Here is a 118,960-nt window from a genome sequence, read left to right as displayed (position 1 = left end):
AACTCCTCAGCAGCTCATTCAGATCATTCAAAAAGGCAATGAGTCACATTTTAGGGAGTGGGAAAAATATTTCAATAGAAAACACAGTTAGGTTCATTTTCTCTGAATTAAACCTGTCATTAAAGTTTATAGCTCTAGGTGTGCCATTTTTTTAGCAGAACTGAACAAAGATATTTGAAAAGAGTTCCCACTTCCTTTTCTTTCCCTTCAAAAACAAGCCAGAGCGTATAAAAACGATTTTGTGAATGTGACATGGATAAATATTGTTTTATGAATAAAGCGCTGCACCCTCAAATGAGGTGTTTGATTGTTTTTGCTACTGTAGATAGTGTTTCCCAACTCTTTAACAAAAGAGGTCTGAGTTAAATTAGATGCCTCACACTGACTCATGAATCCGCATTAATGACTTGTGACATTCAATGTAAATATTACTCACTTCCAGAAACTAATTACCGTACACAAGAGCGAAGCAACAGCTGTAAGGGAGCATGTTGTAACAACTGCAGCTGCAGGCTACAGTGACACTTCTTCCCAGTGTGACATTGAATATAGTTTTTATTTATATTTAAAGGGACAATTTTAAAAAAAATCCCATGTTTTTTCACGTACCTGTCGTTGTAGCCATGCTGTTATTTGCGGAGATTATGAGATGTCTCGGAAATTCTGCCACCACCACAATACCATGTTCATAGGGATGAGAGCCAGATTAAATATGTAGTGCTCAAAGCTTTGTAAAATTCAATTAAAAATTTTAAACAGAAACATGTCCAGAAACAGTGTCGCTGTTACTCTGGTAAATCTATCGTGACCTCATAGAAAATATGTAAAATGACCACAACTTCTTAACATGGCATTATGTGGTGGCAGCATGGTTGGGTTTAGGGAGCAAAACTACTTGGTTAGGTTTAGAAAAACATTGTGCTTTTGGTTAAAACAACTACGTTTGTTATGTACAGGAAGTAAGTACATTGTAAAGTGATGCAATTATGTAAAAAAACATAAGCACAGAATAACTGCCCATAACTACACATGAACGAAAACAACCAATCAGAGCTGAGGAGTCTCTAACGCAGCTGTCTCTCATCTCAGTCATGGCTTGTTATGTGCAGTCAAACTAGGCAGCATTGATCAAATATGAATCAATATTCTGTTACTGCATTGCCTATTTCTCACCTCCAGTGGTTTTGGAAACATATTTTAGTGTAATATTTAGATTTAAAATGAGAATTGACTGACTGATACAGAATTACATAATTTGGTAATAATTATTTGTCACAATGATTTCAAGGTAGACAGTAGAAATACAGTGTTATAGTTACAAAGTGATCACATGTATTTGATCAGCCCACACATTTCCTTATTGGATGATGTCATGTTGCCAGACGACCTTGCATTTTCTTAAGCCCCATTTCCATTGCACAAAAAACCACTAACACTCGCTAACATCTGGCTTTTTCATGTAATGGGAAAGGTTACAATTGGCATTCACACCCACGTCAAATACCTCTGCCGTAGTCAGGGATATTTATCTGCTCTGGCTCAGATCAGAAATAAAACACCCAGGTGAACACTTTAATTTGGCCCCTTTACTGACCAGATGCAATGACGGGCTGCAACAAATTGCTGTGCGTCTCTGCCAAAGCAGCACTCAAACATCAAAATTCAGTTTGCACAGAGTTTGAGAAACAGACGAAATACATAAAAGATATCTAAAAAAAAGGAACCACCATACCATTTTCACTGGCCTCCATGCTGCTTTCTAATATTTACTAAACTGTTTTGCTGCCTGTCGAACATGACAACAGGGGCGTGTCTAGGGAATGGCCTGGGGTGGCACGGGCAACCCCTGAAAACTGATTGGCCACCCCATTATGACTGGCTATCTGCCCAGTTTGAACTGTTTGACTCATAAGCTGAATTAAACCTAAGAGTCAGTAATATGCCAGAGCAGTGTCTAGCCTGGCTATTTTTACATACAAATAAATGTATACAGCCGTTAAAAAGTTTATTCACACTGCTTATCTATTTACTTTTTTGAAACTTTATACTTTAAATTGTACTTTTTACTTTTGGAGAAACAGATTCTTTAATAACGTATGGAAGCTTTATTTTAAATTTTCATGTTTTCACTTTGATATTTTGTCTATTTATCTTGTGCACTACACAACAAACAGTAATGTAAGATACTGCAATGTTAGTAATTAGAGTAGGTATGGGTAGTGGAAACAAAGATGGTAAATTAAAGCTGTGCCGCTGTATGCCCACAGCAGCGCTCGTACTTCATGCAAACCCTGCATAAATCAGTGCTGTATACATGGCTCTGGCCTACTGGTAATGGGAAGGCAGTCTATTACCTATTTTTATTACAGGTTTCCCTGTGATTAAGAAACCTTTGTATACTCACTAATTTTGGTGGAAAAGGTGTGTTACTGTAGCTATCTACATTAGCACCCCCACTTCAGCACCAGACTGGCCCCATTCAAATGAACAAGAGGATTTTAAGTTTTTTCATGTAGAGCCAAAGTTGGTCTGAATGTGTCACGAGAGCAGGAGCCAAACTGGTTCTTCACTTGGTGTCAAAGGTCTAAGCTGCTTTTATAGGGCAACTCTCGCCCTCTCATCCCCTTTCCTTCAAAGTGTGTTAATTCTATTCAGGTCTCTGTAGAAACACTTATATGGCCATTTAAGGGTGGGAGCCCCCTATTAACCTGCAACTGGACTCCCTTTAGCTGAGCAGCAGGTCAGCTGGCTAAACTGTGTTAACCTCTCTTGGGTGACTGAATGTGATCAGCTGTAAACACACTTGGGCTGCGTATGCAATGTCTTCTGGGATATGCATTTAGGCATTAGATATATACAAAACATGTGGTAAAGCAGTCAGAGTGATACATCCTAAGTGTTTGTCTTTTAAAATGATAAGAAACAAAGGCTACAAATGATGGAGAGGATCCAGAAGGGGATAAATGGCCTGAAACTAGGATCGGATAAAGCCTTACCAAGCATAAGGTTTTATTTTTGCAAACACAGATAACATGCAGTCTATATTAACAATATGCTTTCACTGACAGTTAAGGTCAGAGGCTCGGGATAGAGGTAAGCTGATCCTAGGCCTGTGCTTAAAGTCACCCCAGCGGGTTTTCATTACAACCCTGTGTGAAAGTGAGACGCAGCTTCTATGACCGAGTGGTCCATCTGTAGCCCAGCAGTAACCCTTCGTTCTTTCTCTTTCCCCTTCTACTACCATTTACCTTTTACCCTTTTCTAATCTTTTTCTTTCATGAAGAAAAAAATCAAGGGCTCAACTACTGTTGAAAACAATCACAAACCGTATGGTGCAGGTTCATACAAAAGCCAAACCCCAGTGGAAATGTTTGAAGAATCAATTTATTGAACGTTTATGAAGACTCATCGCTCAGTGTGAGGAGCATCAAAGCCATCAGGACAGCTATAATATAAACCAAACCATGCCTGCTTTTCAAAAGTCCTGTCTCTTAGCAGATTCTCCACAGTCCCATTTTGATGCAAACAGTCTACCCAGCTCCATATAGGATCTTGGGATTTGTGCAAAATTACATCTGATGAGAACAGATTGAAAGATAGGTCTGGTGATATTCTATATTTTCCTATTGTCAACAAATCCCATGAAAAGATCAAAACTAAAAATGAAATGATTCCTCTAACAAGTTTTGCCTGTCTAGTTCCAGCTGCCTAGTACCACATTGCTGCACAGGGTGAAGTGCTCCTGTTAATATGGGCATTGCAGGTTATTTTGATTTTATTCTGCACACTGTTCTACAGTTGCAACATATTGTCACTCTTTGTCAAATACCGATGCTCGGTCAGTGGCCGTGCACGTCAAACTATGATGCTGTAGGTATCCCTCCAGTGTAAGTTCAGGACTCTCAGGGACTGCATGTCAGTTTCCGTCCATTACATGCACTGTGTCTTTTCAAAATAAGCTTCAGTTGTCAAAGGAAATTAACAGTTCCTGGTCGGTAAATGCCAGTCTCTTTTCAAAGTAAACTTAAAATGTGGGTAGCAACAGGTTTAGAGAAAAATATCATGGTTTGGCTCAAAACAAGTAGTTATATTGTTAAAGTAATGCAACATCATGTGGCATATACATACTAGCATGCTGTGTTGTTAAAATAACTCCAATGACCTTTATACAGACTTCCTTGATTTTTATACTAGAGCAGTTCCTCAGAGCGCTCATACCCCTGCTAAAGGGTGCCTTTGTACGTCTGTATTTGATGCTGGGGGCCGCTAACCAAGCATTAGTTTTTGACGAGTTAGGAGTGAGACAGGGTTAATCCTGCTGCTGTACTGTAAGTACTTGCAAGTGCACCAAATGTGTATAAATCTGCAGATGAAAATAGTCCCTATGCACTATTTACTCTTTTTACTATTTACTAGAAGTAGCTCCAGAAAATGACAGTTTGTTTGTTTTTTTTAATGAAACTACATTTCTAAAGATATATGTCGTCAGTAGGAACAAATTGGTTTTGGGACTGAGTGCAAAAGACAAGCTGGGGAAGTTGAAGAATATTGAGAGACTAATATATAATGTTGGTTTTCTAAAAGGATTTGTTGACATATGAAAAATGAAGAATATTGCCTATAGATATATATATCCTATAGAGGAAAAACCTCTTTTACAGTATAACTTTATTGGTCTGAAGTCTCTTATGCGTGATTGTGCTGAATCAGTTCTGAGAGTATATGGACTCTTCATACTTCATAAAAATGGTCTAAACCTTTACAAAAATGGTGTTGTCTGCCTGATGAAATAAGGATTATTTAATGATCCAGAATAAAAAATATCCACAAGCCTTCACTGTTAGTCCACTAGTTTTTATCTTCAATGTGGCTGCATACTGAGAATCAACCATACAGCTCTGAACATTGTCCTGAAGTTTACTAATGAGCTTGTTAACTTCAATCACTCCTTCTGCATTGACATTTGGGAAAGAATTTATCCCATCCAAGAGGAATTAATCTCATTAGAGCTCCAGAGTCATATAGATTGTGCCTGCTTGGCGTAATTGATGTTCCTATTGTACAGGTCTAATTGACTCAGTATGGGGTTTCAGAGCAGCTGTGGGACACATAGACGACTCAACCAGACTCCAGGATAACTACATGCATATTAGAGATATGGGTACTGTACACAGCAGTAGACAAATATGTGCGGAGGGCACAAGATTATTTGTATTTTCGGTTATTGAAGTATAGAGTCAGAGAACATTTATGCCCCGCCCACATTAGAGGGGAAAACAAATCATCGCTCTTAACTGACTTTGTAGTGTGTGAGGGTTCCTGTCATTTACATCCACTAGCAAACACCACACATACGCCAAAAAGCTGCTTTGTGGTGGGATGCACGTCCAGCATTGTAAAGAATTCCTGACTAAGTTTTCACAAGTTGCTTAACTGAAATACTGAACTTTTAAGCAATAAGGCGCGAATTAGCAGGAAGATTCGGGATCCTGACACTCAGTAGCAAATGCTTTCAGAAAATATTTTAAATTTTTTTTCCATACAAACTGTTCAAGCTAACTAAGCTATGTAATGCCCCATTTGATCTTTGTTAGCTTCAATAATAATCTTATCTTGTGCTTTGATCAAATAATTGTAAATATTCAAGTATATCACTTTTGGCCATTCAGTGGGATCATTACTCCACAATGAGCAAGGTGAAGAGAAGGGCCACTGAGACAGACTGACAATATTGAGTTTTCAATGCAACACATGTTCTCTGGTAGAAATAGGGTGCTAAAATAATCTTGATTTGCTGAAATCTAATGTTTTTAGCCAGCTATGGGCATTTTGTTTAAGACCTTGGTGGCAGATTGTGGTGCAATTTTATATCCTCTCTGTGGGCATGGTTTTCAGAGTATGATGTGTTGCGCTCTGTCTCAATAGAAATATTATTAATAAATGTTAGTACTTCATATAAATGGACCAGCTATTTATGAGTGATTTGAAGCAACAATAAATTGGATATTTTGAGGAATATGCTTTCTTGCATTTTCAAAGCAACTTAGCTTTCATGTCTAAACAATAAATATAACAGCCAACAGCAGTTAGCTTAGCATCAGATAAAGACTGGAAACAAGAAACAGCAAGCCTAGCTCTGCCCAAAGGCAACAAAATCCACCCAAAAGAAGCTCTAAAGCTCACTAACGAATGAACTAAAACATGTTCTGCTAGTTTTCATAAAAAACAAAGCTTAAAGGTTATGGTTTTAATGGGTGGTTATGTGCCAGACTATGGCACGGTTGCTGCTTTAGGAAGTGACAGGAAGTAAGCCTACTAGTTGATTTTACACTTCAGTTTTCATATGGAATAAAAACAGACAGTATAATATGTTAACTGCAATAACATGTCTCTACTTTGACAGAGCCCTGCTAACAGACACGACAGTGGTATCGATCTTCTCATCTAGCTCTCTGCATAAACCAAAAAAATGAATTTCCCAAACTGTCACGCTAACCTACTTCTCTAATGGCTTGTGATGACCAACACACAGCCATGTTAACGTGTTGGACCACTAAAGATTTGTGTCATAAGATCGAAAAACGGTGTCATTGTGCCATAAAACACAGCAGTGAGCCAGGCAGGTTTATGCTCGCAGGATGTCCATGGATCAGTGTGACAAGCAGATCCCTCTGTAGTGCCCCGCTCTTTGACCCCTGACCAATACTGAAGCTGGAAGACCCATGCTGTGAATGGCTCTCGGGGGAAATTTTACAACTTAGACCAAAGTACTAGCAGCTCTGCCGTCCGAGAAGTGTTTTCTGAATGACCCATACCTGATCTCCACCCCATGTGGAGAAGGGCACCCCATAGTCCTGCCCCTCGCCACCTTCACACATTCCTCAGAAAAGGGATGTTGCCACTTAATGAGTAGATGAGCTTTTACTTAATCTTTCACGAATGAACGAAAATCAGAAGAAGGCTTAAACGATTTAAAGGATACATTTATCTTCACTGAAGGAAGATTGACACTATTTTAAGGAGTTTCTAAGTCAGGCTCTCCTGCAAGTCCTGCATTTCCTGATAGAAATGAAAAATTGGATTTATGTGAAAGACAAAAGTAAAAAAAAAAATCTGCACATTTACCCCTTCTTGTAAAATTAGGAATAAAACCAATTCAGTTAAGAGTAGATCCTAAATGACTGCAGCACACTAGAGAGGTGATCACAATATTAAATGTGCTTTAGATTGGACTTTTTGTTCCAGTTTCAGGCAGTTATAGTAGATATTGTTGTTGATTTAAAGATGCAGTGTGACACTTTTGTCTCCTCCTTCTGGCAATGAGAATAATTACAAAAACACTTTTGATTCTTGCTAACTAGGTGTGCCTGCAGGTGAGCTAAATGAATCTCCCCCCAACCCAAGGAGCACTCTCTTCACTTCCTTTGCATATAAAGGCAGAGGGAAAGAAAAGGCCAAGTGATGAAGTCGTCAAATGATGTAGTTATCTATTCCAGATATGTAGCCTATTTTCCACCGCAGAAAAACATCTTCCTGCAAAACTTTGTTTTTAGAAGGTTATAAAGTGATTACCTTATTAAGTGACATTCCTACTTTACTTTAATCCTTTCTCTTAATGCAGAGATTTTTTTTTATGGCAGATTTGCTCCAGAAACTTTCATTGGACACTTTATGGGGTTTTCGAAAATACTCTTAGCTGCTGCTTTGTTGCTATGTTCCCTCCCCTGTTCCTGCCCCCTTAAGCTCTGGCTGGTTGACGTAAAAAGCATCACATACACATCAACACAACATTATTGAAACATAAATAAACTTAAGGTTTCAACATATGCACTACATTATAACTTACAAATGTTGCATAGCTGTAATTTTCAGACATCTGCAGTGGTGATTAGGTCAGCCACAGTCAGCAGATACTATAATTCTGGGATACTGTGAAATACAGAATTTCCCTGGTGGACTCATTTGACAAAGGCTTGAATGTAATGGCGTTCATTTATATGTAAAATCTTGCATTTTTAACATGCTTGCAAATTGTGCTGGCATGTTATTTTGTGCAAACAAAAAAAATACATTTTTTTGCAGAATTTTCTTTAAAATCTAAAATATTGCTGATTTAGGGTAAATCCCCATCTCTGATGGACTATTCCAGCTCTAAACGTAGATGCATTTATACTTCAAAATCACTTAAATTACTCTATATGTCACTGCAAGTAGGTGTTTCTTAGTAAATGTTTGTTATTCTTTGTACTCTGCAAAGAACTTTTATATTCCTAAATTTAATTTTTAAAGTATTCTTAGTGTGATTTTTAGGATAATTTTATTAATGCAGGTCTTGGATATTAATCTGCAATGTTGCATTACATAGTAGCCTATTGTACTGTTGTACTACTCCTTAAAAATGTGATGATTTATTTTTTATTTTATTTTATTTTACTCGTCCCTTTGGTTGTTTTCTAATTCATTTATGATACATTTAAATAGTCAGTAGATTCTACAACAAATTGCATATTTATTTGATGTAAAGTCAGATGAAAAAGACTTATGATTTGATGTTGAAATGTGTGTTTTTTTCATTGTACCAAGTCTTAAATTAGTTGACTTCCTGCAAACACAAATTCTCCATGACATGAACAAATTACCACTTTGGCAGAAGTCATGGATCATTTGCCTTTTGATAGTTTATGTTGTGAAATATAATCTCACAAACCTTCATCACAGGAATTTGGGGGTTAGAAAAAACAAAAAAGAAAAACCACTCCTCTTAATTTTAGCGATGGTGGCAGCGGGTTAGCAAGTGACCCACAGTGACCCCTGGAATACCAGACACGGGCTCAAGTGTAAATAAAGGTTTGTAATTCATTCACAGTTGTGACACCACAACAAGGACACAGTATATAACTGAGATGATAGTGCCACCCTGAACAGAAACAGACTTTACAACAAGTTCAGCACAAACTCTGAACAACCTCTGCTCACTGATCCAACCTCTAAACTTCAAAAAAGCCACTCTGAACCATGAAACAAGATTTGACTCGTAGTTGCTTTCTACAGTTTCAAGAATGAGACAAAGCCATTAAAATATATCTGTCTCCTTCAAAAACCGACATAATACAGCAAAACAGATCTCCAGGATAATTTTTTTATCATTTTCCAGATGTATGTGATATGATTATTCCCCTCTTATACTGTCAAATGTTTTCGTTTCTCCTAGCATACAACAAGTAAGACTGATAACGCCATTCAACTGAAATACATGTAATTGTGAATAATTCTACCCAGATATCCCAACTTGCCAAAATATACATACATGCATGAATAAACAGAATACAGCCTTTATAGTTTTCTGGGAAATTTACTCTGGAATACAAGTCATCTAGATAAGAGCTGAGGGAAAACAGCACATGAAATTATGTTTGTTGTATCTGTTATGTTAATATTTGAACTGTGCTTTACTGGTTGATATTACAAAAGCAAATGTGAAGAAAAGAATGTTCTGCACACAAAGGTCTGTTTCATTGTAAAACCAAATTTTCTGTTTCAAGACCATAAATCAACAGGAAACGGCATCAACAACACATGTCAAAAGAGCAGAATATGGAAGGGAATGAGATACTACATGAAGACTTGGAAAATATAACTAAGTTCAGTACGTATGATATGAAAGTGTAATGAGATAATGATCTCATTAATTCAAAAAAGGGGCTTCTTTTTCTCCAGTGAATGCATTACGCTTCGATATTATGATACTATACTAATACATTTACAAAATGATTCTAAAAAAACCCTCAGCAGATACTCTAATGTATCCAACAGAGAACTCTTTCAGTATCCCCTTTTATAAATATGCATGTTTTTGTTCAATACCCTAATATAGAGCTACAGATAATACCGTGACAACAAGCGTTAGATGAAATATACGATATTGCTACTGACACTCATACTTTTCTCGTCACTGATCCTTAATCCTTGTGACAAGGTGTTTTATCAGATAACATTTATAGCATGACATGTAATGATGAGCCTCACAAGATAACACATATCTGATCTTAGATGCAAATTGAGGTGTTGTCAAGAGAGTCTGGATAGTATAAATAATCTTAAATCTGTAGTTGGTAACTTTTTAAAAATATTTGCTGAAACTGCCACTATATTCACATACTACTAAATGAGAGATAATCTGTGACGAAACTCATACTCCTCTGCTTACTCTATTGCCTTGTAGTGCTTCTAATTGCCTTGCTAAACTTAAACCAAAAAACAAATCAGAGGAAAGGAGTCTCTAACGCAGCTGTCAATCATGTCAATAACTGCTTGTAATCTGCAGTCAGACTGTCAAACTAGGCAGTGCTGATCAATTGGGAAACAACATTCGGTTACTGCGTTGCCTATTTCTGGCCTCAAATGATTTCAGAAACAAGCTTTAGTGTAATGCTCATAGATGTAAAATGAGGAGGTTGGTTGGGCTGGTGGACGATGCTTGGTGCTTCAGTCAGGTATTTCCAACATGGTGAATGGATCATATATTCATGGATTCCTATTTGATCAGTGAATATGACACAAAGTTATTTCATAAAAGTTACCAACTGTAGCTTTAACCCTTTGTGACCTGAGCAAATTGGTTTTGTTTTTTTCAAAAATGAGGGAAAGAGGCAATGATCAACTTAAAAAAATGGCCCTAAAATCATTATCTAGAAAATTGTCTGAAAATAAATACAATAAAGAAAAGCAAAGCAAACAAAGAAAAAACAACACAAAAAAACCAACACAAAAACAAGAAAATGGCATTAAATTACCTAAAATTTAAAAATAAAAAGTATGTGAATATACATAGATATTTTTTGTAACTTATTTTGAATTATACAATTATAAATATTGTTTCCTAACATTTGCTAACATTTTCCAGTTTTTCTGATAATATCTAATAATTCCCCCCTCGCAAATTTCTCCTTTTCCACATTTTTTTGCACTTTGCAGCTTCTTGTCGAGATACTCATTGCCTTTTCCCCATGGTTTCAAATGAAATCCAACCAATCAAATCGATTTTCTCAAGTTTAGGAGGTTTAAATGCTTGAGAACGCAACACAAGAAAACTGACGATGATCCAGGTGTTAAAGTGTTAAAGATTCAGTGTGCAGGATTTAATTGTATTTGGTGGTGAGATTGCAGAACTAAAGCCATTCCCACGTGCTAAGCATATTGGAGAACTACCAGATACTGCCAGTGTCTGATTTGTCCATTCTGGGCTACTGTAGAACAACATGGCAGACTCCATCAAAGAGGACCTTCTGTACGTAAATATGGCTCATCGGTAAGGTAACGAAAACACAATCATACTTATTTTCAAGTGATTATTAATGAAAAAACACTAATGAAAATATGAAAATGATATACAATTTCTGCCAATAGATGCCTCTTAATCCTAAAAACTTCAAGGAATACTCCATTTATATGTTTTGTGTATCAAATACTCTGAAAGGTTTGTAGCTTGCTCGTGAAAGAGGACAGCTACTGCTTGGATCCAATGGCAGTTCAGTTTCATGCTGAAAAGTCCCAATATACTGCAATTTCTCATAACGTTTCTGCAGCATAATTCACTTTCTGCTGTTTTTCTGTTTGCTTAATTTGTTCCAAACACTTTAACCACTCAAGCCTAAATATGGCTAAATATGTTGCTTTCATTTTTCACCAGCACAGTTGGCTGTTTATGTGTGTTATTCATGATGTCTACAAATCTAGATGTGTGCAACAGATGTAAACAGCTTTCCTTATAAGTGACAAATGGAAGACATGTATTTAGCTGCATTTTGCTAAAGATGCTGATTTTCTGTGCCAAACTTCCTTTAAAAGCCAAAAAACTGGGCAAGATGCCCTATTATTTTTACTCACAGCCCAGTAATTTGTTAATCAGACTGATAGTTTTAATCAAAAAGACAACAATTAACCTTAACCTCATACAAGCTTCATTTCTTATTTTTCTTATTACTTTTTTTCAAACTGCTCTCTGTAGTTACCTTTTTTTTCCAACATACAGTATAATGTCTGCCATTCTCTTTTCACTACTCTTCAAATTTGTTATAACGTATTTCCAAAAATAGACATCTTCTCTTCCACATAAGTAAGTCCTTTTGTACAAGTGCCAACTATGAACATTAAGTGGTCTAATGGACCCACAAACATGTCATCACTGCCTCCCTGTTGTTTTCAGAAGAAGGAGGCAACATTAAAACCCCACGTGCCGTCTGTGGTAACAGAGGAAAACACCCTAAATGCAGTCAGAGGGAATCACCAAGCCCTTTATTATTCCTCCGAATACTCCCAGAAGACAGCATTAGCATTGACTTACTGTAGCGCCACTGCCTTGCGTGTGTGTGTGTGTGTTTCTGTCTAATGGCAAATGGAAGAAGCCCGAGGCAGAGTGCATTAAACCTGCAGAGTCCTGCTGAGACGCAAAGCACAAGACCCTGAGTTATCCTAAACTCTTTGGGGAGACACATCACCACACACTTAAAAACCAGCCTCACATTAACTTTAGCTCCCCTTCAACACCGAGGGCTTTTCCAACCTCAAACATCCAACAAAACGACCTCCTCCAAAGTGCCACTGCTGTAATCTTTCAGTGTTCTGCTTGTATTTGTCACTGGGGGATGAAACAGAAGCTCTGTTAAAGTGTTTTAGAGCATCATCACTGCTCCACCACAAAGGCACACGACCAGAAAGTCAACACAGCCATGCTTATCTTTCACCGCAGTGCTTAATTAAATAGTCTGCAAATCTTTGCTTAACAGTCTTGGTTAAATTATGGTGGTGGCACAATATGGAGCTACAGCATTCCAACCAAAACATCCAACCAAGCCTCGCACTGCCAGAAGTTACGTATGGCCTATCAGATGACACATCGAGTGTATACAAGCTTAAATATAACATTTATTTTAATCCACTCCATGCATGATGTCTGGGTTTTAAGGCTTCTATACAACTATTATGGTAAGCAAGAAGTGACAAACTTGTTTAGTGTCAAGATGATGAGACAACTTCTTTTGCCTTTTTCTTTATGAGAAAAATACCCCACTCTGCTTCTGTCGCTCTGCCAAAGGAGCATAAAATATCCTGTTGTTTATAAGAAATATTAAAACCAAAGCTTTACTGTATGTGAATAATGCAGAAGGAATAATTAAGTCTTTGCTTTTTGACAAGGCAACCAAGTTCGTTTGCTTCAAAATTCAGACTTTGCAACACAATGGACATAACAGAATACTGCAGAGATGATGTTTTTTTGCTTGTTTGTTTGTTTGTTGTTGTTTTTTGTTGGACAACATGCAAACATCGCCCTGGTTCCCTTGTCAAAAAGCCAATTGGGTTTTTCCATTGGATTTTGGATGAATATTATAAGCTCTGAGGCAAACAAACAGTTGTGATACTTTCACACTTTGCTTGTCAAGATAATTGTATTGATAATTTGCCTGTCTTTTTAAAAAATGTTTTTGCACTGTATATATGTGCATTAAGAAACACAGAGTCACAATCCTTGTATACGCCAGTAAAATAGTTTAAATGCACACATGCTTTGTGCTACTGCAGATTATCCTCAAAGTAAAGGGATAAAATGAGCTCCACATGAGACACTGGGCAAAGTCCTGCACGACCACTTTCATTGGCCTGGGAACCCACAATACACACACACACACACACACACACACCAAACTTTTCCTTCTGTCTCCCACATCTGTGTCTATGGCCCTAATTGTTTAATACCTCTCCCCTTCCAAACTCTCTGTGCAGCCGAGGCACTAATAGGCCCATCAAAAAACTGCCGGGGCCTCTGAGTCTTGTTAGCCTGAGCACACCGACGGAGATTTCAATGGTCAGCGAATGAACTCATGCTACTCCCCACCTGTGTTTATTCCACACGGTCGCTGCGGCTGGATTGTGTATACGAGAGTGTGTGGAGGATGGTAGAGTGGTTTGAAAAAAATCTGTGGTTGTTGCTTCTTCAGGGGGCTGCGGAAAACTAGGAGAAAAAAAGCTTCTAGCCTGTTTGTTTCAGTCTGTCTGTCCTTAATTTAAGCATGCTGTTGAAGTTGGACATAAAAAAAAATCTGTTTATTTTTACACATGTTTTGTACTGTACATAACATCAGCTCTCCTTTGTTGAGCAAGGCAAACTGAAAGACTAAAATCTGGCACCACCACAGACACTGACACTCTTGTCTGCGTCATTTGCTACCTGTACTGTTTAAAGTTGATCTACATGACGCAGTAGAAAAAGGAGGATGGTTAAGTTGGAAAAACCTGACCCTAACGCTGCTTGATCCTCTCCATCCTCCTGATGTCCCCACAGATAAAAATGGATGAACCCCTTTTGGACTAGAAGGGAGGAAAGCTGTCATTGCCACCTCGTCTACGCTGTGTCAGACACAGCCGTTTGAACCTGAGGTTGGGGCATAAATCTCCACCCTCGGGCCAGCCTTGACATTCTGTTCCCAGATGGTGCCTCTCCTGCTGTGGACTCTGCCCCAAAGGGGCCTGGCATCTCAGCCAGACCCATCCATCACAGGAGAACCAGGCCCCTTACACTGGGAGCGGAGGCCCCAGTAGGGAGCACCTGCCCTGTGTTCACCCTTGTGGCTAAAACAACCCCCACCCTCCTGTGCACACTCCATCCCCCGCTGCTTTCCTGAGGGGTTAGAGGTCACTTGAGGGTGTGAGACAACTTTGCATGTCCAAAAACACTCTTTTAAGGTGACATTCACACTCTAAAATCTATTAGGCCTCATATTACAAGCAGGTCAAAGGTTGAGATATGTTAACTGAGGGCCACACAAGCTAGAGACAAAACCTGAAAATACTCACTACAGGAGACGAACTAATTGTATACTATGAGTGAAAACTCCAAAACAGCACAACGACATAAACGCTACAGTATGAAACATGGACAAACATCAAAAGGCAAAGCTGCAATGCAAAGATCAATCGCCTTAAAGAGAAAAAGAATGTTACTTCCTCACTCCGAACTGCTTTTATACAAAAGACTTGTACTCCTCCCATTTTTGGTCCATCTGTTTTATATATTGTGGCCAAAAAACATCACTGATTTGATTGGACCCAAATGTGATGCTTGAGGCTCCTTCATACATCCAAAGCCTGTTTGACCCTCCCTTCTCCTGCCCTCCACTAACAAAGCTCCTTTTCCCTCTCCCCAACGGTCTCGTTCAAGGGGCTCCACGACTGACTCTGTGTGTGTGTGTGTGTGTGTGTGTGTGAATGTTGAGGAGTCTACTATCAAACAACCTGTAGGCTGAAAAGGTGGCTCATATGCTTTTTCTTTGTGGCATGCAACTCTGTTTGCAAACGCTGTAGTGATAAACACAAACAACTAAACACTGGCGTCAAATGAAGCTTGTGTATAGCCATATTTTGGCATATTTGTTTATGCAGGTATTTTTTCATAAACCAAAGTATTAGATGAAATTAAACTTCCAATTGTTGTTGTGACATTTCACTCAAAACCACAAATGCTGCTTTAGAAGAAACCAAAGTTATCAGCAGTCATCCTCTGGGCACCAGACATGTCTGTACCAAATGTCATGGTAATTCATCCAATATTTGTTAAGATATTTCAGTCTGGACCAAAGTGGAGGACCGACTGACAGACTGACTTTGCCACCCATAAAGCCATGCCACTAGAATGGCAAAAAAACAAAAAAATCATTGTTTGGAGTGGTTTCATATGTTTCTGGACATTTAAAAGAAAAAAAACAAACTTTTATGGCAAGCAGCAACCTCCAGGGATAAAAAAAAAACCCAAGAAGAAGCCAGCACTAAATGCTGAAGTGCCAAAACCTTCAGGTCATCCAATGGCCACTTGAAGCTAGCCCCAGAAGCAAGTCAGCCTCATAGACACCCGTTGAAATGCCTATCTTTCCAGCCGAAATAAACATGTTTACAGCCTTGTACAAAAAATGATTTTGGTCTCTACAGCTGATTTCAACATCAATGACAACTGTACGGAAAGCGAATTTTTAACCTATGAGTCAGATCCACCTCCCACTCCTCCACAGCGCCAGTCTCATGTCCAAATATGGTCACCTCTGGCTCCAGAGAACCAAGATGGAAACCACCAAAATACAGAATTTGAAGGCTCAAAATGGCAGTCCTCAAACCAGCAGGTCACAGTAACAACGTCCATTATTTTTATCAATGATAAGAGACTGTATGCTCTGATTGATAGTTTCATGGGGAACCTCACTTGCCAAGCCCCTTGAGGGTTTTCTGGGTTTCCCCTGCATGTCTCCTTTTATTGAAAGGTATAACATTGCTTTTTTTATATGTGCTAAATAAAACAAATCAAATCAAACAGTCTATTTCATCATTTAAATTTAAACTTTAATCTCATCATTTAAAACCTGCAAAGTAGCTTAACTAGCCAACAGTTGTGAAATCAGTATGATGGAGGAAAAAGTACAATACTCACATCTGAAATGTAGTATTGTATCACTGCAAACAGCATGAAATGGAAATACTCAATTACAATTAAGTACAAGTAGATTAAACTTATATCTAAGTATAGCGTTTGAGTAAATGAATGCTTGCTTAAATACCTTCCTCTACTTGTCGTGAAATGACGTTGAAATGAACTGAGTTTCACATATTAGAAGATATCTATCTCAGTAGATATACTGCATGTTGTTTTGTAAGGAAACTCAGTTGCTGAAGACGTAAGAAGAAAAAAAAATGAGCCTTGATGAGGTTCTGGAAGAAATGTACCAGAAACAAGACAGTTTCTACATGTTACCATCCCCATTTCAAATCTCTGTTCCCAGCTCTGCTCCTCTGTCCCACATCATGTCTGTGTTAATCTCCATCAGGAACAGGCACAGCAACACACTCTGGCATACATCATCCCACACACTTGTCAAACATCTGAAAAGAAGATAGAAAAGACGTTCCACATGGTTCTGATAAAAACAGAGGTAAGCTGTGGTCAGCGCAGTTTACTCGTTCTCTTTCTATGATTAATTCTTTATGTAAAGCGCGTTGTGATTCCTTTGTGAAGATTGTGGGAAAAATGGCTGTATTATAAATAAATGCTAAAATTGGTCCCCATTATTAATAAATCATGATGGTTAGCATTTCTTCTGCTGTCAAAAGTGCCCCCTTTTGTTTTGAGAAAAAAAAGGTGGAAGAGAGAGAAAATAGGAAACGTTTGGATTGTTTCCAGCCTGCAAATGAAGCATAAAGCGTGCTCTCAGTGTGACAATGTTTACACAATCTTTCAGCAACACAGCTTAGATGAACTTACAGATTTATGGAAAAAATATCAAAACTCTGCACACATGTTGATTGTCTGGAGTCAAAGGGCCCCGTGGTAATTTATGATACTGAAGATGACGATTTATGTTTTTAGCCACAAACCTGCCGACAGACTGTAAACAGATTCTGGCTCTCCTCTAAACTGGAAACGTATCTGAAATCAGTGCAGATATAATTCTCCTGCAACCACTCTGCACTGATAAGAAACAGCACTGAAACTGTGTTGATCGGGTTATATCAAAATGGATAATGGATAATCTCATTAAAGTTTGAATTGGCTGTAATAGGTTAAATTTGTAAAGTGGTCTGTTTTCATTCCCTTGTGTCAAAGCCAACTAAATTCCTCAATAAATTTCTTTTATAATCACATCACATATTAAAATACCAAAATACTTTTTTTTTTAAACTTGATAATGTGTAACATATAAGAAAATATGCACTATTAAAATGTTTTTTTAAGACAGAAAGCTTTTTGCTCACACTGGAATAAATTTTACTGCTGTTTAATATACGCTGTTTTCATATTCCAGTCTATAATCTATACCATCTCTTATGCAAGAGAACTTCAGAAGAGTTCCCAGACGCTCTTGTTATAGCTTTACTTACAACAAGTGGAATTTGTAATGACAATCTCATGCTACAAATCTGCATCACATACAAAATATTCTTTTTAAACTGTTGGGTAAAATCCCACTTTACCTCTGGCACCAAATGTAACAAACCAGGATCAGACTGCTGCCATTTCTTTTAGTAAGATTTTACATTTATCAGCGTTAAAACTTCCAGTTTAGCTAAACACATATGTAGATGTGAGGTTGACACACAGTAAACACAAAAATATTTGTTCTGGAGCATAATATCCATCTCCATCAAATCTGATTTTTTCCAGGAGGAAAGTTTAGCAATCCATAAAGACCTTTAACACTGTCTATGAAAACAGTTTTAAAAACAATTTATTATAGATCAGCTGTCACCCTGACTGCACTTCCATCCAAATTCCTTCAGTGTATCATACAACCTCAAGTCTCCTGAGAAACTCAGCCAGAACAAGCCAGAAACCACAATGCAGAACTTGTTTAGAGGCCAAGTATATATCGCAACAGAATGCAAATAGAGATAAATATGAAATCCAAGCCAGGATGAGAACACAGCTGTGTTTTATTTGTCACAATGCCTCCTCGTCATAGTGATTATCAGATTGGACTATCAGATGATAATCTCTTTGTTTTGTACAGGAAAAAGAGGGTTCAGGGGGAAATGTTGTGAACTCACCCATGACCAAATTTGACAAGTAATGATCTAATACAGATGACTGTGCATTATTGCGAGACGCAGAGATCTATTTTTGCCCCTGACAGTGCCTTTTTGACGCTGCTCTGTCCATCAGTTTCGTATGCCAAATTGACAGTGATTTACCTGGATTCAAGGCTTGATTACCAACCATAGGTAATATTGAGCAATTGCCCTGAGGCTCGAAAACCCCGTGGGCTCCAAGCACCCCAAGTTCAATGTGTTTCAACTGGTTTGTGGTAATCTGACCTACTGAAATTCAGCTGCAGAATATGTATCACTAAAGCACAATACCAACTCACATGATAGAGGCCCTATGATGGTTTCTGCTGTGTTAGCTGATCATAAGGCCATCTTAAAGAGGGTCATTTCTGCCACTTCTCCAATTTGTTAAGTCAAATACAATATGTAGGTTGACACAGCAATGCAGTAAGTCCACTTACAGAAATAAATTCTCCTAAACCATTTCATTTTTGTCTTGGATCAACAAAACAAATGTTGTCTGCTCCGGGTAACCACTAATGTAGCTTCTGTGTAGACTGAAAATGACATTGACGGGAGAGATACGTCAGTTGCTACTGACGGCTAAAATGTCATAAACTCAGTGTTTGAAACATATACAGACATGTACAGAGCCTTCTGTCCATACTCTGCATTTGTGCATGTTTTTTATATGCTTACGAACATTGACAAAACAGAGCAGTACCACCTGAAATCATGTGGCAGTGTAATGTTTTCAAGTGACACATGACCGTAGGAGACGACAGATCAGTAATACAGTGAAAAGAATTCTCTGTCCAAAGGTGGTAATGTATTTAATGGCCTTACAGATCACCAGCTTCTACAACACTGCATAAATTAAAAGGTACATTTTTATGACCTCCACCACCGTCTTCAAGAGACGCTTGGAAGTATGTTGGTAGTAGTAGTTTTTTTGCACGTAAATGGAGTATAAATGAGACCTAGCATTAACAATAAGTGTGTTTGCATGCAATTAAGCGAGAGGATCAGCTGGCCACAAACACCATTAGATGTCGTTATTTGGTTAAATTTAGGTTGTGATGTCCGATGACCAAAAATAAATGTCAGGACAAAGTCTAATGCCAATATCAACTTGACATAGGACACTGACGACAGATGACATGGATATTTTGTTGGTTTCAAGTTGTGGTACGTAACCAAAACTCAATATCTTGCAAACGTTTCATATCAACGTTTTCTTGACATAAAAAAATGACATTTAGTCACAAGGTTTGGAGAACAAGACCCAACGTCTTCAAAACATCATAATGTTAGTGTCAACACAACACGAAATTCTGAAATTAGACATTTCAACCAAAATTTAACATCTGTCCGATGTCTTTCTGACGTCATGTTGCAAGGTATTCTCATAGAACGGGTCATATAATATCCTACGACAATGTACACACAACGGTTCATATGATATAATACGAATTAGCTCCCCACGAATGACATTACATCATTAACACACAGTTATGTAATGAACGTACATATGCGGAGGTTAGGTTTTGGCAATAAAAGTTACTTTGGCTAGGGTTAGGAAAAGAAACATGGCAAGGATGTACGTCAAAATGACTAAAAGTTCACATTATTCTGAACACGTCTCCAGGGGAAAGGCAAACCTGCCTCCTTACAAGAATGCTTGGGACTGCTGTCTTGTTTTTCTTGTATCGGCGCACTGGTTATGTTATTGCAGCCTTTCAAATTATTGTACAATTTTGTTGGAATATTTTTTGCAGCAAAAAGGTGCAAACAGTTTATGAGAACAGCCTGAATATTGATGCCCAGGGTCAGCTGGCAGGGGGTTCATGGGACCCAGCAGCTCATTTTTGCCCAAATGTTGCCTAACAGGTTTAATATTGCCGTACAGGGAATTGCAGTCTCCAGTTTCCACTTGTCTGTCTTATAAAAATGTGATAATCTCAAATGTGTATGTATATTAAAAGTGCCCAAACGTCTCTGTCCTTATACAACCGCCAAAGTATCATATTGTATTTGAGACTTCCTGACCTCTCAGCAAATTTTCCTCCCTGACTGACAGGCAGTATTTGATAAAGATCCACTGAGCAGTTGTGAGGACTGCGGAGCTGTGTGCCGAGACACAGAAGCTTGTTTGACCAGATCATCTGATATGGCGAGAGATCTCTTCCATCACCGTGATCCTGAGGCCAAGGACCCGCTGAAATCACAAATACAGAGGAGCACAGGGCTTGTCAAAACCCACCGAGGTGCAGAGGAGAGAGTGAACTGAGTCAATAAATAATTACGCACCTATCAGAGACTACATGCAGGACACACTCAGGGCCTGACTGTTTATTATGTTTCATGAAACTATCTGATAAAGACTTTAGCTCCTCAGCTTCCTCAGCTCATATGTTCCCAGAGGGCGGTGCATTTGGATTAACAGCAGACCAAGTGGAGCCATGTTGAATCACTTTGTATTTCTTTACTTTTCTTAGAGAAGCAGCACTTTGAGATGTTCAGGTCACTGTTACAGGCAGCAAAGACCTTAATTAAACCTTAATTAATAGCATCAAGTGTTAGATTGATTAAAAAATAAGTAAAACGAATATGACTACAAATTCAGATTTCAATCAAGCATGATGTAGTCTTTATGTGACAGCATTGTTCTATACTTCGAAGCAACTTAGTAAGATATTTAAGGAAAACAAAGTACAAAAAGATTTGGCTTTTAACTATGGCGTTTCCAACATGTGGAATGCAGTATTTGCTTCACTTTGGATACTCGTTGAGGAAAAAAACAGGAAAAAACTGAGGGGTGGACATGCAGAAAATAAATTCATGAAAAACTGGCCATAAAAAAGCAATAAAAAAAAATCTATGATATATTTTAAAGAGAAGAACTTAATACTAACATTTTATGCAGCAGTGAATTCTCAGCTCTGTGTGGTAAAAATACATCTAATGATCATGGATTCATTACTAAAATGGCCTACTGGGCACAGGCCCAGAAGCCCAAAATATCAGCCCCCCTTCCCCCTTGGCTTTCACCTACAAAATGTCACTCAAACTAACATGTACCAACCACAAAGAGCCTCATAATGACCACAAAGAGATGCAAAGACACTGCAAAGGGACACAAAATAACTACAAAAATGGTCAATACAACCACAGAATGACTAATAAGCAAAAATGATTACAAAGGCACACAAAACAACCTAAAATGATTGTGAGACACAAAACTACTGAGACAAAATGATCTTAAAGAGACACAAAATGATGTCAGAGAGACACAATACCACCAAAATATGCATAAGAGCCACCAAGTCTGTGCCCTGCTCTTATGTAGGAGAGGTGGTGGGGCGTTTGTGTAACTGTGCCCAGGAGCCCATTGTCTCATTAACCACCCATGCTAATGAGCTAATTTTCGTTATTTTATATTTTCCACTTTTTCCTTTTATTATTCCTTTTATTTGAGTATTTCCTGAATGTTCAGAATTATGTTTTCATTATTGTTGCATTTTACTTATTCTCACTAGCAGTGAGAAATCTTTTTTTTTTTTTTTTTAATTCAACGCTATACACATATAACAAGCTGATAAATCATCCTGAAATGACCATGGGTACCACAACATCACAACTTTTAGATGATCAAGCCAAGAAAATACAGAGGAAAGTTTCTTTATTGCAAATTTGTTTGCAAATGTATTAATACTTAAACTACAATTTTCTGGAAATGGTACATAAAGTGCTGTTTATTAACAGGGTGTCTATTGTTTACAGTCAGCACACACAAACAATCATGACGGAAACAGACCATTTCTGTTCATAAGAAAAACTAAAACAGCCACAACCTAGAAGTGGTTTGTGGAAATCTGCCATCATGCTGACCAGTGACAGCAAGACAATATAATCCCATTTCTTTAATCCGGATGAAATTAGTGTCAGTGAAGAATCCCTCATTTTTGGGGTTTTGAGGGCATAAGCCTCAATGACCCTTTTAGCTTTGAACAATTGAACAATATCACATGGAAATTAAGAACGGTCCGAGACTGAAGGAATAAAATAAGTTCTGTTTGTCATTTTTTGGCATTTTACTGGCAGAATATATTAAAGAGGAGGGAGGGAGGATAATATGGGTCTGTATTCAAAACCCTGGGCTTTATGATTCCAGCTAGATAGACTCAACCACAAAACAATGTTGCCTTTCTCTGCTTATTAAAGTTAAACCAACCTTGAAAGGTTTTCATTTAGAGGCTGCAACCAACTGCCATAACAAAGTGTTTCATTTTATGCACATATAAACATGTTTACAATAAAACATTCAATAATTAATTGCCAACTCGAACATCTGCTTCTATTCAAAGTGCAAGGCTGAGTGTAGGCATTTCCAGATATTTGTTTTATAACAGAAGTGAGTTATGAAATCAACCTCATTCTAAGTAATTAAATGACAACATGACGTTCAAATGACAACTTTGCCTGGTATCGCCCCTTTGAGACTAAACTTATGACACTCATGAGCCTAAAACCGTAAAAAAGGGAACCGTGGAAATCAGTCCAGGACTTTATTGCTTTATCTCTGAAAACGTTTGATATGTTGTATTTCATGAATAAGTCAGAATGTTCTCAATAAACCAAACTCACAACAACACTGTGTCCCTTAAAAACACTAAGGGAAATACCTTAAGATGGTGAAACGAAGATGAAATTTAATGTTACAGATAAACCTGATCAAAGTTTGTGCCTACACCTGGATTTCCGCCTCCAACAGGCTTGCAGTGAGGGGTCCTGAGTCAAGTCTGATACCTCCCACCCCGGTGTCAGAGACAACTGGTGAGGCACTCGGGGTCCTAATGGTGAGAGAAGACAGTGATGGAGAGAAAGTGGGTGTCATGGCTGAAGGGGTAAGTCCTGTGTTCCTGGCTAAGGGGGAATATGCATATTTGGGGAAAGAGGGCTTCCGTCTCAAGCTTGGCACACGCCCCGGCTTTCGTGGAGGTACAGTCCTAATGCCAGGCTGAGCCACTCCTGTTATAAGAGGCGGTGGGTACATGAGACAGCTTGCCTCTGCTGCTAGGTCCTCACGGCCGCCTTGAAGCTCCTCATCAGGGAGCATCCCGATATCGGTGAAGACGGAGGCCAGAGTCTGGTAGCGTGGCTCCCAGTCCAAAATGTAGTCCCAGCTGTAGCTGCCCTGCAGCTGCTCCTCCAGACACACAAGTGAAGACAGAGAATCTGCAGACGCCTGGGCATCCGAAAGCGGAGCGTACCCATTCGTCCTCATGCTCTCCTCCAAATCCCTTACCCTAAGTATTGCAGGAAGTAGTCCCTCACCTCCTCCCTCCTCTTTGAAGTGATGGAGGCTTTCTGTGCTGGCCATCCCTGAGACTAAACGTTTATTGATGGATAAAATATGCTCCGGCCCTACATCGATAGAGTGGCAGGAGATATTGTCTCCAGGTAGAGCAGAGTCCGGGATCTCTGTGGCCTGGTTGCCTGGTACAGATTCATCTCTTTTGCGGCAGGGGTGCTGATTTATCCACTTGATCTCCTGGTCCTCAGCTGTCTCACCTTCTGCTGATCCACGACCACTGGAGTCTGACTGATTGTATAGGTTTGCTACGTCCCTCTTGGCCACCAAGATGCCTGGCCGTTTAATCTCCTGGAGAGATATGCCACTGTGGCTACTGGATCTACCAAATGAGCCTGTGCCATGGTTCAAGTTCGCAGCAATGGCAGCGGCCTTTTTGATTGCCGCTTCCTTGATTTTGTACCTGAGAACCAAGCCCACAAAAATGAGAAGGACAAGGAGAAACATGATTAGCGAGACACTCAAACTGAGCATGTGCGCATCAAGAGGCACCCCAGTGAGTGCCTCTGCTGAGCTGGAGATATTGACAAAAACTAGACAGGCAGTGGTCCTGGAGCCCATTCTGGGACTACCTGCAGACACCACCAGCTCCACCATGTCCTCACTAGCATGCCCGCCTCTCCTGCGATACACAGGCCCTGACACAAAAATGGCACCAATTGTTTTGTTTATTGAGAAAAATGGTGATGACTTCATAAGGGAGTACTCCACCAATCCGTCCACCCCTCCATCATGGTCCATCGCCATCACGTAACCAACTGTCTCTCCAGGCTTGGCGTTTTCTGGCAACAGGAAATGGTACCGGTTTTGGGTGAAGATGGGACTGAACTCATCCACTCCCTTTATGGACACCTGCACTCTCACCGTAGCTGCTTTGTCGCCTTTGTCCCTGGCCTCCACTACAAAGCAGTACTCACTCTCACGTTCGTAATCAAAGGTCTGTCTGGTGTGAATGTCGCCGGTTAAGGGGTCGATAGCAAAGGCCTCCCTCTTCTCAGGGCTGCCACTGCCATAGTCCATAAAGCAGGAAGACACAATAGAGTATGTGAGCTGGCCGTAAGGGCCTAAGTCATTGTCAACAGCGTGAATGGAACAAGTGTGGGTAAACGCTGGGAGGTTCTCCAGTACAGAGCAGTTAACAACAGGAAACATAAAGTATGGAGTGTTGTCATTTACATCCAACACTGTGATGAAGACCACTGTAAAAGCCACTTTACGTTCATCAGATGATTCACTGCCATCAGATGCTCGAATGGTGAGGGTATATTTTGAGTTTTCCTCATAATCAAGCGAGTGGTTGACCACCAGAATGCCAGACTGAGGGTCTAGCTTGAGGTGACCTTTGCTGTTCCCCGAGACAATGTCATACTGCAACAGACCGTTGGTTCCCAGGTCAGGATCCTGAGCACTGACCTGGACCAGGCTGGTACCTACATGGCTGTTTTCACTCACCTGTGCATGGTATCCTGTACTGGAAAAGATGGGGGCATTGTCATTGCAGTCTGTCACAGTCACCATAACGACAGCAGAGCTGTTTAGTGGAGGTGTTCCGCGATCAGACACGCCCACTGTTAGTGCATAACTCTCCGTGGTCTCGCGGTCTAAAGGGTTACACAGAACAAGTTTACCTACATTTCTCATCTGATTCTCAACCTGAACCATTTTTACTTCCAGACAGAATCGCCTCTCCTCATTTCCTCTGATGATGCTGTAGTCCAAATGGGTGTTTTCCTGACTCCAGTCTTGGTCCTCTGCAGACATAGTCAGTAGGGTGGTGTCTGTAGGCGTGTCCTCTGGGACAGTGAGGGTGTACATGTCCTGGTGGAATGAAGGTGCATGGTCGTTGGTGTCCAGAATCAGCACGTCTATGGAGGTCACAGTAGATTGCACAGGGTCGCCTTCGTCTTTGGCCTCAACCAGAAGATGGATCATGTTGCTGTTTGTGATGGCCTTCAAGGGCTTATTGGTGAAAACAGACCCTTCAAGACAAAACGTGTTCATGAATGAATGCATTTTTTTTAACCCACAATATTTTTTCCAATAGTAATGCATCCAAAGACGGCGCAATGTGAAAGAGTTATTGACAGACATGCGGAACTCGCGTCTCGTCACTTGTTTAAGGTTAGACTTGAGTCGCAAATTTGAGGACTGGAGATATGCTTGACTAACACTGACAAAAGACTTAACTTAAGCTTGAGACAAATGACTAGAGAGGACTTGACTTTTTAATTAAAAATTTGCAATTGAGATATTGAGAAGTTATATTTCTTTTTTAAACATGACTGGTGATTTCTAGTGCAGTGCACGCAAACATGGCAACCCACGAATACACGGTAGACCAGCATCGGTCATTGCAAAAAAGCAGCTTTTATGGAGAGAACTAGACCAAAAACAATAAAATTTGTATTCAAGCATTATGTTTGTTGATGACAGTTTAGAGAAGAGAACATTTCTAAGAGAACATCTATATCAGAGAGCAACAGTTTGCAAGACCTGCAGCTCAACAGTGATACGACCACCACAACATCCAACCTTACACGTCGTTACAAAACTCACAAAGAAAGGTACTTGAATGTGTGATTTTAGCCAATACATTTGACCAAATATCACATTACCTAACTTGTGTGACTTGCACAAATCGACTAAATCGACAAACAATTACCACCAAACTTTCCTTAGCTCTATGGAACTTTTTTGCTACTTTTAACTAATTGTTGTACACTATGTGTCCAGGACAGAACAGACAGACAAAGTTAGACATGATCATAGCACCCAGCATGCCAAAGAGCCAGCAGTCTCTGTCAGGAATTGATAGAGAGTAAAACCGAGCTAAAAGGAGAGGGACGACTGGATTGAGGTTTTTTCAAATTGTGAGAAACGTGACTCCAAATGAATGCTGATGTTGCTTTGCCAACAGATTTGCCAGAACAACTTTACAAGACGATTTCTGGCACTGAAAAAACAAACAAACTAAAATTTGTTTCACTTTTATCGAAACATTATACGATATTATATATACATTACATATGTTGATGTGGTCTTACAACAAAACTGCTGACATGGTATAGAAACTTCAAGGGAGACCTGACATTTGGTCTCTCTAATATAAAACTATATTCAATTGCTCAAACAGATGGTTCAGCAAATCCAAAGAATGTTCCTGGATTAGTTTCTCTTCAGATTACGAACTATAAAACATGTCTGCTTATATGACAATTTACTGAGAGTTAAATCAAAATTGTCCTTGTCATTAGACACCACAAAACAACATCATTTCCTGTGTGACTATTCTTTAATGAAATCCATGTGCAGACTATGAGAGCAAATGTTCCTCTTGGATGACAATTAAGTGTTTGTCCATCCAATTTATTGTTCCACTTCCCATCCACTTAAACTTTTCTACTTGATGACTTTATTAATTCTGAGCTGTACTCTAAAGCAGCACCAGTTATTGTTTGTGAAACAAATAGGCACGGAAAAACCAAGAGGCACCGCACCACAAAAAGCACCATATTAAATTTTTGGATTTAGAGAGCTTCAGTCAACACTGATGCAATTTTCACTTTCCATTGGTGCTCCTCACCACAAAACATGGGCAAATACACGTCTTTGATATTAAACTTTGGAGTTCAGACATGACAGAAGCCCATAAATCATACTTGAGTGGAAAATACTGCCCAGAACTGAGGTTGGGGGGGTTGGGGGGTTCCTGTCAGCTCTGTAGGATTTATCTTCTTTCTTGGGTTTAGAAATTTTAAAAATGAAGATAATAGGATAGGCATGGCTCCTCCAAAGCACTTTATCTCAATGGCTTCTAATTGCCTTCTCTGCTGCTTCTCTTTCCCCCTGTCCAATGAACTCACTTGCACATCCAAGACTACAAAAATATAAACACTGGAGAAATATACTGCTGCTGGCAGAATGACAGCTCTCAGTAACTCCTGATACTGTGTGCTGCTCATAACCAGGCAAAGGCTTTCTCTGTGCCCTTTTCTTTGGCGGATGCTGCTTTAACTGTGCCAGAAAATCTGATTTTAATGGAGGGAATGAGAGGGATGAATATGAAAATCAGACCACCAGACAGTCATAAGTCATAAAACTTGTAAAGCTTGAGGTAATGTCTTTTGCAGAGGAACTGTAATACATTTTGGATCATTGTTTTATCCTTCTGGTGACCTCTTAACCTCTCTCTTTTCAATATTTTCTAGTATATATAAGCACTGCATGGGTTTAATGTCAGAGACATTCATTTCAGAGCTATTGCAGGATGTCTTTCCCATGAGTTAAGCTGTTCTTACCCTTCTCTGGCTCCATGTAAAAGCCTTGTAAAGGAGATGAAAGCAGTCTGTAGGTGATCTTTCCATTGAGTCCAGAGTCTCTGTCGGTAGCGGACACTGACAAAACTAACGTGTCTGTTGAGACCAACTCTGACAGCTCCACCTTGAAGAGAGAACAAATGATGTGTCACATCTGCAGCAAGATTGTAATGTTTCCTGTAAATTCAGTCGCATACCACTTAAAAAAAATAGGTTTGTGAACACACACAGCATTTTTAGGAAACACTTTTGGGTTGTCTAAAAACAATCACTTTGACCAGTATATAACGTTTTACACCTGATTTGTCTTTTTAGTTAACTTTTTTAATACATGATTCAACAAATGGACAGCCCCAGTCTTATGCCAGGTTCACCCTGAATGCGGAAGCACTGCAAATGACGCCAATTTTCTGTGGAGTACTGTCCGCTTCCTTCCACACCCATGTCAAACAATTGAGCTGTTCACACAGGACGTGCTGTGATCCTGGGTTTCATGGCTTGCTTGCAATCTGATGTGATTGTTTCAGTGTCTGGTCCATTTTACCATGAGTGATTCTAGCAAGAAAACATGCCGATAGTTCACAACAAAGAATATAAAGGATATATAGACCTGTGATGTGATATAAATGATCTGATTCATACAAACCATGGAATATGCATCCCATGCTTACTTGTCAATGTGGTTCTACGTCCCATGTGAAGATGATGTCGAACGGAGGAACAAAACCGCAGAGCATCTGGAGATCTTTAACATTAATCACCACTTAACGATCTTGAATTAAGGAAGCTTTGTTATAAGCTTGTTCCTTTTGTCATATTACAGTGGCAACATGTATATACTGTTTTATTTTTGGCTTGGTGACACCAACCAAGTGTCCTTTTACCTTTTTAAATATAAATACTTAGAAATATATCATCTGTACCTGGTAGGAGACCTTGGTGAAGACTGGAGCGTTGTCATTGACGTCAAGCACTTGAACTTTGACCTCTCCGCTGGTCTGGTGGAGCGAGTCAGACGCCCAGACTGTCAGGGTGTACTCTGTCTGCTCCTCATAGTCCAGGGCTCGAGTCAGGGTGATCACACCAGTATATCGGTCAATAGCAAAGGGAGCATTGGTGCTGCTGTTGTCTGAGAAGCTGTAGGTGATAGCTGAGCTCAGGTCCACATCGTTTGCTGTCACTTGGGTGACCATGTAACCTGCCGGCAGATCTACAGTAAAACAGAGGGCGTCGCAATAAGTCCACAAATAGACAAAGAACATAGATGGTAAAAGCGTGTTTGTCATTGAGAGCAGTCCGGGTTGGTCTTACTCTCTGCTATAACCACAGGCTCCATGGGGGGGATGGCAGGGCTGTTGTCATTGACGTCCACCACTTGGACCCTGATGGTGGTGGTGGTGCTGAGCGGAGGGTCCCCCCTGTCTGCTGCCTGCAGAACCAGCCTGTACCAAAAAAGTAGTGAACAAATGATGCCATTTTGCATATCCTGGACGGTGTGTTGATGTATTATGTTATTTTACATATCATGTCAGTCACTATCAATAACAGAATTGAGGAGATTGTTTTGGGTACACTGTAAAATCTGACAAGTCTTAGACTTGTCATGATCAAGACTTAACTTAACTTGATCATGACAAGGTGGATTTTGCCAATGATGATATTAGGAGATCTGTGAGTTTAGTTTTCTCAAGAAAATACAAATACGACTGACTAGTATGCAACCGACAGAATACAGATATATGGAACAGTAAACTTGATTTACTGAAGTTGCTAAAACTTAACACAAAATGAAATAACTGAATTTTGAGTAAACTTAAAGTAAGCCCACTTAAAGTAAACATAAATTAAGATTAATAGTTATATTTACTTACATTTTTTGAAGGCAATCGGTTTCCTAGATTTTTAAAAGTAAAATCAACATGACAGATCTTAGAGAGCTTTTTTACATCGAATCAATTCTGAAATCAGCAATTCTACTTTCACTTGCTGAAAAAGTAAAAATTACAGAGTAGTACTTCTGCTGTGTCAGGATATCAACTTCCTGCTGAAGAAAATACAGGAAGTGCACGGTCATAATTTAATTTCTTGATCAGGATCAGTGACCTACTTCATCAACTTATCAAAATTCAATATGAGCTTATTTCCTCTCAATCATTTACAGTAGTAAATAGAAGTTTCACTAATTACATTAGTAACCCATGTATGAGCTTGCAGGAACCCTGTAGGCCTTACATATTTGTCTGCAATTTGCTGTCAACAATTTTATAATAAAATGGCCAACTAAAGCAAAGATTAATCAATTGGTTGTCAATTCATCAATTAATCAACTAGTTTGATAATTGATGAATTAGTTTAGGTAATTAAAAAAAGTCAATATTTTCTGGTCTTAGCTTTTTAAATGCAAATATATTACATTTTGGTTTTCATTAATCCTTTATAATAGTAAACTTAACATCTTTGGCTTGTGGGCAAAACAAGTCGAGGGTGTCATCTTGGGCTTTGGGAAATACTTCTCAACATTTTTCACCATTTTCTGACATTTTATAGACCAAACCACAAATCCATTACTTGAGAAAATAATCAACAGATTAATAAATAATCAAAATAAGTGTTGACTGCAGCCCTACTGCCACCATTTGCAATCTGCATGCACTGTAAGTACTGGTCTCAAATCATGTCGCCCTCTCACTGTGACCACACACACACACACCAGGAATTTAGCCCCCATTAAAACTAATTTAAACTAACAGAGGCCTGGCCTCTGACTCCTGACAAAGGTGAAACAATCATTATTTTGTTGACGTTCAAGAACTACACTTTGCACCGGGGTCTGACTGTATGCCAGTGGCACAGACAGATGGGATGTGCGTTTGTTGAATGCAAAAAAAATAACTGTTGCTAAATAGTTTGATGCTTAAAAAAAAATTAACATCTAACATCTAATGTTTACCTTTGTATATGGACAAAAAAAACAGTCATTAGAAAACTCAAAGGCTACCTTTGACAGTGCCCTCTATTTCGTATGTAGAAACATACTGATGTAGTTTGTCTCGACTATAAGACAAAGATGGTTACATAATACTTTTTTAATATGTATGGTGGACGCACTTGTATGAGGGGGTGATCTCGCGGTCCAGTAAGACATTAGTAGCAAGAATCCCACGAACAGAGTCCAAGACGAATGCTTCGTTAGGGTTACCGGACACAATGGAGTACTCAATCTGCCCGTTCATCCCACTGTCAGGATCAGACGCAAATACCTGCAGAAAATATTTCATATCTTATTACCAAATATTAAAAACTGAAATGTATTAAATACCTGTTTGACAATGTCAAAGAGTGCATAAATATTGATAGTAACTACCTGCATGATGTAGGTGTTGTGCACTTGCCCCTCCCAGACAGCTGTCCTGTAGCTGCCATGTTCAAATACTGGTGCATTGTCATTGACATCCAGCAGGCTGATGGAGACCCTGCAGTGAGCGGTCTGCAGCCCGCTGTCAGCCAGCACCACCAGTTGGATTTGAGGGCTCACCTCAAAATCCAGAGAGTTGTCTTTCTGCACACGGATCTCACCTGGAAGAGAGGAAAAAGATATGATACATTATACATCTTTTACCCCAAATACTGTGCAAACCCAACATAAGAGACTTGTATAACCCATTGTACTACGGTTGGTGTTTTTATCAGGTCGGGGGAAAATGAGGGCAAAGTAATGGAAATAAAAACATAACTTCTCATCTCTTAAAAAGGTGTTGACAGAAACACTTTTAGGTTCAAGTTTTTGTGGTAACCCTAAAAAAAATATTGAGCTCTACGTCAGTATAATATTGTGTATTTAAGCCTAACTGTGTCTGCTTTATTTAGACAGGAATCCAAAAGAGAGTTTGGGGTAGATTATGATAAAATGAGGCAGGCAACAATCATAATTCTTTAGGAAATGCACGCATACAAACAACCAGATAATCCACATAGGTTGAAAGTGCATTTTAAAGACGAGCCCATTTTAAATAAAAGGAGCCCATTGTTGGACTGAACGCTTATTGATCAAAAAATAAACAATGTTGAGGACTAAAAATCAAAAGCTATTCTTTGGATACTTTTGTGGAAAATAAAATGGATGACTGAATGAAATTTTGTGCTATTAGCATAACTTCAATGATGAAAGCATGCATGACTTGCTCTTGTAAATACATAACAAGAACACCATCTGCTAATCATAACCAGTGGACTCTAGTAACAACCTTGGATCGACTGTAGGTACTGAAGAAAAAAGCACAAAAGCAACGTTTTTGATTTGTTTTGGTTTTTTTTTACCCGTGTGACGGTTGATGGAGAAAATATGATTCTCGTTGCCACTAAAGATGGTGTATGTAATCCTTTGTCTGCTGTTGGTCTGGTCACTGGCTTCCACTTTTGCAATCCAAGTACCTTGAGGAAGAGAAAGTGGAAGGGTTGATGAGGATTTTAATGGTACACTCTCTCGAAATAGGGGTTCCAAACGTGTTTTTCCTGACGGGCTGAGGCTCTGCCCAGAACCATTTGCTTCTTAAAAACCCTTTGAAAGGGTTCCTCAAGGGTTCTTTGTGAGACCAAGGGTTCCGTTAAGAAGCATTTTCATCCAAGAACCCCTTTTGGAAGAAAGTTCCAAAAGGGGTTCTTGTTAAAAAAGCACAGGTGTTAAAGGATCCTCACCCTAAAATACTCAAATGTAATTTTTTTTGTGGATACCTGGTACTTCAAATTTTGTAGTTGATTCTATTTTGTAGCCGAGTTTTGGTTCTTTTATTGTTTTTTCTTCTTTATTTTTGGTTCTGTATACTTCTTTAGAGCCTCACTGCGTGGGTTCTGGGATGAAACTCTTGGACTATAAAAAGCTTTTCCTTTGAAACCCCTGGGTTAGTTTTTGTTAGCACCCTTAGAAGCGGGAACAGTTCTGGATGAAACCCCCAGACAGGGTTCTGGTTGGAATCATCTCACATAGAAGGGTTATCTGGAGAACCTTTCATAGGGAGTTGTGGCTGAAACCTTTCACACATGGATCTAGGTATAACCCTTTGGTGTTGAGTTCTTGGCAGCAAGTGTTCCACCAGGAACAAAAAGGGTTTTTCTATGGGGACAAGCTGAATCCTTTTGGTTCTAGCTAGAACCCATAAGGTCTACCAAGAACCAAAAAGGGTTATTTTATGGGGAGAATCCAAAATCCTATTTGATTCTAGTCAGTACCTTTATTTCTAAGAGTGAATTTGTGTAAACAGAAGGAACGGAGGGAGTAAAACATACCAGCTCTACTGTTCTCCTTGACAGTAGCGTTGTACACTTTGTTACTGAACTGCAGTCCTTCGTGTTCTCCCTTCAGATGGATGAACACCAGGCAGGTGGAGGTCAAAGCAGGTCGTCCTCGGTCTGAAACCACCACCTGCAGCTTCCTGCCAGAGAAACCGGCTCTCACTCGTCTTCTCAGTGAAATCTCTCCTGTCTCGCTGTTGATGTCAAACAGGTTTTCCTCATCAGACAACATAAAGTGTATCGTCCCGTTGTCACCCTGGTCACCATCTGTTGCTGTCACCATGGTAACTATCTGGTTTGGTAGCATCCTCATGGAAACCCATGCGTTAATGGGATTCTGCTCACAGATTGGCACATTGTCGTTCACGTCCTCCACCTGTATTGTCACAGATGCGGCGGCGCTCAGTGGTCCTTGAGTGCAGCCATCAGTGGCCACAGCTCTGAGGGTGTACTGAGCCCTGCTCTCTCTGTCCAGAGACCTTGTGGTGCGGATCACACCTGTGAAAGCGTCCACTGAGAAGGCCCCCTGACTGCTGTCCTCTGTTAGAGAGTAGGACACGTCCCCATTGGACCCCTCGTCAGGATCAAAGGCGCTAACATGCAGGACCTCCGCTCCTGCAGGTAGGCCCTCACTGATGGAGGCGTGGTAGCTCTTTCGGGTGAAGGAGGGAATGTTATCGTTCTGGTCCAGCAGCAGCAGCTGGAGTTGGGTGGAGGAGCTGAGCGGGGTGGGGCCATAGTCACGGGCCTGTATTGTGAGTGTGTAATTCTGCCTCTCCTCACGGTCGAGGACCTGTGTAGTGCTGACAGCACCTGTGTGGCTGTTGATGGTGAAGCGACCTCTGTAGTCCTCACCTAAAGATAGAAATAAAGGACATTTTCAGTAAATAACATTCATTTCCATCGATTATGTACTCACCAAAATTGCTAAAACTGTTATGACTACGTTAGACGAGAGCAGTGAGACATTTACATAGATTGTAATCCAAATAACAATTTAGTCAAATCATCTAAACCACTTTATTTAATGTAAAACCTGAAATGAAATAATCCCTCATTGCACAGAAAACATAGCATGCACAACAATAACAAAGCTGAACTGGTAACATGGTCTGTTAACATGGGATGGATGTTTACGGTGGACAGTTAGGGAAGGGCAGGGTAGTACAGGGTAGTAATTTTATAATTTGCCTCCATTTTCTCTTCAAAATTAGTTTGTCTTACCTTCAGGTTTGTGTAAAACCTGTATGTTTGCTTAGTTTCTTTCCCCCATGAACTTCTTTTTCACAATGTCTACAAGCTTTGAAACTTGAAACTAACTCTGCAATATAAGGTTATTACCAAAAGAAATGCTAGCCAAAACTATAAAACAGTAACCCAAAAAGCTAAATATGCAGAGCATTATCTGGGTTTCTCACCTAAAATTGAGTAGTGTATGGTTCCATTTTCTCCGTGGTCTGGATCAGAGGCCTGAGCAGTGTGGACCACCCCAGGAGGCAGGTTTTCTGGCAGGCTGATCTGGAAGGATGTCTGCATGAACTCTGGAGGGTTGTCATTGTCATCCAGCACAGAGCACAGCACTGTGGCCGTGCCCGACAGAGGCCGCGTGCTGCTGTCACGAGCCTGGACTGCAGAAGGCATTGAAAGGAATTCACGCCTTGTGATCACTGTAGGAAACTCAAAATTATTTTATATTGATAATAAATGAGTAATTGAACCAGACATGACAGTCACAGTATGTGTCTTGACCACTCGGCCCCCGTGAGGCCTCTAATCTGTGTTTTTTATTTTCTGTCTGAACAGGAATAAGAGTTTGCGGCCATGCTAGCAGCTTTGTGAGGCTGTCGTGACATTAACATGCTAACATGCTTACAATGACACCCCTGACATGTTCAGCAGGTACATTAATGTTACCATGTTTATCGTCTTAGCCATAGACTCTGGGCTATGTGAGGACTGACGATGTGTCTCCACCAGCTTGCAACGATTACATAATTTAGAGCCAGAATCTGAACAGTAGCGGCCTTGAGCTCCTGCCCCTAAACCCGTCCAACTCAACTGTCCATTGATTGCAAGCACACTGTTTGACACACAAAGCTGTCATGAATGCCATCAGACACATGTTGTCCATCTTTATATGCAGACATTGTTCCTTGCATGTTAGCATGCTAACATTTGGTAATTGTTAAACAGCTGATGGGAATGCTATTAGTTTTGTGCTGGATGGTGCTGGAGGAAAGCTCAAGGCGTTGACAGTGTTTTAGGAGTCACGCTCTGGAAAACATGGATATTTGTACCAAATTTCTTGAAAAATCATCCAAATGCTGGTGAGATGGTGGTGGATGAACCAACAGACTTGGAGCCATGCCTCCAACACAAATAAATATGAAATACAACTTGGCAAACAGCTCAAAGAGGCCACAGACTATTATTAGAGCTCCTTCAACAATAATTCATGGTTTATACTGAAAACATAAATATTACATGTAAAAGTGTATTGAAAATGTACTTTTTTAAGACATCTCAGTCTCAATCTCTGGTGATCAAAGACTGGAGGCAGATTCGATTTTTAATAGCAGCACAGACCCACAGTATTACAATAATCCAGTCAACAAAACACATATGGCACCAGCTTTTTATAGATGCTTAAAAGAACTCATTTTATTTCTTTACAAATGTATCTAGAGCCAGAGATAATTGTCCCCACGTCTTTCTGCATTTCCCAAAAAGCCCTGCATGATTCTGGCACAATTTCAAGACCCTCCGGCTCTCCTGTTATTATATTTTGTTATTATATTTAATTGTTCATCATACTGCTGACCGTACAAATATTATGATAAAACATCTGAAAGCAGTTTATCACTAAACACTGCAGAATAGTTTGAATGTAATTGCCGTGTATGCCACAAGAGAGTGAAAGCAAACACTTCAAAAGGCAGAGGGTGCAGTCAGCAGAGGTTAGATATACTGTAGCTCAGCCCTTTAAAAGTCTACTGTTTCCTCAACATAAATCAATCTGCTGGTTTATGTTGCCTTCATACAAAAGAATTCTTTATGACTTTGGCCGCCAAGCATGGCAAGAGAGGAGAATAAGAAACAGAGAATGAGAGAAATATCTGTGTTTGATATAGACTTTATACATTTTGTTTTAGCAGCTTTAGGCTTTAGATATTTTTATAACCCTTTGGTATAAGATCTGAGCCAGGGATCCACTTAAATGTGAAGCCAAGAAGCAAAGAAGAGAGTCACAGGCTTTCGAACAGTTGCTTGTGCTTACATCCTCAGTTTCACACTGAAGGGGAATTCATTAAAATACATAATTCATTCAGGAAAACCTGATCACAGGCATTATAATACTACAGGTTGTTTCGTACAAAATTTAAACTTACATCAACTCTATGCAAACTTGAAGCATCTGTCCATCTGGTGATAATGAAACTAACTTCAGCCTGGTGTCTGACCCGCAATGCCCCCATCAGCACCTGGTCGAGATTGATTGTCACTTCTTTTCTCAACTTGTAACAACCCGGATAGTTTTCTTTTCTCACTCCACTGACTCTGCAACATGCTGCTCTGATTAATTATAGCAAAAGGAAACGTGTTCAAACACTCCATACGCTTGCTGAACTGAATCAAGCAAATCCTGATGCATCCCAACATTATCAAGCCTCCCTGAAAAAGCAAAAGGCTTTGAAGCCAATATGACATGGTGGCCAAACTGAAATTACAATTTCTGGGTTCAGCATTTGATGCCATTGAGCCCAAAAAGACTTTTTTCCCCACAGGCTCACATTGTGAAAGAGATGTCTGTAAATGCTGGCTACATTTGTTTTTAACATAGCAACCCCAGCAAAATAAAATCATTATCAGAATTTGATTTATTTAGTCGGATAACATTTCAAAAGTCTAGCAGAGCTGCAAGATCAAATCATTTCGTCCTCATTAAAGTTCGTTAAACCTAAAGTTAGCTGCACAAGGCTTGCTCTGTGGCCCTAATGATGCAGATGATCCAGGTAATTTTACATCTGGGAAGCTGAACTTTTTTGGCTTCATGCAGCGCTAACGTTGCGATAACCTTGTTATCTCAAAGCACATGTGTTTTTGACGCTATCTTCACAGGGTTAGACCTTATTTATTAACAAGTAACACAACACCCTTGAAGTAAAATACATGATCAAACTGCTTGCCAACATTAATAGTGTGTTTCAGAGCACTGCTTCTCTTCATACCTCCATTTCTCAGGTGTAAGAGGTTTAATGGGGAGTGTGTGTTTTACCTCTGAGAGTGAAGTGATGCTGCTGCTCTCTGTCCAGGTAGGAGGTGGTGGTGATCAGACCGGTGTATGGGTTGATGCTGAAAAGCTCGTAGCCGGGGCCTGGCAACAGGCTGTACCACACCACAGCGTTCTCCTCTGAGGGAGGAACACAGGAGGTTAATGTGTGTTTTACACGCTCTGGAGTAACACTGTAAAACAAATCCTCATTTCACAGAATGTGAGGAAAATTACCAAAATAAGCACAGAAAAGAACAATTAATGATTGTGATTATTATTATGGTTACTGATTGATTTGTTTAAGGATCCTGCACTACATGGTGCCACATATGTACTTTGAAGATGATGAATCCACTTAAAATTTAAAAGGAAAACATTTAGAGAGAAATGTCCTATGACGGACACCAGGTGCTCCGTCACAGCTGTCACTTAAAAAAAAAAAAATTGCTAAACAATCAAAACAACATGGCATTCTTTAGCTAAACTTTTGGTGCCAACCTCATTAGCCAGGAAAGGCACCTCTGCCTTTTTCTTGCTGTATAGTTAATATGAAATTCTATACAAAAATGTTCTTTAATTTGAATGTAAAAGCTTTGCCAGATGTCATTTTTCTATTGTGATTATAAATGAGAAATTTCATGTTACCTTTGTAGTGAATAAGCCATAAAAAGCAGTCAGTATTCATCCATTTGTTTTTTCATGTTTAAAACAAGATAATACTTCTATAATGTATGAGTGTTTAATCAAGACTGACACGTTTCTTTCTTCTTTATTGGAGGTTCAGTTTAGCACCTCATCAGGTCAGTTCATGCTCATGGCTGCTTCGGTTTCAGACAGGCCTTATCTGATGCCAAACTGAAAACAGAACCATGAGGTAAAGTTAATCACACAGTGTCATTTGTCACCTTTAAAAAATGGAGAGGGGAGCAAAAGCTTTATCTGGTCCTGCTGCTTACATGGATTTTCTACCGGCTGCCACACATAAACCAACAGACTAAAGTTAGCCTTGAAAGTGCAAACTGTGGCGAAGCTTATCATTGTCTAGCAGCTTCTACAGAAAAATATCATCTCAGTATCAGGAGCTTTACAGTTGTACAACTGTGTCAAAGCTATGTGTTCCTCAGGTGTCGCTGAAAGATGAAAAAGCAATGCAAATCTGCATCATGCCGTCATTAGAGTTCACTTTTCCTTGATGTGATCAGTTTTCAATGAAACTATTTTCTCCTTAAACAAGTTTCTGAAAACTGTTGACGGCCTGTTCTATAGCTGTATATATATATATTTTTATTTCTTGAGCTAAGTGAAAAAATATGTTTTTTAGTGTAATTTCAGTGAGCCAACTCTCTATGGTGTTGTATGTTGAGATAATAACATCACTGCCAGTGATTTTATAACTGGTTTGACTCCCATTTCATTAGAAAAGGTGTTTTTAACTGTCTGAAAAGTGTGTTGAGTGAACATTTGTGAATGCCAAGAAGCTTCACAGAACAATTTAGAAGGTCTTTTCTGCAGACCAACAAAACTTAGCTTACTCTGTGACTCAGAATATAAGATCATGTTGGGTATTCGTCATTAAATGTTCTTATTCTTAAAACATAGACAGTGAATTCTTCATACTTCTGAGAATAAATTGTAAGGTTTAAGAGAGCTTCAGCACAAGAGATACAAAATGTGTACATTATAAACTGGACTTATGGTGACTTAAAAGAACTCTATGAATAATAAAACTGTCTCTGTATTCATGCGTGGCCTTGTTTTCCTGAGTGGTATGTACAGTTGATCAGCTGTTCTTAAGTTCATGACGAAGCTTTCCACAAAATCATTAGCATTTTTGTCAATTTGGAAGTTATATGCCTTCTTGTTATGGTCCACTTTCATTGCAACCCTCCCCCCTTACAGCCGACTGGCATGACACAAAAACACACTTGGCCTTTACACCAGATTCCAGCCTCCTCAGGCAAAAAATAATGACACCAAAGAGAGGTGAAGTTTTTGTTGACCAACCAACCAACAAACTGACGGAATGAGCTATAGAAAAAAAAAAAAAAAAAGAAAAATCCCTGTGAACATCTGAGCATTTTCTCAACAATGTGAAATCCAGGACACACAGAGTAACACAAGGGTTAGCTGTCACACTCGCTGATATGGCACATCTCCTCTGACTGACTCCAACACATGGAAACTGGATCCAACACTGGCACAAAACAATGGTCATCTTTGGGGAGCGTCGTGAAGGGAAAAAGCAGCACAAATGATAATCAAATAAGACTGGTAGGAGAGCGGGCTGAGCTGCCAGACGAGGCGATTTGAGGAGACAGATGAAAACACGGCGCCTATTGGCACAGATGGCTTGGATTATGGAAATCATCATGAGAGAGGACCTTCCAGATCTCCCAGAGGAGCTGTGTGCTTGCTGTTCTTGGACAATTCTCACCCCCAAGAATGTTAGTTCACATCGAAACCTCTCCTGTACAGATCCTGCTGCCACATGCCCTCCACCTCCGGCATTTAAAAGGACTCGTACTGTCAACATGACGAGATGAAATGGGATTTAGGAGGCCCCGCGCACAACGTGTTAAAATAAACAGGACTGACGTGTAGATTTGTGAATATGATTAGGGTTTAGATGAATGAGATTTGCTGCGATGTACAGTGAACGCAGCACGTGGAAAAGACACAAATGGAACAACACACGAGGAAAAAGGGGCAGGGGTTGGTTTCAATTAAACTGCTAATGGAGTGAAACAAAACAGACGATAACCTTGATTCACTGCAGGGCTGAGGTTTAACCTAAACATGGCAGAGAGAGCTGCTGCTCAACTGTATTTTTTCATGTGGTACTATGCTTTAAAGATAATAAAAAGCAACCGTTATACTTCTGCTGAAACAGAGAAATGTTGTTGGGGAATTTCCTCTTTTCCCCTCGTAGTATTTTAGATATTACAACAGGTTTAAATGCCACAGAAAGGAAAACTAAAGATATAACCATGTTTTCATAATTTATAAATACATCATTACTTTGGAGCTCAGACATTTAGTTTTTTAGTTCAATTTTATTTCTGTTTGTCACTATGTGGTTTTATGCATACTGAGTCTGTGGTTGGAGGCTGTTCGGCCTCACGGACGGATGCTAGTGCTGCCATCTAGGCACTCTGGAGGCACACTGCCATCTCCACTTCCACATTTTAGGCTAAATTTGAATGCTACTGGTTGAAAACTGCAGCTCATTGAACAGTTGTCAAATAAAACATAATTGGGATTTTAGAGAAAAACAGACTCTTCAGTTTATGTCAGACTACACTTGATTCTTGTCATTACTCCTCATTACTCCTCAGGACATAATGTGCAATTATGTGACATTAAAGGAAATACCATGGCCATATTCATGAACATTATGTATTAACTATCTACTCTAGATCTCTTACGCAAACTGCTTCATCTCTGACAATGTATACAAACAGTGCTAAAAACAACCTCATCCACACTACTAACTTGTTTTGGCATTGTATATATTGGATTGTACCTTACTTACATTTTACTGTTACCTAGTTGTTAAATTTTACGCCCACTGTTATGTTAGTTTTTCTGTATGTGCACTCTTTCAAATTTGTACTGCAACTACTACATAACAATTTTCCTTGGGGCAAAAAAAGCTATAACTTATCTTTAATTCCTCATCATTACCAGTCTTTGGGGGCTATATAGTTGAAGATTTAGTTCAACAGCACACTTTTTACAACCTGCACAACATGCAACATCCTCTGTTTTCATAAAATCAGCAGAAGGGAGATTTAGATATAATTCAGATGCCATCATCAGTGGGAGCTTAAGGTCATCCTTGTTCATTCTTTATTCTGAAAAGCAAGAATGCTCTCTCTGTATTTGTGTCAAGCCAAACATTTACGGTATCTGTATTTTAAAATCACTGCAATAGAAAAACATGTGGGTGTCCTTTTTAAGTGGAAAGAAAGTACTTTTCTTGGACTGTATGCACTGCAATCAAGAAAACAAGAACAAGAAGAAAACTGTGACTCATATTTTGAGTAAATAAGCAACTCAACTCAATTTTTCCCCCCACAGCTTTTAATCTCATCTCATGGTTATCATCAGAGCAAGTGGAGTTTGCCCAGTTGTCATGGACTTGGTTCAGTTCAGTCATCAAATAAACCTAAAAATGAACTTCCCTCAAGTCTTATAGTCAATCTCAACCAACATCATAACAGCATGACTGAGCTGATACAGATCATGTGGTTGAAAGCTCTGCAAAAAGCAAGCAAGTGAATTTTGGGTTGAGATTATTTTGTTTCAAAATGAGAGTAAATATGGAGTTGGCTTGAATTTTTGCTTTTGCTGGCGAGCACTGAGGGAGAGAATGAAGAGCGGCATGGAGTTGGCCTGTTTTCTGTTGGACAGGTAGGTGACGACAGTTTTTTTAAGTATCAGCTTATTTATTACTACAAATGTATGGCTGCGACAATAGTGGCTTGCTAAGCAGTGTAAGGAGGAGGCGCCAAATCTGAATGCATTTACAGTGACCAACAATTCCTGTATAGCATCCCTTTAAACAAAAAAAAATCTGTTAACAATTATTACCTGAATCTTTGTCAGTGGCAGAGACCCTGACCACTGGTTCTCCAGGATCTCTGTTCTCTGCAACACTGGCGTTATAGATGCTCTCACTGAAGACAGGCGACTGGTCGTTTACATCCCCCACCTCCACTGTCAGGATCTGGGTGGAGGAGAGCGAGGGCATGCCGCGGTCGACTGCACGGATGGTCAGACGATGGAAACGTTGCGTCTCATAGTCCAGAGGGGCCGAGAGAAACAAGAGGCCTGTAGAAGATGGAAGACAATGGATTTTTAGATGATGATGCCTTCATTTTTGAAAGAGAAAGTAGCATGAAACTCTCTGACCTGATATGCAATAAAACAAAACATCATGCAGAATGGTCAGGATGCTTTTTAAGAAACTTTTTAACCTTGATTGCTGCTTATTTAGTCACCATCAATACTGGATTTTGGAGGCCAATGAATATTTGAGGGTTTAAAAGCTAATAGTAATTTGTCTTACAAGCACATCACATAAAAAAAGTAGATTGAAACACAGTATGTTCAATGGCCAAACTATGCAATGTAAGCACTACAAACTCTTTTAGGACTGTACACACATCTGTGGACTTTTTATTTTAATTTATTAAATAAAATAATCAAGCAGTGCTTATTTTTTTCTGTACAGCATTTGTTCCATCTTGTCACAGACATATAGCACTAGTAAAGCTAAAACAGCAGGGTACTGATACCTAGCGATATCCGGACTATCATTTGATCATCAGTAATTGATTAATCATGGCCTGTTAAAATCCCACCTGTTTTCTCCTCCAGTGTGAAGAACCCTCTCTTGTTTCCGGCTGTGATGACATAGGAGACGACCCCGTTTTCACCTAGATCCCCATCTATGGCCACAAAATGATGCAGCAGACTCCCCACCTCTGCATCCTCCATCACGTGAGCTGTGTCCGCTGATACAAACACCGGCCGGTTATCATTCACGTCCAGGAGGAAGACCTGAGCCGTCACTGACGCCTGCTTACGCTCGGCCCTCCCCTTCGCCTGGTCGGTGGCTGTCACAGTGAAGGCGAAGCTGGGCGTGGTCTCCCGGTCTAAAGGTGCTGTTACAGTCAGGCTCCCTGTGTGAGGGTTGATCTGAAAGGGGAAGCGTGATGAGGATCTGCTGATTTTAGGGTCAAAGGTCAGGGAGTAGTGGAGGGCACTGTTAGCAAAGGTCGCGTCAGCATCCCTGGCATGAAACGCAAAAGCTAGCGATCCCACCGCGGCGTCCTCCCACAGGCCAAACATCACCAGTTTGTCTGGGAACCAGGGCGTGTGGTCATTTACATCCTCCACTATCACACTGACCAGCACAGACACATTCGCTCCCGGAGTGACGTCGACGTCTTCAGCTCGGATCATGAGGAAGTACTGCATGGCCGACTCGTAGTCCAGCGGCTGGTTAATGTAAATGTCACCAGAGGAGCCATCGATGCCGAAGTGGATGCTGCCGTCACCCTCTGAGATGGAATACTGGAATCTTCCTTCATATGAAACACTGGCAGAGCCAATGACAGCGGCGGGCTCCGTGTCCTCTTTCACCGTAAAACGCCTCACAATCTGATGGTCAGAGTGGCTGTACAGAGCCTCCAATCCATGAATCTGCAGGTGAGACACAAGCAGTGTCATTTTGCTTGTTGGTTCACTTTCACAATATTTAAGATTTTACAATTCATATAAAACTATTACAGGTTAAAACATTAAAAAATGAGGCAGTAAGAAGAAAAAGAACAACAAAAAAGCAGTGAAACAAATCATGTGGTTGGAAAAAAGCTCTCCAGTGTGTAACGATTCGGATCAGCATGCTGAACACATTGATCACACTTTGTTAATATAAGTTCATTAGAAATGTGTGCTTTTCTAATGCAAAATCACATCATTGTGCTTATTTTTTGCCTCTGTACTTTGCCTACATAGACTGGAGTGTATTCAAGGACCGTTCCATTATTTTCTTTTCACGTATTTATTTGTTCATTCTATTGTCTTTATTTATCCTTTTATTTCATTTATTTATCTGCTTTTTTTGCTTTTCACATAATTGAAATGTCTTAATGGTTAGTTGGTTATGTATTTTGTTCTTGTATGTTCACATAAGAAAAAAAAGAGAATTACAAAAAAAATCATGTAGTTATACAATCATTTATTGAACAATTTAAGACTCATCTCTGCATCTCTAAATCAATACGTACAAGGTATATCCAGCAGTAACAGTATGAAATGGACGACTGTACCTGTACATGAATGACTGCCGTGTTCTCCAGAGGTGTGGCTCCGCTGTCCTTGGCCGTTATTCTCAGAGCGTAGTATGATGCAGCGTTTTGAGTGAACAGCTCCGTCGTTCGGATTTCTCCACTTTCACTGTCAATCTCAAAGTGTCCAAAACGCTCCTCCTCTAAACCAACTGAGAGAGACACGAGATGGGGACACTCTGAAACTCATCAGCAGTATTGTAACAGTTAAAGTGCATTACAGCAATTTATGTAACTCACCTGTCACCAATGAGAAGGTGACTGTTCCATTTTCTCCTGCATCTAAATCTCTGGCAAACATGTTTGTGACCAGGGATCCTGCTGGCAGACCGGCCCATATCTGCAATAGATAATTTAAAAATTATTGTGGTGAAAATGTTTTGTCAACTACACTTTCTAAGATAAAAATGTATTTTTAGTTACAACATGTAAGTCAACACGTAAACCCTTAGTAACCTAAGTGCTGAAATGTAAATTTATAGTAAATAGTAATTGTATATAGTAATAGTATAGTAATAATAATAATATCGAAAATTCCTGTTGAAGAAGTCTGTATCAAAGAAATAAATCAAAAGAGACAGAACATATTTAGTGATTCACTTATACAAATGAAAAAAAAAACACATGATCTCAGGCTCATATTAAATTAGATACAATTATTAGAAGAAGAGTAGTAATGCCCTTTTTGCTGCATTTTAAAGATTTTGTTTTGTGCTATAATCTATTAGGAAATATTTCCAACATGTCTACCTGAACACTGAGCTCCTTGCTGGCAGGCAGGTGTGTAAACTGTGGAGTGTTGTCATTGATGTCAGTGACCAGGATGTGAACAGTGGCGGTGGCATTGAGACGAGGGCGGCCCTGATCCGTCACCATCACCTTCAGACTGTGCTGGCTGTGCTGCTCCCGGTCCAGCGCCACCCAGTTTATAATTTCACCTGGACGGGTAGAGAGAAGAACAAAAATGTGACGATGGCTAAATGACAATTTTCACTTACACACATATTTTACATTTATCAACCCTCCTCCACACAAACATGCCAAATCCCTCTGAACCCCCCTCCTCCCCTCACATAGGCCCTTCAATCAGATATCATAAAAGAAAAAAAATTACAGTGAATAAATAAACAATATTACAGAAAACCAAGCCTCCTCACTGCAATCAACCATCATCTCTTGGTCTATGAAATGCCTTCAAGAAAATTTTTGATATTCTCTGTCCCACATAATCAAGGAATGATTTCCATATATGATAAAACATGCCAGTTGATTATGTTATTAATGTGATTTGTTTTACCCGTTTTAGCGTTGATGCGAAAGAACTTCCCATCTGTGAGCAGGATGTAGGACAGCTGGGCGTTTTTTCCAGAGTCCTTATCCATGGCGTGGACTGTTCCCACCAGGCCTTGAGGTGATGACCCCTCTGACACAGTGAAGTAGTAGACATCGCTGCTGAACACCGGAGCGTTGTCATTGATGTCCAGCACCAGCACGATAACTGTGGCTGTAGCCGTCATATTTACCAGTGACGCCTCGCTGGCTGTTGCCAACACTCGAAAACGAAATGTGGATTCAGTCTCATAGTCCAGATTATTGGAGAGATACAACCATCCAGTCTTTGGGTGAATCCGAAATGGAGCGGGAGGAAATCCGGCTTCTGCCTCCAATGAGTAAGTGAGGCCTGAGCTGGACATGTGAGCTCCGCGGCTCCGGTGCGCCCTCACCTGGATGACCCTGGAATCTTTCCTGTAGCCCTCACCTATCTCTACCTGGTACACTAACGTCTCGAAGGCGAGGCCGTCTTCAGCAGTGGTTCGGTCCACATTGACAGTGAGGGTCAGTGTTGAGCTCAAAGAAGGTTCGCCTTCGTCTTTAGCCACGATCTCCAGGCTGTACCTCAGCTGGTGATCCACCTGTAAACTCTGATTTAATGTAACTGTCCCCAGGCTGTGGTCGACAAAAAACATACCATTTCTGGTACTTTTCAGGTGATAATGCACTCTTCCGTTGGTGCCACTGTCATAATCGTGTGCATGAGCGATGAAGAGCACTGTCCCTGGGAGCGTGTTTTGGGACACAGTGATGGTGTCGCTGACTTTGGGGAAAACAGGTGAGTTGTCATTAATGTCAGCGATGGTGATGTTGACCTGTGTGGTGCTGTAAACTGGAGACGTGTCTGTGTAGGACTGAAGAACCAGCAGGGCGTACGGCTGCGACTCGTGGTCCAGACGTTTAACGTTGCTGATCAGGCCAGACTTTGGGTGAACAGAGAACAAACCCTGAGGGTCTCCAGAGGAGATTCGGTAGGAAACTGACTCCAGAGAGTCTGCGAAGACAAAGAGGTTTTATTGACAGAATGAAAATTGATTCTCTTAATATATTAGTTGTTGCATTAAACTGTGCAGACAGTTTTGGTTTTATTTGTCCAGGCTTCTGAGATATTTCTACTTCCTCCTTAAAACAATAGAGGTGAATGAAATTCCAGGGTGTCTACAGGTATCAAAATCTTAAATTGAAAGACCTTTTCATGATAGTTTTTAATAAAATGTAAGACTGTCATATTTAAGCTTTGCAGTTGAATATAAAGGTAAATAATACATATGTAGTCCTGTGCAGTCGTAGGCTTTCCATATTCGTAGGAATATGGTTAATAGGTCTATCTGCATTTTAACAACAGGTGCAAGCATAAAGTAAATTACATTTAGTAGTAGATTTGTAACATCATAAATATGGATTTTTACACATAAAAGCTTGATTCATTTTGACAAAAAGAAATCAAAATATGGATAAATGAAATTAGATAAAACATTTGTGGCAAATTAAGATCACACAAGTTCAAAATGGATATTATTTAACTACTCACAAAATGTAATAATAACCTAAATAAAAGGTAAAATTATAATTTATAAATTAAAATATTTAAGATAGTTTAAGGACCTGCAGACCCCTTGGAATTTTAATTTGCTGTTTTTTAGTGCTTGCAACAATAAAACTAGAGACCATATAGCAAAGGGATCACACCATCTGGAATAATACTTAAAACAAACCCCGACCTATTTCTGGCTCCCTTGCTCAGACCACATCCATCTTTAAGTGCAACCCTCATTTTGATCTCAACTACACACCTGCAAAGTTTCATGACTGAATCTGTCCACAGACAGACAGACATATAATAATTTACTAAAAATACTCAACCTGGCATCTATCTATCTATCTATATTGCAAATACACCATTTTACTTGCATGAAAGCATCAAAATGAATACACTGCACAAACACACACACACACTAAGTAACATTAAGTAATTACAGTCTAGCTCAGAAGACCGTGCTAATCCCCTCCCAGTGTTTGTTGCACTTCAACAGTAACTAACAAACAGCTGAAACAAGCAGAGAGCTTAACGCCGACCTCTTTCAAACACGCCAGTTTCTGTTGTTTCTGCTTTAAGTCGAAGCGTTAATCTGTTAAGTGATTAGACAACCTTAAATAACTGTCTAGTGTAAAGAGTGGTTCAGCTGCTGAAGGGACTAAGTGGGGTTAATGGCGTGTAACAAGTGGACTATGACGGATAATCCTGGAAAACTGGGGTGTCATGAAACTCCACAGAGAGAGGAGCCTCTAGTCTGTGTTGCTGTAGACTAAATATAATACAGAATACAAGCAGCTGTACCTTATTTAAGCATAACCCTGCCTCTCACTGATAACACGTAAAACTCACTTTTACTTTCAACTACAAAGAGTCTCACAAAAAAATTATAGTATAAATATTTATAATAACAATAAATCCTTCACCAGCCCAGCTGTAAAAATATGACAGGATTATTATCTTTGACTTCTAAGAATACAGATAAACTGTGCTGTCTTTGACACGTTATCATGTGTCATCTGTGCATGTGGTTTAGGAGGATTAAAGATTAAACCCCCCTCTTTAACTGCTCGCCTCTTTATGTCTGGAAAGAGATTTAAACAATGACAACGATCGCTCAATTGTCTTTGTCACAGTCATCTGTCAGGATAAATCCCACTAAATACAGCATTTCTGCAACATCCATCACTGGAGAAATGAGCCTTTTTAATCAATTAGTTAACTTTATATCAACACTGATTATGAAATTATGTAATTGGACATAATATTAGGTTACATTTGTTCAGCCTTCTCACATAGTTATAAAAAATAATTTAAAAAAATGTCATGCATTTCAAAAGTAAGTGATCAATTTCTACACATGCTTAGCTGCAGCCAATTAAAGCGAAACTATTTTAAGTTTCCAAATGACCTGACGTGCACTTCTTTGAACAGACACATGGAGAGGAGACGGTGATTACACCTGGGTCACCGTGCCATGTAAGGACATTTTGAACAAACTCAACTTTTTTTCCCCACTATAAAATGCCAAAAGTGATTGAGCATAGGTCAGACACAAGTGCTCACCTTGTGGAATTGATTGAGGTAATTCTGCCTTGGCTTACATGAGGCAGCAATGGCTAACTTCTTAACTATAATTGGTGGTATTTAAGCAGCAATATTCTTTCTAAGCGTGTGCAAAATGTAATTCTGTATTTAATTATAATTATGTTGTTGGGGGGAAAGGGAGAGATGCATGCTGGTGTTCTATAAACACAAAGTAAGTTGATGTAGTTCAGCATGCTGATCTGGCCTCCTTATAATTACAGTCAGCAGGTGGAGCTGCAGCAGAGGCTGTGACACACAGCTCACTGGAGGCAAGTCGGGTACTTAAAAACTCAAACCATGTTGGCCGTAATTTGCATAACACATGATACACATATATTCAGTCACATAATTCAGTGTGACACAAACTTTCAGAAGAAATCCACATCTCCAGTGTCCATCACAAATAAACAGTAAATCCACAATCATAAATCACAGGAAAAAGCCTCTCTAACATCAGAACTTGCCTGAGAATCATCACGTTTTCGTCAGTATAATCAATACAGTGATAATTGTTTGCACATCCATTGGTACACTGCTAGCATTAGATGCTGATATCCAATTCTAAATACTTTTTAAGTCAGATCAATTTTATTTATAACATTATCACAAAACACAATTTGCCTCAGAGGGCTTTACAGCATACGACATCCCTCTGCTCTTGGACCCTCACATTAACTAACTTTTAATGATGCTAATTTGCTAAAATGTAAACAAATATAGGCTAAATGCACACAGTTAACTTGCTGACTCTGTGGCAACAGGATGCTGTCTTCCCCCTTTAATTCCTTCTGGTGAATACTTGATCTGTTTGTTGTGATGTGACATATTTTATTGGAACTATCTGCAGAAGATGAAGATGCAGACAGATTTCAGCCTTTTCGCTGATTTCAAAAAAATTATTTGGTATGGCTGTCAGTGTCAACGTATTAATGGTGATGCGATTAAGGTCTGTAATTAATATGTTAATTTTTTAATCACTGGCCAACATCCCTGTCTTTAAGAGGCAGTACCGCACTGACTTTAAAGCTAGAGCGATGATACTGGTATCATATGAAACTAGAAGACCTGAGTCCAGCACAATAACACTCCAAAGTTAGGCCTAATTTCAGCAACTGTAAAAAGGCATGGGCATTTCACAGGGGGCCCTTGACCTCTGACCTCAAGATATCTGAATGAAAATGGGTTCTGTGGGAGACAAACCCACTTTATGCTAGTCCCATGCAGTTTTTTGCTAACATCTGATCACTAATCAAGACAATCTGGTAAGAATTATTTCACCTTCTCAATATGGACTTCAAAAAAGCTTAAAATGCAAAATAATGGAATTGAAAACCTGTGATTAAAGTTGCGATTAATCGTGATTAACTGTTGAAATTCTGCGATCAGAAAAATTAATCGTTTGACAGCCCTAGTATTAGGTAATCTGATTACTCTTATATTAATCTGTGGTAATATCAGCCTCAACCATCACCTCTGAACAAGCTGCTCTCTGACCAGAAAATTACGATATTGCCAGATATAAAACTCACCTGCTGGGCTTATGGCCTCCACCGTCCCCACAGGAGTCCCTGGCGTCGCATCCTCGGGCACCATAAAGGTGTAACGTGATCTCTGGAACACAGCTGGAGCCTGAGCGCTGCGTAAAACATTGATAGTGACCTCTGCAGGCTTGACTGAGGTGAAACCCTCCCCATCCTGAGCTGTTATTGAGAGCTTCACACTGGCTGCACCCAGGTGGGTCAGAGTAGAGCTCAGGAGGAGCATTCCTGCAGGGACAGAGATGAGCTTTATTTATTAAGCTGTAAGAGTAAAGTCAACATAATAGCATTATTTCAAAGTTTTTCTACTTAATTTCAATGACATAACTTAATTGAATTGTGATTTTTCTTCATTTTTTCCTTGATATAACCAGGTAAAGTCTCATCAAGATAAGCAATAAATATTACTCAATCTGGAAAGAAATTACCCAACAAATGTTATCTACAATAGACTTTTGGAGTGTTTTGGACTGTGTTCTGGTCAAAACTAAAAATCTGAATGCATCACTTGGGCTCTGAGAAATTATAGACAAAACAATCTATCAATTAATTGAGAAAATAAATATCAGTTTGATCCACAATGAAAATCATTGAAAGTTGCAGCACAAAAGCAGTGCAACAAAAATACAATTTTAATAACAAAAAGTAAACAAACAATATCCATGTCACATTGACATGCAGGTATTAAAATATTCTTTAAAAAAGTTTTTTTCAAGGAAAAAAATGCAACATCTTGTATGGTAATAACCACATCAGAATCAACACTTCGTTTACTCTGTTTATAGACAGACAGCATGATGACAGATGGTGCATGAACGTAACAAACTTTTGTCCCCTAAACTCCCCTTTCCATCTCATCCCTACGATCCCAGAGCATCCCCGCTCATACTGTGTTCAGTCGGAAAAGCTTTCATGTGCAGGTACTTTAAACACAGCTGTTCAAAAATATCTGGCTTATTGTTCTATTTCAAACATTTTATTCAGTTTCACATTGCAGCTGAATCTTATTTCACACTCAGCCACATGAGGATGTAAAGCTTTGGGCCTCCTGCATCACCCCCGCTGAGCAGTGACACTGGCAATCATATCATGAGGACTTACACAAAGTAAGCACTTGTTTATCCCTGAATGCTCGGACTGCCAGCCACACAAGTGACTTAAAGACTAGTGGATCTCCGTGGCAAGTCCCTGAAGCTTGGGATGTCATATTTACAGTTTAAAAACTCAATTAAAGTTTAACTATCCACCTAGAAACTGTAGTGTTGTGTGATTGTTGTGTTAATATGGTATCCTGAGTTTGGATTTGACTATGACAGATTTGTTAACTGGTGAAGTGCCAAAAAGTACCGAGGCTCAGAGGTACAAAACACATTTCACAAAACACAATATTTCTCCCTAACATTTTAAAACCCACATTAACAGTTCTGTAAAAACACAATAAACACAGTGCTAGCCACTGTTTGCCACGTGTTTCACTCTTCAAGTCCTTGTACTTGGGACAGATAATCATGTATGAAAGATCAACTGATCCCAAGAAAATAAACAACATCTATTCCATTACACACATGTGGGGCTGTGCAGTCAATCAAATTTCAATTATAATTTTGGCTTTCAGTAATTGTGAAAACAAGATATAACATTTTAAATCATTCCAATGCATGCTGCTCAGAGTAATCACAGTCCACAGCTCCCCTGCCAACAGTGCAGGGTTTCTCCTCTTGCACCGTGTTTATATTTATAGATCATATTTATTTATCTCTTTTTATGTTTTTTTCTTTGTTTCTGTTTTATTTATATTTGAAGTTCAAGGAAATCCACTGTTAAAAAGAGAAGTTTTTCTTTTTTTTAGTTCAATACATTTGGCTTCCAGAGTCAGTGAGTAATCATGATGACCATCATTTCACATGACCAAAATAATCATAATTATTATTTCTGCATAATCAAGCAGCCCTAAAATCTTGATAAGCCGTTGTTGTGATTAAAAGTGCTGCATGGAAGCTTTTTATGTTTATTGTTTTTTACTCTTTAACTGTAACACATACTTCTACTTGGTAACAAATGAATAAAGACACGGAGAAGTCTGTGTTTTCTTACGCTTGCTTACCTGTTTGTTTATCCAATGTGAACAAACTGGACATGTCTCCAGGTAGGACGTCGTAGGTGATCTGTCCAAACCTGCCAGAATCTCGGTCAGTAGCGATAACGTTGAGGATTTCTGTGCCGGGCTGCGTGTGGCTGCTGATGCTCATGGTGTACTCGTCAGGGTTAAACACCGGAGCGTTATCATTGAGGTCTTCTACCTCAATGTGCACGTAGGTTTGAGCACTCAGGCCTCCCTGGTATTTGAAGAGTAAAAAAGAAGAGAATTTAGTAAGAGAAATGGAAAATTTAAAAGCTGAATTTTGTGAGTAAAATGTGACCTTGTAACCTTATTTTGATCACAGTGCGGAGAGTAAATGATGATGCTTATAGAAAAGTCAGGTTATGACAAAGTACGTCAAAGCTAATTATTCCTAAATGAAAGCCACTCACTGGATCTTCAGCTTTGATCAGAATGTCATGGACCATTTGCCCCGAGTCTCGATCAATATCCTGAGAGACACACAGCTCTCCAGTCTGCGGGTGGATGTTGAAGAGAGGATGTTTGTCCTGCACGTCAAAGCCGTCAGACAGAGAGTAGAGCAGTGTGCCAAACTCGGGGCTGTCTGCGTCTGTGGCAACAACCTAAAAAGAAGAAAAACACAGGTAATGCAAGAAATGAAAACACCATCTTTAACATCTGTGCTACAATTAGGGAAAAAATATGAAAGATGTGTCCAGCGTAAAAGACTTTCAAGAAGAAGGGATCTGTAATTTTAAAACTTTAGATTTCAGAGACACTCATACGTCCTCGTTCTATAATTGCATTCTATGATTTACTTTATTAAAAACAGCAGTGGAAAAAGACAATCAGCCCTCAGACAACTCACTGCTGCCAGATTTAAAAAAAAAAAAAAAAAAAAAAAGAAGAAACCAAGCAAAAAAATAAAAACCCTGTAGAGAGTGAACTCATATGGATTTTATATATAGTTATCTAGAAGGCAACAACATTTTACATAAATTGAGTATAAGAAACGGCATTTTAAAATGTTCATATTAAATCATTTTGGGGATTTAGGGGAGTGCGTATGAAGACAGCCTTTTTGGGTAACACTGGCATTTTCTCAGAAAATGTATCAATATGCACAGTCCCTGTCAATACATAAATAAATAAATACATTCATTAAAAACTGTCTGCAGTATGACTTGTCCCTGTTGGAGGTGGCTGTCTTTGGACAAAGCTAACTCTTAAACCTGTAAATCCTTATTTGTCAGTAATCCTTTGTTTGCCTCGACTAGAAGGCTGTTATTTACTGTAAACATCACCTGTGTATTTAAACCGATAAGCCTCCATTAAGAGTCAGGTAGTGTAGAGTTTAAAATGCATATTTCATACAGAATTTTGTCTTCCAACAATATTTATTTTTACTGTTTCTGCCAAGGCAACATTGGCCCTCTCCATCACTATTTACGTAAACACAAGGGCGTCGGTTGCGTCATAACATGTGGGGGACACAAATATGAAACTGAAGGATTGGGGGTTCTCTGCCAGACAAATTTGAGTCTCAAACACTATTTCCTGTATTCTTGTACATTTGCATTTACCAGTCTATGCCTTTTCTTCAGCAATTTGTTGTAAAAATCTTTAATTTTGTCAAAAATAATCTGCTACACCTGTGCATATACATTCTTATAAATTGCTTTCCCCTAACCTTACTTAATATACTGAAACACTTTGATATAATTTTGACTTCAAACAATAGTAATGACCAAGATTATGCAAATTTTTAGTTAAGTGCGTTTGTATTTATGTGCTTTTGATAGCCATTTCTGTTAAATACCAGCACTTAGTGTGATGAGCATACGTCGATTTCCCAGTGTACAGTTTGCAGTGTTTCATGTACAATGTCATGGGAGTGCCCTCTGCAGTAAGCGTCATCTGTCAATGTTTAGATTTAACCTCTGTAGTAAACGTGAATCATAAGACTTGTCTTCTTCTGCCGGAAAAGGTCTACATAATAAAATCATTAAAGTATCCCCACAATCACAGGGTGAACAGTAAAGACACACATTAGAGCCAACAGAGCTTCTTTCATGTCTCACTGTGACCTTACAAGAGACACATTTTACAGATAGAGCGCTCACTTTCCAGCCATAAAAATGATATCTTCTCAGAGTTTATGAACTCTGATCAGAGCAACATTTACACACATGGGTCAAGGTCTGATTAGACGTGTAACACACCCAGAAAGCCTTTGATCAACTTTAAGGCTCTCTGTCTGTCTGCCAAGAAAGCGATTCATTTTCAAATCCTGGATTTCCTCTGATCTGTTTACAAATAATTGACTCAGCATAGGAAATCTATAATGTACCACAGGCTTAATAATTCTCAATCCTCTATAGTTGAGGCCTAGGATTCATAGAGGGACATTATAAGTTCTGCCACTTTGTTAATAACACCCAACTGAAACTAATGCAGTCTAACAGACCTGCATCCATCCAACAATCCTGTCTTTATGAAGATTATAATATTCAGTTTTTGTTTAAACTGATTCAGAGAGGTGTTGGAATTGCCTAATATTCTCTGCTTCTCATCAAATCAGTGGCGCTGCCAAGGGTGGCCAGGGGGGGCAGGGGGCCAAAGCCACCCTGATACAACCACTAAAATTCAGTTAAGTTTTTTGGTTTTGGCGTGCTACCCCAAGATTTTCAGGGGCCCCATCTGGCCACCACTATGACAAATTTCTGGGGGCACCACTGTCTCAAATATAAAGATGTAATGCTTTTCCCAGTTTTGTATTATTGTAAAGTTTTTATCTCTGCGCTTTGGATTGTTGGTAAAAGACGAGTCGCCTGGTAGCTCATTTGGTGGAGCAGGTGCCCCATGAACAGAGGCTGTGTCCTCGCCTTTGCTGCATGTCGTCCCCTCTCTCTCCCCCTTTCACGCTTAAGCTGTCCAATATTTAATAAAGGCAAAAGCAAGATACATTTGACAACATCACCTTGAGCTCTGAGAAAATAATCACAGGTATTGGTTACCATTTTTTGAAATTTTACAGACTAAATTTGTAATCTGAATAAAAATCAACAGATGAATCAATTATGAGAGCAACTCAAGTTGCTTCAACTTTTCACCTCTCACTTTTATCTCGCCCTCTGCTGAGGATTTACCTTTGTCAATTTGTTTCAAAGTTAAAGTTTGTATGGACCATCAGACTGTGACTGATTCTCTCATATTAAAATGTTTGCTTTGTCTGAGTTCCTCACATTTCTGAAAGCACTTTGTTTTGGCATTGAGCTGACTTAAAAGAGCCTAAGCCCACTTGCAAAACACATACACTTACAGGCTTCAGCTAGAACACTCTACAGTGAAAAATATATATCATTTTTAGTCTCTACATGTTAAGTATCACTTATGTTTACAATTTATGTAAACAAGGCTTCTTTTGTATTGGGCTTCAGTTTGTGCCAGGCAGCAGGAGTTTGGTACCAGGCATCACATCTGTCATATCAGAGTCACACTGCTCAACTGGAAAGTGTGTGCGTGCGCGCGCGCGTGTGTGTGTGTGTGTGTGTGTGTGTGTGTGTGTGTGTGTGTGTGTGTGTGTGTGTGTGTGTGTGTGTGTGTGTATGTGTGTGTGTATGTGTGTTTAGGAGGAACACTGATGTCTTTGTGTTTACAGACTGAAGGCAACTTTTGTCATATGAAACATAAGAAAAAGAAAACAAGACAGAACAGACGATGCTGAATGCCGTCTCTAAACTCTTCTTAAAGCTTCTCTGGTTTGCACCAAACTCCTCAACTTTTTGTAAAAAACTAATTTGGTTGATGTATATTTGTTAAGTTAGAAGTAACATGTTCGTGTCTTGTTGAGCAGAGGTTCCCAAGTTTTTGGCTACGTGACGACTGAAAATAAAGCAATGTCAGCTTGTGTCAAAAATTGCAATTTCAGAAAGACTGAATATTTTGCAAGAAAAAAGCAAAGATTAGAGACTTCTATTTCAAGTGCTGATGTAAGGTAGCAAAATGCCTATTGTTTCTCTGAACAACCCTTTCCTCCTATGACTTAAGTCCTTCATTTCACATGGCTTGTAGGCCTGAACAGGACAAGATGAAACTTGAATTAATGGTCTTTGGTCCTTCAGCCATGACAAGTAAGGCAACTCTATTTCATGGAGATTTATTCTTCTCTATGTACAAAAACAACAAAGATAATTTTGGGGAGCAGCTCTATGTTTTTTCCTTGTTTCCTGGTAATCATCTCATGACCCCTGAGATTAGTACTGTCACCCCTGGAGGGGTGGCGACCCCAGATTGTGAGCCACCGTGCCTTAACTTTTACCAAACATTACACTACCAGGAAGAATAACATGAATCAAAACAGACGGAATAATGTCATTTATAGGGTCAGTTCATCTACATTAAAAAAAAAAAACATTTTTGACTCTGGTTTTGTCTTTACATACAGACTGCTTTGGTGTAAGTTTGTGCTGCAACTAATTATCTTCTTTATTACGATAAATCTGCTGATTGTATTCCTTAATGATCAATTGGTGCACAAAAAAGGGCCCATCATAACCTCTCAGAGCTCAAGATGACATCTTAAAATTGCTTGTTTTGTCTGGACAACAGTCCGAAACACAAAGATATGCAGTGAATAATCACAATGTATGAATTGGAACTAGTGAATTTTGTGGTATTTTAGCTTAAAAAAATGAATGAAATAATTATGTTATTACAACTACCCAATATTAGATACTGATCACTCACATTTGTGTTGGGTGATGGGCATTGTGGTGGCTGAAGAGTTTGAGACACTCATCATCACAGCTTCAGATGGTAAATTTTAATAACTTTTTGTCATATTTGCTAAAACTGTCACTACACCTACACAGTATTATATGAGAGAGATATTCTGTGACAAACAAAAAATAATGCTCCTCTCTCTGCTCATAGCACCTTTAATGGCCTTTGTTAGAATCCACCTCACCTGAAGAAAAATAACCAACCAGAGCCGAGGAGTCTCTAATGCAGCTGTCAATCACATCAGTCTCTGCTTGAGAACTGCAGTCAAACTGTTAAAGTAGGCAGCGTGGATCAAAAATGAATCAAGATTCTGTTACTGCATTGCCTAAATCTCATCCTAAATTTTCCCAGAAACATATTTTAGTGTACTGTTTAGCAATAAAATGAGAAAGTTTGCTACGCCTGGTGGGTGGCGCTTCAGTTTTGGCTCAACTGTTTTCAACATGGCAGCCGAGTCACAAATGCTCTAATTTTACAGCTGAACAGTACGCTAAAATATTTTTCTGACAACATTTATGGTGAGAAATAGGCAATGCAAAAATGCTAATTCATATTAGCGACCACAGTTCATGAGCAATAATTGACAGCTGCATTAGAGACTCCTCGGCTCTGATTGGTTGTTTTTCAGCTGGGTTTGAGACTCCTCATCTCTGTTATTACATTACAAGCACTATGTGAATGAGGAGGAACATATTTTTTCCCACAGATTATCTGACTCAGGTAATCCTGTGTGGATGCAGTAAAATGTTCAGCAAATATGACAAAGTTATTTTTGTTAAAGTTTCCAAATACAGCTTTAACTCAGTTTCAGATCTGACTGGGTAACTTCGGTGTATAAAGTAATTCCCTTTACTTGCTATTGTCGTTTCCTGTCAACTCTCTACTAAATACAGTGCAATCAACACAATTAAGTCATCAAAATGCCCCAAAATAACATGAAAAACTGTACTGGGATGAAGGCAAAATTTTCAGGGACAGATATCTTAAAAGCACAAACTATTTGCAAGACAACTCACAACTAAATGTAAGTGAGAAAATTTGCTTGTGTGCATTTTATCCTAACTATTCTCCAACATACTTGCAAAAAGCAGCTCCCAACGTCACTGTGCTCTGGTATGGACACGTTGTACAGCTGCTGCTGGAACACAGGCTCGTTGTCATTGACGTCCTCCACCAACACTGTGACTGTAGCCGTGGATGACAGAGCCAGTTCCCCTCCATCAGCCGCCACCACCAGGAACCAAACCTCCATCTGCGTCTCTCTGTCCAGAGCTGCAGCTGTTGTGATCAGACCTGACTCCGGGTCGATGCTAAGCAGGCTGTCCTGGTTGGACTTGAGGATGGAGTATCTGACATCTGAGTTGATACCCTCATCTGCGTCTCGGGCCTGCATCTGGATGAGGGAGCTCCCCTGAGGAGCGTCCTCAGAAATACTGATGATGTAAACATCCTTCTCAAAGACTGGGGGACAGTCATTGCTGTCAGCCACCCTCAGGAGGAGGACCGTCTCACTGTTCAGAGGTGGGCTTCCAAAATCTGATGCTTTCACCTTCAGCTCATACAGATCCTTTTCTTCCCTGTCCAGCTCTGCATTGACACACAAAGCATACAGAAAATCATCTGTCTGCTTCAGGGTGAACTTCCCATCATCCTCCTCCAGCGTGACCGCGATCCTCTCCTCTCTTAAGTCGAGGTCCGACACTGAAATCCGGGCGACGTAGTCCCCAATCGCTGCTGCCTCTGACACTACTGCATCTCCTGTCTCGCTGAGAAACAGCACACTGATGGTGGGGCTGTTGTCATTGACATTAAGCACCTTGACACCCACAAAAGTGCTGCTGTACTCAGGCTGAGCCCCGTTATCTTTCGCGCTGATTATCAACTCATGAAAAGCCTGACTCTCATAATCAAGCGGCTTGTTGAGATATACTTCCCCGCTGGTTTTGTTGATGGAGAAAACCTCATTTGGGTCGCTCTGCCGCCTGTTGATCTCGTAAGTGATTCTGCCGTTGTCGCCCAGGTCGAGGTCAGTGGCGTGGACCTGGCACACAGGTGACATTACCGGAGCATCTTCAGGAAGCGAGGCGTGATATTCAGTCTGGTTGAACACTGGTGGGTTGTCGTTCTCATCCAAGACGTGGATGTTCACCTGAAGAGTCCCCGTCCTGGCTGGGATGCCACCATCGAAAGCCTCAATCGTGAGGGAGTAGAAATCCTGTGTCTCTCTGTCCAGTTTGCTTGTGAGGATGAGATCCAAGCTCGGGTGGCTCTCAGACCCGCTGCGGTACTCCAGGTGGAATAACTCCCCCTTCTCACTGTCTGTGATCCTGTACCCCTGGGTACCAAACTCACCCTCATCCTCATCTTTAGCAACTTCGAGCTGAAATCGGCTCCCCGGTGGGCTCAGCTCTGATACCTCCAAGTCCACCTCCTCTGAGGGAAACACAGGTGAATGATCATTCACATCTTCTACCTCCAGCGTAACTTTTATCATCTCACCTGTAAGAGTGGCTGCCACAAATTCATACTTATCTCTGCTCTCTCTGTCCAGGATCACAGCTGTGGAGATGATCCCCGTGTCTGCGTCTATCTCCAAGTCTCTGAAAACATAAGAGTCTCTGCTCTCTGAGATGAAGAATCCAGTGCTCGGCCTGCTTAACCCCGCTCCCAGATCCCCGACTATGGTTTTAGCAGGCAAGCCCTCTTTAACAGACAGCGTCAGGTTAAACACCTGCCCGAGCGACTGCGCGCAAAGCAGCGACAGGAAGACCGTCCAAAGGAGCGACGTTGCTGCGTTTTGGCGACCCATTGCTCCTCTCCACATGGCTCTGAACTTTGTGAGTCGAAGTTAGACTACATATTTCCGCGTTACAGTCCTTAATCACATTTCAGAGCACCTCTCCAAAAAAAACAGCTACACGCACCGTGCATTTTTGCGCGCGGGAAAACAGCCAGCAGTTACTCTCCATCACAATATTTCAGCAGCTTGTTGCGTGATTCCGGAGACTTGATATCAACACATCTAGGAGCGCAAATCCTCCTCTGGGCTTCTTCACACATCATGGCACGGAGTGGCCACAGAGCACTATCTGTGCGCACTGAACACACCTCCTCCTGGCAGGCGGCACGTCCCACGCTGATCGGCTCCATCTGTGGCCTTGATTGCCTCAGATTAAATTAGGCCGAGAGATTACCTCCAGGTCCACGTGTTTAAAGGTGTCATAGTACGTTTGACCTGTTGGAGACCTTTTGAAGTGTGCAGGAAAGTGGAGGAAATCGAAATAAAACAAATGCAGAGTAAACTGGTGTGAAAAAGCAATTACAGTCTGTGATTTATACCACCTGATTTTGGTAAACTGCTGAGACTTAATGAAACCATTAAACAGAGTTTTAATTTTGGCAGAGGTCCATATAGTATTTGGGTGACTTCCTCCACTGGTACAATCGAGAACTGCAGGCACTGCACTGGAAGCTTTTACTGCAACTTCCCCACAAGATTAGTAAGAAAAATTTGAGTTTGATCAATTGTTGTGAGCTAAAATGAGAGTCAATAACATTTTTGCACAGGAATGAAGAACTTTTAGATATTAGTCCTTTAGCGTTTTCTGGGCTTGTGTTTTTTTTAAATCTGTTTTTGTTTTTATCTGTTTCTATCTGTTTTTTTTAACTTGTTTTTATTGTCTGTTGTGCAATTCTTTTTTACTGTGAGCTGCTTGGCGCTGCAATGTCCTTCAGGAAAATAAAGTTAATCTAATCTAATTTTAAGTGCCTGAAATGATGCTCAGAAATAATATGAAAAGCTGTGGTTGTCTCTCACCTTTTCTAAACCTGTAAAAAACTTGTAAACCTATCCTCACAATAGTACGTTGTCTACATAAAATTTGTGCATAAAAATTCTGAGGAAAGTTTGCACAATGTGTGTGACACTGAAGTTTTATGTGCACACTGAGGTTTAAGTTATGAGTTTTTGCCATTGTTTGATGAAGTTACAGAGGGAGGGTTCACACACAGATTCACACTCATATAACTAGGGCACATATACTACTTGTTGCTATACAACTATTGAAATCTTACTCATTTGATCAGCCCATAATGTTAATGACTTGAAATGACTTGATTTATGTGAAGGATACTAACATAAAAAATATTTAATGTTTTTACTTTTAACTTTACTTTTTTAAAAACTATTATTAATTCTCCTACATTTTAAGCTAAATAAACTCTTTCTAAATCCTCTTGGATCAGATGAAAAATGTGTTGTCACATTAGAGATGTGGTTCTGACAGAACAACCATACTACAATAATATTATGATATTATCTCATAGATTATGATGCATTGCTGTACATTAAACTACCCAACAGTATATAGAGTAAAATATGAACACAACCACATTTGCAGCTGTAAAATGCACCATGCAGTTTTAACATTAATCCAGAAACTTCATATTTAACAGTAAAACTGACAGGGAACATTTTACTGCACAGTGAGTACTTGTACTTTTCATACTTTAAGCACATTTAGTTGATTAAACTTACATACTTTTACTTATGTGAGATTTGGAATGCAGCACTTTTACTTATTGTGGAGTATTTTGTCAGTGTCCTATTAGTACTTCTACTTAACTAAAAGATCTGAATACTTCTTCCAACACTGCTTTGGTCACATAACTCTATTATCACCTTGATTATCATCGTGCAGCCCTCATTGGTCCTGCAGGGCCTCATGCAGCCTCCCATGGGTGCTTACAAGCACTGCAACCAAGCAACAGATGTAACCTGAGCTGTGTACCTGAGTAACCAAGCATAGCTGCTGAGTGTCCCTTTGTCTTTGTCAGTTTGTTCAGCAACTCCACAAACCTCACCAGCTTCACACAGGATTGTTTTCTAAAAGATATCAGTGTAAAAAAAGGAACATGCCATCGCATATTATGCTTTCCTACCAGTGGGATGACCAGGCTCTTGTGAAGAAGATATACAACCGCCTCAGAGATGATGGTCTACCAGTGTGGATGGATATTGAAGGAGGAGTGACGGGGAACATAAACGACTCGTGAGTACAAAGGAATCATAATCACTAAGCGGATAAATGATGTATGTGTTAGATAAATGAGACTAAATTTAGTTTTTTTTTAAGCAAAAACTCTCTCTCTGTGTGTGTGTGTGTGTGTGTTAGGATGGCCGCAGGCGTGGAGGAGGCTGTGGTGATTTGTCCGTTCATGACTCCAGCTTACCAGGCGTCTCGCAGCTGTAAGAAAGAGCTCAACTATGCAGACTCCAGGGAGGTCATTATTGTCCCCGTGATGCTGGAAAACAACTGGGAGGCCAGTGAGTGGCTGGGGCTGATCACTGCAGGTCTGCTGTGGGTGGACTTCAGGTGAGGACACCTTTCAAAGGGGACAGGAGACACATTTTTAAACCACCTCTCAAAATGTCACATTAATAAAAAATGATTTGGGTTCAAAGAGTATTCTTGGTCACATGAAGTATATTCAGTGCTCACCCCAAAATCAGAAGCATATTTTTCCTCTTACCTGAGGTGCTGTTTATCAGTCTACATTGTTTTGTTGTGAGTTGCCGAGTGTTGGAGACATCAGCTGTAGAAATGTCTGCCTTCTCTCAAATATAATGGAACCAGATGGCACTCGGCTTGCGGTGCTAAAAGTGCCACAAAATACATTTGGAAAACGCAACAGCAATGTCTCCTTCCACTTACTCAAGATAATTCACAGACCTTGTTGTGAGCACTTTCATGTAGGAACTATTTTCTTTTGAACCACACTCACTGACTGTATCACTGTGCAGAAGTGTGCATCTACTGCTAGCTCACATAGCTTTTCTGAGCTAGCTAACGTTACACATCAGCCAAGGAGGACGCCATTAATGTTTACATCTTTTCTTGACTGTCAAGAGCATGGGTCTCTTGTCTAGAAGTCGATGCACGCTTCCTCCTGCACCGTGATGCTGTAAATCAGTAAAAAAAAAAAATTAGTTTCTACATTAAACTGCTTACAAGGTCTGTAGTTTAGTTTAGTTTTTGAGCACCACAAGCCAAGTGCCATCCAGTTCCATTATATTGGAGAGGAGGCAGATATCTCTATGCCCAATATCTCCAACATTTGGCAATTCACACCAAAACAATCTAGATTGATAAATAGCAAAACAGGGAAGAGGAAAATTATGTATTTTTGATGATGTTTTGACTTTCCCTGCAGCATGAGTCTACTTTACTGAGCTAAGATTAAAACCTAACTGCAAAATAAAACAACAAAATTTGCAAATACAAACATAAAAGCATGGTCTACCACTAAACCATGTAAATACACATAAACACCCTTGTTTACAAGTATTTTAAAGCTCAGGTGAGATAACCCCAATCCTCCCAAACTGTATATGGATGCACACAACAGAAATCAAACATCTGATTTCTCAGAAATTTTACATCTTACCATCAACTGTCGTCTTTTTAGAAATGCAGAAAAGGACGAGGACCACTTTGAAATGTGTCTCAGCTCTCTGGAGGAGGAGATCATGTTTAATGCTGGTCACCTCCTGGCAGTTGAGGAACCTCCAAATGAGGAGGTGGATCAACCAGAATCACCAAAACCTCGCCTGAAGAAGAAACCAGGACGAGGATTTCGCCATGCTCTCTCAAAGCTCTACATACATGACTCAGGTAAATACGAGTATGAATCACTGAAGAAAAAAATGTTCCCCTGGGGACCACGAATGCACAAAAATAATGAATCCATCTAATAACTGGACCGATTCACTAACACTGCCGCTCCTGGTTTCACACCTCTTGAACACTTTGTTTGGTGCATATTAGTTTCAGTAACTGTGCACACTGACGTAGGTGAATTCCAGGGTTAATGGGGAAATACTGTGGAAGTACTGTAATTTTCTACTTGTGTGGCTAGATACTGCTCGATGTAGAACAGGAAATGTAATTGGGGTGAACCCTTAAATCCTTACAGCAATTTGAGCCTTTCATATTGAAACGTAACTGCCTAACTTTAAACTCGTTTAAGTAACACCATATCTTTGTGCTTTGTGAAATAATTTCACAGGTGAGCAAACCGAGGAGATAATCTTCCCAACTGCTGACACCAGAAACTCAGTGGAGCTCAGTGAGACACCTGGAGGTAATTGTTACTGGGTGGAGATTAAGGGTAACGGCTGTAAATACTACAGGAACGTTGTCACCAACAGATACCTCGGTAAGTACACCAACTGATCTTCCCTGAACAAAAGAAACAGCGAGTATGTGAAAAATGTCGATTTTATGAAATGGAGCAAAGTAAACTTGACATTGCAAGCCAAAAAAAGGCCACATTAGTTCCACGTCTGTACAAATAACAATTTTGAGTTAAGAATTTTTTTTTTGTCAATTAACAACTGTCTCTCTGCAGGGTTTGACCCCATCAGTAACCAGGTCCACTCTGAGGAGAGTCCGTCTGTTTCTGAAGAGTGGTTGATGTTGGTGGATCAGTCGGACCAGAGCCATCAGAGAGCCGTTATCATCAAGAACAAAAACTCAGGGAGGTTCCTGGCGGTCCAAAACGGCCACTTTATTGGACTTATATCGTACAATGAAGACTGCAAATGGTTTTTAGAATAAAAGGGGACAATGTGGTTGCTTCTGTCAAAGACACATTAGTCAATTAGAAAAAGCAGTAGCAAGCAAAACGTGGTGTGTATCTACAACAGGGGGGTTGGTACAAATAAAAGTAAACATTGGTACTATGACAAAAGGGGCAAATAAAAAATAAAAAATTATTAGAATCTTTTTCTCTTGAGGATTTCTGGTTTCCAGTTGACTGGATGGCTTTCTTCCGTCTGCAAGACAGAATAGAGAGTTGTCATTTTATCCTTTTCAGCCTAGAAACTATCGCTAAAACTTTAAATATAATGGTATAACTTACAGCAGTGTCGTCCTCTTTGTATACTTTAATGGTCTTGTCAGCCTCTGCAGTGATCAGTCTGCTTTCTGAGTTGTCAAAAATGCAAGCAAAGATGCCTGACTCGCTGTCAAGAGATCCAGGCTGCACAGCTGCATGAATCCGCTGGAAGTTGTAACCTGTCCTCCAATCCCACATGTGGATGGTCCCATTGTCGGCTTCAGAAACAACAAAAAACGTGTTTGCTCAATCCTGATTCTGAGCTAAATGTGTACTAATCCAATACTGTGCATACCTGTATACCTAACACACTAACCCAAGCAAAACTGGTAATCTATCAGGGTCGAGCCCGACTCAGAATTATATCAGTCGAATCAAATTTGGCATTCAACGATTCTGTTTTTTTTCCTGTACAAAAATTTAAAGTTTGAACAGGGTCAGCAGGACGTCAGATCATCAGATCAGAAATGTGCCCTTTTTTTCGACACTATGTATCAAAAAAAAAGCTACAGACTATGTCGTATTAAGTTTTTATGAGCTGTAAATTCACCACTTCAATGCAGAAGAGAGAAGATAATGTTATTTCGGAGCCTTACGGTGCAGTCTCGCCCCCTCTGTGCTGATGTCTCTGCTGATCTTGTCTGCAGCTGACTGTACCAAAGACTATCGCGAAAATAAAGAGTGCTCGCTCTCTAGCAAAATCCGAGGACCAAAACATCCCCAGGAGTACACTGCACAGCACGACGACTAGCCAAAAAAACCCCAAACAAACACAAAACGACTGCTCGATCTCAATAATCGATTATAGGGCTGCCCCTTGAAAGTCAGATTTGAATCATCATTTGGGGAACCCTCAGATGACTGAGATTGCTTAACAATTAAAAGTGAAACATTTTATGCAGACTAATCAAGTGTAACAAGTAATAAATACCTCCAGACACCAACACGCCATCAGAGTTCACAGCCAGAGTGTTGATGATGGCGTTGTGGCCTGACAGGTTCTGAATGAAGTTGCCATCTGGAAACATCCACTGCTTGATGTTATCAGCAGAACCGGAAGCAAAAGTGTATCTGTAAAACACAGGAAATAAGATGAAAACATGTTTAACATATCACAAATTCTATTTGTTTTATAATGGTGTAATGGGTGTACTGTAATCCTTAGGGTCAAACGTCTCACTGTTCCTAAAAACCCCAAAGGCCTTTGATTAATGATCATTTGCTATTGTGTTATTTTTCAATTAAGCTTTTAGTCTGTTTAATATATATAAAAAATCAAAAATGCCCATCACAGGTTTATGTAGCTCTTAATAAAGTGTTCAAACAAATCTTGCTTTTTCTTTAAACAATTAAAATCCTCAAATTGATCTGATTTAATGACACAGAACTGAGAAATGCAATAAATCCTAAAAAAAATAGCAACCAGCTAACATTTAGCATATCTTTTTGATAAATGATTTACAAACGTTAATCAAATATTTTACTGCTGTCGGCTATAAACCGACTCAGTGTTTCAGCTCTGAAGTAACACCAGCTAATTAAACAATCTATTTTTGGGTTCAGTAACTCACTGTCTGGGGTGCAGCGCCAGAGTTCGGACAGACTTCTTGTGGTTTGTCAGAGTAGCTCTCGTTTTTCCAGCGATCAGATCCCACAGCCTGATGGTTGAATCGTGGCTGCCTACAAAACGTTAATCAGTTGTCAGATGAGATTAATAGTTTAGGGTGGAGCATTTAGCTAAAACATGAACGACAATACCATTAGATTTGATTTTAATTATCATTTTTCTATACCAGTGATGATTTGTGGTTCTGCAGCCTGACATCTCACTGTGGCCACAGTGTTGGTGTGGCCGGTGAGCGTGTGCACGTTAGCTTTCGTCCTGATGTCCCACACCTGCATGAACAGAGGAGAAACAGTTAGGAAAATAATTAATCCTACAGAGGCCTGATTACTTACACATAGTAATCAAAACATATTCCACCACAGTAACCTGATTTAAGTATGGTCTCTTTAAACACGTTTTCATTCGGACACTTTTCTACATTCAGTTGTTTTAAGTGGGAGGGACCAATGCTATACGAAGGTGCAAAAAAACGAAAACTTCACCGAGACCAAGTGAAAATAAAGCTCTGTTCAGAGCAGAATCAGGATGTTGTTCATTAATTAACGTCCCATTGTTCTGTTGGTACTGTTCGCACGTAAGGTGATTCAGACATGTGATAGCCAGAAGATATTTATGCTTAAAAACAAAACACAAGATAAAGACCACACACAACAGAGGCAAAATCATCGTCAGGAGCAGACTTAGCAAAGAATGCAGAAAGATGAATTTGTGAAGCCTGGATCTAAAATGATTGATCTTTCTAAAACTGTGTCCAGCAGACGAGTCATTTTCAAATCCACAGAGTTTTTGGTTACATGCTGTGGTTTGCTTGCAACAGAGGATATTTAAATGGATTGAAATATGTGACTGCAGAGTGAGGAGAGAATCCTTTCCTAAAATATGAACTGAACTTGTCAAGTGGAGTAATTCCAACATCATTCATAAATTCAATAGTGAACGTGCAAAGTATGAGCTTACCCTTGCTGTGGCATCTCTGCTGCACGTCACCAGCACGTCAATAGTTGGATGAAGGTCTATATCATACACAGCACTAAGGTGTCCGTGGTAGTGCCTGATGACCTAACACACAGATTGACATTGTCAAAAGAAATCCCATAAATCAACTGAAATTTCTTTCTTATGACCATTTCAGACTTGAATAACTCTGTCACATTGATCTCGCATTACGATGTCATACCTTGTTGTACTCCAGATCCCAACACTTTACTTGTTTGTCTTCTCCGCAGGAGAACAGGTACGGGCTACGATTGCTGACTGCCACACCACGCACTGTACTGATGTGTCCAGTCAGGGAGAGTTTCAGCTTCCCACTGGCCAGGTCCCAGATCTATAAGGGCAAACAGCATTCAAGTCATATTATGACCATTAAAAAGCATTTCCAGAAATAGTGCCTCAAGTGCACCATCTTGAGGTGGCAGGAGTGACATTAAAACAATTGTGATTTAAAGAAATAACGAGATATCACTGAATAAGTTGCCAAGACACGTGAAGGGAGAATAGAATAAACATTGTTAAGGTGCTCTGGCATCATTTGTCATTTTCTCTTTAAACTACATCTCAGTCTTAATGGGTGCGCTAAACTTGTCTCACTTGTCATCATGATGTGACCAAAGAGAGAACACTTCATGACAGCTGAGCCCGCTTCAGTTCACTGATAAACATCATGAGATGCAATTGAAAGCTTTAAAGCTCCAATTTTCAAGGTCAGAAATGAGCTTTCAGTCTCGTAATTCATCGTATTGAATTGTTCTTCCACATTAAGATAATGAAAGGATAAAACGTCTGGATAACATTTGTTATTATGCCTTTTGTACACAAAATAATGGACAGATTATTGTTATGTTCAGCTTCATTCACCTTAATGGTTCGATCAGCAGACCCTGTGACAAACCACTGATTCCCAGGCTCCACAGCGATGGATCTCACCCAGCCAAGATGGCCACTGATGACCTATCGGATAAAAAAAATACTTCTATTAAAAATACCACAGAAGACATGTACCACATGCAGGCCTCACTTTAGCATCAGTTGGTCAAGTTGAAATTATCTTTACTTACCCGAAACAGTTTCCATGGTGGATGCCACTGGGGTTTCGGCATGGTCGGTGCTTTCCTTGCGAGCGCAGAATTTCGGGTGCCACCTCCCTCCAAGAGCGACTAAAACAAAAATATTATACATTCGGCACTGTACGTCTTTCAAAGATTTTATCCCTCAGCCAACAGAAATTGGAATTTTTAAGACTTTTTAAGACTTTTTTTAATGCCACTCAAAATTAAATTTTAGACTTATTTTACAGCAGCCACAACTGAAGGTTAAAAACCACAATGAACTAAATGAATCACTTAAGATTAGGGAAAATTTTGCCCAAATATTTATTGTTACATAAAACGTGACTTTTTGGTGACAAGACCAATATAGTTTATTATTATTATTATTTTAAAGTAACAGTTATTTTGAGCTTTTACAGCACAATGTCATAAAAACAATTGATAAAAATTCTACTTCTCATGTCTAAGCATTTTGTCTAAGACTTTTGTAAGATTGATTTAAGACATTTTAATACCAAATAATTTTATTATTAGATTAATGGGTTCAATGCCTTTTAAGACTTTTTAAGGATCCACGGGAGCCCTGTTTATAGCGAGAATAAACAAGATATCAAATCAAGTGGATATACACTGTGACGTACCACAGCCGTTGACTGAGGGTGAACTCTCTCTGCTCCTCCTGCGTGTCGGTGAATGTCACCAACACTGGCAGCAGTGCGGCTTGCGTCCTGCCTAAAGTTAGAAAACAACATGAATACCGTTTATATATGAATTAGTTGTTTCAAAAAAGTTCTGAAAACGTACTTCATCTTGAGTGTTTATGCCAAATAACTGCTAATAACTCAATAAACTTATAATGTGAGGAAGGAAAATGTTAACCTGGCTTGTGAGGGAGGCAAAGCCAGCGCCATGGAGTGGACTCCTGCCTCGCTTGGATTTCTGTGCAGCTTTGTGTCAGCAGTCAAAGCTATCCCTATTGAATTTTTAAAAAAAGAGGTGTAAAGCACAAGAATAATGTTAATGCAGTTAGAAGAATGACTTCAGAACAATTACAGGCATGCACTTTGTTAAATGAATAGCATAATAGTTACCCGGTCCAGAGGGATAAGCATGTGTCCCTGTGATCAAGTATTCTGGGTCATCACCTGAAACACAAACAAAAACAAGAGTGACCTTGTTTTAGAGCATAACTGTTTAGAAAACCAACCATAAAAACATCTCAATTTGTCCAAATAAGTTACAAAACATTATTAAGCTCAGAGCTCTTTGGAGGCATGAAAATAAAATGTCTGCATGGAAGTTTTCAGTCCGTAATCAACTGCTTTATTGAGAGTGAAATGCAGCGCTCGTTTCATCCTCTCGTGATATTGAACAGAATGTAACAGCTTGTACATTTTCTAAATCTTTTTCTTTTCTGTGTACATGAATATGCTGTTTAAATTCAGGCCTTATAAGATAAGAAAAGATCAAATAGAACTTTATTAATCCAGAAGGAAATTCTTATGCCAGATTGCTCCAAAAATACAGTAGCAAAACAGAATACAACAGAGCATTAAATAAGTGAAAATAAAATACAAAGTGTCTTAAAAGTAAAAAGTATTATTGCACCTGGAGTTTAAAACTGCACGACAACATAAGTAAAGTACTATTGCACAAATTGATTAAGTGATTATGAATTAAGTGTATATTTATATGTATGCTGAATAAGAGTACGGATAATTCTAATACATAATGTGTGTATGACATCAAAGGATTGTTAGTTATCCTTTTCTTGTTTTTAGTTTCAACTGAAACTTGTCTGTAGGTGTCTAATCTTTTGTCATGTCTTTTATGTTTTGTGTGGACCCAAGGAAGAGTAGTTTATGTTATGCATCAGCTGATGGGGATCATAATAAAATCATTATTTCTCACCTGGTTGTGCGTAGCTCTGGTGACCTAGCATACCGCCAGGAAGCTGTGACACTCGGTCTTTCCCTTCCTTCAGGACAGGCATGTGCAAAACTGCATTATAATCCGCTTTCAGCTTCACATCCATCTTCAGCTTGTGGCTGCACACACAGGAGACAGCGATGCATTATTTTCTCCTTCAAAATCACTCACTTTGTTTGGCAAAATTGCATCATATTTGTCTGATGTAATGCATGATTTTTCATTTCATTTTATGTTTTTCTGGAGTGCCTTGATTGCCTTCCTGTATATCCTGTTGCTTCCTGTTCTCCATGAGGACGCAACACATCTACATTTGATTATACAGAGCAACCAGTCATCTCTGCCTTTGTGCTGATTTTGGCATTGTTGGATTTGCACTTTATTGCTATTGTTATCACAGACTTATACACCTGCAGTCTCTATATTTCAACCCTTCCTGCTTTCTATTGCGTGTGCGGAATAAGTGTGCGGCTGCACGGCAACTTTATTTGGAATCAGTGGAACTTTATCTTTTTCAGTTGTACCTATCCATCTATCTATTTATCTATGTATCTATACATATAAATCACTTAATATGTTTTTAATTCATCTAATCTAAATTACCTGATAAATCCATGCACATTAAAAGATTGATACTATCATACAGCAGACTCACAATATATTCAATTACATTTTGGCCAACAATACATTTTATGTGTAATATATTAATTACATCAACCCAGGCGTTCACTTCACCGTCAAATATCTATATGGGGAGCTACAGCTGTCCAGGGTGAACGAGAGGATAGTATCCAGGAAAATTATGAGACTGGCCTGTTTTGCCAGACACTGGAAGCTCCCAGCAAGCAAACTGGTGCTTTGGGAGCCAACACAAGCACATCATTCACTAGGACATCCCATATCAACAAATGTGGATGGCCTAAAGAGCTAGCCAGATGCATGGAGGATCAAGGTGACTGGAGGTGCTGATGGAGGGCTCGTCTGAGGACGATTCAATGATATTTTTTACATACTGATAGATATTAATGTTGGAACAAACATCCTTATTAATACCATTAACGCCACAATACACTTTAAATATACTGTCCAACCCTGAGTTTAAGTGTCTCTCATAATTACATTAAAAGCACACTATGGCTGAAGGAAGATGAGATGGAAAGTATTTCTCCTTACACAACTTTTGAAAAAAAAAAATCAACCAGCTAATATAATAATGAGATTGTCAAGCCTAAAGATTTATGATATCATAATAATGACAGCAGATGTAAGTGTAATTTTACAGGTCTTTTTCTCTCACAGCTCAAGCTGCCAGACCAGAGACAGTTTAAAACCTAGTATAAGATTTGTAAATCAATTCATGTACTTGTGTAAACAAATGGAATTAGGTTCAAACACATCTGCAACAGGCACTGATGTAGTTAAAGAATTACCTTTCCTCGTCCTGTGCGACGGATTTCGCATGGTCGGACACAAACATATCATGCGTCCTTTTGAGAGATCTGAAGACCAAAGTGTGCACCGAGTGCTTCTGGACATCCTGGAAGAGAAAATAGTAATATTAAATACATGACATATTGACCAGAACATGATCGGCAAAGTTTATAAATCTTTCTACGTCTGAATGAAGGTTAAACAGACAAGAAATCGTATAATAAACGTAACACGATCCAGCAAATAGACGGACCCAACATGGTATCCGCTGTGTGAAGCGGCAGCGCGGGAGCAAAGAAACAGCCTCGAGACGGCTTCAAACCTCGGCTTACCTCGGCCATTGTGGCGATATGATCACGGATAAAACCCCGCACCTGAAGAAACGACTTTCTTTAAGGGTTCTGGTTTAGTCAAACTCCAAAATATATCACAATCCGAAAAACATGACCACCACCACAAGCCGATGACCGCACGCTCCGGAACTAAACAACGCCAACAGCAGATGGAAAATTAGTCAGCGCCATCTGCCGGTCAGGAGGTGTGGGCAATTCTGCAAACGCACCAGAGGACAAACAGCCCCCTCCAAAATATCTTTCCTGCTTTACCTCCAAGTTGATGCCAAACGTTTTGAAATGATATATTTGAATTTTCATTTATAATTTGTATGCTTATATTGATACAATAACCAGCAGTGAGCACAGGCCAGTTGATTTTCCTGCCTCATGTTCCAGGCCATGTTTGCCCAAAAGAGTACATTGATTAATGGTTATCCAATCCTTTGGCACCAATGCCAAAATAATGTACCTGGCAGATGCAGTGTGTGGGTGTGGGGACATGCGTTGGCACTGCAGGACATTAGCCAATCAACCCTGTTTAGGACCCTGTTCACCACCTTTTTACTAGACTACAGCTAATTGAAGCTATGATCCTTCCACGTGTGCAGCAAGATGTTGGAGATCTTCTCCCAGTCTGTTGTCTCCAGTGCCATCTTCTTCGCTGCTGTTTGTTGGGGTAGCAGCATCAGAGCCAGTGACACCAACAGACTTAATAAAATCATTAAGAAAGCTGGCTCTGTGGTGGGTTTCAGGCTGGAGACCGTGGAGACGGTGGTGGAGAGGAGGACACTTAAAAAACTGCTCGCCATCATGAACAATGCTGAGCACCCCCTCCACCGCACACTGGACCGACAGCGGAGCACCTTCTCCAACAGACTGATTCAGCTTCGCTGTCGAAAGGACAGATACAGGAAATCTTTCCTGCCACAAGCCATCCACCTGTACAATAACTCACCTCTGTCTGCGCTTTAAACTCCGGTCTTAGCTCCATGTCACTCTGTACTGCTGACTTTATTTTTATTTATATTTATTCAGATACTGTTCCGCACTTTTCACATGTATATATGTAGATATATACAGTCTCTTAGTTTTTTTAGGTTTTTTTTTTAAGCATATTCCTTTATATTCTATTAATATTGTTTGCTCTTTATTCTCTGTTCTTACTGTATGGTGCTGCTACATCCCAATTTCTCAGTTTTGAGATCAATAAAGTATATCTATCTATCTATCTATCTATCTATCTATCTATCTATCTATCTATCTATTCAGGGTGTCTGCAGATCCCTAAAATGTCTTAAATTCAATTTCCTAATTTTTAGGCCTTAAAGTGATTAAATAGTTTTATTTTTTAATTTTCAAGGTCTTAATTACCACATACATTTTATCTAATTTCATTTATCCATTTTTAATTTATTTTTGTCAAAAAGAATCGAGCTCTTCTGTGAGAAAGTTCACATATCAGATTTTTACAAATCGTTAAACCCCATACAGTCATTTTACTTTATCCTTACACTTGCCTGTTGGAAAAATGTAGGTTAACTTAACTCAATGTAATAATAATATTCCCACATAACACCTCCCTCCATGTAGTGCTACATGCTCACCTTCATACTTCATGCAATTATTGGCTATTATTAGACACCCTGAGCTAATAGGAGTGAGACCAATTTCACAAACACTTGCTGAAATTAGGCATTGAAGGGGGCTGTGTATTTACTGGCCTTTTGCACAATTTTCCCTGAATTTGTTTTTACAATTTTGCCTAAAATGAGGCCATACAAGGGCACTTGTTATTCGGCACAACCATCTACAATGAGCCAGATGGAGTTTGGACTTCACTTGTGGTTATTGAGGTGAGTGTGGTGATTCATGGGGACAAGTCCTATCAGTACACAATGCAAAATAGATAAATTGTCCAAAATAAACATGGCAACTGTGAGGTTCCGATAAGAACGCTGCCACAATAACCGAGTCACTATTTGGTTTCATGTCCTGAGTGAACACTGAAAGTTTTAACTAATTTCTGCAGGTATTCTGCGAAGGTATTATCCCATCAGAAACTTATATTTCTTATACTTATACTTACTATATATATAATATATATATATATATATATATATATATATATATATACATATACATATTCAGAGATACCACACTGTAAAAAGAAACTATTTGTTTAAACTTTAGACAAAAAAATCATCCAGCCTGCCTTAAAATTTGAATTGACTAAAATTTGAGAAGAAAAGTTGAGTCACTAGAAAATGATCTCAACTTGTCTACTCAAATTTAGTCAACTTAAATTTTTGAGGCAGCTTTTTAAAATTAAACTTTTTCATGCAGATTATTTTCAAAATAGAATAAAAATGTTTGTTTTTATTTGTCTTCTTATATTATGCCGACTTGAAATTTAAGGCTGCAGACTTTATTTAAACCTAGTAGTAGGGGTACCACCTCAAGCCCTGGAAATGCAGTTCACCTTAATACCTTAATGTGAGAGATCAACACGGTCATACTCCAACACTGACGTGTGTGGTGGAATGGAGTGTGTGTGAAGAGCAATAAAGTAAGAGAAAATAAAAAGGCAAAAGCCATTGGGGCACCATTCAAAATTAAATAAATATGAAAAAAAGAAGACAACATTTGCAACTTTGTGCATACAGTGTTGTATTATTTCTTAGTGTATTATTATTATTGCTTGTTAGTTAAATTGTTTTGATTTGTCATTAGCTCTTATATTTAATCAACACAGAACTTTATTAAAGATAATAATGTATTTTTTTAAAAGGGGGTGCCAGGGGAGGCGTGCGCCGGGTGCTGAATGTGTAAGATCTAGCACTGAACAGCTTATCAAGTTTAGACTTTCTTCAAGACAGACAATGTTTTTTTTCTCCAGAGGCACTGAAGATTCTTCATAAAGAGCACGTTAGTTTATATGATTTAAGTAACAGGTAATTTAATTACATACTTGGTGAAATTACACTGGGATGTTTTCAAGTGCCTGTTAGAAGTGCTTTGAGGATCACTACCCAGGCCAAATTGATTTCAGCTATGCTGCTTTCAAACCTGGCTTTTAGTTTGCTTAAAAGGTTCTCAGTGTGGCCAGATTGCTCATTACTCAAAAAGCAGTGATATAAAGTAAATGTGCGGCTATTTTCATATGTTTGTGTGCTCACGTGTGAGTGTGTGTATCTGTGAGAATACGACCAGGTGTCGGGAATAAACCAAACTATGGGTTATGCAATAAATGCATATGTGAAACTTGAATAATTTAGATGATATGATCTTTAACACTGTGCTAAAGTAGTGTTGATTATATTCGATAGTATTAGCAAATGAAGTGGACAAAATATTTGTTTGGGATGCTTTTTATTTGGCTTATTCTTATGGCTTTTGCATTGCATTAGACACAGGTGTACATTTCTGGCCACTTGACAAAACATTCAGACACAATTTAGCATACTGCATTATTTATTTTTACCAGGTGCTTTTGTCTCATCTCAACATTGTTTTGCAAAACAGCTGCTTGCTATATGGACTTAACTGTGTCTCCAGGTTGGCTGCAGGTGAGTCTAAAGTGTTACTGCCCAATGAAGTAATGAACATATTTGGTTCAGAAAAGACGTTTATTTAGTGCTCAAAACAACAGCAAAACATGCATCACACATCATAAAGTCAGAAATTTTCCACTGCAGCATGTTATTTTATTTAAGGAGGTTTCAGTGCCGTTGTGCTGAACACTTTAACTGCAGCCTAAACAGACCACAAGCATGTTGGTTAACTTTTTTAAGAATCTCCAAGTCCGCCAAACTCTTTCACTGCAGACTGCTGTCCGCCTGCTGTGATGCGGCTGAGGGGAATGAGCTTCATGGTGGTCTCCTTCAACGAATACCAGCGGTCGTGCCATGTGACCCAAATAATGCCATTGTCAAAGCCGAATTCACCTGCATCCTTTTGTGTGTACCTGCCACCTATAGGCAAAGAGAACACAGACAGATAAGAGTGATTTTTATTAATATGTACGTGCTTGGTTAACACATTTGTCTTTTGTGTGTGTGTGTGTGTGTGTTTAGCTATGTGGTCTCACCCTGGTAGTATTTGCCGTTCAAATGTGCAGCATGACATCTGTTCATCCACCAGCCAGAGCTGTCCTGCTGAGCACAGTTGCCATCATACTTGTCGTTGTCCTTGTCGGCGGTGCTAAACTGCATGCCATTGTGAGAGGTGTAGAACTTGTCGCTGGGATCATCCCCAAAGTCAAAGCCATCAAAAGCGTCTCCAGCATCGCCTCCAAAATAGTAGCCATATGTCATACGGTACTGGTCGATCTCTGGTCCAACTCTGAACATGTTGTAGTCAGCATACCTGGAAAAAAAGAGGCCACAGTGGAGGATTAATGTTTGGTAACCTCTGCTGCGTCATTTCTTCAAAGGGTACCTCATCGTCAGGGTCATGTTTGCCTTGTCAGCAAGTTTCTTTGCTCTCCTCTTACATAATCTGTTATCATGTGTGTGGACGTACTTTTTGTTGCCATCCCAGTCAACAAGCTCTATCCTCAGTACAGTTGGGATGGTGGTGGTAGCCGTCAGGAGATGGAGCTTCTCGTTACCGAGCCAGAACTCTGTGGTGTCATCTGGTGAAAGATAGCCAAAGCCATTCTTGTACTGAATCCAGTTCTTACCGAAGTCCACGCTGCCATCACGTCTCTGTGGACATGAAAAAGCGATCAGAGTCGGGGGGCAGTCTTTTGAATTTTCCTGATTAGATTTTATGTTGACCTTCCCTTGTCAAATGTATTATCTGGACAAACATCTGATTTAATATATAACAGGCCCTGGCATCAAGTCACCTAATTCTAATTAAAAAAATCAAACTATGAGAACAGTAACCTTTAAAAGCTGCAATCCCATTATTTTTGTTTTTAACATTTTGTCTCTTTCAGTAATTTATTGTGAATTGAATTATATCGACTTTCGCTCTTTAGCTCTGTTACAATCAGTGGTAGATGTATTAAGATTTTTTTTTCCTAAGTAAAAATACTTATATAACACTTGTTTGAATTAATAAAAAATATATTGTGCAGGCTGCCTTAAAATTTTAAGTTGACTGAATTTAAGACAAGCTGAGTCATTACAAAGTTACCTCAACTTGTGTTCCCAAATTCAGTCATCTTAAAATTTTAAGGCAGCTTTTAAAATAAATAAAAATTAAACATTGTGAAACTTTTAAAAATTTAAACAAATAGTTTCTTCTTACTGTGTGAGATTAAAAAACACTTTGGTCAAAGTATAAGTCCTGCAGAATTTAATTTTATAGTATTAGATTGCAGTAAGAGGTAACTCAAGATGCATTTATGTAGTGGGCTGCAATGGAGCTAATTATTATGATTATTATTATATTTTTTTAGTTTTACTCTGTCAGGGGGTTTAATTCATTGTTCAACTATTCAATAAGTAAATAAACCTAGTAACTTTCCACCAAGGGTTACATTATTTTGAGATATTTGGGAATGGTGATGTAATTTTTATTTAAAATCAAAGGGAGGGTCAAAAAAAGTTTTCATGACATTTGGGAAGGCTTTCGGCTTTTAAAGATCTAAAGGTAAAGTTTATCCCTGCCATCCCACCCTAATAATTTTCATACAGTCCGTTATCAGTTGTTTGCTTTGAGAATTGGCAAATTAAGCTGTGTTCTGAGTAATAAAATCTACTTTTAAAATCCAGGAAATCTGAAAAGACCATTTTCTGAAAGTGCAACATACCCTCTGTATTACTGTGAAGCCGCGTCGAAAGCTGTCGATCTCACAATAGACAAGGAACTGCTCCGGGGATTTCTCTGGCTTCACAAAATAAAGACCACTGGTGGTGGCACCTTTGTTTGCAATATCCTGGCAGTCTGATGAAAAAAAGGAGGAAGAAATAGACGGCTTCAATATTATTAAATTTATCACAAAACCTATAAAAAAAGACTGTATGGTTCATTTCAGATTTGTGCTGTTTCTTATAAATAATCACATATTTTTACTTGTTACTGGATTTAATTCTTAAGTAAATGGGTCAATTTATTTTATTGGTAACGTATAGAAGTAACTTATTTGAAATGAGGCTACAACAAGTTAAGAATACATCTGTTTACTCTGCACTGATGCACCATATTGATTTTAGTCTCTGACTAAACATTGAACAAGGACAAATGTGGTTCAGATGAGGGGTGATTGAGAAACCTCTTGTGAAATTGGAATGGCCTGAGAGTCAATGAATTGAATTTTTTTTTTTTTTTTTTTTACCTGTTCCTGTGAAGCTCTGAATCTCAACCTCGTCCGTGCAAGGCTCACTGCATTTTTGCTGCAGCTGGACGGAGAGTGTTCTCAAGTTTGATATTTTCTTCTCGTTGTCTGTCATTAAAGTCTGAAGTTGACTGGAGAAAGGAAAACAAATGCGAGTTGTACCAGCTGTATCCAATGTAATTCATGTCTCAATGTCTTACATTGTGAGAAGAACAAAATGATATGGAATTGAAGAAGAAGCAAAAGGAAAAAAATGACCGAACTTTGGAAAAAAGACGTGTAACATAATTAAATTTGAGAGCTCTTTTAGTATAATCTCAGGAGTGAGTCTGAGTTCCTGGAATGAGGAGTGGGCAGCACATTGCCCCATGATCTGAGGTCAGTCATGACTGCGTGGGCGAGGAGTGTTGGCGTGCATTGACCTGAAGACATGGGCGGCCAAGAGAAGTAAAAATAGGTGAAAGTATCAGAAGAGGAGGGTTTTTTTATGCTGATTTTTATATCAAACATTAGCTTCATTCAAATACTGTCACTGATGCCTTCATGGATAAGAAGTACTTTTAAAGTAAAGAAAATGTCTTTATATTGTGGATAAAAAAAAGTATAACACATTAGAGAATGTGGTAAATAATTACTTTCAACCACTTGGTATAAGGATAATATATAAGTAGCGGTGGAGAAAGTATTAAAATCTTTCACTCAAGTAAATTCACTAATACCACACTGAAAAAATACCCTGTAGTAAAAGTACTGCATTGACAATTTTACATATGTATGTATAAAGGAAATTTCATTTAAGTGTAAAAAGTACTGAATGCAGAAAATTTTGAATGAACTGAATAAATCCAAATTATATAAAGGACAAGCAACAAGCTCTCATAAATGAGAAACCTCAACAATTAAATGTTTTTACATTAAAAAAATGACTTGGTTTGTGTGCGGAAATCTTAATTTGCAAAGTTACTGAAGTTATCAGATAATTGTAGAGGAGTCAAAAGTACAATATTTCACTTTGAAGTGTATGGAGTAGAAGTAGAAAGTGGCATGATATCAAAATACTCAAGTTAGTAAATGTAACTCAAATTTGTACTTCAGAACATAAGTAAATATATTTAGTTACAGTCCACTGCTGCATATAAATGGTATACTTTCAGTGGTAGTAATAACTTACTATATTTGCTGCTCCTGTATGCTGATGGTCTTTTGAAATTGAATGATATCATCCTCTATACTTCTTGACTTTTTGTAGTATGAGTCTGAAATAAAAAGTCAGTGTCATTGGAGATCTCAGTGCAGTTTCAAAACATTCACCACAGTTTTATAATACTTTAAATATATTAACATATGTTTGTGCTTGAGTCACACCAGCTCAAATTAATTTCTTTAAAGAACACATTTAAAACTATCACTGACCAAAGTGGAATTTGTGAGAAAAAAGCAATTTAAAGTAAGAAAATAACTAACAGACAAAATGATCTGGTCTTATTAATAAGATGACTGAAACACAGTTGCATACAGATAGTCTTGGGATGATATTTAATGGCACAAAATTAAGTGTGTTACCTGACGGGGAGGATTTTTTAACATGAGTAACAGAAGTATTAATGTCAACAATTGTTTGGTCGGCCCCCTGGGTTAAATTGGCAATTGCCTCAAGTTGGTCTTCCATGTAATCCAAATCCCGCTCCACTACAGGCAGATATCTCGACATGTAATCAGCCACTCCACATGTTGTAGGACAGTACGTTCCCTGGATTCAGACAGGAAAAGTAGAAAACTATTGATGACACCATGCTCAGATATCTACCTACACGGTAAAAAAGTGTATTATTTGTAACTGCATACTTACAAAGCCGTCATTTGGGAAGCATCTTGCAGTGTTGTCTCCTCTGGTTTGCTGCACCAAAAAAACCCATAAAAATTTAGATGTTGGGCCCAAGAAAGTCATGTCAGTGAAAAATCTAAATTCAGGGACTTACTGCTGATGAGAAGGCGAAAAGTAACAGAAGTCCTCCTGTCGCTGCAAGAAAGGATGGAGCCATGCTGCTTTGGCCACCAGTCGTGGTCTTGATGTCTTTGGAGAATGAAGAGCTGCTCGACTCAGTGGGATATTTATCTGAACAAGGTCCTCGGGTCAGTGTTTGATAAGAGGTTCATATGCAAACATTCCACTCACTGTGCTGGGACAAATCTGTGACTCATATGTCCAACAAAGGTTATTTCCCAAATTTGACGGGTCTATAACAGACAGATGGATTAACCTGTGAGAACTCAGCTGCATGACTTTACCATAAACTGTGCGTTTGTGTTAAACCCAGTGCTGCTAATGATGACATAGCAAGTCAGAAAGAATGACTAGGCTCTTTATATTGCTGCCTTTTAAATAAAAGAAATTATCAAGTAAATGATAATATTTTTTTATTAGCCTTGAACTATCAAATTGAGTGTAGAACTAGGACTGGACCAGAGTTTATTAATTATTCATTGTACTACAAGAGAAGTAACAGCATGAGTCATACCTTAAAGACAAAATCTTGTTATAACAACATGTCCCTGTAAAACATTAACATCAGTCTGCTGTCAATATAGATGAGCCAACAAGAACTGGATAAACACAGCATGGCCACAGAAAATACTCACTTTGAATCGGCTGTCAGGTGTCCGTTTCTAACATTGTGAGAGGGCATATTAAATACAGAATGAAGCCTATTTCTGCCAGGAAAAAAAGGCAGCAATTGTGTTAACACAAAATTAAGTCACAGTTGTAAGTCAGTGTGATGAGATCCTACGTTGACAATTTTGCACTGTTTTGTGATCTTAGGTCAAGATTATAAGGTTGTAAGTAAGCCAAAATTTTAACTGCAAAATTTAGAATTGCACGTTTGACAGTTTCTAATTATGGTAACACAAAATTAAGTCACATTTGTAAGTTAGTATGAGATTCTACATTGACCTTTTGTCATTGTTTTGAGATCGTAAATCAAAATTATGAGACAATGAGGTACAATTTAAACCTGCAAAATGACCACAACAACAACAAAAAAAAGATGGACTTTCACACAGAATATTTCTGTCAGGAAAAACATCCCATTTTGCCAAGAAAATAAAGAATATGAAACAAAACAACATCAACAATAACAACAAAAACACTGCAATTATGGTAACATAAAATTAAGTCACATTTTTAAGTCAGTATGATGAGACTCTCAGTTGACCGTTAGTCATTGCTTTGAGATTGTAAATCAAAGTTATGAGATAGTGAGGCAAAATTTAAACCATAAACTTTAGAATTGTGCATTTGAAACTGATCACCAAAGAACAAAAATCAAACTGGTTGTTTCTTTTTTCCAACTTAACGTCAACACTGACTTCATTTAACCATGACTATGATCATTTCTTTACCTTAAAGGGTCCAGTGTGTAGGATTTTGGGGCATCTATTTGGAGAAATTATGTATGGACTAATATTCATAACTATAACTTTCATTAGTTTAAAATCACCTGAAACTATGAAATGTTGTGGGTTTTTTGTGATCTTAGAATGAGCTGTTTATATCTACATACGGAGCAGGTTGTCTTCCACCGAGTATGCCATGTTGTTTCTACAGTAGCCCAGAACGGACAAATCATACACTGGCTCTAGATAGGGCCTTGCCGTTTTTGCATTTTTGGCCACTGTATGCTCTCCTACATGCTTGGCACATGGGGGAATGTTTCAGTTCTTACCTACTGTTCCTTTGGTTTAAGCCAAACCACAACAATTACCTATAGTCTTACCCAAGTAGCAATAAATCAAATTTTGACTACAGTATCGGCTATTCCACAAATTTTGTTTAAAATTCTAACTTTCTTCAAAAATTTTGATTTCTCGTTACATATTACAAACTCACAATATTATGTTTTTTTTTTTTAAACCATTCCTAAATAATCATCCCTTTTCTCCCTTTCCTGGCAGAAATGGGCTTCTATACAAATGTGCTTTTCTAAATCCGGGTTAACTGTATATATATATATCAGTTGCAGTGACAATCATAACAGTGGTACTTGCTATACAGTATTTGCTACTTACTAATGGTAAAGCTATCCTCTATTCTATTTTTGCCTGTGGTAAATGGTGATCATTTTTAAGCATCTCAAAAAGTGTATACTAAATGAAATGATGATTATGATTGAGAGCTCTGGCTCAGGCTTCATATATAAATACAGGTGCATGTCAAAATAATGCATTTTCCTACTTCTCTTCATATACTGCAGTATGGTGCATGCTGTTGATTTCTTTTTTGAAACTTGGCTGCACTTGTAGGTTAAACCACTAGTGGGAGTGAAACCATCATGAACTGAAGATACACACATACAAACACCTTCAAACTGAAGACTGTATTAACATTCAGAACAGAGCTATATAGTTTGGGGGGGGCATACACGCAAAATTCTGTAGAAAATTAATGAAGATAAATTAGACTGTTTACAATGACATTTTTGTGAGATCCATGTGACAAGTTATAACAAATGTCCTCAGTAGGCTAAATCGGACTAAAAAATAATTGGTGCTATGTATTGAGGACAATGTAAATGTTACCTCTCTGAAACACTGTGTGTATAGATGGGTCTTAATTTGTGGCACACAAAGACAAATGAACCACTGGTGAAGATATCTTTACACATTACATAATGAATATGATGATACCTTGATAAAATTGTTCTTTATGGGCCGTTTGTTTCAGATACAGGAGATATTGATCATTTGCTTTCTCCAGTCTGCAGGAAAATCAGCTTCAGCATGTTTTCTCAGAAAAAAAGCATGTTTCTCACAGGCTTAATTTATAAGAAGCAGCACATGTGCAGCTGAGCTACTGTTTACTTGAGAAAGGAAACAGATCTATAGACGAGAGCAGACAATGATGCTGTAAGTGAGTAATCATGATCTTCTGGGCACTTTCAAATAAAATTTTTACAAGATTTCTACAACTCAGAGTAATTATTCTAGACAAGGAGGGCATGTTCCTTGTGTTTTGAGTGGATTTGAGGGTGTTTAGCAAGTTTAATATCTGCAATGTAAAAAAAAGAATGGGGGACACCTTTTAGACAATAAATAAAAAAATTATGGTCTCAGTAAGCGGAGTAGTTGAAATGAAAAAAATTCAACTTATCCAGTTCATAATAACGCGCAAATGAAACAAATCTGTCATTTTCAGAATTGTACAATGCCAGCATTTTCCCTGCCAGCTGAGTTCATTGTTGGGGTCGTGCCAGGCCTGCTGGTCTCATACCCCATGTATTTCTAAAATCATGGCAACAACCAGGTCAGGTCAAACAAGGCCAGGCTACCAAAAGAGTTGGTCACAGTCAAACACAATTTGAAGCACACAGCTGAATGCGAAATGCTCATTTAGCATGTTATGTTATTACATTTGCATATCACATTTCATGTCTCCAGTACAGTAAAAATGAATCACCTCTTGTCTCCAGTCACTGCTCTGGTTTCATGCTGCTGTACTTGTTTGAGCTGCACTTAATGGAAATACATTTCTTCTCTTGTGACAGATGAGTCCACGTTTTTTTTCTTTTTTCTTTTTGGAAAGAGGCCCTTGTTCAAAAGAGAAACATTTGTCTGCTGCGGATTTTAAGGTTAAAATGTCAGTGGGTTAATGGCTCTAACAGTATGACTTATATGCATCCTTTCACCCACTGCTGGGTGAAAGTGAGTTGAGGTGATATTGACGAGTAAAGTGCGATGTTTTACTGTTTTAGACTGAGAAATGTTTGCAGTTCTGGTCAAGGTCGCTTTACATGGGTCTTGCCAATGTGCCAATATTTTGTATGCTGCACAGTTAAACTACAACCACAGATTGATGTAGTTGTTGATAATAGTTAAAGGATCTCTTTTTCAATCTCTTTTTATGACAACAAAACAAACAGCGGCGATATTTGTGACAAAGTAACCCTTAATAAAGCTTCATCTGTGGGCCCCATGTTGACATTAGATGATAAATTCTAACTTAACTACTGTGTGACCTGGTTTTACTATGTGTGGAGAAAAAACAGGCCTGGGATAGATATAAAGCCTCACTGACCTGAGAATGAACTGCCAGGCCCGTGAACCTAAACAGTGCTGAACTTTTGCTGAACTGGCCTCTTTGTGAGGAAACACCAGATGGAAAGTGTTGCTTCCTTTCTTTAAGTGCCATGAAGACATGGCACTCCCACCAAACACTGTGTCCTGGATGTTAAGATGCGCTTTGGGCTGTTGCTGTTATTGATGCATTCAGACACTGATGCCCATCTGACAGTCTTACATTATGTGTACTGTGTCAGCAACAGCAAAAGCAACACAAAGTTATTAGTTTATATTGTGCTGAATCATTGTTTTCCATATAGGAAATATGCCTGAAAGTAATCAACTTAAGTTTCAAGGCTGAAAAACAAAGTCAGCATAGTTCACAGCTGGCCTGACCAGGAATTAAACTTTAAGAGCCTTGTTCGGGTCCCTCATTGGTCACAACTTTAAGTCTGGAGCCATTTGAACATGGTGTAAATCTCCCAGACGACAGAGGGCAAAGGTTTGTTGTAATGCCACCTCAGGGTTCAACCTGTGGTCAGAGACGGTAAGTCCACTCAGCTGAATGTACATCTGAGGTAAAACATGCGGCCAGGTTGCTGTACACACATCACAAATTTTCTCAACTTTTTAATGATTGCCCTACCAAGCAACTGAGTCAACCCGGATATATTGCTCTTAATGTAAGGGCCGCCATATAGATATATTGTTCTCCATTTATTGTTCCATGTTCTGTTTGCTCACCCAGTTCAGAGTGGGTTCAGTTGGTCTTGCAGCTGTGCTGTAATAATGGGACCATCTTTTATGTTAAGAACAGCATATTAATATTTGACTGACCATTTATTGCCCTGACTGATTTATATGCTATGTAGTTGTTCCTGTTCTCTATGAGAAATAGCAAACTGTTTCAGCCTGTTACATTGTAACCCAATACCAGAATAAATGCTGGCATTGTACGTGTCTGCATGAATATGTTACATTTGTACATTTTATGTAGCGAATAAGCTTAAATTTTGTTTTACATTTCAACAACCCTGTGGATAACGTGTTTATGTTAAAAGATTTTTTTTTTTTAAATTGGGGGGCTTTTCCCATTATTACACATATCTCTGCAAAAACAATTGTCTTTCACATCCTAGCAGCAAAAGCAGCAGTAGCTACAAAACACCCACGATTGGAGCCTAAAACAGAAGATGCAAACACATCAACGGGTCTTGAGCAATTGTCCACAGCTTGGTTGGTGTCTCACCTAAATGATATGCCATTCTCCACTACTGCATCAATTTAGAAACGTTGATATGAAAGAATTATAATTTATTTACTGTTTATAGAAACAATAACACCAGCATTTTTATCTGGTGACTGGGTTGAGTTTAATGGTCTTTTTCATATAATTTATGGCATAAAGCTTTACAGTTATTTGGGTTAGAAGTTCAAGATTTGAGCTGCGTACTCATGAATCACACACACTTCCTCAAAAGTAGGGTATGTATACTTTGTGGGTCAGACTGGTTTTTCTCATGGTCTGAAAAACAGTGAGTTAAATACCAGCGATCGTTTATCCTTTTAGAAAGAATTTCACGGTATCTAGGTCAGCAAATGTACTGTAACAAATCATTCAAAGACACAAGATCAAAAAATGCTTCTCAAGGTATTTTCTGGGTCAAATGAAGACGGTGTAACTGAAGCCTACAGGATTATGGTAATCTGGTCAAAGAAATGTTTTATCTCATCATCTGGTTCTTCAGAGGAAGGTGCAGACCAGCCTGAGTTTCCCCAACACTGATCCTGGATTGATGATGGGACTGAACAGACCAGCCTCTGTGAGTTAACAAAGTCCATCACACAATGGTTGTCTGGAGGGTAATCAGCTTTATAGTCTCCTTACAAATTAGTTTCACATAGGGGGAGTCAAATCATCAAAAGGGTAAACAAAGGTTGGAACAAATGTAAAACAAAAAAAAAAAAAAAAAAAAAGAAAAGGAAAGGATGTTTTGGGGTTTTCATCCTTATTTTATTTACAGCCATATATAATTTCTATCTATCCATCTATCCATCTATCTATCTATCTATAGATTTTTTTGCTGCGCCTAACAACATTTCATTTTGTTATGGCCCTATGCTTTAATTTTGTAAAATTCAGTGTGGAAAGTATGTTTACTCAAGTGCTGTATTTAAGTAGAATTTTTAGGTATTTTACTTTAATATTTCTATTGTATATTTCAGGTGTTTTTATTTTGTACTATACTGACTATTAATCCATCCATCCATTTATTTTCATCTTTTTTTCTTGGGCCAGGTCGCAGGGGTATAGCATGCTGTCTATACTTAATGACTGATTTTGATATTTTTCAATATATAATGCAGTTATTTTACCTGTAATGAAGTATTGTGCAGTACAGCCTTTTTTACTTTTACTTAAGAAAATAAAATCTGAGCACTTCTTCCACCTCTGTTGAAGACTTAGCAAAAATCTCTGCAGGGATCAATCTGCTATCAGTTCATTAAAAACACACATGAGAAATTGTGTTTCCATCAAGCTGGTGTAAGTTTAATAACTTACATTTATCAATGTTTTTACATGATTAAATGACATGTGATCAGATATCAGTCATCCACTTGTCTAATTAGATGATTTTTACATTTTTGGGGGAGTTACAGGATATATTCATTGATAGATTATTAGTCCACTGGGGGAGACAGAATAACCTGAAAGCATAATACTTATTATTTTCATTGTATACATTTGTTGTGGTCAACGTGCACATTATTTCCAGGTCTGAAAAGAAAAGCCGATGCACAAGTACCTAAAACATGCATTATTTCTAATGGCCAGCAGCGAGCGACTCCCCTGATTGCAAAAAGGAGTCTGAATGTGTGAAAGTTGATGAGGAAATGAGCCAACTTCTTACTTGCTTTATCACCTCAGGAAACATTTTTCTAATGAGATTGTGGCCTCAGTCTCATAGTTTCAAGTCCTGTTTATACAGCATGATGATAATTTTGAACACTATGGTCCCATTTAGAGTAGAATAGATAATAAAGTAGGGTATGCTTTGAGTTACCTGGAGATTGAGAAGTCACTCCCATGGCGGTGTCCTGAAATTCTCAGTGAGATCCACCCCTCGCTCCTCCACAGCTGCACCCTCTCATCCAAAAATGGTCACCTCTGGCACCAAAAAGAGAAGATGAAAATGCAAAGCTTGAGGTGTAAAAACTGTATGAGTTATGTTACAGTGGCTCTGCCCATATCTTTTATAAAGTCTATGTGAACACACACACACACACACACACACACACACACACACACAATCAAATACACACATAGTTGCTTACGCCGTACATATCTAGCAGACACCCAAAAAAAACACTATATTACTATAATATATCCGATATTCACTCTTTTTTTGCTCTGCTTTTGGTCTCCACCATCTTTTGAGCGAAATATTTTACTCTTCAGCTGCTAAATTCTCCGGTTACAGATGCTAACTTTTTCTGTGAGCCATCTGGTGCAGACCAGGTGGTGTACAACATGTTTATCAGAGCCTTTCCTCTTCAAACAGCTGCCTGTTGTGTAATGAAAACAGTAACGTGTCAGGCCAAAAAACCAACACAATGAACTGAAAGACGCTCTGCAGAGCTGAGGGCAGTTGCAGAATTGGATGATAATTCTCTTTGGGTTATCACTGTGAACAACATTTATCACATTACATGGAGTCATTGTTTATACAAAATTTGTGCAGCTTTAAGGTGGATTGACATCGATTCTGGGGATTTGTAATGAAAAAGTCTTGATATTTGTCTTATCCATGTTTTACTTTTACATAAATGTTTCTAGCTAGGCTACTTACTTAAAAACTAAAGAAAAGAAAAAAGTAAGTACAACCAGAAAAGTTTACTGAGTATCAAAAGTAAATTACCTAAAGCAGAAAAATCTTTTTTTTTTTGAACAAACACATCAAACACTCAAAATAATTCAAAATAAATTAGAGATTGACTTAAATGTTTCTGAGAAATTGTTGACAATAATTTTCTGATAATGGGCTCATTGATTTAACTACTTATTGTCACAGCTGTACTAGTAGCCTACTAGCTGTACCATTAACTGCTGGGTAGTTAAATTTATAGCAAAACATATTTTTTTAATGCAAAAACCATTATATGTAAAGTAACTAGTAACAGCAGACTACACAAAGTGTAGTTAAGTAAAAAAAAAAAAAAAAACAAGAAAAAAACCCACCAGCAGATGCATGAAAAGAATAGACTAAAGTAAAAGTACCTCAATTTCGTATGTAAGTAGTCTACAGTAGGCTACCTTAGTAAATGTACTCACTCTTTTGCCATTAGTGATTAATTTTCTCTGCACCATTTTTCATTTTACTTTATTGCCTTTTATTTTAAGAGGTAATATTTTAAAAAATAAGCCTATAATTATACTTCGAATTTCATGCGGTATCTTCGTTCAAACTTTAACTTAAAATATATTTTATTACAAGACCTTGTTTTAATTATACATTGCTTCTAAAGGCTCCAGCTAATTCTCTTCTGTGCTTACTCGGTGAAACGATTAATGAAAGGGTTTAGTGAAGCAGTATGCATCAGGCTGGAGAAAAATGCAGCAGATTAAAATGCAAGATGCTGAAGAGGTCGCACGTGCAGAAGGTCACTCGTGGCCAATCGTGTCCTCGGGACTTCCCCGGAACTTTCTCTCCTCCTCGTGCCACCGAGGATAAAAAGCTCATTTCACTCAAGCACTTTAGGATATTTCCCCCCAAAACCCTCACGATGCTGCAGCTGTTGACATTCCTGGTGGAGAAGCTCTCTCTTTTCTCCAACTTCAAACTTTTTGAATCCAGCTGGTCGGACGGAGAGGAGCGGGAGCAGCACGCGCAGCGCGGCCCCCCTCTGCCCCTCCGGAGGGGAGACCTGCTGGAGGTCCCCAGAACCCTCTTCACCCACTACGGCATTTATTTAGGTGACAACAAAGTTGCTCACCTGATCCCTGACATCCTGCCCGTGCTCACAAACGACCAGAAGCTCATCAGCTCTGTCATCACGAACAAGAGGCTCATTCTCGGCTGCATGTACAGGTGTGCCACAGTGCGCGTGGACACTTTAGAGGACTTTGCATATGGCTCCAACATACTGATAAACCGCATGGATAAGATGATGAAAAATCAAGCGTTTCCAAATGAAGACGTCGCGAAGAGAGCTGAAAAACTCATTGGAGCGATTCCGTACAGTCTGCTGTGGTATAACTGTGAACACTTTGTCACACAGTGCAGATACGGAGCTGCAGCGAGCCGGCAAACAGAGCAGGTAGAGTCCTGAACACTGTTCTGTGAAAAAGTGCAGAATTAGATGCATATCTCATGTGTTGTTTCTGTTATTGATCATGTAAATAGCAGGGTCATACAGATTTAGCCCAATGCATCATAAGGCGGAATAAATATTGGAGTGTAGTATACAGTAGACAATTTGCACAGAAAGATTATACCTTGTTGAAAAACTCAGTTCACGTTTTGAAATTTGCTTTTAGTCAGTTTAACCATGGTCTACACTATAGAAATGATGGCCTGTAGGCCAAATCTGGCACCCGGTAGAGTGGTGGATGCTGGGTGGTCTCCAAACTATTTTCTAATTCACAGTAAACCCTAAAGCGCCTTTACAGAGGTCCTGGCTAAGCCCCTAAAGTCCCTCCCCTAAATATCCTTGAAATTTCCTAAAAACCTAGAAATGTTCTAAAATCCAGAAATGTCCTGAAATACTAGAAATATCCTTAAGTCCCCAAACCATTCTAAAACCCTGGAAAAATCCTAAAAGCCTGAAATGTCCCAAAATCTTAGAAATATCCTACATCCTACAAATATCCTTAAATCTCAGAAACATCTTAAAGTCCTACAAACATCCTAAAATCATATAAACATTTTAAAGCCCAACAAACATCCTAAACTCTCAGAAACATGCTAAAATCATAGAAACATGTATCTGGCTGCTGTGACTGGCCCCTTGCCACCTGTCATTTTGCGAAAGTGGCCCCCAGGCAAAGCAAGTTGAGAATCAATAGACAAAAGAACAACAACAACAAATAGACTCTACGGTAAAATGTTGCCCCTCTGACCTCACTGGGGTCAACCTACCTGCCACCTCCAAGTTCCCATTAGACACGGTGCTCACAAAGACCCCCAAAAAAACAAAAAGTTGTTGGATGTTGGACTAATATCTCTCATTTTCTGTGTCACTCAGTTTAAAAAAAATAGGGCCTTATAATTAGATTTCGACACTTTACAAGACTTCTCCACAAGTTTAGATCAGGGTTTAACATTTAGCTGGTGGTAAGCCACCCAGACTCTGACACATCATTTCATCAGGGGCATAGCACCAAACCCTGGGCTCTTTTTACAGAATCACTTTTCCTTCCGTCCTTCCTTTGTTCCTTCCTGCCTTCCTGCTCCAAATTCCCTTTCTTAAGACATGACAGTGTACGCTGGTGCTTCCACAGCAAAAGCAGTCACTCACTGGGCTGTAGCTGTGTTTAGAGACAAACTGTGCAAGGGTGGATTAAACCATTTTGCACTCAAAGGGGTGAGAGGGATCTCAGAGAGCTTTTTATGTCTTATACTATTTCTTCTCAGTTTAGACTTTCACCTGTTTTAGTTGACAAATTAGATTTTTTTAATGGTCCAAACAATGAAGTAGTAATATATATATATATATATATATAATATATATATATATAAATATATATATATATATATATATAGAATAGAATAGATAGATAGATATATAGATAGATAGATAGATAGATATCGATATATTTCTGGTGTTAGCAGAAGCAGTCTTCATTTTCACCTTTAAGCACAGCAAGAATTCCTGACAATTCAGGTTTAAGATAGTTCATACTGTACTGTACACATTCCCAAACAAATCTGCAAATCTGATTACTGAAACCATACAAAATTAAGTGGACATGGGTGTTTAATGAATTTTAGGGCCAAGTGGCAGCTTTTTGCCAAGTTTGTAATCCAGACTTGAGTTTAACCATTGCAGGCAACCAGTGGAGCAGTGTACTTAAATATATATTTGAAGTACTTTTACTTACTTGAGTGTATTAATCTCATGCCACTTACTACTTCTTCTGCCTACACTTCAGAGGGAGATATTGCACTTTATACACTACAATAATTTGATAACTTTCGTGACTTTACAAATTAAGATTTCTGCACACAAAACAATTGAAAACATTCGTATTAGGAAAATTTTGTACTCAATTATTTGATAACTTTAGTTGATATTTATTTTACAAATTTGAGGGTTTTGCACACAATTACATGAAAACATACAGCTGAATTAGTTGATTAATTAGAAAATTAATTGCAAACTATTTTGATAATGGTTCAAGTTATTTTTCATGCAGAAACATTTTATGATTCCACATTTTCAAATATAAGGACTTGCTGCTTTTACTTTTAATGATTTTTAAAAATATGATTTATGAAATTGATTGGAATTTTTTCTGCAACAAGTACTTTTACTGTTAATACCTGAATATTTTCCAAATTGTACTGACATACTTCTACTTAAGTAACACTTTTAATGCAGGATATTTACTCATTACTTTTACAGTGTGGTATTAGTACTTTTACTTGAGTTAGGACTCTGGATAATTGATCCACCACTGTAAGGAACTGGTGCAGATTATCATTACTTCCAGGTTAACTTTACACACTGATTTAGAGTAGTGATGAAAAGTTTACAGAAACCCTGATCGTGGTATTAAAGATGTGATTTTAAAACAGAAATACTGTGCAGTCATAAACTTTACTTAATATCAGGATATCATGAAACAGTTAACATTATTTATTTCCTTTTTAGTTCTGTGAGTGCTTGAAATCGATCATCAGAGACCAGCGCAGCGTGATTGTCACAGGCCTGCTTGGAATGATCTCGATCATCTGTTTTGGCATGGCACCGTCAACAACATTACCCACAATCCTTATTCCCTTTACTCTGTGGATGGCTGGTTAAAGGAGACTTGCAGCTAAACTGAATGGTGAACTCTTGTCATGTGATGCCTTATGAGTCTGCTTCACAACCGTACTTTCATCTGAATGTGTGGACAATATTCAGTATTTTGTGTTGATACATGTATTATCCTATGTGGCCTACATTTGTCCTCTCATAATACTGGAGAAATACATTACCTTTTTTAAATATAGGAATACTGTCAGGATTCATTTTTTGCTAACATGTGAGTCCCCCCAAAAATGAATATATAGTGATACGTTTACTACAACAATATTTTATGTGTATTTAGTCATTTTTTAGTAGTATGCTAATGTTGTAAATATGAAAAATGTTTAATAAACAATTTATTTTTACTTGTGTGCCTTGTGTGAGTGTAACTCTCCATATTGCCATGCCAGTAAAAGCAGAGCCCCACATTTGTGTAATATTTTCTTCTTGAGAGGATGATACCCTTGGGGGCTGCACCAACCTCTCCCAATTCAAATCACTGATCAACAGTCCCAACTTTTCAAAGCTGCATTTTTAATATGTGAATAATGTTGTGTGTATTTTAGTGTGTGTGTTTCTTGGTGTATACTGTTTTATAATCTTTTAAAAAGTGGCTTTGAGTATCCTGAAAAACAGTCTATAAATAAAATGTATTATTATAAATAATTATAATGTAATAATGGCACAATTTCAACCAATCACGTCAATGCCGAAACGTCATTTTGCCTGTGATTCTTCACTTATGACCTTTGATTTTTACTATTATGATGGATTTCAATAATATTGTTTCATATGGCATGACATTTCTATAACTGTGATAAAAAAAAGTTTTAAAAAAGATATCGAACTATTTAAATGTCTAATGATAATATCCAAGAAAATGCTGATTAATGATGAGACACATTTTGTAGACCACTCTAGTCCACATAAAACAAAGGCTGTTTATTTGGGCACGATGGCTCAATATTGGTGACATTTTAAATAAGGATTGAGGTTGTTGCCACGTCAGCCTTCTTAATGAGAAACCACGACCTCAAAACAATAAGGCCTGGATTTCAAAATCCAACCACACTGCAGAGTGATTAGAGAAAGCTCCTTTAATTCTGTCAAAATCTCACTGAAACATTGACCAATATCTAATCCTACTAACTTTTGTAGCCCCGCCCAGGTCCCACACAAATAAAATAGGTGTCAAGCTCTTTGCAGCACACTGTCATCATGTTCCTTTACAAACTCCTCAGCTTTTTCTTTGTAGCTTCCAAAAAGGAGGACGACTCTAAACATGACTTGTCCCTTTACAAGCGTGGGGATTTATTAGAAGTCCCCAGGACGTTATTCACACATTTTGGCATCTACTTGGGGGACAATCGCGTGGCTCATCTCATCCCGGACTTCCTTCCAGTAATTTCCAAGAATAAATCTGCCATTGCCAAGATGGTAACAAATAATCGTCTTCTGCTGGGGGTTATCACTAAGGTTGCCAGCATCAGAGTGGACTCTGTGGCGGACTTTGCTTACGGCTCAGAGATTCTGATTAACCACATGGACAAGGTGTGCAGCCAGCCTCCTCTGGACGGGGACGAGGTGGCCAGAAGAGCTGAGAAACTCCTGGGCTCTGTCACCTACAGCTTACTGTGGTACAACTGTGAACACTATGTCATGTACTGCAGATATGGCATGGCCATCAGCTACCAGACATACCAGGTAGAGTCTCTGGCCTGCTGTTAGTAGACATTAAAAGAGAAGTTTAAATGTATTTGTGCATATTGGCTGTAAAAAGATCCTTTCCACTTCAAATACACAGTCCTGGTTCCATGCAAAAATAAATTCCAAAGTTAAGCTTATGTAAGGCTTCAACAATCTGAGTCAGTCGTGCTAATCTTTCCGATTTAAATTGTTTCCATCCCAAAATCCCCCTTTTTATTGTCCTTGACAAAATTTTCTTGCTGAGCTGCAGTGGAAGGGAATATGGCACTAAAAACAAAGTAATTTTGGAGGATAGTCTTTTAATCAGACTGCTGAGGCCTCATAACAGCTTCACCTAAACATTGAAAGAGCCACATGGAGACAAACCTGTATTTTAATATAAGAGAAATTTAAGTATCTTCCATCAAAGTATGATTTGAATTCGCCTATGAAGTATGGTCTACTCCATGTCTGCTGATAAATGCAACAGAAAAAGTCTGTAAATTTATTATAAATAAACAGTAGCTTGTCGAGAATATAATATTTTTTAGCAATTATTTAGAGATTTTTTGTGAAAATGTATTATTTTTTCCAACATTAATCTTGAATTCTTCACGTGTTTCCATCTTTACACTCTGGGGATTATTGCATGAGAAAGGTCACATGGAAAAACCACAGGTTTAAGGTTGATTGCACGTGCAGCATTTGCAATGCTTTCAGTTATTTCCATGGATTTAGTGAAACACACTCAGTCTAAGGTGATGTTAATCTAATAAGAGTATTTATGTGAGTATGTGACTGAAGAGAACTTATTTCACAATGTATGGCCACCTTGAGCTGAAATTCAGATTTAATGACATTGGGTCACATGAGGATATTCTCACAGCAGTCATGTTACTTTAGCCCACTGGAGTAAAAATTAACTTATTTATCAGTCAAGCAGCTCCACCTAGTGTTACTTAATGCAAAAATTACTGCTGATCTGGAGGCAACTGCCACTGAACAGCTAATTATTGAATTAGTCAGCCTCTCATCACCAGCTAATTCTCACTCTCTCTCTCCCAGTTCTGCACGACGGTACGGAAGATTGTTTTCAGCAGGATGAGCGCCTATTTGACTGCACTGTGTGGCGCAGGAACTATGCTGTATCTGGGCTGTGTGACACCAGTGACAGTTGTAACAACCCTTCTCATCTCATTCACCATCTGGATGGCAGCCTAACAGCCTCTGTTGGGAGAGACTGATTTAATACACAGGGGGGGAAGCTGAGATGAAGTCCTGGGATTCAGCTGCATCTCTAAAGGCATTGGGAAACAAATATGTTCACTATAAAAATGCCAGTGCTTTACTTTTTACCTTTTTTTGGGCAGTTACAGAGTTTAACTGATGTTCTATTTTTGTCTTTGCCTTTACAGTTTGCTTCTAACAGTCGTGCGTTATAAACCATTTTTGTTGTTAGATGTCTAATTTTGTACGTTATTCATTATTAATGTTCACCAGCAGGCTCTGATATTCAACATTAATCTCATTTAACAGTAGCAGCTCATTGATTATAAATGGACTTTGACTGAGCACAGCGGCAAAACTCCGGAAGACTGAGATAAAGCCCAACAGAGATATCTGGAAAGAAGAGATGGACCTGTGGAAACATTATGGTGTGTGCAAATGAATGTTGTAGTGAATGCTTTTTAGTGTGATGTTTTAATCATGCTTTAACTAAACACTGGCTAGGACAAAGTGCAATAAGTTTCTTTTTAATGGAGTACAGTATATTTGTGATATATTGTAATGATGTGTTTGTCAGTCCATTAAATGTGTATTTTTACCTGCTTCCTCGTTCTTTCTTGCACAAAATATCAAAAACGTATAACTTATCATCCTTGCTGGTGCCATTTTAGTTTTCTATTATTTTCCTTGTCTTGTGTAATTTGTTTCATTGCATTTTATGTTATTATTTTGGTACTGCCTTGCACAGCAATGTTTTGAGGTGCTGTATAAATAAAGTTTATTATTCTTACTATTGTTATTGCATTTCCTGGATTGTGACAAATAAAAAAAACAACAACAGGCCTTAAAAATACAATAAAGGACTCTCCACGGGAGCATATTACTTGATACAGACATGGGAAAAATAGTCATAAACAATTAAATTACAGTGAAATGTTTCACTTATTACTGCAGAAAATAAGAATAAGAATAAGATAGCAACACTGGGAAACTTTCTCCAAGCATTTCCCCAAGAGGTCAAAGTAAGGAAGCAAAATCCTCCAGCTAATAGATAAACTGATTACAGGAGATACTTAATGGTGAGCAATTGATATAATCAAAAACGACATTGATTTTTTGGGTGATTAATCATTTCAGTAATCAAAGGATCATAGTTTTAAATCATTAATCCTGCCTCTGTCCAAAGGGAAAACTTTCAAAATGGTTACAAGAGTCTTAGGAGACACTTAGTGGTGAACAAGGAATTTATATTCATATCGAGTCAATAAATCTTTATTATAGTCTCACTGTGGTGGATATATATGTGTCTACAAAGCTATTACATTAATGTAAGTCCTCAAAGATATACTGATGCCCACAACACTTTTCTGAAAAAATAACCTATAAACTCATACGAAGTAATCCCTCTCAATCATCACTTATGACTCTCTAGAAGTGTGTGGCAGTGTATTTTTTCTACACAGACTCTGCCCTCTGCCTGTACTTTCTTATTCTCCTCGTATTGTCTGTGTTCGGGACGTTTACAGGCGTGAAACCCCACAGCCCTCAGCTGAGGTCGCACTTTATAAAAAGGTAGCGACCATCATGGGTTAACTATGAGACAATAGGCCCTTGGGCACAGACCACGGCCTCTCCTGCTGTTAAAAAACAGAGTCTGAGGTAATTTTTGTCTCATTGAGACAATCTTTTGTCTCTTTAAGGTCAATTTGTGTCTCTTTCAGGTCTTTTTGTGGTCCAATTAAAGTATATTTGTGTGTCTTAGAGGTAATTTAGTGTTTTTAGTTGTTTCATTAAGTGTGTTCTCGTGGTTGTTTTATTTCTCTTTGTAGCATTTCGTGTCTCTTTTAAGTCATTATGGGCCTCTCTGAAATATTTCTGTCTCTTTCAGATCATTTTGTGTCTGTTTGTGGTAATTTTGTGTCTCTTTATATTAATTGTGTGTTTCCTTATGACTGTATCTCTTTCTGGTCAGTACGTGTTAGAGTGACATTTTGCAGGTGAAGGCCTCTGACACTTGCACCCGGGCCTGTACACTGTAGGCCTGTTCAGTAAACCATCCATGGTTAAAAGGTGGTAAAACATCAGCAGCAGGCATACAAGAGGCACATTGCCAAAAAACACAAATATAGTGAGGTAAAACACTAAACGAGAGTGACACTGGGTATGGCTTTTACTTTAATTTTTGCTCACGAGTGCATTTACAAACATGAACAGACAGTCCTTAAACTAATCAAAATAATAAGTATAACTTCTTTAGTGTAAAATCACCTGAAAATAATAATTATAAAAAAAGAATAATTTTTACCTCTTACCTTAGAATGAGACATTTATATGTATAAGGAGCAGGTCTTCTTCAAAAGAGATCGCCATGTTTCTGAGGGGATGCTTGCCTCAGGCACTGAATGTGTTCGCTCCGCCATTGCACCAGGTAAAAACCTCCTGATCGTTTGGACCTAAGTTATTCGAGAAAAAAGATGAGCACTCATTAGTAGGTGTTGGGCAAGTAGTCCGTCCCTGACATGCCAAACAGCATCTGAGAAACAGTCATTTGTAACATTAAAGTGCTTTATTCCATTTTTTTTCCCAATTAAAATCATCAGTACTGTTTGTTTTGGAGAGGTAGAGACCTTTGAGAATAATTTGTAGAACCTGAGCAATGAACACTGAAGGAAGTCTGACAGGGTTTTAGCTACCTGGAATCTGCTATCCTCCCCACACTTAATGACTCTAAATCGCCCCAATTGTTACACACTTTTCCTTTAATATACATATTTCCTAATAATCTTTTAATTATTTGAAGAATCTGAGAATAAGTGCAGCCAACAAAGTCCAAAAGAGTACAGGAGACAAGCAAAAGGTCTAAAAAGGCAGGCACCAGTTACAACTCAGCGTGGAGGAACAAAATGGCGAGAGAGCTGTGATGCAACTTCTACAGCACAGGACTGGAATAATAACTAAAGTGCAGGTAGATACAGTATATATATATATATATATATATATATATATATATATATATATATATATATATATATATATATATATATATATATATGTTGTGATGAGCTGATGAGGGTACTGGGACCAGATATGTGAGAGTCAAGGTTAACTGACTTGGAAATGCAGGAACACACTCTGGGGACAGCTACTGGACAGTGAGGGAAAAGCAGGTTCTGTAATATTAACAGGGAGATTAGAAAGTGTCACACTGGAGAGAAAAAGAGAAAAAAAAGAAATGCAATTTCATGTTATGAAATTGCATTGCCTTTACATCACACCTGTCTTTCTTTTTGCAGATAGTTCACTAGGATAGACAAAGAGCTCTGGTTGCAGATGTATTGATTTTTGAATGTGGTGTCAACAAAGAAAAAAACACTTACAATTCAGAGTCTTTGTTTGATTCAACTAAACCACAAGAAACATGTGCTCCAGAAAAGGATAGGCACTCAATGAAGATCCTTGGGTCACTAATCAGCAGTTATGACTTTGTAATTATAAAGGCCAGAGAGCAAGAAAGAAAGAGAAGGCAGAGCCAGGGTGGCAGGTCTGAACAGACTGCAAAAAAACGATTTCTGGTTGCGGAATGATGCAACACTGAGTGGTGTCAGTTTGTAACATGGCAGAGCTGTCTGATAAGCTGCTGGAGGTTGAAATGTGCCGGTGACACGATGTAATAAAAGGAGCGCGAGGGTGTAGGTGGAAGGAGTGGTGGATGGGTCCATCTCTTGTTGATGTCCCGGCATTGGTTGCCCTGTGCTTTTGTTGCCTTTACGTAATCATGTGATTTTCTTGACTAACCATGTGCTTTTGTAGATGTAAAAAAGCAGATTTTTCAAAAGTTCTGAAAAAATAGCTTTGCTAATGTTTTATGATGAAGAATATGCATCTGATGCCAAACCTCACCTCACCTCCCATATACAACCATGTGTTATCACCTGATCAAAGATCGGTTGAAGTTTCATACTTTAGTGACTATAAGCCACATGCATAACTTACTGTAGTGATTAGACCTGTAGTTAAGATGATTTTGTCTCATCCTATTTTAGGTCCAGTGGTGGACAAAGCACACAGCTCTTGAGTATGGATATTCCTGGTCAGATATTACCCAAATACAAGTGAAAGCTTCTGAATCAAATTATTACTTGAGTTAAAATGCTGAAGTACTCTCTTTAAAAATCTTAAGCATTCAAATTACTTTTTTTAACAAAAAAATTCAATGCATTGCTGTATATTGTCATACTACATTTACAGATCCTTATGACTCTAAATCATGCCACTGAATGCACTGACAGGCTTGCAGAAAATGCTGCAAAGCCTTTAGAAATCCCCTTATTCTTGTAGGCTGTGATGAAATTTGTGTGTGGTAAACAAAGCAAACATTGAACACAACATGAATGATTCTTAATTCATAGAAACTTCAAACATGCACTTTGAGGTATGTCCATGAGTGATCTGATGGGGAATCTCCATCTGCTGCTGTAGCCATTACCACATAACCGAAAACAATCACATGCTGATGACCTCTGCTCTCTACCTGCCTCTACCGATGAGCTGTCCAATCTGAATCGCGTCTGTGTGAGGTAGAAGTACAGGAACACCACAAATACAAACAAATCACAAGCAGAGCTGCATGATCACAGTTGATGGACTATAGCCTTTTAGAAAATAAAAAAAAAAAAAAACGTCTGCAGACTTCAAAGCAAATCTAACGAGTAATGAGAGCCTTCATAGAAATGTCGTGAAATCAAAAGTACAAAATTTTGTCTTTAAAATGTAGTGGAGTCAAAGTTATAAGTTTCCAAGAAAAAAAATCAATTTAAGTACAGACACTCAAGAACTGTACGGAAGTACAGTACTTAATGACCGTTTGGGTCATGTATGAAACTCTTGCTATACACATGACATTGGTGATGACCTATCAGAAGGTCCTTGGTCTCAAACTACATCCATAGTAAAATATCTGAAGTCACTATAATTCAGACAGTCTAAATTTATATCTGCTGTGAAACTGAGCAACACAGAAAAAGTCCAGTGTCAATGAAAGATAATTGCCTTGCCGTTACACTTACACACTAGTCCTGCAGAGAAGTTCTACGTATTGATTAAAGAGAGGCCCATGTAATGGGCTGAAGCTCTCAAGTTCTATTAAGCAGAGTGCAGGTGCACAGTTCCCGCTGAGAGTGAAGAGTAACTGAGTTAGGTCAGCCTGAAAATTGATGCCTTTCAGCTTTTAGCCTGCATTCACTGAGGCAAATCGGGATTTTTGATCTATATTCTCACATGGTGTCGAGGGTGTCCCTTATTTAGTAACCCATAAACACAAGAAACATGGATCGCATGGCTGCTTAGAAACCAAGTTTTCTATGACAACAGAGCATAAATCTATACCGAGAGCACAAACCAAGTCTGTCTCAAGGTTAAAATAGGACTTGCTTTAAGCATAAACACAGTTACAATGTCCACCATTCATAATCACTAAAAACAAGAGAAAAAAAGCCATTACTGTAATCCATGTGCTGATGATTTTTTAAATTCTAAATTTCTGCATTTGATATAGATTGATAGATAGGCCAACCTTTTACAGCCGAGACTTTCTTTGTGTGTGTTGTTTGAGCACAGCAGTAAATCTCAACCATTTTCTTTTTTTAACCCACAGCCTTGAGGGAACTGTGAAATGGTTCCCACACCAGTGAAAAACAATTTAAGTTCACTTTCATGGTACAAAGGCAAAGTCCTTGAATGTAATAAAGCACCTAATTGCCTAGGTAATTACTCAAGTTTTTCAGTGTGAATTGTAACACACATTGGCCATGAAACATACGTCGTTTGATGCCCATACTGCCAATCTGACACAAATACTGACAAAAGAGGTAATCAAGGTTTAGCAGCTGGCAGTTTGTGAATGAAGGTAGGAAATAAGATAGTGGCGTATCCTGATGCACTGATGAACTTCAGATTGCAATGATGAACAATATGACACTGTTCGTGTGCAGGGCACATATAAAACAATTGGTGCTGGTGTTTAGACATGTATCATACATAGCCTCTTCTGTTTTCCTCCAATGCTCAGGTACAGTCTGCCATAGGAATGACACTGTTTTCATGTATGCTGTTTTAATCTACGTGAAAATAAAAACAAATGACTGCTCACAGCTCCCCAATTTCAAAACTTGCTTACTTGCATGCAAAAATGTCTTCTGTGTAACTGCCCACAAGTTACCCATTACCCAAAAAATGGTCATGGGTGTTTAACCCAATTGCCAGAAAAAATGTTGGCACTGCATGTTTCTGCAAACCATGGATACAAAGCTATGTTTCAACAATGTTGTGGTTGATAGTTAGTTAGGTTTAAAAAAAAAAAACCCACATGGTTATGGTCATGAAAAGATAATGTTTTGGTTTAAAAAATACCTGGTTTTGGGGGCACAATCTCAGCAGGTTAAGTAGCTCTGTGTCTCTGTAAAAAAAACCCAACAGTTATAGTCTCAAAAACGCCCACATTTGGAGCCTAAAAAGCCAAAGAAACCACAGCAGTGGGTGGCTCTAAAACACTTTGGTTATTTGTTGATTTCAAACATTAGTCTACAGTGGTCTGTAGATTATAGATTATCAACCATCCCCTCCACCGTCTGATTACAAAGTACGCTGATAGACTATAGTGTCACCTTAGAAACATTGTTATGAAATGTATGAAACATGCAAAATGTGACGTATAATACATAATATATACGTACAATCAAAGTAGCTTTTTTCTTCTACATTGCTATTCTTGACTCACATAAAAAGTGCTTTATTCCCACCACATTTCCAGTACAGTATACCCCAGCTCATCTTCAGTAATAGGTCTCAATATTGATTGGATTTTTTTTATGTCATTATTATTCATGTTAAGGCCCAGACACACAAAACTGGCATCAAAGAAAGCAGCGACAAAGGTTGACGGTTGTGTCACCTTATGTTGCCTGTATCTCAGCTAAAAAGTTGCACTTCAGCACATCACAAAGACTACAGCCAATGGCCAACCAGCATGTTCTACACCTGTGACTCTCCATAGCAGCAGGCAGTGAAAGCCTGTATTTGTCATTTAAAAAGAGAAACTGGAAGACAGACGGACAGGACGGATTAAAGACAATAATTAGCCTGTTAGCACATTACCAACACAAACTGATGTTAAAAGAACAAAAGATAATTTACTATGCACTAGCAAACAACAACACAAGCAGTTGGAAAAGTGCTTCTAGCAAAGAGCTTGATGGCAAAAAACAAAAATCTCACCAACATAAGTCAGTTTTTATCTCAGGCTCTCTTGACTTGCCATTTGTTTGCTTTCTTTACCTTCATTTGTCTTCGAATGAATTGAGCTGAACTGCCAATAAGAGTGATTTCAGTCACAGAGGGCTCCACTGTCTCCGACTCAGATTCAATATGTAATGGCCAGAAAAAAAAAAAAGCCAACAAGGGCTAAAGATGTGGGACATACCACAAAAACAAGGGCACTCACCCATGGCCCAACACTGACCGACAAACGACCACCGACTTGGTGTGTCAGGGTCCTTACAATGATTACACAAGAGGCAAGGGGACTCGTGAAACTAAACTCACATCTTCAACATTAAGCTCAGCTTCAACAAATGCATAACTTGCTCATCATTATTTTCATCCAGTATATCCTTACACCAGAGACAAATTTAAAAAAATCATTCTTTTATTGTTGCAGGCAGCTGAACTGGTCTGATGCTAACTGAGAAATCTGAAACAGAGACTGTACAGTTATTGTTTTCCACAGCTTTTTAAATGCTTAAATGTTACACAACAGCAACTATTATGTTATTATGATGTATATTAAAGCAGAGTCGTAGTCAGCCCACAGACAAAAAGAATATTGGCATTGGCTTTGAGAAAGCACTGTGGTCTAAATTGACAAAACACACACACACACATATAGCAGCCTTGTGTGTATGAACAGGAAGGCCAAAACTTTAACATTATTTGAATACAAATTTCCGGTGGTCGTGACATGATCACCTCATTTAGATTCACAAAAGACTCTGGTGTGTCTGGAGATACAGATCAAGATTGAAGGAAACGCACACAAAGATGCATCCTTTAAGTGAAACCTGCACAGTCATATGGATAGAAAATACCTTCAATATTTCATTGAATCTGTAACAAGAAAACCCTAAATGATGCTTTATGCAGACAATGCCTATGATTACACAAAGTCATTACACTGTCCTTTATATCTGCATATTTGACCTTAGAAGGGGTGTCAACATAATTTGCTGCACATCATCCCCTCCTCTCTTTCAGCTTATTTTTATCATCTCTATATTGCCACTACCAAAATAAAAGCAGAAATATCTTTAAAATGACAGTTTTTTTGTATAGAAAACAATTACATAATTTGCAGCATACAGTAGGGTTTGCATTTGGATGTCTACTTTTCTAACAAGACAACAACACAAGCAACAACATTTAAATGTAAAATAAATGTTTTGCTAAAATTGACTATACAACCTTAACATTACTGTGCCAAACATTAATATGTACCTCTTTTATTAATAACTAAGGATTTAAAAAAAAGGTTAATTGTTTTGTTATTTTTATAGCTAAAATTAAAGCAAGTATAGTGTAAACTTTCCTTTTTTAACCACTTCACCCTCAAACAGCCATTTGGTCTATTGATCATGACATTCTGTGGGAATGTGCAGTTTTGTGCAGAACAGGTGACATAAGGTTGATTTTTTTAAGAAATATTTTTTTATGAATGGTCCCCTGACATAAGGATTGTATGTAGCTAAGCATATCAATGCCTGTGCTGTTCAGAATGACAAATGTGCTGTCGTCTTCTAGAAACAAAGTGTATAAAACATGAGAACTCCTGTGGGTAATTACGTCAGATATCTCTGGAGCAGGATTCTGTTCAGATCGAGGGAATCAATAAACAGCCACTGCTTTGTGCAGTCATGTTCAGTTACTGACTTGCTGCATGTTGCTATTTAATGCAGTGGATAATTAGCTCTAATTTCTAAGATGATTGCTATAAGTCAACTCTAAATAATGCATAAAGCAAATAAATTTACATTTTTAGCATTGCACTGAGTTTACTAAAAAAAGGATTTACACATTGTGCAAGCCAGAAATTATTTTAATTGTCATTACATATAATAATATTATAAACTAATTTAGTGTGGTGAATTTCTTATTATCATTTGAAGCAATCTTGTGAGAACTTAATTTGATTATAAAATGCAAATTCAAATGGAAATGCATAAAGAGAAAGAGGAGAGATATAAGTTAGTTGAACCTTTACTTGAGTGAATTAAAAAATAACCTCTTCTTGTGAAAGCTCCAGCATTTTCATTCATAGCACTGTTTCTTTTACAAAAATAATAATATATAACTATGTTATATAATATTAATATAAAATATATCATATAATATATTAATATATACTCCTTAATCAATTCTTTAATATAAATCTATATTTTAAATGAATGAGTAGAATCAAAGGTATTTATTTCTTAGGATTACACATTTCACACCCTGCAACTTCACTGTTTTGATTGACTCAACACTCTCATCAAATGTTGTTTTCAACAAAAAGAAGAAAAAAAAAGTCTCCAAAAACCCACTGCATGTTGTCCAACAGGAAATAACAAACGAAGCAACTATCTGGTGAACATAATGAAGCATATAGCAGCTTAAGAGCAGGATATTTTTCTCAGGAACTGACCAAAACTGAGCTAAAAGGAGTGAATACTGGAGTTACATTCATCAGGTGGCCAGACACATGACTCCAAAATGAATGCTATCAACTGGATGTGTAAGTAGCCAACTATTTGCCAACATGTTTGACATATCAACTAAAAGATATACTATGCAGAAATTGTAGATTACAGTTTGTAAAATAAGCAGGCATAATTGTGACTGGAGTCACTGGAGAAATCATGTCTTTATGTTTAATGGATGAAGTGGATTGTTGCTATGGCCTCATATGTGCCACTACTAGGGGCGACGTAGCAGAGTTTAACTGACTGTGGCATTAGCGGGTTTGTCGTGTACCAGTGGTGGACGCAGTTTGTAGGGGGCATCATGTAGGCTGCAAACAGAAGTGGCTGCAGCTATACCAACACTATGTCATCCCACATCTATGTATTATATTCTGGGTATCCTCCTGCACCTACTGTTGACGTTCCGGGATGCTGCAACCAAATCCGGGATGTCAACCAAAGCACACAGTTGGGATTAGGCCTATAAAGGTCACTCATAAATCGCTAAATGAAAGTGACAGTGGAAAAGAAAGCCAACCCTAGATTCCCTTTGTTATGAGTATTGCCTCCTGGCATTTCAGCCTGCTATATTTGCATAGTTTTCAGTTCTCGACTGTCTTTCTCTAAGATATATGCGGCTTACAGTCCTGACCCTTGTCACAACCTTTTTATAAATTCCAAACTTCACCTGCCCGCTGTGCCCAGGAACATCTCAACCATAGCAAAATAAGAGGAAAATAAGACAATACAGAAAATGAGAAAATACAGGCAGAGAGCAGAATGTCTGCAGATAAATATACTGCCACACATTTGTCGTAAGCCGTAAGTGAGGTATAGAGAGATTACTTCTGTATGAGTATATATATTGTTAATTTTTTTTTAAGAAAAATTAGTAGATGTGAATTTTTTTCACCCCATTTACTACAAATCAAATATATTTTGCCTCCCAGTTTAAATCCATGCTTCTGTGCTTTAGAAAATGGTAGACTCTTAAATCTTTCTTTTATTGTGCAACATTTAGTCTGATTTAACATTACTTTACAGTGGAGAGATTACGATGGATAAACAATAGCTTACTGGAAATGAAGGAAAAACACATGAAAAAATATAAAATTATTTCAAGGATGGTCACCCAAAATGGTAGGTGTACACACATTATGGTTTAAGAGTTCAAACCTTAAACACACACTGTTTTACTGAGAACAGAAGAGTCTTTTCTTGTGCTGACATTCACATTAACGCAAGGTCATAATTTACAGTCTGCCCCACCTCCTGAGGTCATAGGGAAACTCTTAATTTGGGTTTCCTGGTTGTTCTCATCACTTCACCATCTGTGTTGCTGCACTGTAGGCTAAGTGGGCTTTTGCCAAGAAGGCTGCTTGACACTAACTCAATTTCCAACGGCCACATGGTGTCTTGGTTTATAACAGTGGTAATCAAATTATGAGCACAATTACCAGCGAGGGGCTTCACAGTTTGAAACAGGTCAGCTACCTTATAGTACTCTTTAAATGGCAAACATACACAGTCACTGAACAGATGATAAAAAGTGGAGGATTAGTGAGGTCTCCAATAATGATGCAGCTGGTTTTTTGTGAAGGAAAGTCAATCATGCTTCAGGGTTTTATCTTTTCTGAGAAGTGGTCGTTTGCTGTGATTTCTCAGTGTAATCTGGGACAAAATTATTATTATTTTTATCAGGGAGAGGTTTCAGTCAAATTAATTTTCAGGCTCTCAGTTAATTTTGTCAGGAGTGTAAATTGTTGACACTGGCAGACTTTAAAGAGCTCTATACGACATTCAGAGCAATGATACTGCAGCTGTTTATTTGCTATGTGTAAATATAGTGGAGTAATGGTGCCTGAGCAGAGAATGAAGGCACGCTGCATCGGTGTGTGTTATCAGGTGGTAGATGGTCCGAGTACCTGTGTGTATCACACAGGTTAGATTATCGCCTCTGCCCTGCCCTGCATCATACAGCAGTTAGAGAGTGCACCAGGTTTTTCGGTGGGCCGAGGCTGAAGTTAGCATCTCCCTGGTTCCCTGGTCAAAATGTCAATGGAAGTTTTCCCATTGACACACACATGCTAATACAACACTGTAAAGACCATCATCAATTTGTCAATAACGATGTGTCATTGTCTCATCTGTCCACCACCTTTTTTAAGACACATAAAAGCTTCAAAGTCTATGAATGTGATATTTAGTAATGTATTTAATGTCATAGAACTAACCATGAAAGCCTCTTTAGCTTGTGTTAACCACAGACCTCATCAGGCATCCAACCAAAAAGCCATTTAAAAAACCTACTGACTTTGAGATGCGTTGACCTCAAGTGCTGAAATGCTGACACCCAGCACGGAGCTGCTGACATAAATGTGAAACTGATGCTAAACTGAACTTATACAGCACGATGTAACATAAATGCTCATCATACTATATATTGTATCATTCTGCATTTTGGCACTGTCAGGCGGACACATGCCATTTGCCTTTCCAGCACGAGCAGACGCGTAAGAAGTGCATCAAAAACCACACACAGACAGCATCTCTCGGTTTGAGGATGCTGGTCGCGGAAAGACGCGTTTCCTCTCTGTTACACAACCCGCCTCATCAGTCGGTCTCTTACAGTCTCTCAGGGCAGGAAATGCGCCCTCAATGCCAAACGGGCTCCTGTGCGTGCTGGCACATGCTGCGCGCTTTGCTGTTGCGCGCACGTTGGTCCTTCTTGATGACGATTTAATAATCGGTGTTTGGGATTTTTTATATTGTTTTATTTGGATATCTCAGGTATGACAAGCAAGTGAAAAGCTTTTACGAAACTTCGCTGAAGGAAGAAACGATGAGGGGAATCTGAAGACCTCACTCTGCAGATGGAGGTTGGTAAAAAGCTTGTTGAATTTGATTTTTTGATGCGGATAATTTTCCAGTGTGAAAAACTGACCGGTAGTCTGCTGTGTCACTGCAGCGTTCACTGACCCATGTCACGTTTCATTCATCACTTTTTCTGTATAAATGATTATCGCAAACTGCCAGGGGACTCGGTAATAACTGCGTTTTAACTTTTAAAGCCACTTATCTGCTAAACATGAAATATCAGACCTGGAATGGACTCATAGCTCGTGCAAAGGTTAATCCGACAATATGTAGGGCATACCAATTTAAGATATACAGTCCAGCAGCAGGTTGTCACTTATCTTATATTTTAAAGATTAGAGATTCCGTTTTTTAGTAGATAAACGAAGTGACGATATTTATCAAATTAAAAAAGATGAAATTAAAAAAATATATCACTACAGCATCTATTATATACGGAGAATAGGCCTACTGTGGTCAGTGTGATAGCCCGAGAGATTTTAAAGGGAAAATGCACCCGAAAAAAGCAGGTGTAGGACTGTGGTGCTTCAAAATCACAGCAGTTGGGAAAAAAAGAGCATCACGACTTGATGACTTTTTAGTCAGTTTGGAGTGAAAGCTCAGAGCTGTTTTTGTTTGAGTTTTATGTGAAGAGGGATCAAACTGCTCATATTGCAAAATAACCAAGGCTGCTTTCAGTGTGTCTGTAGCTTTTGTTGAACCTTTACTGTATCTCTGAAACAGCTCCGGGAACAGCCTCCTGAAGGTGTCATCTTCAGTGTGATAAGCTCATTTTAATAAGACTTGTCAAATCAAAACGTTAATATTAATTGTATATCAAAGATGTGGCATGTTATTTGTTTAGAACCCAATTATATCTGCAACACAAAAAAATACTGTAAAGGAGGATTTCTATTTTAAATGCATTCAAAAACGTAGAATCAAAATACTTTGTGTTATTATTTTCTTTTCATTCCTATGGACAGATAATCTGAACATGTGAAACCACGCAATAAAAATGACAATAAATGGTCTAAATAGGAGTTTGTTTATTTTTAATGAATAAATAAATAATGTGTATCTCTTGAATTTTACTTGTCATTGCTACTCAAAAATATCCTCAATTACTGATGTATCTCCAGTAAACAGTGTGTTCCTGAGATGAATATTCTCCGTAAATAATTAATGGGATGTATTATAAGATGATTGTATCATTAGAAAATCAAATAGGACCAGTATTTCATTGTTTAAGTGATATTTCCCCTCCTCATTCACAGTGTCATTAAAATCCCCCATCAGTGTCAATGGACAGATTTCTTAAAAAATCTTAGAAAATTATGAGAAAAAGCCATTTCATTTGATATTCTGACATATATAAGTAATTTAACATCCTATGACATTAATCATAGATCTAGATGCCCTGGAAAAGCTATGTCCATTCGGATGGTCAGAGGATCTGAACGGGTTGCAAATTTGATATTAAGTAGGGATCAGTGTATTCCTAATCTGTTGAAATCTTCACATAAATTAAAAATAACACTTCCAAAGTGTCAGTGCTGTCTGAAGGCTCAGTACATTACCATTAGCTGCAATGCTTATAATATTTTCCAAAAGAAAATAATCCTTGTTTTACTTTTTTTAGTGCCAGATTATTGTTGGTAAATTGAAAATAACTGACTTTGTCTGGGTCATATGTATGTCCATTGCTGAAAGGGATGTCCATCTTTTCACAGAGTGACTTATGGGGACCGCTAACCATGGATACAGCAGATCAAATCAACACAACGCAGGTGGCAGAACTTGAACTTAAATCGTCAAACTGCTGTACAGTACATGATGAGAACTTTCTGAAGCTGGGCGACAGCACAAATCTGGTCGGGGTTCAAGTTGTTCTTATTCTTGCTTACAGTACAATCATATTGTTTGGAGTCACTGGAAACTCCTTGGTGATATATGTTGTCTTCAAGTTTAAAAATCTACGGACTGTCACCAATTTTTTCATTGTAAACTTAGCTGTGGCAGACTTGCTGGTGAACACGCTGTGTTTGCCTTTCACCCTTGTGTACACTCTGTATGGCGAGTGGAAGTTTGGTCAGGTGTTGTGCTTCGTGCTGCCCTGCGCTCAGGGCATGGCGGTGCACGTGTCCACGATCACCTTGAACGTCATCGCCCTGGACCGCCACAGGAGCATTGTCTACCACATGGAGACCAAGATGTCCAAAGACATGTGTGCAGTGGTCATTGTCATCACGTGGGCCGTCAGCGCCCTGTTGGCCAGCCCGCTTGCCATCTTCAGGGAGTACGGGACGTTCGACTATTCACCAGACGAGTCTATTCAGGTGTGTGCAGAGAATTGGCCGGGCAGCAGCATGAACGGAAGCATCTACAGTATATCAGCGCTTCTGGTTCAGTACGGTTTACCTCTGGCCATCAACTGTGTTGCCTACATCCGCATCTGGAATAAACTGAAGAATCACATGACTTTTGCAGGTCGAAATGACCGCCATCAGCGCAGGAAGAAGACCACAAAGATGCTGCTGACCATGGTGGTGGTCTTCGCTGTCAGCTGGTTGCCCTTCCATGCGTTCCAGTTGGCTGTTGACATAGACAGCACCGTATCGTATATGAAGGACTTTAAGCTGCTTTTCACTGTGTTCCACATTGTGGCTATGTGTTCGACATTTGTCAATCCCATCTTGTACGGGTGGATGAACAACAACTACAGGGAGGCCTTTCTGTCCGTTTTTAAGTGTTACATGCCCTTCAGTCTGAGGTCAAGACGCTCCAATGGCAGAGAGATACAAAAAGTTGGTGATAGGGTGTGTACAGATTGTAAATCAACAAATGTCTAAATTGTCTGTCTAAATTCTGCAGTCAGAGAAGGTGAATTGATGATATGTGTGGCGATACTGAGGGATGGTGAAAATGAGAGAAGAAATTACTTAAACATTTACATAAACAACTTTTAAATGATTGAACAACCTTTACAAACACTGCTTCAAAGTTGGGTCCTACTAGCTCTGGTATTTAAGAGTCAAGCTATTATGGATACTCCACTTTGTTGATATATTTTGTCTTTTTTTTTTTTTTTTTAAATGTGTTTCTTTATGATTTTTCTGACAGTTTATGTCTTTTGTATAAAAGTGCTTTGGATTGGTGGTTTGGTTGGACCACAAGCCCCAGGCGTGGAGTATGTGACAACCTGAAATTGAGACTCAACAATCTTTCTTCACGGTTATGGTGGGAACACACCAAACGCTAAGCGAAATTTCATGTCACGTTACTCGCACAAACACAGTGCAGTATTTTGCATCTTGCAAATATCTGCCCCTAAAGCTATGCTAATGGTGGTACTAATGAACTGGGGAAAGCAGCGAACAGCTAACTTGGTTTGCAGTAAAATACTAATGATAGCTGAAATCAAGTTGTGTAAACACACAGAGGCAACACAAAGGCTCTGAACCTGCGTGAACCAATCATTTATCATACTGTTTTGGTAGTGCATTACCACTTCACTCTCTCCACTGTGCACTACTTTCAATAATAAAAAAAACAAGAAAAATTACTCAGAGCATGATCAACAAAATTGCTTACGCAGGTCACAAATCCATATTTTTAGAACTTACCATGTAGTCCGATGCCTTCACTCGCTAATCTCCGAGCCCTCTCCTTTGTTCTTCTGTACAGTACTGACACTGAGCGGTTGAGCTCTGGGTGCCCACAGATGGCGACAGTAAGTTTATCCTCCATTTCTGATTCTCTGTAAGATAAGAAGAATCTTGAACTTAGATTTCAACTCTGATGGGATTTCACTTACCAGAACATTGTTCTTGTACTGTGCACCATAGTTCAGGTGAGAGAAGATCTGAGGTTTCCCTGAGCAGAAAAATAGAAATGCTCCTATCTGTACCATGCTGTTTTAAAAAAAATCCCAGACAAATGTTGCTCACTGACATTCAACATAACATGACCCATTTTTGTTGCAGTGTTTGTAACTGTGATTTTGTCACTTTACGGATTAAGTCATTTTTAATAAGGTGTTAACACCAGTTTTGCTTCTCTCATAACTATTGTGCTAAGCTATCAAATATAATTAATTTCAGTTTGATTCTGAACCACAGCAGGAAAGGATAAATCCCCAAACTGAATCATAATAAAGAACTATGAAATAAAGTGTATATCATTTAAAAATAATCTAAAATATTAATGATAACACATGTATCACAATAAATTAAAGCACCATATTTTTTCATATTGTAGAAACAAAGCTGCAACCTTCGAGGCTGAAAAATGAAGCCAATGCTGATGTGCCAAAAACTGCAGTTCCTTTACTGGCCACTTGAGTCTGACTCAAAAAGAGAGTAAATTCTCATAGACCCCCATATTAAAATGCCCAACTTTACAGCAAGAATAAACATGTTAGTACAAGTAAATTTTCCATTTAGAACAGCTGTACGAGATTACAAAAGTCCCCTGTTTACATTTTGTTAATGCTTAAATTTATGAATAATTAAGGGCATGGTCTCTTTGAGTGACAGGCTGTCTATGAGGCGCGCCACAGTCGATGAGTCATATCCACCGCTCGCTCCTCCACAGCTCCACCCTCTTGTCCAAATATGGTCAATGCTTCAAACTCGAAGCTTCCAAACAGGAGTCCACAAACCAATGATTGACGTCACAGTCCATTATTTCAACACTTTCTATTATAGAAACAGAGTCTACTACATTATGATTATACATTAAGATTCGTTGTCACAGCCTGACATGTGGGTCAGTTATTTATATCCTTATAGAATCTTAACAGTAATATCATCATAGCATCATATTAGGTGATTGTAAGTCTGTAAGTTTCCAAAGGTTGATGATTCAGAGGCCAGCTCGACCTTGCCCTCAGTAGAGAATGATAAATGGTAAATGGACTGCATACCTGTTGTGCTTTACCAGACAAAGCACTTTACAATTTCACGTTCACATTCAATGCAATTACACATGACTTACAGAAGCCATGGGATCAAACCACCAACTTTGTGGATAATGGACAACCACTCTACCTCCTGAGCAATAGCCACCCCAATAACATGTGACGCTAAGAATAAGTCTGTTAACCTCACAACATAATTCAGTCCATTTGTACAGTATGTCTAACAACCATTAAATCATCTGCAAAAGGGTGACGCCCCACACCCAGGTCAATCTGCTGGATTCGCTGGTATTTATCGCTTATGGCTTCGAGTGGCATTGATGGAGACACAGCACCTGGGTAAATGGGACAATTTAAACCATACTGTTTGTCTCAACCTTAACAGGGTGAGCAAACATAATTCCACTGAATAAGTAAGAGACATGTAAAGAGTGAAGTAACCACCAAAAAGTTTTCACAGGTTTTCATCCATGCTGCTTTCTACTGTTTACCAGTTTGCCAGTGACGTCGAATAAGACACACCAAAGGAAAAAAAAAAGAAAAAAAAAACACACCAAAGCATACACTGCTGCTGTGTACACAGCTCTGGTCTATTGGCAATAGAAAAGCAGTCTGTAGCCTCTTTTTAGTGGTGTTTATGCATGTTTAAATAACCCATGTATACGCACTAATATTAGTGGAAAAGGGTGACTTATTTGACCTCAATGCATTTTTAAAGAGCATCTCCACTTCAGTTGAATATCAGAAATAGTCATGTCTTTTATATTTAACTGTTAGAAAGTCAACACTTCATTTAGATCACATAGCTCATTTATTATCTCTAAAAGAACGAAAATAGTTATGTCAGTTTCAAATGTCGAAAAAGTCACTGTTCATATACAATCATGCATTCTTTATGAAGGTTTATATTCAACCAGTAGATGGCACTAGTGGGCATAGATAAAAACAAAATGAGGCGGTGGTGGAGGAGATCATAAAAATGTACCTTTAAACAGAGGCAGTGTTGTAGATGGTGGTGGTCTGTGAGGCCATTAAGTGCATGGTGACATGTTGATGGAGAATTCTTTTCACTATATTCGTTCTGTTCAGTCATTTTTCAATGACTTTGCTGATTCCTATAGTCATCTCACACATGAACTACGTTACACTGCCCCCATGATTTCTGGTGATACTGCTCCATTTCGTCCACATCATAAGCTTTCAGAAAACATGCACAAATATACGTAGATGAAATGAATGCAGAGAAAAAATAGAAGACTCCATCCGTGTCTGTGCTTGTATCAAACGTTGAGCATAAATGAGCCCTTAATTGCTGAAAATGAGCACGACAGGGAGAAAAAATACCAAAAAAAGCGGAATTAAATTAAAAAATATGAAAAAAATAATTAAATACAAAACAAAAGAAACCTGCCTGTTACTGCACAAGGCATCCACTGACAATTAAAATAAAAATGTAGATTATATATTACCTTACACCATTTCTGAAATACAAAGAGTCAAAAACAGCTCTATACTGACTTATGAATGGGCATTTAGATACCCCTGTAACCCACATTAAAGTAAAAACAAATGTCCAGACTGATTTAATGTGATGACTTTAAAGCATCTAAAAATACATGAATATGCTGAAAATGTGACTATTATTCGCAATAATTAAAGCTTAATACACCTATTTTCAAAATTTATTATAAATACTTTCTGGCAAGTGAAACAGCCTCCATAGTACTTCACTTGGAGGCTGAAGGAGGAGGAGAGCTCTTTTAAATTGGTGCAACTTTGAAGTTTGAACAAGGGCCCCTCAACTGCAACCATGTTGACTTTTACAACTAAAGCCGAGTATTTTTCCACTGTATGGTGCGAGTTAGCAGTGTACATCTTTACATAAGGTTTCTAGATCGATCTATTCATAAGTGGCTCAGTTGATGTGACAAACGTGATTATATGTTTGTGACATTGTTTTCACCAGTGCCGTCATATGAAACCATAGCAACGTATGTGGTGTTATTAAATAAGATACCTCTGCTAAATGTACTTTTTTGGAATGTATACGTAACAATAACAATAAGGCAGTATTATGTTTTTCATACACATGTTGCTTCATTTTTGAACAACTTGTGATGGGGAAATCATGTAATAACTGGAACTTTTGTAGATAACTGTAAATATTAATGTGTAATCAATGCTGAAGAGACTTCAGTGCCTAATGAAATGTTATATGAGTAAAATATGAAGCTGCTAACCTTTAAGAATAATTGCATTTGCCAAAGGATAAATCAAGGATAATAAAGGACTTCAATTAGGCCCTGTCTACACATATACAGATATTTTTGTAAACAGATATTTGTCTCCATGTTGGCCTCTCTTCTACACACAAACAGGAATCAGGTCACTAAAACAAAGTCATTTTTGAAATGTCTTATAATGTGAAGATTTTTCAAACTGGTTACTTTTTATTTGCTTGGGTCATAGACAAAGATGGATGAAATGACAGCCCCCCAAAAGTGAAGCCAAAACATCTTGATCCTCCCCTGGTGGCTGGCTGCAGTATAGCTCAAAAAACCTGCCCCCCTCTATGTTAGTGAATGGGACATTGGTCAAACTAAAAACTCCAAGCACGCTCCAAATAATTTTTTTCCCAAAAATGGTTTCTGTCATTTAAGATCGCTCTTACAACCCCAATATTTTTTCAAGGATTCTTTTTTTATTTGCAGTTTTGTTTTTTTTTTTTTTGCAGTTCAACATAATAATAATAATAATAATAATTATTATAATATCTTGTCATCTGTCAGCATCCAAGCCAACCTGAGTCAAGTGTTGCATGCTAAAATATCGATAATGAATGGAAAAACAAATAGACATCCATGGCACATGGAGGAAGAGGCACATGGTGTACATACCACTAATTATTCTACATTTGGTGTTCTTTGTGTCATGAGGCGGAGGGGTGCAGATGTTTGCATTATGGCTTCAGCAGGAAACTGAAACATGTTTTCTTATGAGGCAGATGTGGAGTTCCCCCTCTCCCCTCCCCAACTTGTCTTTGTTTGTAGCAAGCATCCTAATTACCACTCTTTGCTTCTTCAGTGATTACACCGGTGCTCAGGTTTTAAAGAGCCCTTCCTGTTGACCAATCCCTCACTGATTTACTTTGTGTGTACGTGAGGAGCCGAGAGACTGATGTATTACCTCTACATGTCCATTTTTAGTCTGCTATTCATGGTGTATGCAGCAGAGCAATCAATAATTGTTTTCTTTAACTGTCTGACGTTATTGAGCAGCTGCTGCTGTCACAAAGTATGTCCTTACGAGGACGATACACTGCTAATCAAGTAAAATGAACAATGGCTTTGAAACTAATTAAATTTATCTTTGTTTGCTGTTGGTCTCTTCTTCAGGCTTTCATAAGAGAAAGCACTTCTGTCACCCCCCATGTCTGTCTCCTGGCTTTCTATCCATATGTATTAGTATTTGATTAATGGCATTTTATCAGCGGACAGTGTATCAGTTTTGTCCATGAATTGTATTTCTATTGTGAAATAATGAAGTGGAGCCGGTGTGACAGCATATTAATCAGAGATGGTTCACTTTAGGAACATTGTTTTGAGTTAATGGTGGCTAAGAGCGCTCTGTGGAGATGTTGTAGAATATTTATATGGGAACACTAATGCTGGAGAGATTAGTCATATAAATTATTCTTATATAGGCAGAACATTCACCATATTATCATGTATGAGGCAAAACAGCCCAACTTTTTAACATTTCATTTTTCAATTTGTTTTCTTGTCATTTTATTGTAATTGACTGATGAAAAGATAAAATAGGTCATTATAAAGCTGCATCAATTTTCTGGAAATAACTAATAAAAACTGACAGACGGCCCTGACATAATATAGCCTTATAAAACTATTAAACTGCGTCAGTTATCCATTTACACATCCTAATTCTGAGGAGTTTTTGTCAGTTATTCCTTTAGTTTTTTGGGTTTTTTTCAGTTTTCAGTTTGGTGATGCAGGTAACAAACAATGTAATTTTCAGGGCTTTCTTAAAGAAAACAGGTCCCTGTGCTAGTTAATGTGAACTGCTCCATGAACTTTGAAAAAAAAAGAATAGATAATAATAGATAAGATAATCCTCTGTGTGTTTGTCATTATGAGCAACACCTTTCACTATTCATGTTAAAGGTGTGGTGTTTCATATTTAGGGGGATATGCAGATACATTTTAAATTTATATATATATACATATATATACATATAAATCCTTCCTGTTCACATTGTCTAGATAGACATAATAAAGTAACACACAAATTCACATAAAATAAAATTGGATGACATACAAAAATGTATACTGAATAATCACACATTTAAATCCTTCCTAAAACTCGTCTTTTTAAACAGGCTTTTAATGTGTGATTATTCAGTATACATTTTTGTATGTCATCCAATTTTATTTTATGTGAATTTGTGTGTTACTTTATTATGTCTATGTTGCTTTTTTTACTTTTGTACAAGACATCACTTTGTGCTGGTAACTTGTTGTAATGGGCATTTCTGCTTGTTTTTAATATTTATGAATTAAACAATAACAATAAGATCAAAATGATCATGTGCAGCACTAGTCTACTTAGCACCTTAGTTCAACACACAGTACTAGTATACCTGATATTTTGTCTACAATGTTTGCTGTTGTTGGGTGAGAAGCTTCAAATAACACTTTAGCTCCCCCTGCTGGCTTAACAGGGTCTTGATACAGCAGCAGGAGTCGAGTGCAGTAGACTGAATTGTGGATGAAAGCTATGCCACTGGTTTGCCCAACTATATTTATTAAGCAATGTACCTGTATGTATTTGTATTCTACAGTGCAGTACGGCCACCAGAGAGTTTTAGAGGTTATGCAGAAGAGTTATGCCATGTAGTGTAAACAAATATTTTGTTTCAACACAGCAGATGATTGTGTTCTCATCCTGATGCCATGTTTGTAATGATTGCACCATAACATCAAATGGATGTTTTTGAATAATTTACCTCATTTTAAGCCTGATAAGCTGGAAACTGGAATTTGAAATAAAGTTCTGTCATTTTGAAAAACACAGTATGAGTAATGATAGACCCACCGGCTCTGTGTACTTTATCTTCAGCAGACTCAGATGAGTAACTGTCTGTGGTAGAGGCAAGAATAGAAAAATTATGACCTCACTATTAACATTTTTATCCTTGCAGACTTTTCCTTCTACACTTGTTAAGTGAAGCATGTCTTCTAATGGTGATCAAGCCAACGGCTAATTTAAGAAGACACACAACTGTGT

At 38.6% G+C, this 118,960-nt stretch overlaps 6 protein-coding genes across 6 annotated transcripts; 3 read left to right on the top strand and 3 right to left on the bottom strand.

Annotated features, from left to right (window-relative positions):
• Nucleotides 1–23,329: 23,329 nt before the first annotated feature.
• On the bottom strand, nt 23,330–60,677 carry dchs2 (dachsous cadherin-related 2). Its single transcript, XM_042484299.1, has 20 exons — nt 58,647–60,677; nt 53,215–53,406; nt 52,787–53,018; nt 50,674–50,910; nt 45,989–47,017; nt 45,442–45,629; nt 44,932–45,031; nt 44,674–44,843; nt 43,201–44,044; nt 42,428–42,667; nt 37,838–37,972; nt 34,980–35,189; nt 33,556–34,416; nt 32,590–32,703; nt 31,637–31,848; nt 31,381–31,532; nt 29,584–29,714; nt 29,196–29,482; nt 28,255–28,396; nt 23,330–25,935 (listed from the first exon to the last, which is right to left on the bottom strand). The coding sequence occupies exons 1-20, from the start codon at nt 60,390–60,392 to the stop codon at nt 23,330–23,332; spliced, it is 9,828 nt and encodes a 3,275-aa protein (XP_042340233.1). The 5' UTR covers nt 60,393–60,677.
• A 4,153-nt stretch (nt 60,678–64,830) lies between these two features.
• plrg1 (pleiotropic regulator 1) lies at nt 64,831–72,989 on the bottom strand. The gene is made up of 15 exons (XM_042485040.1): nt 72,835–72,989; nt 72,502–72,608; nt 71,054–71,190; nt 70,234–70,287; nt 70,022–70,115; nt 69,784–69,874; nt 69,152–69,250; nt 68,952–69,044; nt 68,272–68,421; nt 68,052–68,153; nt 67,261–67,363; nt 67,039–67,147; nt 66,399–66,538; nt 65,492–65,685; nt 64,831–65,405 (listed from the first exon to the last, which is right to left on the bottom strand). The coding sequence occupies exons 1-15, from the start codon at nt 72,841–72,843 to the stop codon at nt 65,346–65,348; spliced, it is 1,542 nt and encodes a 513-aa protein (XP_042340974.1). The 5' UTR covers nt 72,844–72,989; the 3' UTR covers nt 64,831–65,345.
• A 3,200-nt stretch (nt 72,990–76,189) lies between these two features.
• Nucleotides 76,190–81,214, bottom strand: fgg (fibrinogen gamma chain). The gene is made up of 9 exons (XM_042485042.1): nt 81,103–81,214; nt 80,973–81,020; nt 80,687–80,873; nt 80,295–80,379; nt 79,124–79,254; nt 78,599–78,732; nt 77,359–77,543; nt 76,925–77,202; nt 76,190–76,808 (listed from the first exon to the last, which is right to left on the bottom strand). Exons 1-9 carry the CDS (start codon nt 81,163–81,165, stop codon nt 76,624–76,626), a joined length of 1,296 nt encoding a protein of 431 aa, XP_042340976.1. The 5' UTR covers nt 81,166–81,214; the 3' UTR covers nt 76,190–76,623.
• Nucleotides 81,215–89,965: 8,751 nt separating this feature from the next.
• lrata (lecithin retinol acyltransferase a) lies at nt 89,966–93,208 on the top strand. Its single transcript, XM_042485982.1, has 2 exons — nt 89,966–90,499; nt 93,056–93,208. The coding sequence occupies exons 1-2, from the start codon at nt 89,966–89,968 to the stop codon at nt 93,206–93,208; spliced, it is 687 nt and encodes a 228-aa protein (XP_042341916.1).
• A 1,206-nt stretch (nt 93,209–94,414) lies between these two features.
• si:dkey-30k22.5 (lecithin retinol acyltransferase family protein) lies at nt 94,415–96,103 on the top strand. Its single transcript, XM_042484254.1, has 2 exons — nt 94,415–94,900; nt 95,948–96,103. Exons 1-2 carry the CDS (start codon nt 94,415–94,417, stop codon nt 96,101–96,103), a joined length of 642 nt encoding a protein of 213 aa, XP_042340188.1.
• A 14,368-nt stretch (nt 96,104–110,471) lies between these two features.
• npy2r (neuropeptide Y receptor Y2) lies at nt 110,472–111,587 on the top strand. The gene has a single exon (XM_042485969.1). The coding sequence runs from the start codon at nt 110,493–110,495 to the stop codon at nt 111,585–111,587; it is 1,095 nt and encodes a 364-aa protein (XP_042341903.1). The 5' UTR covers nt 110,472–110,492.
• Nucleotides 111,588–118,960: the final 7,373 nt, after the last annotated feature.

The sequence above is a fragment of the Plectropomus leopardus genome, chromosome 4 (genome assembly GCF_008729295.1).
Source record: "Plectropomus leopardus isolate mb chromosome 4, YSFRI_Pleo_2.0, whole genome shotgun sequence".
Lineage (NCBI taxonomy): Eukaryota > Metazoa > Chordata > Actinopteri > Perciformes > Serranidae > Plectropomus > Plectropomus leopardus.
This window is presented reverse-complemented; position numbering and strand designations above follow the sequence as displayed.

Excerpts from the sequence above, each read along its gene's own strand:
- dchs2 (XM_042484299.1), bottom strand. The coding sequence starts at position 60,392 with ATGTGGAGAGGAGCAATGGGTCGCCAAAACGCAGCAACGTCGCTCCTT. Across the intron at positions 37,973-42,427 it reads TGCCACTGACAAAGATTCAG|AGGAGAACGCTGTGGTGTGG; the intron begins GTAATAATTGTT and ends TTCCTCCCTCAG. Across the intron at positions 34,417-34,979 it reads CATACACTACTCAATTTTAG|GTGAGGACTACAGAGGTCGC; the intron begins GTGAGAAACCCA and ends TTCTATCTTTAG.
- plrg1 (XM_042485040.1), bottom strand. Across the intron at positions 68,154-68,271 it reads GGGATCTGGAGTACAACAAG|GTCATCAGGCACTACCACGG; the intron begins GTATGACATCGT and ends TCTGTGTGTTAG. Across the intron at positions 65,686-66,398 it reads TGGCGTGTTGGTGTCTGGAG|CCGACAATGGGACCATCCAC; the intron begins GTATTTATTACT and ends TTGTTTCTGAAG.
- fgg (XM_042485042.1), bottom strand. The coding sequence starts at position 81,165 with ATGGCTCCATCCTTTCTTGCAGCGACAGGAGGACTTCTGTTACTTTTC. Across the intron at positions 80,874-80,972 it reads GCTTCCCAAATGACGGCTTT|GGAACGTACTGTCCTACAAC; the intron begins GTAAGTATGCAG and ends GTCTGAATCCAG. Across the intron at positions 77,544-78,598 it reads GCTTCACAGTAATACAGAGG|AGACGTGATGGCAGCGTGGA; the intron begins GTATGTTGCACT and ends TCATGTCCACAG.
- lrata (XM_042485982.1), top strand. The coding sequence starts at position 89,966 with ATGCTGCAGCTGTTGACATTCCTGGTGGAGAAGCTCTCTCTTTTCTCC. Across the intron at positions 90,500-93,055 it reads CGAGCCGGCAAACAGAGCAG|TTCTGTGAGTGCTTGAAATC; the intron begins GTAGAGTCCTGA and ends TTTCCTTTTTAG.
- si:dkey-30k22.5 (XM_042484254.1), top strand. The coding sequence starts at position 94,415 with ATGTTCCTTTACAAACTCCTCAGCTTTTTCTTTGTAGCTTCCAAAAAG. Across the intron at positions 94,901-95,947 it reads TCAGCTACCAGACATACCAG|TTCTGCACGACGGTACGGAA; the intron begins GTAGAGTCTCTG and ends TCTCTCTCCCAG.
- npy2r (XM_042485969.1), top strand. The coding sequence starts at position 110,493 with ATGGATACAGCAGATCAAATCAACACAACGCAGGTGGCAGAACTTGAA.